General features: G+C 36.4%; 2 protein-coding genes across 5 annotated transcripts; both read right to left on the reverse strand.

Moving 5' to 3' along the window:
* Positions 1-809: 809 nt before the first annotated feature.
* Positions 810-42,940, reverse strand: MCM10 (minichromosome maintenance 10 replication initiation factor). Its single transcript, XM_074194107.1, has 20 exons — positions 42,886-42,940; positions 37,249-37,343; positions 36,330-36,680; positions 34,120-34,224; positions 33,874-34,011; positions 33,379-33,532; positions 30,833-30,998; positions 25,709-25,876; positions 24,279-24,395; positions 23,165-23,364; positions 19,808-19,908; positions 19,141-19,251; positions 17,434-17,551; positions 16,281-16,509; positions 12,359-12,500; positions 10,549-10,667; positions 9,182-9,295; positions 6,539-6,684; positions 3,029-3,071; positions 810-2,922 (listed from the first exon to the last, which is right to left on the reverse strand). Exons 2-20 carry the CDS (start codon positions 37,253-37,255, stop codon positions 2,839-2,841), a joined length of 2,613 nt encoding a protein of 870 aa, XP_074050208.1. The 5' UTR covers positions 37,256-37,343; positions 42,886-42,940; the 3' UTR covers positions 810-2,838.
* Positions 42,941-54,839: 11,899 nt separating this feature from the next.
* Positions 54,840-113,468, reverse strand: OPTN (optineurin). 4 transcript variants are annotated; one of them, XM_074194112.1, is made up of 15 exons: positions 100,510-100,673; positions 94,013-94,714; positions 92,437-92,613; positions 91,619-91,821; positions 87,879-88,058; positions 86,373-86,443; positions 83,361-83,495; positions 79,453-79,555; positions 78,233-78,348; positions 77,734-77,883; positions 77,085-77,178; positions 76,037-76,195; positions 58,865-58,995; positions 58,092-58,177; positions 54,840-55,827 (listed from the first exon to the last, which is right to left on the reverse strand). In XM_074194112.1, exons 3-15 carry the CDS (start codon positions 92,600-92,602, stop codon positions 55,676-55,678), a joined length of 1,746 nt encoding a protein of 581 aa, XP_074050213.1. In that variant the 5' UTR covers positions 92,603-92,613; positions 94,013-94,714; positions 100,510-100,673; the 3' UTR covers positions 54,840-55,675. The 4 variants fall into 4 exon arrangements, with proteins under 4 accessions (XP_074050213.1, XP_074050211.1, XP_074050210.1 ...); XM_074194110.1 differs by lacking the exons at positions 94,013-94,714; positions 100,510-100,673 and adding an exon at positions 113,297-113,468 and having other exon boundaries at positions 58,092-58,174; XM_074194109.1 differs by lacking the exons at positions 94,013-94,714; positions 100,510-100,673 and adding an exon at positions 113,297-113,466.
* Positions 113,469-144,179: the final 30,711 nt, after the last annotated feature.

A 144,179-nucleotide genomic window follows, 5' to 3' on the forward strand; every position in this document is an offset into this window, starting at 1 on the left:
GTGTCTGAGGCCAGATTTGAACTCAGGTATTCCTGACTCTAGGGCCAGTATGCTATCCACTGTGCCACTTAGGTTCCCTAAGTTACCTCTATTAAAAAAAATCATTTCATAATTAATTTTGCATCTGAAATTTTCATTTATTGCCCTGGTCCTGTCTTTGGAGATACAAAAGCAAAATGCCCTTCACATGAAAGCTATTCAGCCCTTTGAGAACAGTCATGGCAATCTCCAGTCTCTTCTGTGTTGTTGCTCCAACTTCTTGATGTAGACTCCAGATTCTTATCCTGACTATCAGGGACCCAGAATGCATGGTACAAGATACTACTTCATCTGGAGCCTGTACTTCTGTTAATATAGTTATGTCACACAATTGGCTTATTTGTTTGTGGTCACCTAAATATTCTGGTTGTTTTTTTTTTTTTCATTTGAGCTGACATCAATCCACATCCCTCAATCTTCATTTAGAACCAGAAGGGTTTTTCTCTCATTTTGCTGGTGGGAAAAGAGAATTGACTTTCCTGGGACTTATAGACAGGGAAAAAGCTCAGGCTAAAAATCAGTTTCTGATTTACAGTTCAGTGCACATTACCTCCCATCTAAAGTGTGGAATGTGATTACATCAATTCCAGAAACATTTAAAAAAGCTTTAAATATGGGGCAGCTAGGTGGCGCAGTGGATAAAGCACTGACCCTGGAGTCAGGAGTACCTGAGTTCAAATCAGGTCTCAGACACTTAATAATTACCTAGCTGTGTGGCCTTGGGCAAGCCACTTAACCCCATTTGCCTTGCAAAAACCTAAAAAAAAAAAAAAAAAAAAAAAGCTTTAAATATTTCCTAAAACATACCCTTTAAACCACCCAAATGATGACAGACAGAATGAGTATAACACTCAAATCTATCTCATTCTTTACCACCGAGTTCCCCCTTTTTGACTCAACAGCTACAGAGAATTCAGAGGACCCATGCTTGAATCCTAACTCTGAAAACTACTTCACTGGGGCCAAGTCACTTTAGCTTTTCCAGGATTGTTTCCCTCCACTATAAATTAAAATTATTTGTACTAGAATGACTTCAAGGATTCCTTCCAACTCTAAATCCATAATTCTATGATTCCACTTTAATAGTCCATCTGGAAAGTTTAACAAAGCCAAGATGAACATCTGACCTGACAATCTAAATACTATGGAAATCCAAGTTACCAATGACCAAGGTTAAGAAAAGAACATGTGTTTATTATGTTAATATAGGAAATATGTAATACACTCAGCAGAAGATAAGGTTAAAGAGAGGTGTGGTTCATTCTTGTAGTGAGAAGTAAACTGTATGAATATACAGACATAAACACTGGATCCAGAAATCAATTCTACCAGCCTTGGTCAATAACTAAAGTTGTCAATTATCCACTAAGATCAAAGACTAGTTCACTACATGCCTTTCTACCAGTCAGGTAACCATTCAAGTGCTCTCCAGGCCATCTGGTCAATTATTTTGCTGGAAAAAAAAATCAGATTTTCTGTGAAGTAACAGTGTTCCTAAGGGCCAAGATAATCTTCAACAAACCTGTTTTTGTTCAGGTCCTAAGGAAGAGCTTGCAAAATGCTTTCAAGGACTCGGTTGCTTTCATTCAGTGACTAGAATAGCACATTCATTTAAAATAAACCATTACCAATGCTTCACTATTTACAAGTACATTCTGGCTCAGTGAGCTGAGATAAATTAGTCTTTTTTCATCTTGAAGATGTGACACACCAGAGAGTGCAGTTGTTGAGCTTCATAATAAATGAAGCACCCACTCTACAAATCAGAGTGATTTGGTAAACTTGAAGGATCTGAATTTGTTCTCCATATAATCTTATAGCTCAAGGACCCCATCCCTGGACATACAATTGTTCCCTCTTTTTTTGTGTGTGGGGGGTTAGGTTTTTGCAAGGCAAATGGGGTTAAGTGGCTTGCCCAAGGCTACACAGCTAGGTAATTATTAAGTGTCTGAGACCGGATTTGAACCCAGGTACTCCTGACTCCAGGGCTGGTGCTCTATCCACTGAGCCACCTAGCCACCCCCCACTCTTGTTTTAATCCCATATAACAAGTTTCTACAGGCAATGAGCTATTTTCTTCCATTAGTTCTAGTTTATTTAACAATTTTTTCACAATTTGTACCGGACAGGTTTGGAGATTCTTAAATTTCATTAACTTTTTTTCTTTTTGAAGAAAATCAAGAACAATTTCTTTCTGTAGCAAGGTTCTATGAGCAATATAAAGTGCTCCGTTCATTGAATCAAAAACACTTCTGTGGTTTTTATACATACACTAACCATTTAAGTTTTTCCATTCATTTATTCACTGAGAATCACAAAAAGGAAGGAGGCTGGTATTCTTAGGGCTATTGTGCATAGAATGAGAAATAGAGAAGTTTCAAAGACTTGATCAAGGTCGCAGAGCAAAACAGTGACCCCGGGAAGAGAAACTAACCACCTATCTTTCACTTTAAATGTTACGACCGTCTTATCCTGATATGTAAAATCTTTTCTTCTGAGAGAAGACAGATAGTTCAGCTTAAACTACACGTGCCAGTTGGAAAAGTGCACCTTTTCTGAACCCAGTAATTTAAGCATCAGCTCCTGGGGAAAAAAACAGGAAATACCTGTCCTAATCTCTTATTTAAAATGTCAGTATCAGTACTCAGCCCAGTCCAGTGAAAGCAAGCAAGTGGGTGTTTCTTTTTGGCTTAGCTTTCTTTTTTAAAAGTATCCATTTATGGGCAATTGTACCAATAGGTTGTTTTTCTGGAGACACAAGAAGTGAGGTAGGAGGTATGTTAACTACTAAAGGCAGAGCTATTTAAGGCTATTTAAAAATCTGGCATGTTCTTCTCCTCTTGGTAATAGGGTCTCTCCACCAATTTTTGGTCCAGATTTCTCCTGGAAAAATGAAAAAAGTTCCTCATCAGAGACTTCTTGACTTTTTTTATATCAGTTACTAAAACAAAGTGAAGTCACTGAGCCAAGTGACTTGTATATTACTTACTTTTAGCATTCCATCCCTTTCCCATTTGAAGAGGCCACAATTACTGAAATAAAAGAGAAGTCTAAATTAATAATTATGATCTATGCCTACATTCTTAAAATGTTAACAGTCATAGAATTTAAGGATTTTAAAGGGACTCTGGTAGGTGAAGAGGTCATACCTAAACAAGAATTCACTCTGCAACATGCCAACCCTTGTTTAGAGACTTCAAGGAAAGGTCACCCACTACTTTCTATGGCAGCCCTATTCCACATTTGGAAAACTCTGAATATAAGAAAGTTTTCCCTTATCTTCCATCACTGTTCCTAGTCCTGTCCTTTTGGGCCCAGCAACTCTTTATGTTCTCTTCAAGAGAGTTCCTCAAATACTATGTAAAGACAGTAACTGTTTTCCTTTGAGTCTTTTCTATTTCTGGCTAAACACCTACAGTTCCTTCAGTCTATCCTTATGAAATAAATATGGACTTGAGGCCCTTCATCATAGATGAACCTCTTTTAGACTCTCTTCAGTTTATCCATATAGTACCTTCCTTCAATGTAGCACCCAGAACTGAACATACTTCCTCAGATGTGCGACTGTAAAGAAAACAGTAGGAGGTCACCTTCTTACCTTTTGCCTAAGTCCAAGATCACATTAGCTTTCTTGGCTACTATCACACTAATATTAATTAATTTTGCAGCCTACTAAAATATTACATAACTTTTTCAGACAATCTGCTTTCTAATCATATTTCCCCTATCTTATATTTAGCTATGATGACACCAAGGATAAGACTTCAGATATTTATGCCTATGAAATTTCATATTCTATTCAACTTCCTTGTCAGGATCTTCCTGGATTTCTAATTCTATCATCTTGTCTGTTAGCTAACTCTTCCAACTTTGTGCCACTGGCAGATTTATTAACTATGCCACCTGTGCCTAAGTCCAGTACAGAGCCAAGGAAGGAACCCTGGGGCACTCTGCTGGAAACTAGTTGCTCAGCCAGTTCCAAATCCACCTAATGGCACTAGTCCAGAGGTGTCAAACATGTGCCCATACTTTACAGTCTACTCTACTCCTGAGGATAGCCAAAATCAGATTTAACAAAATAAATGTACAGTAGAATATAGAAAATGTTAACAAGTAAATTTCTAAGTCAATATGTGTACAGGGATCCTAACATACAATTCAGTGGCTTCTGTTTCAATTTGGGTTTGACACCACTAATCCAACCTCTATTCCACCATCTCTTGATAACATTTGGTTAACATGTAGGTAAAACTATACATACAGAATTTCTTTTACTCTACCAATTTAGTAATCTTGTCAAAAAAGGCAAGAAATAAGGTTGGGTTGGGCTGGCCTGGCCTTTCTGCATGAAGCCACAACAGTACTTTATGACCATTCCCTTTATTTCCTAGATATTCACTAATCATTTATTTGATAATAAATTCTGAGACATCTTTCCAAAAGAAGGACACACCATATGCCCTTAGAGTCAGTTATTATGAAATCCAAGTTGAAGGTCACTCTACAAATTCAAACAGATCTGTGGAATAGCCTTCAACTTTTTAGGAGTCATATGCTCTATGGGCAGATTCTCAAATCATAATTATATTCATGGCAAGACCCTAACAACTACTTGGTTTTTTGGTGGGTTGATATTGGGCTGAAGTTCAGTTTTAGGAGGATCATACTGACAAATACTATGTCCCTGGGTAGGCTACAGACTTTAATAAAAGGCAAAAAGGGAAAAGATAAAGCTGCCTTTTAAGTCTACAGAATGAGATGCTTTTTCCCCCTCTATTTCCTGTTTATGGGGGGGGGGGGGCAAGGACCAAGTCTATCTCTCCGCTCTATAACCCAGAGCAATAAACACAGGCAGATTCCTGAGTCTATTCTTATATGAGTTCTCTCCAGCAGAAAGCCCATGACATTGCCCAAGATGAAGGACAGGGAAATAGGAAGAACAAAATAACAAAACGATGATTTCTTTCCCAGACCTTATGTTTGTATTTTACAATGTAAGGCTTGAGTCATTAATGCTAGCACCCTCCCTAAGATTCTAATTAATCTGAGTATCTTGATGGGACATCATTGTTTGCATTTAGTCTCCCTCATTAGAAGGGGGGCCCAATAGGGGCAGCTAGGTGGCACAGTGAATAGAGCACCAGCCCTGGAGTCAAGAGGACCTGTGTTCAAATCTAACCTCAGACACTTACTAATTACCTAGCTGTGTGACCTTGGGTAAGTCATTTAATCCCATTGCCTTGCAAAAACCTAAGGAAAAAAAAAGAAGGGGTCCCAGGAGGTAGGGAATGTCTGGCTTTTCTTTGGAACCCCAGTTCACAACCCAGTGCTTAGAACCCAATAAGCACATAATAAATTCTTGTTTGACAATTTGACTGAAACTATCAGTCACAAAGGCCAAGAAGTCAGATTCCGAATTTCCTTCAGTTTTAGAGTTAGTCTCTATTTCTAATCTTTGAAGCAGGCAGGATATTAAGCACCATTTTTCATCTTTTAAGGCCAGTATCTACTCCTATGAGACTGAGTCAAGGCCAGAAGCATGCTTCATCAACCTTAAGGTCAAAGTCGACAGCCAAATAAGCCCAAAGGCGGGAGCAGAAGTAGCACTGTCTCTGGAGTCAGGGGACATGCGTTTAAATCTTTGGTCCCATACCCATTATCTGCATGATAATGATAAGCTAGTCAATTAAGTTCCTGGACCTCAACTGCAAATCTGTAAAATGAGTGGGCTGGACTAGACATATTCTGAGGTTCATTTCCAGCTCTAAGCCTATGATCCAAGGTCCACATTTTCCATTTTCTTCTGAAAATGACAGTGTCCCCTGGAGCAAACATATCCAGGTATTCATGTTTGAGCATATCAGGCACTGTTTTTTCAGTAAAGAGAAATTATTATTAGCTGATATTATAGTTTTACATTAAAAAACCACCCAAAACAGTTTTCAGAAATCATTTTGGGGGAGTGAAGGTTTAGGCAGCAATATAAAATCTTTATCTTAATTTATTTATCTAAAAGCTAATTCCAAAAGTGCTCTAAAATATTCTTTCCTCCACCAAGTTTTTCCTGTATCACTGTCTACTCCTCCAACTCTAATTTCAAGAACTCGCAGAAGCTCCAGTTTAAAAATTGGTATCCTTCCTTGTCCCCCCAAGAAAGCCACTGTAAGATAATAGACATGTAAAAATCTATTCTTCACTCAATGGCTATGACTATATCATGTAACATTATTCATATCTGATTCATATCTGGCCATTGGACCCAGGTGGCTCCAGAGGAGGACATGAGGCTGATGATTAGCACCATACCCCCTCACTCAAATTCAATTCAAATCTCCAATTCATCACAGAGGCAGCATCACCTCCCTGATGTCATGATTTTTTTTGAGAATGAAGGATAAACATCATCACCATCATCATGTAACATTATGAAAGAAATAGGAATTAGAACCATAATGGTGTTAGGATATAAAAAAAGGGTCCAGGCAAACCCCATACATACCTGCAGTGCTTCTGAGGTAGCCTGTCTAGAGATATGGTTCTATTTCCACAGGGGCATTTGAAAAACCGCTTCACACCATCATGCCAGTGGTAGTCATGGTTCTCAATGACACAGGTCTCCAAGGGCTTGAAATGGGTATAGTTGCACTACAACAAATCAACATGGCATTATTAAAAACCCAGGACTTTAAAACAGTAATAATAGTTACACACATATAGAATACCAATAGTTATATGCTCCAATATATACAAAATCCCATATAAATAAATGAATAAATTAAAACAAAATATACAAATAATATGATTTTATATATGTATACAGTACATATAGTATAACAGTAGTATACAAAGTTACATATCTATCTCTATCTAGAGACTGCTTTATGGGTTGCAAATCACTTTACATATACTAATGAAATTATTCTCACCACTATCACATAAAAGAATCCTGAAATTTGTTGTACCTGGTACCAAATGTAGAGGCCCGATGTATGTTACAGCTTGTTATCAATTTGCTCTCTTAGAAGACAACTGTTCACTTAAGAGAAGATATTTTGTTCAGGTTCAAGTTGAATGATATGATCTCTGAGAACTGGCCATCTTACTAATGAACTTGTAGTCAGTCCACTAAAATTCCCAGAAATTTTTTTTTGAAATCACTATAGGATATTAACTAGATGAGTTGAAGCTGAGTGAAGTGAGCAGCACCAAGAGAAAATGGTACCCATTAACAACACTGTGAGAGGATCACCCATGATGGACACAGCTCCTCTCACAGGTCAGAGATCAAGGATAACCTGAGAGACCATCCACATCCAGAGAAAAAGCTATGAACTCTGAATGCAGAGCAAACAATCTTCTTATGTTTTTCCTTTCTTTCTCATAGCTTTTTTCTTTCCCCTTAGTTCTAATTTTTTTTAGGATTTTTTTTTTTTTGCAAGGCAGTGGGGTTAAGTGGCTTGCCTAAGGTCACACAGCTAGGTAATTATTAAGTGTCTGAGGCAGAATTTGAACTCAAGTACTCCTGACTCCAGGGCTGGTGCTCTATCCACTGCATCACCTAGCCTCCCCACCTTAGTTCTAATTCCTCCTTCACACCATTCCTCTTCCACAAGTAATATGGTAATGTATTAAACACAAATATACATGTACAACTTTTACCAGTATGCTCACTTGACATGGAGAAGAGGGGCAGAGGGGAGGGAGAGTGTAGAAAAATGTGGAACCCATAAATTTGTAAATGTGTGAATGTTTAAAAAAAGTACCACTGCATGTGACTGGAAAAATAAATAGCCTTTTAAATTACAACTAATCCCTGAGAGATTGTCTGATCCAATTTCTTCTGTTCCATGGAGACAAACAGATGATGGCCATTACCAAAAATAAGGGGCAACTAGGTAGTATAACAAATAGAGCCCTAGGCCTGAAGCTAATAGGATCTGAATTCAAATGTGGCCTCAGACACTCATAGCATCCTCACAAGAGTTTTCTAAGGATAAATGATATAAAAGAGGAGATATAGCATTCACATATCAAAGATGAAGAATTGGTACTATGAGGTAAGTTGCTAAACTTTTATATTCTTTCCTATCAAATGTCTATCTCTGCCCTGTTAAGAGTAGTTATGCTCCATTATTTGTTCTCCAAGAGCACCAGTGATTTTTCAATTAGGGGATTTTCTTTTAGTGATCTTTTCATTTACATTGCTATGAGCTCTGGGTCCAGTGTTGTCTTGGTTCTGCTCATTTTGAACTGTATCAATTCATATAAATCTTCCCTTGTTTACAAATTTTTATGTATATTATTTCATTACATTAACAGGACAAGTAGTTATTTTTTTCAGCCATTCCCCAGTAAATGGGTACTTGCTATATTTCCATTTGTTTGCTAGCATAAATAATGTGGCTTTGCTATTTGGTTTTGTTAACTTTCTTGTGCTATGCAGAATGGCTAAGCTACTTCATGATTCCAAAACGATGTGTCAAATAAGTCTATCTCCCTACAGTCCTGAGTCATTTGTGTCAATGTTCAGGTGAAACCTCAATCATTTAACTTTTTGATTTTTTTTTACTCTAGTCATTTGGAACATAGTTTCAGTTATTAATAGTTTATAATTTTTTTGCATACTTGTTTCTATCCTTTGAATACTTATCAAGTCATTCAGCTTCAACCACAAAGAGTACAATCACAAAGAAATAGTTTTTTAAAAAAAGGTACTAAAAGTATTGGGTATAAGGTGACAAATTTTTCTCAGAAGAGTAGTCTTTAGGAATCATTAATATTAAATGAACTAATTTTGGATTTAAAAAATGCCAAATGTCCTGGAATGCTCTACCTCTGTATAACAGCAGGAGTTCATCTAAGGTGAAATGAAATGATCAACTTTATTTCTTCCAAAATTGTAGCCAGAACAAGGGAAGAATTTTTTCTAACCTTTGTTGTAAATTATGCAATAAAAAAAAACAACTTACTCAGGGTGGCTGAAAAACAGAATTCTTAGCCTTTCATAAGTGTTTTGCTTTTAAAACCAATGAAACCAGTCATACCCAAAAGAATTCTGTTGAGATTCCACATTTCAGGGACTGTCTAATATCTTATGCAGTCACCAAATTGAGCCACCAAGAGACTGTCTTTCTTCACTCACCGTTTTACATGTTACTACTCGGCATTTCACTTCCCTAATATTTTTCATTTTTTCTTCCATCTGTTCTTTTTTCACCAGTGGTTCAAAATAGCGTTCTTGTAAGTCTGCTTCAGCCTAGGAGAGCATAGTTAAAAGAGGGTCAAGCATCTGACAAAAGAACAAATGAGAATGTACAACAGGTATTCTGAAAATATTCTAAACATCAAGATGACACTGGACAATCTCTTTGAAAGAGAAAGCTGAAACAATATGGCCTACATCTCTGATGATTCAATTTTTTGAGGGGAGGAGGCATAGATGGGGAGAGAATAAGAGAGAATGATGATATATTCCTAATCCAGTCAATACAAGACAAGTTTTGTAGGAAGAATAGAGGAGTGAGAAGGCAAATGGAGGGTATGAAGCAGTGAAACTTGTCAACTCACTAGTGGAAGGGAAGTCCTATTGAAGAACACTTCCATGGGGAGAGTCTATAACAGGAGTTGGGAACTGATTAGGGGTGACACTGAGGTGAACCCAGGGCAAAGGAGCAGCACTACCCCTGAGAGTATGTAGGGCCTCCATAGCATGATGCTTCAGGAGAAGAAAATAGCTGTTAAATCCCTCCAAAGTCTTCTTTCTCCAGGATAAATACTCCCAGTTTCTTCAACTGATCCTCTTATGATGTGATTTGAGGTCCCTCAACAAACTGGGTTGTTCTCCTCTGACAATTGGTGTCTTAGTTGGTACCCAGAGAGGAACACAATGGTCCACATATGGTCTGACCAGGGCAGAGTATGGCTGTAGAGCCATCTCCTCCTTATTCTTCAAAACTTTATCTCTCTTAATGCACCTCAAGATCACATCAATCCTTTTGGCTGCTCAATCATACCATGGTTTCTTATTGATCTTGTAGCATACCAAACTCCCATTTCATTATTTCATTCTATTAAATTCAGCCCAGTGATTGAGCAGTGTCAAGATCTTTTTGTATCCTGTCACCCAGTATATAATCCAGGGAATTTGTTGATTGTTAGAAAAATATCTTATATGGACATGTAAGTACATGTAACATGACATAGCAGTGTTATGTTGAGTAAGTGTTAATTAAGCCTAAAAGCTGTTTTTCCTTAGTCCCTTCTTTATACTGGGTTGCCACTGTCATTGAAGAAAGGGGTTCCCCCTTATTCTTGTCTAATGGGTTACCTTGGTAAATAATTTTTTATATCACAGTCATTTAAATTGCACACTAGGTAGATAATAATCAAGGAGCAGAGTACTAAGTGCTTTAAAGACCTATATCCCACAATTTCCTGTCAGTCAGTCTGGGGCTCTGGCACTTTAATCTGGCTAAGTCAATATGGTCACATTTAGGGTCAGGCTATTACCTCCTTCACCACATCAGTGTGCTTGGATCTGGCTTTGAGAATTTTCTGGAACTCCTCAGACTCCAGGTAGGCCAGTTGCTCTCGACGTTTCTTTTGAGCAGGTTCTAGGTCATCTTTGGCTGTAGCAGAGATGAAAATATCACTTTACAGTGGTGTGTTTTGCAGTGATCTTTTAGAGTCAGTTTCTTCGAAGTCAGTTTCTTCACAGTCTTCTTTTTAATCATCCTGCCATACCTCACTTCTCTGAAATCTCCTCCTTCTCCCATTGCCTAATACATTCCCTGGTGAGTCACTAACTACTTGGAACATCATTCTCCTCATTTGTAAAATAGGAACAATAATACTTATACTCTTTACCTCCTAGGGCATTTGGGGGGAAAGCACTCTAAACCTTTGAATTCTATGTGAACAATTATGCAATTATACTAAAACCATTTTATTATTAAGGGTAAATCTGACCTGGAAAACAATGGACAGGGAAATAAGACTATAGCAATCAGAATCATTCAGAACCTGGGTTCTGATCCTGACTTACCTTCCCAAAATTATTTTGCTTCCCTAAAATTTCATTTCTCCATCTAAAATAATTTTTCCCTACTTCATAAAGTTGTCAGAGTGAAGAAAGTGCCTTAAAAATCTTTAAGGACTATATAAGGTAAATTAATAAGTCATAAATTATAAGACCATTGGTCTTAAGCTACTGAAACATTAAAGTATTACAAAATAACAATTAAAATGTAAAAATAAGCATTTATTAAAAGTCAACAAGGTGCTAGGCAGATAGAAAGACAAAGGACTTTACACATTATCCAGTAGATTAAAAACACAAGATATTTTTAGAAGGACGTACCAGAAGTTAGGGGGAATCAGGGAAGACCTATGGCCCTAGAGCAGGGATTCTGACAGATGGAGAAATGACAAAGGTGAGGAAATTCAGTGAAGAAAAACAGTCTGAGTGAAGGTACCAAGCTGGTGACAGAATGTTATTTTTTTTAAGGTTTTTTTTTTTTTTGCAAGGCAATTGGGTTAAGTGGCTTGTCCAAGGCCACACAGCTAGGTAATTATTAAGTGTCTGAGACTGGATTTGAACCCAGGTACTCCTGACTCCAAGGCCGGTGCTTTATCCACTACACCACCTAGCCACCCCCAGAATGTTATTTTTACATAGCAGGAAACACCTGTGGTCCCTTGGAAAAAGCACAGACTTGAGAGCCAGAGGGATCTGAATTCAAATCTTAATCCTTTTCTTACTCTTTTACTTTATGCCCATGATCTTGGGCAATTTACTGAGCGAACTTCTCTGTTCTTCATTTCTAGTGCAAAGTAAGGGAGTTGGGCTAGATGGTCCCTGAAAGTTTTTACAGCTCTAATTCTATGAACCTGTGAAATCTTTCTTGCCCCAGATAATTGTCCTGAAGTCTGATTTATAGTAGTAAAAAGTTGACATTCTTCTATGAGGTTTGTTTAGTTTAGAATTCTGGCAGAAAAATGCAGCCACATCAATCTCTCTGAGAGGCCTTTGGATTGATATTTAAAATATATGTGTTCTGCTGGTAGTTTATGTAAATTTAGGCATAAAAAAAAGCATCAGTACAATGATAGAAATTTGATTCAGGACTTCTTAGAGGAAAAAATTTTAATGGAATACTTCCATTTAGGAAGAACTTTGGATTAGTTCTATTGCATAACCAGAGTAAACAAGAGGTCACTGCTGATCAAGGAAAATTTCAGAACCATTCTATTTTAGAAAAGTATATATAGTCTTTGGCCCACTTTTCTTCACCCTCTAAGCTGTTTCTATATACTCTACCTGGTGATGATGAAGTGCTTTTCTCCACACGTTCTGTTATCTCCAAGACGCTCTGATGATCACACTGTTTCCGTTTAATAGAGTTTGGATCTGCTTTTGTAAGGACCTGACCTTTGGCTCTCAATTTGGCAATAGCTGTTAACTAGAAAAAGTAGAGCTGGCATAAAAACCAAGACAAACAAAAAATGAAATAAAACAAACCAAAAATCCCATCAATAAGCAGATTATATCTTTCTAACTGAAACAGTCCTTTTAATAAGGAGTTAATGTTGGCAAACTTCTGGGAGAAGATAATTCCTTGATCAATCAATTCTGTTAAATAGAGAACACTTAAAAAAATCATTGTAGATGTTTGTATTCATTTTCTCACATATCTTAAGGATGTTCGAAGCAAGAAGAATGCTTCATGTGGCATCTCAGGGTATTCTGAATGTCACAGAAACTAGATACAGGCTGAGAATAAGGAATCTTAAATCTTCTTTCTGCCATGGACCTCTTCAGCTGTCTAATGAAGCCTATGGAATGTTTCTTAAATGCATTAAATGAAATATATAGAATTACTAGGGAAACCAACTGTATGTGAACACAGTTGTCAAAAAAGAAAAAAGAAAACAATTCACAGATTTCAGGTTAAAAACTTTGGAGGTACAGGACATTGGGCTGAATGGATATTGACTTTCTCAACTCTGAAATTCTTATTTACTTATATAAGTTCCTATTTTGAGTTTATTTTCCTGTGATTGTATAGTTCTCCTAAAAACAGAATACAGAAAAAATAAAAATCTGTGAATTAAGGTTTTTAGTTTTAGAGAGCTTTATTACTCCTTTATAATTCTTGCCCTTTTTCTATCTACTCATCCTTTTGAGAATAAGTGGAAAAAAATGTTTTCCCTCCACAATTCACTCCTCCTTAATTGTTTTTCTGATTTGCTAACAACCTGTAATATGAAGTTTTCCTAAGTAAACAGAACATGTTTTGACCTTAGTAGAGAGCAACAAAGATTAAACTCAAGGACTAAGCAACTATTTCCTCAAAAATTGAGACTGATGAGAGAACTAATCAACACCCACTTCTCCAGTCTAACTTTGGTTGGAATGCAGAGCACCTAATGAACCCCAAAATACCAGAAAATGATCCCATATGTTCCAACTTGTAACTAGGCAAGAATATATTCTACAATATACTGACAAGTATCCAACCATTTCTTTTAGACCATTAGTAAGGAAGAATTACTCCATTTTCACTATGCCAGTTGTGATCTGACCAAAACAAAAGTATGCCTCCCTTAGGTTCTTTCTGCACCTCAGATAGTACTGGCTTTCCTGACTGCCAAGTCATACTGTTGTGTCATACTAAACTTGCAGACTGTTAAAGCCCCTATATCTTTCAGATAATCTACTGTTTAATCAAGTCATCCCACCTTCTACTTGTGAAATTGATTTTTTTGTTTGTTTGTTTGTTTGCTTTTAGAATTTTGCAAGGCAATGGGGGTTAAGTGGCTTGCCCAAGGCCACACAGTCAGGTAATTATTAAGTATCTGAGGCCGGATTTGAACTCAGAGACTCCTGACTCCAGGGCTGGTGCTCTATCCACTGTGCCACCTAGCCATCCCTGAAACTGATTTTTTAAAAGTGAATTATGCAACTTCACACTTATTCCTACTTAGATATAGCCCAGTGGTTACTTAGAAATATAAAATATTAAAACTAGAAGGAAGCTATTTTACATCTTGAAGGGAATTAGCAGTTTGAAAAAGCAAAGGTGAAGAGGGAGAATATTCCTAGATTGGGGGGGGAATAGCCTTGCACAAAGACATGGAGAGGGAGCAATTTATTGGTAAATGTAAGTGATGTAAAAATAAAAGATATCAATGGTTGATTGGTTCTTGACCTTTGTTATTGAAGAAGACCAAAATGACATCACTATGTTTGAGACAAATTGTGTTTTATATATTACACAAATACACACACACACACATGCCTGAGACAAAAGATATCAATAAAAATTTACTTAAAAAACCAAAAGCATGGAGAGATGAGACTGGTATGGGGAACTTAAAAATAGGACAAAATGGTTGGAAAATAGAATGCATTCTTACATAATACTATGTAATCAGACTGAAAAGACAACTTAGAGTCAGCCTGTGAAGGTCTTTAAATGGCAAGCAAGTTTCCTTTTTGAGTGAGTGGAAAGGAATCACTACAGATTCTCAGATGGTCAGATGAGTGCTTTAGGAAAATCAATTTTGTAGCAGCACAGAAGATAGCAGGGAGTACACAATACATAGTGCCCCATCCAGATTTCTGTTTAAGAAACTGAGCCGTAGTCCTCAATGAAGTCCCAAAGTTACATCTGGATTTGTTGGATTGTCCTGTTTTGAGTAACCCACTCAAAGTGAGAGGTGGCAACGGGGGAGGCTCTCATTTGGTTACCTCAGGCAGAACATCAGAGCTGGGTGTGGGGACAGCAGCCATGATCAAACACTAGTCAAAAAGCAACCCAAGAAGTCTGTGGTGTGCTAGCATATGCATACTTCTCACTATTTCCTGCAGGAATTAATGCTTTTGAGTTTTGTGGAGGCAGCTTTAATTATTCTATCTCTGATACATAATTCTTCTTTTGTGTTTTTTTGGAGTTTTTTTGAGTGAGGCCAGACAGAAAAAGGGGAGATGAGTATGATTCACAATAGCATTAATACAGACATTGGTTAAAAGAACTCAAGGTTGGGTACTTTAGAACTTAAATTCCATGACAAAAAGAAAGAGATTAAAGAAAGAAGTTAGCAAGACAATGATAATAAATACTTAAAATGGACAGAAAAGGATTACTGATAAAAATAAGGTAAGAAAAAGCTTTTTTTAGTAAAACATTCACACAAAAGAACTTAGTGGGGAGGAAAGAGCATATTTGGAATAAAGTATTTAAATGAAAGGGAAAAGAAAAAAAGAGTAAAAGGGCAAGAATTAGGTAACTTGAGGAAGAAAACTGAATCAGTAAGTTAGGTAAAATTCCAAAACTAGGAAAAGAGTTGGCAAATGAGGGGGGGCAAGGGTTGTAGTCGAGGGAAAGCAAATCTGTAAGAATAGGGCTGCCTTCATGTAGATTAAAGTAAAAATAATCTCAGGGTCAAAATACTGTCTTAAAAAAGAACAAATAAACTATTCATATCAGCTATGTGGATTGCCTTTCAAAGTTCATTTGGGCCAGCTGACTTGTGTAAGGCAGATGCTCTCTTTTTTACTTCCTTAATCATCTTAACATTTAACTATCTACTTGTCAGTTCTCTTCTCTCCTTTCCAGCCCAAACATCCTATAAGGATTAAAATGTTCTTTCTTCACAAGGCCATCTATTATTACACCATCCACCAAGATTCCTGTTTGATCTTTCCTCCAATATAACAAAAAATACCTCCTTTTCTGCAGTCCCGTGACACTGTAGCATATAACTATTTGCATGTTATTAATCCTCCAATTTGATTATAAAATAGCAAGTAAGAAGGATGACCAATTTTCTTAAAAACTGACTTTTCTGAATTTATATTAAACTTAGTAATTTAGGATGAAATTTAAGTCTTTTAGAATGTTGATCAAGTTAAGCAAATACATCTTCAACTACAAGAACTTGCTTCATTTTAACATTCTTAGATAAATCATCTAACTCTCAAAGTCTCAGTTTCTGATCTGTAAACAGGGATCATGATATTAGTATTAGCTTTCATAGGATCATTCATTAGAAGGATCAAATTAGATAATGGAGGGAAATACATTTTGTGTAGAAGGTGCTAGAGAAAGAACAACTCTTCTTCCAAGTTTCTTCACTTCTAATCACCATCAATAGATAATTTAATCAGAGCCATAGTAAGGGACACAAGCAACTCTTGCAATACAAACTCAAGTTTTGTGGGAATGGGCAGCAATTACCTTCTTAGTTTCTGCTAAAGCACTAAGCTTTGGTCCTGGCTGGGGAGAGTCATCAAAGAAGAGAATATCATCTCCTTCCGAGAATCCTCTTCCAAGCTTTGGAGTATGTGGACTAAGGGTTCTTTTCACCTTAGGAAATTCTGCCCCTAGCCTTGGAGACTGCAAAGGGGACTTCTCTGAAGAGCAAGGTGAAGCTGGTCTTTTGACTCCAGCTGTACTTTCAAGAAATCTTTAAAAGAAATATGCAAGAACAAAATAAGCACATGCAAGGTTATGTAAAACCAAAATACATATTAATAATGAAGAGTGGGAAGAATTAGAGTAATATCAATGCCTGGTAAAAAAATAAGCTGTCAAAGCATTTTCTTCTGTGGAGTGGCTAATAATTTAAATAAATACACAGAAAGCACCATTATCTCCAACTTTTATTCTAAGGTGTTTAAATTCTGAATCTAATTAAGAAATTTATTTTTTAATGGAATTAAGCTGCATATATTTTACACAATTTGGAATTTTTTATTTTTCAAGATCATAGTAATAATAGATTGGGACCTAGAATGATATAAGTTAGTATTAAATATAATATTGGTCTCAATTACCTGTGTCCATTAATATTCCCTAGTGCACCTGTAACCAAAATAAAATGTAATTGGGAAATACTTACAAAATAATACAAATATAACATAGATAACGTATCTGAAAACAAAGTCTAGATATGGCCTATAGGTATCCTTATGATATAACCAGATGAGTGGCCTATGGATTAGACTTAGAAGTCAAAAGATAGGGATTTCAGTTCCAGCCCTACTACTATGGGTGTGCTGAATACCTTCTCTATATTACAACTCCCTCCTCTCTCTCTGTTTAGCAGGAAGAGTAAACATATAAGAAGAAAGAGGAGGTCTTCCGGAGAAAAGAACTAATAGCTTCAACTTTGATTTTCTTTTCCCTTAAATTTTCATCTACAAGATGAAGTTTCTTTGTTGAATTAATAACTAATGTATCATATCAGGGCACAGGAATAGTTAAGACTCTGATAACTAAAGGTATAAAAAGCAACAAATCTACAATTAGATCTCAAACAGCTAAACCTCCTAAGCCAGCCTAAGAATTAAAACATATTAACTGAACGTAGAACAGTAACTGTTATTACCGTTTCTGTATTTCTTCTGTTCTCTTTTTCCTTATTTCCAACATCTGTTGTTTCTGTTGCTTCAGTAAAGCTGATGCTGGGATGGATTGGATAGGAGGACAAACGTTTCCCAGAACTCCTAAAAAGAAACCTTTAATTAAGGTCCATTCCCAGGACCTGTCTTCGAACACACCAAAGGAAAAGTTGATGGACCTTCAACACATCTCTCCCCTCTGGCTCTTCTCTTTGCTTCCATTTCTACCAGATTGCAGTCCATTTTCCATCTAACTCCTGAGCTTCAGGCCTGAATCATCAGTTGCTTACTGGACATTTCAATCTGGATGTCCCTGAGTTATGATGATTATGATGATGATGAAGGCACATACAGAGGAGCTGGTTTGTTCCAGCCTCTGTGCTAATTGCTCTACAAACACTACCACCTATGCTCCTCCCTACAGGGGGCGGGAGGCTATTATTTATTATTTCTCCCATTCCACAATTAAGGAAACTGAAGCAAGTAGAAGTGAAGTGACTTGCCCAAGGTCACCAGCTGTAAAGTATCTGAGACTACATTTGAACTCAGGTCTTCCTGACTCTAAGCCTACTGCTCTTTCCACAGCACCACCTACATTAAACTCAACTTGTCCAAAATGGAAATCAGAATCTTTCCCCTAAGCCTTCTTCTCTTCCAGAATTCTCTGCTTCTCCTGAAGGCACCACCATCTTTCCAGTAACTCAGGTTTCTAATACCAGTATTATTATACTGGCTTCCTCAATTTCTCTCATGCTCATATTCAGTCAGTCTCCCAATTTTGCTGTTTCTCCCTTCAGTATCTCTTGCATCTGATCCCTTCTCTTCTCTCACAGCTACCATCTTAAGCCCCATAGTTTTATTGCAGCAGCTTCCTAATTGGTCTCATTGCCTCAAAGAGCCACCACTCTAGTGTGGCCCACATATTATTGTCAAAGTAATTTTCTTTAAGTGCAAATCTGACCAGGAAACTCCCCTACTCAGCTGGCCCTAGCATTTTCCCTAAAAGTTTAGATAGAGAGGGCAGGACCCTGCCTTGAGGCTCTTCACAACTTGGCCCTCTCCTATTTTTCCAGTTTCTGTAGATATTAATTACTTTTCCACTTATACAGAAATCCTGGAAAACTGACTACTCCATTCTTCACTTTCAATACACCATCTTACATCTTGGTGCCTTTGCATCATGCATCTGGCAGACATTTCCTCCTTCCCTCTACTTGAGTTTTTCCTACCTTAAAGATATAACTTAGGCACGATCTTCAACATAAACTACTAATATTAGCCTTCCTTCCCTGATCTACCTGATTACTTTGTATGAATTTGCATTTCTTCACTTTATATTGATGTGGTATACATTTTTACCCATGCTTATTATTTTCCCTATCAGAATATAAATTCATTATAAGGATGAATCATTTTATTCTATGCACTTAAACTGCTATCATTTAACACAGGGCTGTTCAAAATGTGGCCTAGTCCACAGGGTGATTTTATGCAGCTGCCTGTGGGTTTACTAAATGCTTTAGTTATGAAGTTGAGTTACCATAGAGCTCTCACTACAATCAAATCAAAATATATATTATCTATTGTTTCAATAAAGAACTTTTAAAAGTAAGGTTGGACAGCTCTGATCTAGTACAATGCCTGGCAGAGAAGAGGCATTTAATTAATTTAATAAGACTTATTGATTAAGGCACCTGATGATCTGGATTTAGCCAAATGTTTTTTTAGGTTTCTTGCTCCAACTGTAGGCAAATCCATTAACTGTTTAAATTCTTCAGAACATGAAAGATTCTTCTGTGGGAGACCTGCAGGATACAAGAAAAAAATTCCTGATAAAGTTCAGAACTTGAAGATGATTTGAAACCAGAAGTTTATTATTTTTCCTTTTACCTTGGCATAATTCAGGCCTGAATACAGAAAGAAGAACACTGAGAGAAAGACATTGAGGTTCATGCCATCTGAGCAGGAGGGCAGGCAACCTTCATTTGGGCTAGATAGATAAGAAGTCATTCTCTGCATGAGCCCACTCATTCATTAGCACTTGTTATTTGTTTAGATTTATTAAGTCCCTCCTCTGCCAGGTACTGCTGATGTTTTTACTAGAAAGACAAGGAGCACCATATAGAGATAACGGATTATATTTAAGATAATATGTGGGCATGATCACGTGTCCAATATTATGGAGACCACAAGAAAGTTGGAGAGAGACTAAAAAAGTTTAGTAACTCTGAACTGTACTGTTTGCATAGACAGTATGTGTTCCTGCAACTTGAGTGAGGGTTTAGGAACTACTACTATCTCCTATTATTAAATGGATTCAAACTAGAAAAGAATGTCATTTTAGAAAGGGGGGAAAAGTACCCAATTTCTGTCGTGTTTCTTGGACAATTGCATCTGTGCCTCTTAAAACCAAGTTGGTCAGAGTGGTCTGAATAGTCTTCTTAGGAGCAGTAGTGGATGCACTGGAATGACAAAAGTAACCCAAAACAAAGTCAGTGAAGTGTGGTTAAGGATCCTCTAAATCATGTGGTTAAAAAGTTCTAATTCTTCCCATATTTTCTTCATAACTACTTAAGAGAACTTCATTATAATCAAAGGATTATAAGTAGAAAGTAGGAAGGAGAAGCAATAGGAAATGTTTTCTCCAACACCTTTCTTTTATAGCTGGTGAATATAAATTCCAGAGAGGTTAAAGGACTTGCACAGTCACAAACCATAGGTAGAAAGAGCAAGATTCAAACCTAAGCTCAAAAAAAAAAAAAAAGGGTATTTTTCTAGGGCACAAAGCTGTTCCAAAGTCTCAGCATCTTGAATTCCTTTAAGACTGAAACACTTGGGGGCGGCTAGGTGGCACAGTGGATAGAGCACTGGCCCTGGAGTCAGGAGTACCTAAGTTCAAATTTGGCCTCAGACACTTAGTGATTACCTAGCTGTGTGGCCTTGGGCACACTTAACCCCATTTGCCTTGCAAAAACCTAAAAAAAGACTGAAACACTGACCTGAGCTCAAATCTGGTCTCAGACCTCACAAGTTGTGAGACATTGGGCAAGTCACTTAACCCTGATTGCTTTATAAAAACAAAAACAAAAAGACTGAAACATTGAGCAAGTCATTTAGCTTTACTAGAGGCCCAGTTTCCTCCTCTGTAAAATGAGGCAGTTGTACTAGATGACCTTTGAGGGCCATCAAGTTCTAGATATGATCTGAAAAATAACAACTAAAGATTTGACTTAGATTGAAAAAAACTTTCGCAAGGTAGGAAAGCATGATCATTTGGAAATAAAGAATAAAGTTGTATTGCTCCTAGTAAAAATGCCCATCTCCTAATGTACAATAGACATCTTGTAAATTCAAAGTCTTTACATACACAATTCTCCAAGGTTCACTGCATGTAAAAAAACCAAAGGATTTCTACTTTAATGTCTTGTTAGTTAATTTACTTAAACAATAAAGTAATGCAGTAGTTTGTCAACTGACTCTAATGGTGAGATCTAAATGCTACTAAACTATCACCATCCCCAACAATTGTTTAGTTTAATAAATGTTGATCCGGGCACTATACTAAGCACCAGGGATACCAAAAAAGGCAACCAAGAATACCAAGGATACCAAGAAAGACCCTACCTTCAAGTAGCTTACATTCAAAGGGAGGAGATAATATGCAAATTATGTGTAGTCAAGATGCACAAAATGGATACAATGGACTCTGGTCCACTGTTCTTATTTCCTTGTGGTCTTTTGCTAGATTTTGCAGTATGGGGCACCACCTCCCCCAAACTTTTCCTACCACTATATCCTATCTACGTTGAGGTTTTGATTCATTCTTAGAATGGGGTTAGTGGTGGCTAGGTGGCAAAGTGGATAGAGTACCAGCCATAGAGTCAGAAGGACCTGAGTTCAAATCTGGCCTCAGATACTACAAAATTACCTAGCTGTATGGCCTTGGGCAAGTCACTTAACCCCATTGCCTTGCAAAAACCTAAAAAATAAAAAAAAAAGAATGGGGCTAGATTCTGTTCCTCTCTTTTGGAATGACTGACCATAGATAAAGGTATGATACATCACTCCATTCCTCTGCCACCAACAAAATTTGCCTCAGGTACCCTAATTTTTAGGGAATCTACTTGTAGTCAAGAGAGGAAGATCATCTGGGGATCACAAGATCATAATTTTTTTTAGCTGGTCCTCAAATACTCTATCCAACCTCTATATATTACAAATGAGAAAACTGAGGCTAGAGAGGCTAAGTTATTTGTTCAAGGAAGGCCAGTGACAAAATTAAAATTTGAATCTAGAGTTTGTCACCAAATCCACCATTCCTTCTACTACACCCAGCCAGATAAAGGAGTCTGCCACAAAAAGAGTGCTCAGAAAATGCAAAAACAATGACCCTTAATCTAGACAAAAAGAAAAAAACTTGAGAATAGCACTTCAAAAAGTTAAAAAAAAGCTAGGCTAAGGGTTATTGTTTCTATAGAACTCGTTGACTCTCAACTAAGCTAATATAATAGTCTTCCAGTTCACTTGCTGCATGCTTCCAATGTCTCATTCTTTACTTTTTATTCCTTTCAAAAAATATTATTTTGGGGGCAGCTAGGTGGTACAGTGGATAGAGTACTGGCCCTGGAGTCAGGAGGACCTGAGTTCAAATTTGACCTCAGACACTTAATAATTGCCTAGCTGTGTGACCTTGAGCAAGTCAATCTTAAGCCCATTGTCTTAAATAAATAAAAAATTTAAAAATATTGTTTTATTTTGATCCTTGACATTAAAAAAGTAGGCAGTTCCATATGCATAGAAAAACAATGCATAAAAATATAACAAATTCAATATAATTTTCAAAACTGTCCTGTTAAGTGTCTGCTGTGTGCTTTTAAAATATTTCAATGACATTTTTCAGACTATTGCTAACTCCTTAGTCCTTTTAAAAAAGAGAATATTTATCTTATTTAATCCATTCTCCATGTAATTGCCAAAATGACATCCCTTAAACAAAAATGTGATGGAGTTGTGACCTTACTCAGATTCTGAAATCTCCAGTGACTCGATCCTTTGTGTCTGTGATATTTAATGAGCTCCACAATGAAGCCTTCACCTAACTTTTGAGTGTGATTTAATTTTATTCCCCTTCACATACTCTTTGTTCCAGTGATCAGTCTGTTGGCTGTTCCCTCTGCAGAACCATTTATCTTCTACCTCCTTCTACAGTTGTGCATAAGGGTTCCAGGCTTACTCTGCTTCATCTACCTGGTAGATGCACCACTGACTTACACATGGCCTGTTTTGAAAGTTCCAACTATTAATGCTCACTTTTTCTCCTAAAATTGTGTATATACATTATGCTTATTTATCCAGGCATAAGCTGCATTCCATCATTGACCTGTAAACTCCATGAGTATGGTTACTTTATTTTCTCTTCATATCCCCAAGGCTTAGTACAGAACCATGTACATTATACCTGAGGTCTTCTAAAAAAGTATTAGAGTGGGAACACTGAAGAGCAAATAAGTCAGGTACAAGTTTGAATTAGATGAGTGTCAAGATTTTGCTGACTTGAAGGTTTGGCAATTCTCCTCCTCTATCTGACAACTTCTCAAAATGGTTCCAAATATATTAGAAATATGCAATATCATATTCTTATAAGAAGACAAAGGATACATTCATAATTAAGAGAAATCTAACACAATAACAATTAGCAGAGAACCTGAGATGTCTTACACTGAGGCTGCATATGACTCAGAAGAGACTCCTCCATAGTAAAAGCCATCACGACATAGTCTTTCTTTCAAGCTGGAGCCTTTACGGGCAAATTTTTTTGGCACTCGACCTCCGGAGAAGGAAGACTGCAAATCTGCTCGTTTGGCACTGAGTTTCTTATACTGAGACTGGATATGGAACTGACAGTACTCACAGTCATTCTGCAAGAAGAAATAAATATCATAAAAGGGACTGTAACTCCTGTAGTCTACAGGGCCATGAGATGACAATTAATAATAATACCACTTAAATTTCATATAGTTTTATAGTTGATAAAGCACTTTCATCAACACTGTCTCCCTTCACTGTCATAACAGGCATTGTGGGATAATGCAGAGAAGCCAGAAAAGTCTACATTCAAGATCCCCCACTGACATTTTTGGGTTGTGTGATCCTAGACAAAAACACTTAACCTCTTGGCAATGACCTAATGGTCATTCATGCCAAATTTTAGACAAAGATTATCCCATGGGTGTGAGAACCAAAGAGGAAGAAAGCATTATTCTCTTGGATAAATACTGAAGACACAATCGCACTAGATGACTTGATTATTTTAAAACTAAACTTTTAGGTTTACAGGCCCTTGATGTCCTTCATCCAACTATTGAACTTTTAGGCATCTTGCTGTACATTAGTTCATCAATCAAAGAATGGGTTAAGAAAATAAAAGGGGTAGAAAAACTTGAAACCAGTAACTTATGTTCCTTATGCTCTAGGACTACTCAATAGGGAGGACCATTAAACGAATTTGGCTTTTCAAATTACTAGCAGCTTTTCTGCTTTTCCTGTTCCTTATGACTATGGATGGGTAAATCTATTATGTTTAAAGATATCCCTTAAATTCCTTACAAATACAGTAAAAAATTCTGTAATGAAACAAAATCACCAGTTTTTACATTGACACTCAAAAACCATTTGTAACAGACAAAACTCAGTTCTCTCACTTGAATCCTTCCTACTTATAATTAAGAAAAGATAACTCTGAAATAGATACAAGACCATCATCGCTAAGGCAGTCACATTTTCCTTCCCTATTAACACAATCCATCTTATCTCTATTAAATAATAAACCAACCAGATTGACAATCTGTGAACAAGGTTCTCCATTCTTTTTCTTTGCTTTGCAGGTCCCCAAGTCAAGAGCTTCACCCATAATTAAAATTTTCTGGGCATGATCAATAGACAAACATACCTGGAGAGATAAGAAGCTCAATTAAGAAGTAAAAATGAAAATTACAAAAATCAAAAGTTTTAATCAACAAGACAATGTTTTAGAAAGCCTCTCCAATTTTGCAAAGAGTTTATAGTCAATGGTTCATAGGATATGAATTGGTTTCCTAATTTCATAAACAAGTTTCATCATATCATATTCAGGCTATATTATGACTAGATAATGAAATGATATAGGGAATATTAAAAAAATGGTTAATGATGGTCAATTATTAACTACCAAAAGTCAAGAAACAAAACAATGAAGAATAAGCATGTTTTCATTTCCATTAGTTACATATTGTACAGCATTGGCTCAGGTGAAGAAGTTGTTGCTGTTACTATTCTTATTGTGTCTAGAATTTGGGTTTATAGGATTAAGTCCCCAAAATGTCCTGGCTTTACCCAGGAATAACATTTACTTTATAAACCATACATATATATGTATGTTCTGTTGCATTACAATGTCAAACTTCCATGTGATTATTTAAGTTATTTTTGATACTAAAGGGAGTATGTATGTGGGGAACATCTCCTCTGAGTTCAAAGTTCAATTCTATTCTATTTTTAGAGGTCTATAAGATCAATTTCAACATTTTGTAAAGACATATCTAGACCATTTTAGTGACTTCTCTACATTTATAGTATTTGGGTCCTTTGTAATCTGAGAGTTAAAATGTTCACAGCCTTCAACATGTGAATCAAATTAATGTTTTCAATATTACCAAATTTTTCCAATGAGCTATGTATTCTCTAATTTTTTTTTTTAGGTTTTTGCAAGGCAAATGGGGTTAAGTGGCTTGCCCAAGGCCACACAAGCTAGTTAATTTTTAAGTGTCTGAGACCAGATTTGAACCCAGGTACTCCTGACTCCAGGGCCGGTGCTTTATCCACTATGCCACCTAGCTGCCCTTTCTAATTGGGTTTTAATGAAGAAAATTAATTCTTAAAGAGTTGTAGAGAAAGCAGAAGGAGGTAAAAATATTTTTTATTAGTTCAGTATTTTGAAAAAAACACAGGAACAAAGTCAACCCTGGGCTTCTTTAATAAGCCTCCAAAATCTACATAATGTTAAGGATCTACAAAATCAAATGCCACCATATAAATAAAGTTTTACTAAGTCTAAACAAAAAGAATGTTGGATTGTTTGAATAAATTCAATGACTCTTGGATTGATTTGAAGAGCTTAATAAAAAAGAAATTATGTTTAGTATTAATCCAAAACAAATGCTGTTAACAAAATTTGGCTAACTTGAATATATCTTTAGACAAAGAAATCATAGAAATTCTTCTTACTTCATCTGAATTCTCCTTTGGTTTCATGGGGTTGGCATTAAGCAGTCCTATGACAGTGCCTTGCTCAGTCTTCCAGTGTTCTTTGTGGACTTCTCCAAACAAGAACAATGAGACATTTTGGTTTAGGTCACGCAGATCATTCAGTTTCCAGATGCTAAAGGTTTTTCCCTGGAAAAAACATTTTTAAATTTTTTTAAATTCTTTTTCTAGAAAACTGTATTTCATCTTTTTTTAATCCAGCAAATCCTGCCTTCTCTCCCTCTTTTGTCTTCACCGAAAATACCATTTTACATGTTATTATATAGGTAAGAAAAACAAATTTCAATGTTAGCCATCTCCAAAACCAATTTTTCATATATGTATGTATGTATGCATATTATGTGTATAACACACACAAACATACACATGTCTCATTCTGCACTGAGTTCTTCATCTCTCTATCAGGGTAGGGTAACAAATTTCATTATTAATTCTCTTAAATTGTGGATGATCATTTTTTTTTTAGGTTTTTGCAAGGCAAATAGGTTAAGTGGCTTGCCCAAGGCCACACAGCTAGGTAATTATTAAGTGCCTGAGACTGGATTTGAACCCAGGTACTCCTGACTCCAAGGCTGGTGCTTTATCCACTACGCCACCTAGCCACCCCGCCAATCATATTTTCTAATACTTTCTTTTTTTTTTTAGGTTTTTAGCAAGGCAAATGGGGTTAAGTGGCTTGCCCAAGGCCACACAGCTAGGTAATTAGTAAGTGTCTGAGGCCGGATTTGAACTCAGGTACTCCTGACTCCAGGGCCAGTGCCCTATCCACTGCACCACCTAGCCACCCCTTCTAATACTTTCAGAGTTGCTTTTTTTTAAACAAATTGTCATTGTATAAATTATTCTTCTGGTTCTGTTCACTTCACTCAGTGTCATTTCATATCACCTTGGCTAAGTCACTAAACCCAACTGCCTTGCCAAAAAAAAAAAAATGGAAAAAAAAGAAGACTAACACATCCCTTACCTTATTCTCCAATTCTCAACTTCCCCTCTTATTTCCCTAATGGATGAGATGTATTTTTGGACTCAACTTGTGTGTGTACATGTATATTTTTCCCTCCTTTGACCAATTCAGATAAAAGTAATGTTTAAGTGTCAGTAGTTGATTCCTTGCCCCAACCTGTCTGTAAAGTCTACTTGCACATTCTGATTATGTGAGATAATTTTCCCCAGTCTTTTTCCTTGCTGAGCATCACCTCAGTGTATTCCTCTTCCCCTCTCTTTTCATTTTTCTTTTAAGAACATCAAGACAAAGGACTCTCAGGTCTAGTTTAATTAGACTCCCTCTATAACTCTTGATGAAGAGAAGTTTTAGAGGGGACATCTATCACTCTCCAGTACTAGAATGTAAGCAATTTATCCTTGCCTAGTTCTTTGTATTTGTATTTACATTTTATATTTCTTAGATTCTGCATTTAAATTTTTAAGTTTCTATGGAACTTTGGTCTTTTCATCAGGAATACTCAGTTGTGCTCTCATTAAAGATCTATTTCCCCTCTTGGTACATTGTATTTGCTTTTGCTGACTAAGTTATTCTTGGCTACAAGCCTGTATCTTTTGCCTTTTTAAATATCATATTCTAAGCTCACTGCTTCTTTAATGCCTAGGTTTATAGTGTTCAATTAGTCCAATGATTCTCTTCTCAAACTTTTTTTCCAAGTCAGTTATTTTTGCTATAAAATACCCTCTATTTTCTTCTCTCCCCACCCCACCCCCAACATTTTGATTTTCAGTATCTTGCTGCATCATGTAATCATTGGTTTCTATCTGGTCTAATCTAATTCTAATTTTTAAGATTTTGTACCTCATGTCAGGCTGTTATTTCTCTTTCCAGTTTTTTGTCTATAGTTATATCTTTTCCAATTTTTTTCCTCAAGTGCTCTCATTTAATTGATAAAAATCAATCCTTTTTAAACTCTTTTTCTCTTCCAGAACTTGTAGAATTTGTGCCCAAGCTACATTTTGCTCTGAAACTTTGCTTATAGTTGTTTTGGAATCATTTTCTTCTTTTGCATTTGTGTCTTTAAGCATCCTGTCACGTTACAACTTTTTAAGTTGAGATTCTTTTCTTGTTTGCTTTTTCTTCCAGCATAATTCTTGATTCACTCTAAAGGTTAGAGTTTTGAACACTTCTGGAAGGAAGGTCTGAGTTGGTCCTATTGTTAGGATGTTATTTCAAGACCTCAACAACAGCTGAAACTAGAGAAAAGCTTTCAATGTTTCCAAAGTGGTCCAGAATAGGGCAAAGTCTGATCATTATCCCATCTCTGCCCCTCACCACAGCTCTTCAAGTTCACTTTGAGTCAGAATATGAGGAAGAATAAAATGTTGCTGGACTCTATAATTATTAGCCCATGAGGAAGCTCTGCTGTTCAGTGATAGAGCTATAGGCTCCTTGTGATCTGGGATTTCTGCCCTGATTATTCCTCTGCAGGCTGGTACAGAAGGTGAAATGGAGACCTTACTCTGTTCCTTGGTTCTGAGTCTTGTGGGTCACTGTTGCTTACCTCTGGAACTTGTTCTTTTCTTTGTACATATCCTAGGGCCATGACCTATCTTTTTCCTTTCTCAGGCCTAGATCTATGCTTCAGAATTGGGCTATAAGTGATAAAAAAAAAAAAGCTGCCATTACAGTGCCCTGGAACAAGTTTGAGGTTACTCCTGTATGAGTCTGGGACATCTTTCTAGCTTGAAGTATGGCCCTTTCCTGGGCATGCCTTTTGTAGCCCTTTCTGGCCAGACCTGATCCCTAAGCCTGAAGGTCTATCAATCTGTCTCCCTATGCAGAAAAAGAGTCTCTTATGACTTTTTCTTGGATTTTCCCATCAGGATTTGGTCTGGTTCACTGTCAGGATCAATTTGGAGTATAGGAGTAGAAGCTGGGAATTTGCTGCATGCTTCCTTCTTCTCTGCCATCATCTGTTCTTTAATTCTCAAGTCATAAATTTTTATATGATGTGCACAACACTACAAGACTGTACTGAACTCATTTGTCAACTGAAGTTTTCAAAATTGGGAAATAAATTTTATTTTATGAAAAATATATTGCCAATACATTGACTAGAAGTTACTACCCAAGATTTGATACTATTTTCCCATTCTTAAAAGTACAGAAAATGATACAGGACGGTGAAATAATTTGATTAATTCTACAATAGCAAGCTAGCTGCAAAGAACCCCGGGTCTCTAATTCTAGGCTTATATTTTCATTTTTAGATCAGTATTGTCTCTTCAGTGAAATATAAAACACTACTAACATATTAAACACTACATATCACATTATTAACCTACCCTAAATAGAAAGATGTTATTAGGTCAGTGTATATTGCATTTATCATAGATTTATTCATTTATCATAGATCCATTAAAGAAATGAATGGGTCATTGCAATGCTATCAAAGAATAAAAACCTCATTCCTCTGGGTTTGGAAAGCAATTATATGAAAAACTGGCTTAGTTGACTGTAAAATTTCAAAGCATTTGTCAAGTACCTGAGGAGCCATAATTTAAAATGTTTTACAGTATTTACTTTGCCCCTGAAGTATTTCCATAGGCTACTTCTTCTCAAAGAACCTGAACTATAAATCCTAGGAATAATACCATTTGCTGATGGCCAAAGGTCCAGAATAAACTCAGTATTAGTGCCCTAGTCACAATGAACTATAATCCCTATAAGTAGGCAACTTATTATTCCATGGATTTTATACAATTACATCAGAAGAGTTCACAGCATATTCATATCTATTTCCATCACCTTTATAACACATGTCCCTGTTAAAGCCTGGCTATAAAAGGTAGAAAAAAATCAAAGCACAGAGGAACCAAGAGTCAGACTAGGACAGATTTCAGGAATACTTTTGCCTTAAAAAACCTGCTTTCAAATAGAAAAATACAACTCAGACAACCTAAATAGTACATGGAAACACAAAGAATAAAAAGATAAATAGAACAAACATGAAAATTGTAGGATATGAGAAGAGGAAGGGATCTAAGCAATTAGCTGGTTGAATCCCCTCTTTTTGTAAGTAAGGAGGGGAACAGAAGTCCAAAGAAAATCAAGACTTTTGTTCATGGTCACACATTTAGCAGCAAAGCTGGGACCAAGCACCCAAGTCTGCATGTCTGAGGACAGGGTTTTCTCAACCACACCATCTTGTCCCAACACATCCCATCATCAACTGAAATTGATAAAGTTCATGATATCTTTTTTTTTTGGCAAGGCAATGGGGTTAAGTGGTTTGCCCAAGGCCACACAGCTAAGTAATTATTAAGTGACTGAGGCTAGGTTTGAACTCCTGACTCCAGGGCAGATGCTCTATCCACTGCACCACCTAGCTGCCCCCTCATGATTATCTTCTTAAATACAATCTACTTTTCCTATGTAGTGCAGTACTTTTAAGATGAATTATTATTGTTAATGGCATCACTAGAACAGACCTTTTCTATAGTTAAGTAGGAAATAAATGGGCAATAAAATACTAAGAATAAGAAAAGTGAGTCTGGGTGACCTGTGTTCAGCTAGGCTGCCTGTTTATTCTCTGAGCCTCAATTTTCTTATCAGTTAAAATGGACTTCTCCCAGTCCCCTTTAGTCTAAATATGATCCTACACACAACTGAAGGAAGAGGAAGGGAATAAGCATCTATTAAGCACTTATCATGTGACTAGAACTGTGCTAAGTTCTTTATAAACATTAATCTCAATGGACACAAGGGAATTAAATGCTTATAAATAGAAATGCTGTAGTCTGACCTATAGGCATCCATTCACATACTTGTTTAGAAACACTGGCCAGGTAGTGCATGACAATGCTCCCTCTTTGATGGTACAAGAGGGTAACTAGGTGGCACAGTAGATAGAGCACCATCCCTGGAGTCAGGAGTACCTGAGTTCAAATCTGGCCTCAGACACTTAATAATTATCTAGCTGTGTGGCCTTGGGCAAGCCACTTAACCCCATTTGCCTTGTAAAAAAACCTAAAAAAACCCAAAGATGTGGGAAGGGGAATCCAGTCAGACCACAGCTCTCAGGGCCTTGGCTTGGCACTGAGTCAAGCTTTCAGCATCAGCTCCTGGGGGTGACTTACATTGTTTGAACTCTGGGGGGTGACTTTCTTCATTATGACCCCAAAGGTCACCCAGTCTACTTCTTCCAGTCTCTCACTGGCCAACTTGCTCTTGAGCTGGGACAGTCTGATCAGTTTCCGGCCAGTCATTTTCCTGTCCATTTCTGTGGAGGACACCCTGGGCCGCCTGGGTTGTAAATTATAACAAACAATCTGATTCATTTAGCCTTACCGAGTATAAAACAAATATGTAGCACTATCCCAAATGGTCTTTTGTGAAAATCCTCCTCAAATGCTGATAAAGTAATGGTCTAGGGTTCCTAAAGTTGTTCCTTCAAAATGCAAACTTAGTTTTTAAATATTTTTTTGGCTTTTTCCTTCTTGTGGTTTTTCCCTTTTGGTTCTGATTCTTCTTTCACAGCATGACTAATATGGAAATATATGTAACATGTATAGCCTATATCATGTATAGCCTGCCTGATATCCTAGGGCTGGGGGAAGAGGGAGAGGAAGAGGGAGAAAATTTTACAAAAATGAATGTTGAAAATTATCTTTACATAAAATTGGAAAAATAAATAAAAATTTTTTTAAAGCCCTATAGAATTCTTAAAAAATCTGGTCAAATTCAACTAAGCTGGGAAGGCTTCAACACAAGTTGGGCAACAAGTTACAAGTCATCAAAGGATTAGCCTAATTTCTGAAAAGCTTAGCAACACATGGATGTTTTTTCTAGTTATAGTAACTAATAAAGCCCATCTACGAGGGCCAATAGGAGTTGGATCTATTCTCAAAGATGCAGTATTCACATGGATAAAACCACATGTCCTTGAGGTATCCACATTAACTTTCTTCTAACATGGACCCTTTTGGTGATTTTGTAACATCATTTTTAAATGTATATAATACATAGGATTACAAAGGAAATATAATGAAGGAGTTATCAAAATAATAAGAAAAAAGAAAAGTCTTCAGATTCCTTAGTCTTGGTCATTTCCCTCTGCATAAGAGCCAATAAATGAATAAAATGCATCCAAAGCTAAGTTTGAACTATAGGGGAAAATGTGATCTTAAAAGTTAAAGTTAAAATAAATCTATGAGTGGGCAGATTATTTTCTTTTCTAATTTTTATAATTTAATACTCCATAAGGCCTGTTCATATTAGATACCTAAATAATTTCACTCTCCTGGATCACCAACCATTTAGATACTACAATATTAGTTTAATACTCACACTGATCCATACTTTGAATTATTTGTTTCCCTACTACTATGATCAATAAGGCTAGATACTGGCTAACATTTCCAAAGACTGGCTGACATTTGGAGGAGATTTTGGGAGTTGAGGGATAGAGAGATTCTTTCTATGGAACTGAAAATATTTAAATCTCAAGAGTGTGAATTCTCCACCTTCAGTAGAAGAAATAATAAAACATTAAAGGGGCTGGGTTTCTATTTGTAGAATGTGTAAAAATACTAATTATCTTAAAGCAACATGAGAATTCAATAGCTATATCTATGAAACACATATATTTAGCTTTAAAAACAAGACAATGGCAACTATAATCACATGGATAGTGTTAAAAGTTTCACATTTGCTTACTTAGACCATTTTATAGCTATACTCTCTACCACTATTACCTACCTAACAAGAAAGTGATAAGCATTTATTAAGCACCTAACTAGTCCAAGGACTGAGGAAAAAAAAAAGACAAAACTAAATAGATCCTGCTATCAAGGAGCATACAATCGCCATATGTAAATGGATGATTTTATATATATAGAAAACAAGGAATTTAAGCAAGGAAGGGTACTGGCAGCCAGAGCAATCAGGGAAGGCTGTGTATAGAAGGCAGGGCTTGAACTGACTCTCCAGGGATAAGGAGAACATCCAAGGCATGAAGAATGAATGGCTGGTAAAAAGGCCCACAGATGGGATAGTGTGTGTGAAGGACAATCAGGAGGCCAGTTTGGCTAGCCTGGAGAGTGCAGAAAGGGAAATAATGTGTAATTCAAGTGTTCTTATCCTGAAATCCATGATAGATTTCAAAAGATTCGTAAAATGGGATGGGAAAGAAATTTATTTTCACTAATCTTTAACTGGAATTCAGAATTTCCTTTAATTATGAATTTTTTAAAAAGTCAATAAATAACATTATTCTGAAAAGGTGTCCATAAAACAAGAACCAATCTGTGAAGGGCTTTAAAAACCAAACAAGAGTTTTTAATCTTATTCTGGAGGCAATAGAGAGTCACTGTAGTTTAATGAGTAGGGGAGTGATGTGGTTAAAATAGTGTTTAAGAAAAATCATTTAGGTGGACAATCTTTTTGACTATAAGATGAGAAACAGTCTCTTTTTTTGTTATAATTATCTATACAGATCTGAATTAAAACTAGAGCTACAATTATATTTATTTTCAAGTTTGATCACCTTAATAGGTTCTATGAAAATTTGTTTCAAAAAATACACTATTTTAAACTAAAAGTCAGTGTCCTATAAAGCAGAAAGAGACATCTAGTGGCATCAATGTGAACTGAGAATAAAAGGGACCATTACAGAATTACTGACCTTAACCTGAGTCCAGTAAATTTTTCCACTGAAACAGTCTGAGGAATTTCACATGATGTTCCAGATGACCCTCCACTAGGTTTGTTTCCAGGAGTAGATCTGAGGGGCTGGGAATATGAATTTGGTAATGATACTGAAAGAGGACTCTTCTGCTCTAAAGAATTAACAATAAAAAAAATACGATTTTAAAAATCACACTGATAAACTCTATTCAAAAATAGAAAAGATAAAATTTTGTCCAAATAATTAATCAATAAGTCTCGAAATAGAAAAAAATCTACAAAACCATTCCCAGTCCCAACTCATTTACTAAAGGTGCCATTGAGGGCAAACCATTGGATAAAGTATCATGGAAGAGATGCAACCTTTCTTCAGAAATAACTAAGAAGATTCATAATTCACAAAAATAAGGAGAGAATGATAAAAGAAAAGATATAAATAAATACCAAAGTTTGTGTTAGAAAAAAGAAATCAATGTGGTCTGGAGTATTATACCTGCAGGTAAAATCTTTGGTTTTGGGGCTACTTGCTTGGGTTTTGGCAGAGTAGAGATATCAAGCTGAGCAGAAAAAAAAGACGATTCCTGAATCTTCTGAACACTTCGCTCCTTAAGAGGGAGGAGTGAAAGCTTAGCTGTTGATCAAAAGTAGAGAGAGATAAGAAAGCATTACCAAGGCTGTTTTGGCAGGGTGTCTGCTAATAGGGATATTTATAGTACTAGGAAAGCATTAGCCTTATTACCAGACGATTTCTGCAAAGGTTTTGGGCTTGCAGACTTTCCAATTGAAGTCAATTTTAGCTGTTCTTGTAATGTCTTCATCTGGTTTTGTAATTTCTTTAATTCATCTGGGAAAGAAAATATATTTGTTTCAGAATCAGATGGGGGAAAAAAAGGTAAAACATGATGAATTAATACCAGAAATTCCATTGCATAGTTCTACTTAAATCCTGAGAATTTCAACACAGAATTAGATGCCTAGAATCTATGGTAAATACTGGTAATTCAAAAAAAGTCCTGTAGGGGACTAATGTGAAACTCAAATTGAAACTGGAGGTCACTACCATATAGAAGGATCCCTGTAGCCACCTATGTGAATTAAAAAACCACATATTAACATTACCTATATTCATAACCTATATCAAACTGCTTGCTATCTTACAGAGGGGAAAGGGAGGAAGAAAAATTTGGAACTCAAAATATTATATTTTTTCATTAAATATTCTCCAGTTAAATTTTCATCTGATTCCAGGGTGACTCGAGGCTTAACAGCTCTGCCATTGTGGGCTAAATCTTCCTTTTTTTGAGGGGGGGGAAAAAAAAACCACAAAAAAACCAAAACAAACAACTCATACCTGGGCTAGACATGGAAGGGAATTTGTATTTAAAAAAACAATTATAAATAAATATCTGTAGATATCAGTACTATTAGCTCTTTTGTGAGTACCAAAAAGTTCAAATATTGATGAAATAGCCCAGAAACCAAAAACTTGATGCCTTATATATTATATAGCAAATGTCAAGTCCAACAGTAGTAGAAACAGCTAACCAAGGTGAGGATCTAAGTTCAGATATGATTAGAGAACATTTCAAAAATGAGATAAACACACTCCTCACTGTTCTTTCTCAAAACTGATCCTTACATAAAAAACTGATGAGGAGAGTGACTACTCTGCTGGTGAGGCACAGTGCTTCTCACACTCTATAATATGACTCAAATAGCATGCATTTATTAAGCACTACTATGCTCACAGTCAATCACTAGGCATTCAAAGGGAAAAAACTAACAATCTTCAGCATCAAGGCTCATATGTTATACTACAGGAAAAGAACTATACCTATACACAACAAGTACAAGTCTTGATTTTTGGAAGAGTGATGAGAGGTTTCCTGCAGAAGTTACAGCATGGATTGAAGTTTTGAAGGGAACAAAAGGTTCTAAGGAATAGGTATGAGGGGAAGCCTATATAAATGTGGGTCAACAGAGATTGAGGGGCATGCATGAGTGCCAGGAAGGATGATTTCACTGGACTGTAGAGTTTTGTAAGGAGAACAATGAATTATGATTGAAAAAGTAGGGATGGAACCAAGTTGTGAAGAATTTTGAAATCTAAACAGATGATCTTCACTTTGATCTTAACAAGGCAAAAGGGAGCCAGTGAAGTGTATTGGGACCTGTCCTTTAGGGGAGTCACTTTGGCAGTTATGTGGAGGATGGACTGGAGAGGGGAACGACTTGAAGCAGCAAACCAATTACAAGGCTATTGCATTAAGTCCAACAGAGAAATGGTTGCGGGTCTAAACTAGGGTGGTGGCTGCTGGAGCAGAGTGCACAGGAGACAGAATGGAAGTTGGGAAAGATGGTGAAGAGATAGAATTAACAAAGCTTGGCAATTTATTGAATAAGGGAAGGTTGAGGTGATATGAGGAGTTGAGAATGACTCCAAGGTTATGAACCTGTGTGACAAGAGAAACGGTGATGCCTTTGATAGAAAAAGGGAAAATGAAATGAGTAATGGGTACTGGGGAAAAATCAATGCTAAAAAAATTTAAAATGCTATAACATTCTATTCATTCTAAGACATTTTGGTGACAACGAGCATTAGTAGTATGTCTCTGCGTACTGTTTTACTATTTTTTGGTCCACATGATTGATTTCTTTTTATTTTTGCAAGGAAATGGGATAAAGTGTCTTGCCCAAGGTCACACTGCTAGGTAATTAAGTGTCTGAGGCCACATTTGAACTCAGGTCCTCTTCACTCTAGGACCAGTGCTCTATCCACTGTGTCACCTAGTTCCCCTTACATGATTGATTTTTAAACTTAACTTACATCTGTGTAAGAGGTTAGCTTGATTAAAACTGACAAACTTAATGGCCTTCATTTAAATTTGTCTTCAACTTAATAATTAATTAGTTGTGTAACAGTAAATGTTAACAATTAGTTCTGGGCACCTTGCAACTCCTGGTGAGTTTTCTCTTGAGTGGGAGCTCGGAGAGGTTCAGGACTTAATTGTCGTGTTAGTGCTGTGTCCTGGGCTTCTTCCTTTTCCTCATCTGTTAGGTCATTGACATCTCCGAAGAGAGTGGCCACATTTTCCTTCTGGTCTCCAGATTCCTCCTCCAGAAGTTCATCAATCTCTTCTTTGTAAGATGCACTGTCACTATCAGCATCAAAGAGCTCATCAAATTCATCGGGTTCTCTGGTTTCCTCTGTCAAGGAGCCACTCTGCCCTGAATTATATTCTAAAGCCGATTCATTTTCCTCCAGCAACTCAGTAAGTAGAGCCAGGTCATACTCTTCCTCTAGAAAAGAGAAGCAAACCAGGGGCAAATCTGAGGAAAACGGTTCTTCAAAAGAAATCAATAAAACAATGAAAGCATTGACATCAGCTTTGAGAATTTTTTTGAAATGTTAACCTTTACAAGGCTTTTAGGAGCTTGAATGACCCTTCTGGCATTCAGACTCTAAGATCAATTTTAACTGCAGAAAAATTTTGTTAGTATTTTTCTTGCTTATCACAAGTTAACTTCTTCTAAGTGCATCAAGAATTTGTTTAAACATTGCCCTTGTTCCACTATTTCACATCTATCCTCACAAAAGTTAGTAAAGAAAAGGAAAGAGATATATTTCAGAACTAGAATAAAAACGTACATTAATCTAACATCAAATGCAACCTACAAAGACAACCTCAACAGTTAGACGGAGAAGATAGAACTGATTTCACACTATCAGTTATGTCTTTATTGAAAAGATTATTAAGATGGTATTTGACTAAGTAGCAATTAGAAACAGAAACACCACAGATTTTGTAAACTAAGAGATAGTTTTTCTTATAAAAGAGTGAAACACAGGAACATTGCTTGGACTTACCATCCATGTCAAGAGCAAACTTGAGAATGTTGACAATACGACAAGAGTAAATATGGGAACTTCAAAGGACAAACCAAATAGGACCATGAGAAATCCTGTGACAAAAACATTAAGTATTAGACAGGTTTGATGGTAGAAAGAAATGATTATTCTATTGCTGGGATGCTAGATTTGGAAAAGCCAACTTTAGCATTATCTGGATGAGAACAGGGTCAGGGAGTCATTCTTTCACTCCCCTGGTAAGTTCTCTAAGATGGTTAGTCTTCCAGAATTTGAATAAGTAAACTCAACTTAGGGATTGTTCTGCAAGTTTCTTTTTATTTCTTCAGAATAAGGACATTTTCATTCATTCATTCATTCATTCATTCATTCACTCAAAACTAAACAAATGTAACTTTTTTGGTCTAATCTAAACAAATGAATAAAAAATCATTTATTGGTTATTTAATAGATAATAGTCATTGCCCTCTAGGAGGTAACATTCTAATAGGAGAAGACAACGTAAGATAGGTTAGCAGTACCCTGGTAAGGGAACTTTGATCTAGGAAGTCAGAAGAATAAGTCAGAACTACCTGCACTAGTATGTCTGTATAAGTCCTCTAATCCTTCCCCAGGAACTATCCTCTCTGGCCTTTTGTGGGTGGCTGAACTTGAGAAAGCAAAAAACAATTAGTGCCACTACTTACTCTTTAATTCCATTCTTCCTTGCAATCTCATCATTCAACTGAATCCATTCTCTTAATATTCTTTTTAACTGACAAATTAAATGACTGTCTCACTCCTCATCTTTCTTGACCTCTGTAAGCTTTGACCCAAAGATCACCCTCTTCTCTTTGATCCTCTCCAGGTTTTACAGACATCATCTCCTGGTTTTCCTACCTATTTGACTAATTGTTTTTTTTAGGTTTTTGCAAAGGCAGTGACTTGCCCAAGGCCACACAGCTAGGTAATTATTAAGTGTCTGAGACCGGATTTGAACTCAGGTACTCCTGACTCCAAGGCCAGTGCTCTATCCACTGCACCACCTAGCCGCCCCCATTTGACTAATTATAAGTCATTTTTGCTGGATTTTCTTCCTTGCCACTCCCATTAACTGGGTGTCCTACAAGGCTGTCTTAAACTCCTTTCTCCCTCTATATTATTTCATTTGATGATCTAACTAGCTCCTATTAATTTAGTTATCATCTCTATGCAAATCATTCTCAAATCTAATTAGCCAGTTCTAATATTTCTCCAGATCTTGAGTCTTGCATCTCTAAGTGCTTACTGGATATCTCAAATTGGATGTCTTATGGGAAACTAAATCTTAATTTGTTCATATTGTGAGTTGATCAGCTATGATGGATGCAGCTCTTCTCAGCAGTTCAGAAACTAGGATAACCCTAGGAAGCCTGTTATGAATAATGCCATTTACATCCAGACAAAAATAACAAAAAACCCACAAAATCTAAATGAACACTATGTTAACTTTTTAAAAATTTATTTTATGCTTATCCTTCCTATCTCATGGTTTTCTTTCTTTTCCCTTAGTCCTAATTCCTTATACATGAAAGACTAATATGTAAACATGTTAAACACAAATGTACATGTACAACTTTCACTAGACTGTCACTGAGGGGAGAGGGGTGGGAAGGGAAGGGTGGAAGAAAATTATGTAACATAAATATTCAAGTGGATGAATGTTGAAAAACTTTCAAAATATGTAATTGGAAAAACAAAATAACAATCCAAAAAAACTTTTTTAAATCTTAACCTGTTCAAAACAGAATTTATTTCTTCCCTTACAGGCAGCTCTTTCCCTTCCTGACCTCTCCATTACTGTATTAAGGGTACCAGTCACCTAGGTTTGCAACCTATTATCACCCTAGAATTCTTAATCTTTCACCTCTCGACCTGCACCCAACCTGTGACCTGCACCCAACCTGTGACTAAATTCTACTTATTTTACCTTTACAACATTTCTTGTGTAAGTCCTCTTCTCTTATCACTTCACACCTGGATTATTACAATAGCCTACTGATTGGCTTTCCCTAACCCACTTGTCCTCCTCTACGCATCAATCAAACTGGTTATTCAAATTAATTCACACTATCATTGTTGGAAGGGATGTGGGAAATCTGGGACACTATTACACTGTTGTCAGAACTGTGAACTCATCCAATCCTGGAGAGCTATTTGGAACTATGCCCAAAGGGCAACAAAAATGTGCATACCCTTTGACCCAGCAATACCACTACTGGGTCTATACCCTGAAGAGATGAGGAAAAAGGGTAAAAACATTACTTGTACAAAAATATTTACAGCAGCCCTGTTTGTGGTGGCAAAGAATTGGGAATCCAGTAAATGTCCTTCAATTGGGAAATGGCTCAGCAAACTGTGGTATATGTATCATGGAACACTATTGTTCTATTAGAAACCAGGAGGGACGGGATTTCAGAGAAACCTGGAGGGATTTGCATGAACTCATGCTGAGTGAGATGAGCAGAGCCAGAAAAACACTGTACACCCTAACAGCAACATGGGAGTGATGTTCAACCTTGAAGGGCTCGCTCATTCCATCAGTGCAACAATCGGGAACAATTTTGGGCTGTCTGCAAAGGAGCTGTGGAGTTTGAACAAAGTGCAAGGACTATTCCCTTTAATTTAGGAAAAAAAAAACAGATATCTAATTGTCCGATCTTGTTACCTCTCAGACTTCTCTTTAAGGATAAGATTTCTCTCTCATCACACCCAATTTGGATCAAGGTACAACATGGAAACAAAGTAAAGACTGACAGAGTGCTTTCTGTGGGGGGGGGGGGTGGGGGGAGGGAAGCAAGATTGGGGGAAAATTGTAAAACTCAAATAATATCTTTAATAAAAATAAATTTAAAACCTTAAAAAAAACAAATTAATTCAAACTAATATACCAGTGTGGTAAAGTTCCTGGTGAAGTCCTCTCAGGGTTAGGAAATGTTGAGGCTATTTTTGCAAACTGGGAGGACTTTCTGACCACAGATATTACTTCATTTTAATTAAGATAATTATGAAGGTCCTAAATTAAATCACCATTTAGTGGAAAAAATATTATGAAAATATTTCATCTTTTCTTTGAGTCTACCGTTTGAGTAAATTTCAGTGAATAGATTTACCCCCAAAAGCCAATAGGCTAAAGGGGAGGAGGGTTAAGGAGAAAAGAAGATGCTGTGCTTTCGGCTCTTACTCGAGTGCGTCCTCTCTCTCTCAAGTAAAATAAAACTTACTTTTGCTTAAACCAGTTTCTGAAAATTTTCTTAGCATATTTTTATCCCACACATTCCTTAAACACAAGTCTGACCATACTCAATCAACTCAAAGTGTCTCCCTATTACCTCGAGGGTAAACTATAAAATACCTTCAAATTCAAAGTCTTTTATAACCCTGCCCCATCCTCCTTCCACTACTCTAACAATCTTTAGATTGTCTTTCCTCTGATGATTATTTCCAAATTATCCTGCATTTAACTTGTTTGTATTTAATTGTTGTATATAGTGACTTCCTTAAGAGGGGATTTTTGTGTATACACCCTATTAAGCACAGGCTGAGCTTAGTTGCAACAGAATCTCCCCATCTCAAATATTCCTAGTACATTTTTGTCTGAATCATTTTTCCACTAACACATTCCCTTCAGGTATTATGTTTATTTGTGTAAATGTTGTACCTCCCTCCTCCTCTTCCCTCTCTTCTCCTTGAGGGATAGATACTATGTTTTATCTTGTGACCAGTAATAAATATGGAAGCTGAAATGAAATTCATTCTGTTTAAACTCACTGTGACAAAAAATAAAGCAAATCCTTACAAGTCCATAAACTACTCTGTAGAAATCAACTTGAATATATAAAGTTGCTCACTAGATACTGGAATGCAAAGCAGAGACTTTTTGTAAATGTTAAATCATCAAGGTTCACTTAATGGGCCCTTATAATCTATATCAAAATATATTGGTCCCTTAATAATTACCTGTGCAACCTTGAGCAAGTCATTCTACCCCTTTGCCTTGCAAAAAAAAAAAAAAAAAGCAAACCAGAGTGGCTAGGTGGATAGAGCACCAGCCCTGTTGTCAGGAGTACCTGAGTTCAAATCCAGTCTCAGACACTTAATAATTACCCAGTTGTGTGGCCTTGGGCAAGCCACTTAACCCCATTGCCTAGCAAAAACCTTAAAAAAAAAAACCATTCCGCCCCCAAAAAAAGAAAATTAGGAAGAAATGAGAGCACTGTCAATAGCAGGGTTAGAAGATAATTTTAATTGTTATGCTGCCCTGCACTGTGAGCCTGTCCTAAGAAGATCATTCAAGCACCCAATCTGATTGTTCTATGATCTAGTTGCCCATTTATCACCATGTATAAAATATCTGGCTACATAACAGCAAGGTGCAGTTGCTCCAAGGTATAGGGTAATTCCATGAGTAGTAAATCGGTTCCTTGCAAAGAAAGTAATTAATAAATCACTCTTGTGATTTACTGGTACTCTGTCTCTGGCCTATTTTATCATGACCAGTTTAGAGACAGCCCAATAAAAACCTGATTTAACAGAGGTCAGGAGAGAGGTTGAGGCTAGATAAATTGATCTGAGAATAATCAGGATAGATATGATAACTGAATCAAGGGGAGCAAGAGAGATCGCTAAATGAAATAGTACAAAGGAAGAAGACAAGGGGGTCCAGGATACCCCCAATTAACGGGGGTGATGTGGATGAAGATCTAGCAAAAGAGATTGAAGAGGGGCAGCTAGGTGGCACAGTGGATAGAGCACCGGCCCTGGAGTCAGGAGTACCTGGGTTCAAATCCAGCTTCAAACACTTAATAATTACCTAGCCGTGTGGCCTTGGGCAAGCCACTTAACCCCAAAGCCTTGCAAAAAAAAAAAAAGAGATTGAAGAGTAGTGAAGGAAAAACAGGAGAAAGTTGTATCAAAAAGAGATCTACAGAGTTCAAGATTGCAGAGAGAGTTAAGAATAAGGACTGAGAAAAGGATCTTTGATTTGGGGAATAAAATGCCATTAATAACTTGGAAGAGAACTGTTTCAGTTGAATGATGAGCCTGGAAGTCAGACACAGAGTTAGAAAGAGAGGAAAGAAATGTGAGGCAAAGATTAGGAAAAGTCAGGACTATAATGTGGACTTTTCTCTAGATTTTATTTTCCCGCGATCGAAGCAGGCTTCAACGCGCAAGTTCCAAGCCGGCTGAAGTTCCGGGTCACTCACTCGGCAGAAAAGGTGAGCTTTAGGCCCGTCGGGATCTGGCTATAGTCTTAGAGGGCTGTCCCGATACTCCGAACCTAGAGGGCCAGGTTGAACTCAAAAGCACCTGGGTTCAAATTCTGCGGCTGCCCCTGCCTTCTCGCGAGTCCTAAAACCACGCCATGTCCCCGGGACTCAGTTTCCTCATCTGTAAAACCGAGGGGCATGGCTTCAGATCCACGATTCCTGCTTCTGCTGGATGAGGACGCCCGGGGGCGGCCCACGGGGGCTCCCTGAGGTCTCCCGGTCGGAGGTCCTCCTGAATCCCCGCCACACACACACACACACACACACACACACATACACACAACCGGGGGGGACCCCTCCGGGCGCGGAGGCCCCTTCCCGCCTCCGCCGCCCCCCGCTACCCACTCACCAACACCGGCTCCGCGGCGCCAAGCGCTCAACTAAGGAACTCCCGGCGTTCCCCGCCAAAATTCTAATTAGGCACCGCCCCTGATTCGACGTCAGGGCGCCGGCGGGCTGACGGTCGCTCTGTTGGGCTGAGCTGATTGGCTGATGCGCCGTCGTGCGTGCTGACGCCAAAGGAAAGGGCGGAAGACCATCATTCCCCGCACCCTGGTAGTGAGAGCTGCAATTGGACTGCATCCGGGTAAAGGCCGGACTTCCGGCTCGCCGCCTGAAGGCTGGGTCGCGCCAGGCGGCCCATGGTTTCTTATTCTTCGCGTCCTTGCCGGCGCTGTCTCGCTTCTCCTTCCTTCCCCCGACTCCACAGAGGCTTCCGCCCTCGCCAGCCTTTTGTCTCGGTTTCTCCCCCGGGCTGCGGTGTGTTTTAAATCTCTCAATGGAATTCTGTATTTAAAAAAAACCTTTTGCTCAAACCAGTTTCTGAAAATTTTCTTAGTATATTTTTATCCCACACATTCCTTAAACACAAGTCTGACCATATTCAATCAACTCAAGTGTCTCCCTATTACCTCAAGGGTAAACTATAAAATACCTTCAAATTCAAAGCCTTTTATAACCCTGCCCCATCCTCCTTCCACTATTCTAACAACCTTTAGATTGTCTTTCCTCTGATGATTATTTCCAAATTATCCCGCATTTAACTTGTTTGTATTTAATTGTATGTTGTGAGTTCCTTGAGAAGAGGGGCTGATTTTTGCTTTTTGTGTATATATCCCATTTAGCACAGGCTGAGCTTTTTTTTGGGGGGGGGCGGTCAAGGCAATGGGGTTAAGTGGCTTGCCCAAGGCCACACAGCTAAGTAATTATTAAGTGTCTGAGGTCGGATTTGAACTCAGGTACTCCTGACTCCAGGGCCCCCAATTTCTAACATTTTACTAAACTTTCAATATTGTTGGTTTCCTTTGAAATAATACATAATTTATCTTGTGTATTTAAAAATATGACTGTGGGAAAGGGTCCATAGAAGGGCTTCATCCACCTTGCCAAAAGGGGTGGGGTCCAGATCACCAAAAAAAAAAAGTTTCAGAAAGGTTTAAGGACCTTCAAGTCCAGAGAGGTGAGCCTGGATTAGTTCCTTTTCTTTTTTTTGTAGCTCCCTGTACTCCCCATTTGAACCTAGGTCCTTTGGGTTCAAATCCAGGCCCTCTAGGTTTGGAGTATTGGGACAATTGTCTTAATTTTGCTCTCTTTTGTTATCTCTATGCTTTCTTTCTTGGAAGTTGGCACCCCTTTCACAGAATGTCCAAAGATGGTTTGACAATAAGGATAGCTAGTGTTTATAAAGCCTTTTAAGTTTTGATGGGGGGGGGGGGGTCGGTACAAAAATTATCCCCATTTTACAGGAGAGGAAATTGAGGCAGTGGGATTTCATGTCTTGTCTAGAGTCACACAGAGAGTGAGGCAGAATTTGCCTCCAGGTTCAATATTCTGTCCAATTCTCTTATTTTTCAGATGAAGAAACAGAGGCAGATGATGTGATTTGTCCAAGGACACAAAAGTAATATATATATATATATATATATATATATATATATATATATATATATATATATATATAGCAAATGGAATGTGAACGCAGCTTCTATCTATCTATCTATCTATCTATCCATCTATCCATGTTATCTATGCTCCAGACCCTCATCGCATCTGCCATGATCCTCTTCCAGAACAAGGGACAAACAACAAAATGCCCCATCTCTATAACTACAGTAAATCTCTCAAGTGTATGTCTAACATCTCAAATTGAATATGTATCCTGTTCCTTTTTCTGATTCTGTGAATGGCTTCTAGTTCTGTTAGTGGTATTTCATCTAATTTTCCAATCCTGTAGTCTCCTAACCTACTTTTCCAGGCTTATTACAAAATACCTTCATTCTCACTATGCTTCTTCCAAAATGGGTTGTAAAACCTTTCTCATAGAACCTTCTTCCATCTCCCATTCCCAGGTCTTTACAGAGGTTGTTTCAGAGGCTTGGAATATTTTCTCCTTACCTCTGCTTCTTAGAGCCTTTAATTTTCTTCAAAGCACAAATCAAATGTTGCCTCATGAAGATTTTTCTGATGTCCCTACTTGCTAGTGCCTCCAATCAACATTACCTTGCATTTAAAAAATGTATAGTTTGTTCTTAATGTTGTATCTATTTTCTCAGATAAAATGTGAGCTTCCTGAGGATAAGAACATTTGTCTTTGAAACCCCAGCACTTTGTTTTTTACTGATGCATAATAAATGCTTATTGATTCAGTTCAACAACTTAAATAAACATTAAGTGCTTACAATATATTCAGGGCACTGTTCTGGAGATACAAAACTGAAAAAACAGGCTCTGCTTTCAACAACCACAGAAAACTGCAGACATACACAAAAAAAGATATAAGACAGGGGAGAGTATGATTTGGACAAAGATCTAAATAAAAGGGCTCTCTGAAAATTTTGAAAACATTGAGTTGGTTAGAGGATAAGGCTTCATGGAGAAGCTGATTACCTAGGCATAGATGAGGATGTGAGAGTAATGTAAGGAGAGAGAATGAAAAAGAAGAGAAGTTAAAGGCTACAAGCTTTTGTGCCCAATTGATTGGAACAAGTTTGGTGACATCAACATAAATTGGGAAGTTAGAAGCCAGGGCAATTTTGGGAAGATGAAGATGATTTCAGCTTTAAATATATTGAGCTGGAAGTGCTAGAGGAATTTTGAGGTAAGATGTCAAGTAGGTGATTGGAATTGGGAAACTGGAGTTCAAGAAAAATTGGAGGGTAGTTCCATGGGATCACATATAGATTTAGATCTTCAAGAGACCTTACAAAAGTCATCTACTCCGAGATGAAACAAGCCTGGAGAGGTTAAATGATTTGTCAGAGTCACAATAAGTATTCCCTGATTTTAGGGGGTCCATGTTCATGTACCTCACATGCCCTAACAATAGTTCTTCAATTTACTTAATTCCCATGACCTCCTTTCCACTAAAGTTTCACATAGGCAGAGATGTTCATATACATCCTCATGGCCATCATCACCCTCAGAGATTCTGATTCCATGTCCAAAAACTGTGAATTTTCTTGATCAGATTATCTTTAACATCCCATTTCTCCTAAACTTTATCCCCTTCATCATGACTTCTGACTATCTCAGTACTATCCTAAGACATCACTCCTGTTTCTAACTATGCTCTCTTTACTTTGTTGAGCTAGTTCAACTCTATACTGTCTTCTACTCTTGAATCCCTTGCTTTCCTGGCCTTTCATTGGACTCCAGTACCATAACTCCATTTGACTCTTTTGCTTCTGTTTAGGTGCTTTTGAATGGAATTGGATGAAATAGCAAAATGGTGTGTTAGTGAACCTTCTCATTAGGTACCTTTTCTCATCATTTATATCTCTATCCCTGTAGCCTCCTCTTTCAATTGATGAGTTTCTCTGTAGAAACTCCATTGGGGGAAATGCCTGTGTCATCCATACTCACGTCTAATCCAGCTGAACTGCTTCTCCTTGATTTTCAAATACCTTCCCTTGTCACCTCTACAGCTCTTCTCACTTTTAACCCCCTTTTTTGTGTCTTTCCCCTTTAGAATGGAAGACCCTTGAAGGCATCAATCAATTTTTTTGCTTGTTTTGGTACCCCAGTGCTTAGTATTATGAATCATAATAAGCACCTAATAAATGCTTTATTTAATCAAATCTTAACTGGAGCCCTCACTACAAAAAGGTAATGTCACTATTCTGTCTTAAATGATTCCCTGTCCCACTGACTACAAGATCTTTTATTCTCTCCTTAAGCTTCCATTGATACTCCTTCCACCCATCTTCTCAGATGAGTATCTGGATTTATATGTCATCAAAAAATTAAGGTCATTCACCTAGGGTTTTCTCTTCCCTTTTCATCATATCCTTCCTCTCCCCCACTATTAAATGTTCTTTTACTCTAGTTTCTGATGATGAGGTAGCCCTTTTGTTAGCCAAGACCAACTCTATTTCATGTACTCTTTTAAGAAATATGCTATTTATTTTTAACATCCTTTTAAAAATAATTCTCTGATTCCAGCACTCTCTTCTATCCACTGAGAAGGCAAGCAATATATCAATTATGGATGTATAATCATGCAAATAGTTTATATGATTACCACATTGCTAAAAAAGCAAGAAAAATAGAGAAAATTATACTTCAATTTACATTCAGTTCATCAGTTCTGACTCTTGAGGTTGGATTTCAGTTTTCATCATGAATCTTGTGAAAGTATCTTGAATTATTGTATCAATCACAGTAAGACAACCTTTCTCAGTCGATCATCATTATAACATTGCTGTTATTGTGTATGATGATCTCTTGGTTCTCATTTCTTCACAATATCAGTTCAAATAGGTCTTCCCATGCTTTTCTGAAATTATCCCCTTTGTCATTTCTTATAACACAATAGTACTCCATCACAATCATATTCCACAGCTTGTTCAGTTATTTCCTAATTGATAGCAAACCCTCAATTTTCAGTTCTTTCTTAACACAAAAAAGAGCTGCTATAAATACTTTTATATGTATAGATTTTTTTTTCCCCTTTTCCTTGATATCAGGGGTTCAGTTCAGCAACTTAAATAAACATTAAATACTTACAATATATTCAGGACACTGTTCTGGGCATACAAAGGCACAACATAGCAGTGATGTTGTTGGGTCAAAGTATAGTTTTATGACCCTTTGGGAATAGTTCCAAATTGTTCTCTAGACTGGCTGGACCAGTCCAAAAATTTACCAGCAGGTTCATTAGTGTACCTATTTTCTCTCATCCCCTCTAGCTCTTTTTCATTTCTAATAGGTGTGAGGTGGTACCTCTGAGCTGTATTAATTTGCATTTCACTAATCAATAGTGATTTTGAGAATTTTTTTCATGTGATTGTAGATAGCTTTGATTTCTTCTGAAAACTGCCTGTTCTTATCCCTTAACCATTTATAGATCAAGGAATGGTTCTTACTTTTATAAATTTGGTTGTGCCCTATAAATTTGAGACAGAAGGACTTTTTCAGAGAAACTTGCTGTAAATTTTAAAAAATATAACTTTGTTATACATGGTACTTTTCAGTAAAATTTGGTTTCCCTGATTATTTCTTTTATTTAGGTCTGTTTTTTGCTTTTGCTTTGTCTGAGATCATGATAGCTATCCCTCCCTTTTTTACTTCAGTTGAAGTGGAAAAGGTTCTGCTCCAGCTCTTTATTTTAACTGTGTCTTTCTGTTTCTAGTATGTCTTGTAAAAAACACATTTTTAGATTCTGATTTCTAATCCATTCTGTTATCTCTTTCTGTTTTATGGGTGAGCTCATTCCATTCACACTCACATGATTACTAAAGATTTATTTTCATTTTCTTCTGTTGATCCTTCACTTTTAATTCTGTCCCTCCCTAAAAAGTCTGTTTTGTTTCTGATTACTACCTTCCTTAATCTATTCCCCTTCCTCCCTTCTCATTTCTATCCCTCCCTTCTTTTATTCCATTCTTCTATTTCCCTGTTGGGTAAGATAGATTTCTATACTCAACTGAATATGTCTGTATTTTTCTTCCTCTTTGAATCAATTCCAATGAAAGTGAGGTTTAAGTATTGCCTGATACCCCTTCCCATCCCCCCCCAAAAGTCCTTCCTTGTCTCTTTCATGTAAGATAATTCCCCCCCATTCTCCTTCCTTCTCCTCATGCATTACCTCATTCTCACCCTTGACTTTTTTTTTTTGAGATCATCCCAACATAATTTACTTACACTCATACTTCAAACTGCCCTAATAATAATAATAATAAAGTTTTTAGGAGTTATATGTATCATCTTCCCATATAGGAAAATAAAGTTTAACTTTATTGAATCCCTTCTGATTCTCATTTATGTTTACTTTTTTATGCTTCTCTTGAGTCTTGATTTTGAATGTCAGATTTTCTATTTAGCTCTGGTCCTATCATCGGGAATAATTGAAATTTCTTTCACATTATACACCCTGAGAGCAACATGGGGGTAATGATCAAACTTATTGACTTACTCATTCCATCAGTGCAATAATTAGGGACAATTATAGGGTATCTGAGATGGAGAATACCATCTGTATCTAGAGAAAGAACTATGGATTTTAAACAAAGACCAAAGATCATTACTTTCGATTTTTTAAAAAAGTTGTCACGTACTACATAATTTTGCTATCTCTAATATTTTCTTTCTTCCTCAAGGATATATATTTTTTTCTCTCAATGCATTCAATTTTGATCAATGCATAGCATGGAAACAATGTAAAGATTATCAGACTGCCTTCTGTAGGGAGAGGAGAAAGAGAGGAGGGTAGGGGAAAATGGTAAAATTCAAAACTTTACAAAAAATGATAGGTAGAAACTACTATTATATATAATTGGAAAACAAATAAGATATTTATATAATAAAAAAGAAAGTTCTCTTTCATTAAATATTCATTTTTATCCCTAAAGGTATAATTATATTCAATTTTGCAGAATGTTATTCCTGATTGTAATTCTACCTTTCAGTTTATTATATTCCAAGCCCTCCACTCCTTTAATGTGGAAGCTGCTAAATCTTATGAGACTCTACATTTGGATTGTTTCTTTCTTGCTGTTTGCAATATTTTCTCCTTGACCCGCGAGCTCTGGAACTTGGATATAATATTCTTGGGGCTTTCATTTCATTTCATTTCACTTGATCTCTTTCAGGAGATGATCAATAGATTCCATTTCTAGTTTACTCTCTGGTTTTAAGATAGCAGGTAAGTTTTCCTTAATGATTTTTCTTGAAATATGATGTCTAGGCTATTTTTTTTGACTGACTTTCCAGTAATATAGTAATTGGTCTAATTATTTCTTCATTTATTTTCCAGGTCAGTTGTTTTTCTGATGTGATATTTCACACTTTTTTTTCATTTTTTGATTTTTGTTTATTGATGACTCATGAAGTCATTTGCTTAGATTTGCCTAAATCTTTCTGAATTATAAAGATTTTATTTATTTTGAGTTTTACAATTGTTCCCCTAATCTTACTTCCCTCCCCCCACCCCCAACAGAAGGCTGTTGTTTCCATGGTGTACACTGATCCAAATTGAATGTGATGAGAGAGAAATCATATCCTTAAGGAAGAAACAAAGTATAAGAGATAGCAAAATCAGACAATAAGATATCAGTATTTTTTTTCTAAATTTAAGGTAACAGTCCTTGGTGTTTGTTCAAACCCCACAGTTCTTTCTCTGGATACAGATGGTATTCTCCATTGCAGAGAGCCCCAAATTGTCCCTGATTGTTGCACTGATGGAATGACTGAGTCCATCAAGGTTGATCATTGCCCCCTTGTTGCTGTTAGGGTATACAGTGTTTTTCTGGTTCTGCTCATCTCAGTATCAGTTCATGCAAATCCCTCCTGGTGTCTAACCCTAATTTTTAAGGAATTCTTTTCTTCAGTGATCTTTTCTTTTTCCTTTTGGCCAATTCTGCTTTTTAAAGGATTCTTTTCTTCAGTGAATTTTTGTGCTTCTTTTACCATTAGACCAATTCTGGTTTTTAAGGTGTTATTTTTTTTAGGTTTTTCTTTTGCAAGGCAAATGGCGTTAAGTGGTTTGCCCAAGGCCACACAGCTAGGTAATTATTAAGTGTCTGAGACTGGATTTGAACCCAGGTACTCCTGAATCCAGGGCCAGTGCTTTATTCACTGTGCCACCTAGCCACCCCATAAGGTGTTGTTTTCTAAAGTACTTTTTGCGCCTCTTTTACCAAGATATTTTCTTCATAATTTTTTTGCACCATTCTCATTTCTTTCCCTAGTTTTTTTTCTACCACTCATCACTTTAACTCTTCCAGGAATTTTTGTTGGGCTTGAGTCTAATTAGCATTTTTCTTTGAGATTTTGCTTGTAGCTCTTTTCATAATGTTGTTTGCCTTCTGGATTTGGTCTTGGTCTTCCCTGCCACCTTAGTAGCTTTGATTGTTTGCTTATTTGTTTTAACTGTGTGCTCATTTTCCCAGCCTATTTCTTTTTTTTTTAATTGAAATGTTAATTTTTCCAGTTGCATGCAAAGGTAGTTTTCAGTATTTGTCCATTTGTAAGTTTATGTGTTCTGCATTTTTCTATTACCCTCTCTTCCCTCTCCTCTCCTCTCCCCTCCCCATGGCAGCAAACAATCTGGTAAAAGTTGTACATGTGCACTTGTGTTTTTAACAAAATTTCAAATTAGTCAATATTGTGAAAGAGGAATTAGAACTGTGGGGGGGGACTATGAGAAAGAAGGTTTTCCTCTACCATTCATCACTTTTAATACAAGTTTAAAAAAAATGAACATAGTAGGCTCTGCTATGCAATCAGGATCCATAGTTTTTCTGGATGTGGATGGCATTTTCCATAACAGGTTTCTCAGGATTGTCCTTGATCATTGGCCTGCTGAGAGGAACTTCGTCCATCATAACTGACCATCATGCTTCTCTAAAGTCTGGCCACTCAGGCTTCCTTACAAAATAATACTCATTAACATTCAAATAAACTTGTTCAGGCATTGATGGACATCCAGCCTATTTCTTGACTTTGAACTTTATGTTAAAGTTGAGCTCTGCTCACCTGAGGGTGGGGAGAAATTGTCTCAATATCCAGGCTTTTTCTGCTTCTTTTTTCAGAGCTAGTTCTGGGACTCTGCAAGTTTTCAACTCTGCTCAGTCACCTGCTCTGGTCTTTGTCCAGGAAGGGTCCCCTGCCCCCTTGCAGCCACAAGTACAAGTCTTCTGGACCTTGGAACTCCTTTGGGACTGATCTCTATCTCTCTCTCTCTCTCTCTCTGCCTTGGCACTGGGACCAAGAATAGAGTTGTCAATCAATGCCATCTCCCCCCAGTACCAGTAATCTCTTTCTGACCAGTTGTCTCACCCTCTTAGGATATCTGGACTGAAAGCTGCTACTGCTGCTGCTATTGTAACTGCCTTCAAGGTCCACTGCTACTGGTCCATTCCCACCAATGGTGTCACAAACCTCTCCTGCTACTCTCCTATGTTATCTTAGGCTGGAAAAAATGTCTTACCCCTACCTCTTGTGATTCTGCCACTCTAAAATTTTATTTGAGGTGTCGTTTCAAAGCTTTTTGGAGGGGAGTTTTGGGAGAGTTTGACTAAGTTGCTCTCTCTACTCTGCTGTCTTGGTTCCTCCTCCCCTGTCCTCTTTTTCATGTACTCTTAGTCCCATCCCTTCCTGTCTTCTCTAGTATATTGGCCCTACCATTATTTTCACTTTCTTTCTAATTTTCAGTATACCTTGTTGAAAATGGTTTGCAAGGGTGAGCCTTCAACACTTTCCAATCTTATAGGTTGGGTAATAAAGATTTATTAAGTGCCCACTGTATGCCATATACTAAGCTGAGAATATATAGATTAAAAATGAAATAGTCTGCTCTTAAGGGATTCATATTCTATTGGGGAGAGACAATGTACAGACAAAAATACAAAATAAATGAGGTAGTTTGGGGAAAGAGGACACTAGAAGCTAGGGGAAGGATTAGGAATGGTTTCATGTAGTTGGTAAGTTCTCTTAAAGGAAGCAAAGAATTTTATGAGGCAAAGGCTATGAAGACATCTAAGCCTACACTATATTATTGCAGTTAGAACCTTGAGTCAAATCTAGAACCTTGTGTTAAATTAATATGAAAAGAGGGTCCAACTAAAACTCTATTTGCTCCAAGAATGGCATTCTAGGTGGCCTTAATTTACACAGATGAGAAGTTCCTAAATAGACAATATTCAAGTCTTTGGCCAGGTAAGGATATCTTAAACAGAAATAAGAAATAATTGCAATAGCTATCAACATAAAGCCAGGAAGGGCCAGGAAAAAAAGATCTGGGAGCATAAAGTGTTGGACACAAGAGCAATGAGATGTACTTTTGGTACACATATAGTTGAGCTGAACATCAGGGGAGGTGCCAGTAGCCAGTAGTCAGCTATAAATACATTGATATACCCACCAGTTGTTCTTGCAGGTGTGAACCAATTCCTCCAAGGTACAGGGAGAAATCCCTAAATCACAAAGTTGAAAAGTACTTAAAGCTTCTTTTTAGTCTATTATCTGAAAAGGAATTTTATATCTTCTTTCCCTATGCCTTACCTCTATTATACAGTTTGTTTGTTTTTTGTTCTCACTTCAACCTCTAGTTGCTTTCTCAGGCCCTCACCCCTGGCTCTGTCCTCTTTCCTTCCTTCAAGATGCTAGAGGTGACCAATTGAACTTTTCACTATCATCTACCCTTAAATCTCTTACTCCTTTGACCTATTCTGATCATTTCCATATCCTATAGCTTAATTATGCTACTCTGCCTTTTCCTTTATATCCTGCTGAAAGTAAATGGAGAAAATCACCCACTCTGCTGAGTTCATTAGAGTTGTTACACATTATCATGTGGGCCACTGTTGCTATATAACAGTCCTTTTACTAATCCCTGATTGATTCTATCCTACTGCTTTCTGCATCTACTCCAAATCTTATCTTCTTCACTGAAGCAACAAAATCACCCTTTCTTCCTAAGGGCTTTGCCAAATATTTAACTGAGAAAATTGGGGTCATCTATTGAGTTTCCCTTCCTTTTCACCTCAATACCCAACACCTTCTCTCTTTGGATGTATTCTCTGAGGAAGTTGTCTGTCCCTCCCCAAATTTTCAGCCTCTCCTTATTCACTGGCATCTTGCCTGCTGCCTAAAAAACATTTCCAGATCTTCATCCTTAAACAACAATAACAGAAAACTGTTATTTAATTGTAGCATTCCTACAAACTATATATTTTCCCCCTTCACAACCAAACTTCTAGCTAAAGCTGTCTATCAGTGTCACTTCCCATTTATTTATAAACCCCTTACAATATGGCTTCTGCCTTGCCCTCTTCAATGTTATGCTCTATTAATTGCCAAATCTGATGCCTTTGATTCTTTCCTTCTCTTATTTGTCTGTAACATTTGGTGCTACTGAACAATCTCTTTTCCTTAGGTTTTCTTGACACTGCTCTTTCCTCTTTCTCTTCCTAACCTGATTGATCTATTTTTTTGGATCCCTCCCTTTGTTCAATATAAGCCTCTATATTTGGGAATGATTGTCCAGGGTTCTCTTCTCTACCCAACCTACAACCTTGTAGTAATACTTGACTCTTCATTTTTCCTTATTCCCACATATTACATCAGTCCCTAAGTCTTATTAATTATACTTTTGTATTATCTCTTGTATCTGTCCCTATTCATCTATATAGGTACCATTTTAATTCAAGTCTTAATCATCTTTTACAATAGCCTAATTGGTCTCCCTGTCTCAGATATCCTCCTTCTTCTATCTAAAGTCCATATAGTTGCTAAAGTATTATTCTTAAGAAAAGTCTGAGCATGTCACTCTCCTCCTTAAAAGTTTCAGTGGCTATTACCCAACATCAAATACACACTCTTTAGTCTAGGATTTAAAAACCCTCACAACCTGGCACTTTCTTACCTTGTCAGAATCCCTGCACTTTACTACCCTGTTTACTTTATAGCCCAGAGACACTGGCCTCTTGATGTTCTGCAAACAAGACAGTCTATCTTTAAAATCTGGATCTACTCTTTCACCTCCTCCTTGATCTGACCAGGCTTATGGAACAGACATAGTCAGCTTATACCAAAGTATACAGTGTTTCTACTCATTCACCATAAAAATGAAAACCAAAGATAATATAAAGGGATGGACTATGTTGGTTTGCTATCTTATTTTTTTTTTTTTTTAGTCTGTTGCAGATTTGGGCTTATTTTCATGGCTGATTCAAAACTTTCTTGTCAGTTGGTACTGGGCTCACTTAAGGAAAGCTAAACCCAGGATGCAACTACTGGCAATCTAAGTAGTTCTTCAGGAATTAAATTTTGTCAAATACAGAGAATTAAGCAAACAAATACATATATAGGTATATAATTTAATACAGAAAATGCATATTAAGAAATTAGTCAATATACATTAAGAAAAAACCTAAAATATTTATAAGCGGTTTTATTTTGCAATCATTTTGTTTTTATGACCCTTTAAGATGTAACTTGATCATTTAAGAAAATGATAAACATCTGTTCTCTTGTCAACAAGTGAATAAACATCTACTGTACAACCTACTTCTGCTTAATAACTAAAAAACAAAGATAACTTCTTTACACTATGAGCTATTTTTATAAAATCAAGTAAAACTATCACTTGCCTACTTCACATTTGCCCACAATTTTTCATTTGCCCTATGTCAAGTTAAAGCGCATGGTGCCTAAATAGAAAAAAAAATCTAGTATGCTAACACCAGCTACAGTAAACTATGCAAAAAAAATAAAAATCCAACAGGATTCATTTTAAATGGGTGATAAAAATAAAAAGAACTGTACAATTTGTTGGAAATACTTCAAATGGGAAGTTTGTTTCTTGATTAAACCTGCAACCACTTCATCTTTTCTGCCTACTTACAGTGCTTTAAATTGATCAGTGAAGTTTATTTACTGATTACATTAATTTATCCAGATATTATAGTGCAAAGCTGGCATAAACTGAACACACAAAAAAGGTTCATTTAAATGTAGTCCCTTATGGACAATTAATGACTCATTAACACAGAAAAGTTTTTCTTTCTTTTAAAATAAATGTAATGAGCCAAAATATTTGAGGAAAAACACGCAAAGGTTATGTAAGCTTTTAGAAGATGAAGTCGATATTTACCAGAAAGGGTATTTTTTTGTTTTGTTTTGAGGTTGAACGCCAGTATTTATATAATGCAGTCCATAACATGAATCTGCAATGTATCTATATCTGGCAGAATCTCTCCACACTTGGGACATGAATGGATTGGAATATTCCTCTGTTGTTGTTGTTGTTGTTGTTGCTGCTGCTGCTGCTGCCAGTTTCTATCATCAGCTCCTGGGAACAAAGTTCAGAAAGTTCATTTATTCTATAATTTATCTGTTGTAAGCTAAGTTTTTTTAAACATACTCATCTTGATAAACATACTCATCTTGATAATCCTAAGTTTAGAGTTTATTAGTCACAATGTAATCAAACTTCTAATAGCAATGATAATAATGTGCTTTTTTTTTTTAGATTTTTTTCAAGGCAATGGGGTTAAGTGGCTTGCCCAAGGCCACACGGCTAGGTAATTAAGTGTCTGAGGCCGGATTTGAACTCAGGTACTCCTGACTCCAAGGCCAGTGCTCTATCCACTGCGCCACCTAGCCACCCCAACAACGTGCTTTTTATAAAGATTTTAATCCATTCACTGATTCATAGCCAAAGTTATTATACTAGATACACAAATTACAGGAAAAATCATAGACTCTAAAAGTTGATGGGATACTAGAGACCATGGAGTGCAACCTTTCTGGTCTGGTACATAAAGTTGCTCTTAACATTAGTGAAAGTCACAAAGCTTATATTATTTTACAAAGCTTCTAGATTTTCAATTCAAACTTGAGTTTGAATTTTCTGACTAGAAAATGGAAATAACTTAGAAGTGTAATTATAATAAGATTGCTAAATAAATTATGACATTACAGTGGAAAAATATGGCATTCTAAAAGAAATGAATACCAGGAAAGCTACAAATAATGTGAAGTGAGATTAGTAGAATTGAACAGCATACAAACTGACACTTTATATTTTGTATGTGGCAGAAGACTGACTTCAATGCTATAGAGGCTTGGGTTCACATGGTGAGCACATGTTAGCTGTGAGGCCACATTTAATCTCTCAGTTTCACAGGCATACCACACTACTATCAGATACAGAAGTCTCTATCTGGGGAGGGAGTTTTCACCCTTAAAAACCCACACATCTGAAATGTCAAACTTAACTATTTCTTCCTGTTCCCTACCCATAAAGGGAAGCAGAGTCAAAGGGGATATTGCTTTGGATGGACTTGGAAGAGGACACACAGCAAATGCATCCTTTGTCCAATTCAGAGTTTTAGAGTTCCAAGGGACTTCAGAGACTATTTAGTCCAACTTGTACTTGAACAAGAATTCTTTCTATGATATATTTGATTCTTTTGTTAAAATTATTACTAGATTACATAATGGTTTTATTTTTTGTTTTAATCCTTGTTTTGTACATTTATCTTTTGAGTTATTAATCATGAATTTTTTTAACAGGGCTAATACCTTAGATAATTACAGATATTAACTTCTTTCCCCTTCCCTTATCACCTATACTTCTAATACTGCAGGCTGTAAAAATGCTTGGTGGAAGCAATAGGGTGTGAAGCATATAGTATGATTTATTCTAGATCTGCCCCAGAGAAGTCTCTTTATTCTAATAGCTTTTCATTAAACCTTTGTTGAAGGAAAATATGTCAACAAAGTTAAGAGGCAGTGTTTACTCTCTTATGACATAGTACATGAAATGTTTGAGTTATTGACTTGAACCTGGTCCAGGTATTATTACCAAAATAAAAAGTTTAAAAGTTAACATGTAATTTTAAAATATATTTTTTAATTTTAATTTTAAAATTTAATTTTAAAGAAAGGCAAATGTTTAACGGAATCTACAAAATAAGGATGATACCTTTCTCTTCCATAAATTTAACCCCAAATTCAGAAACTTAATGATTTTTGGAGTTCACTGAGACTGCAGCCCCTCCATATATTAGACGATCACCTATGAGTTGCTGTTATTTTAAAAGACAAAAATTAAAACATTGTTCATTATATAGTAGACAACATCCTAGCAATGATCCTCTTCAAGATGCTGCTGAAGTTCATTTTGACCTCATTTTACCAAATATTAAATGTTTGGGGTAGGGTAGAATAAAAGATGTGGCTTATCTTAACTAGTTAACAAACACAATTCCTTAACAAGACTATACTCTGAGCCTAACTTGATAGGACCTGCCAGGGCTTATTTCTGCTGACATGGTCTTTGAGAAGCCTGGGCTATGTCCCATGCCAAGGAGTAAGATTTAGTGAAGTTTGCTTATTTTTAGAATTAGATTTTTAAAAATTGCTTAAAAAAACCTCTATCATTCTCAAGCGTATGATAGCAAGTCATATTTTCAGACATATTTAAGGAAGCATTTTGCAAATTTTTGTAAATATAAAGATTTTGTTATGGATAAGGTTTTGTCTTTATGTGGCTCAAGAAGATATTATGTTATGCACTATGGAAACAAAATAATGGGTTTAATAGTTTACCTCTCTGAACAAGGTAGGGTTGTTGATCTTGTTCATTTGTTGATCTAGCCCCATGACGGCTTTGGAGTTCCATCAAAGACTGTCTGCTAAGAATAAAGATTAGCATATACTGATTTTGTAGCATTTTAAAAGACGGGAAGTAATATTAAGTTTTAAAGAGAACTAATAAAATCAAATAGATTATAACAATATCAAAAAAATCAATTAAAAAAGAGGCAGCATGGAATAATGGACAGAGACCTAGTCTCTTGCCAGAAAGATCTATTTCAAGTCCTATCTCTGAAACATACTTAGCTGATAGATGGAGAGAATGTTGCTTAAAGTAAAAAAGACCTGAAATTGAATGTGGGCTCAGACACTTAATAGCTATGTGATCCTTGGCGAGTCACTTAACCTTAACCTTTCTCATTAATATATAAGATAAATGAATCATAGCCATCTAATAAAGTTACTGGGTTGTTTTTTTTTTTTTTAAGAAATAGCAAATACACTACCAAGTGAAATATATCACTGAGACTAGGAAAGGTTAAAGGGTTTATCCATTATCAGAAAGTAAGTGCTTAAGGAAAAAAATCAAACCCAGGTCTAGGTACTCCAAATTTAGCACTTATACAACTATACTATTCTGTCTCTCCAGAAAAACACTCTTATACTTTTTAAAGTTTATAAGCAGTTTCCTAATACAGGGAAACAAGATGGTTCTGCTGAATAGAGAATCAAGCTCCAAGTCTGTATTGCACACTATTTCAAGTTTGCCTTTCACTATATCTTACCTGCTACCATCTTCAAAAACATTGTTTTCTTTCAGCAAAAAAGCCAACTGCAATGCCAGTTGTTCTTTTTCTTCATGAATCTTCTCTCTTGCTGCTCTCTCAGCATGGAAGTCAGAACAATAAACCTCCATCTGGTTACAAAGGAAAAAGAATTTAATTAGACATGCTATGCCTTTCTATGCACTACATATACTAACATATGATTCTTGCTGCCATCTGCAGGATAACTGAGAAAGATTAATATAATGACCACTGCCCATCATCAGCTCTTCTCAGCTATATTAGGACAAAGTACTTGGATAAAAGTGTCAATTATTAATTTTGCTATTGAATTTTAACACTTTAATACTTCTATTCTTGCTATAATCCTTTTTTCACCAATATTACCCACAATCCCTCCCAGACTTAGTAGATCATTTTGATAAGTTTCTGTGGCTAAAGTTTAGCAATAACCTCATGGTGAACAACCTTCTAAACCTAAGTCTTTATTAATTTATTAAGTTAGTTTTTCTGACAACAAATTTATAGAATGATGGTAGATGAATATATGGAAGGCATAGGAAAGTGTGTATTGTGCTACTATCCATTCAACTGGAAAGAATGGCTATCCCAGCCCCACTCCAGAAATGAATCTGGGGCCATCCTTACCACAAACCTATTTTCCCCTAAACCTAATTACTTTGTTCTGAGAACCAAAACTTCTAGAAAATAACACAGAAGACAATTTGGCACAGTGTAAAAGTCACTGATTCTAGAGTCAGAGAAAATTCAAATTCTACCTCTGATGAATACTATACCCTAGGTGACTTGGGTTAGTTAATCTTCATTTTTTCCCATGTAAATTGAGGCAGCTTGTCTAAATAGCCTTTGGGATCTAGATCTATGGTTATATTAATCTTCCATTACTGCTAAAAATACAAGTGGGCAAAGACTGCCTCTGACCCCATGAGTACTGCCCTCCAGTACCAACTCTTTCTTTCACACTTCTGGAGCCAGAAGGGTGAGCCCCAGGCATACTCCAGGACTCAGTTTGACAGCCTCAACTCAGAGTCAGTGGCTAGGTATACTTAATCTGTCATGCTTCATTGAACCATCTAAGTATAACAACGGACTCTGTACTGCATAACCACTGAGCAGCCAGACACAAAGTTGCCAGACAAAACCAAGATCTCAGATACCAGACCCAATCAAGAGCAGAGTGCATGTAACTACAAAGAAAGACTCACTATAACAACAAATCCCAATTTGGGAAGAAAGACTAGTAAAATGAATAAACTCAAGAAAATACTGAAAATAAATATTATGGAACCAGTGATGCTCAAGATACTGAAAACAAGAAAATAAATCTATATCATATCAAAGTAAAATCTCAAAGAAAAATGTATATTAGTCAAAAACTACTGGAATTCAGAAATAAAAATGTGACACATTAATGAAAGGAGAAATTTGGAGAAAGAAATTGAGATTATTAGAAAGGAAATTGAGAATGTCAGAAAAAATTGGAAAGAGAATACAACTAGGTCTAGGTAAAACACACTATGAATCTCCTAAAGTGGCTGCTTTATTTGAATTCACCCTGCCTATTTCCATTGAGTGGAACATGTTATCATATTTTACGTAATTATAGTTCTGAATAGTGTGAATTTAAAAATATGTGACTACTTCAGAAGATTCATTAATGATACCAAATAGGACCTAATATGTAATCAACTTAGTTACAAGGTTGTACAAAACCTTCTCAAGTAAGACACCTTGAAAATTAAATTGGAGATTAGTAAATTCAAATACAATGTATACTGGAACAAAATCAAAAGATAAATGTAAGAGAGAGAATCTAGGAGACTACCTGAAACCTAATCTAGAACCAAAAACCTAGATGCCATGTTTCAAGAAATAAAAAACAAAAACTACCCAGACTTACTAAAAAAACAGAAGGCAAAGTGAAAACAGAAAGAATCCAATGGTAATTTCCTTGAAGAAACACTAAAATTTATATTCAGGAATGTTTAGCCAAAATCTAGAATTTTGAAGAAAAAAAGGAAAAACTATAAAATATCCAGGGAAAAAAAAAGAGTTTGAAGTACTGAGAAGACAAAGTATCTAAATATTTTAAAGTTAATTGAATTACAGGGAAAAATATACTAATAGTGGGAGACCTTTGACAGCTTCCATTATAATCAAGAGAATTGCAGATGGCAAAAACAAAAACATTATAATAAAAAATACCCTTAAAAAAAGCTGAATTTAATTATGAGAGGAGGAGGGATGAATTTTTAATGAAATAAAAGACTTTAAAGTAAAAGACCAAGAATGCACTGTGAATTACAAACCTAAGAGTCAAGAGAAGCAGAGAAAGGGAAATACATTTGAACAATGATGAATTTTTTTTACATCTACAGTGGGGAAATAAAGAATCCCCTTGGAACCTTTTGTTACATTTTTATTTTCTTAAGAAAAAGGGGAGGGGTGGCTAGGTAGTGTAGTGGATAAAGCACCGGCCCTGGAGTCAGAAGTACCTGGGTTCAAATCCAGTCTCAGACACTTAATAAGTACCTAGCTGTGTGGCCTTGGGTAAGCCACTTAACCCTGTTTGCCTTGCAAAAACCTAAAAAAAAAGGGGGGGGGAGAAGAGAATAGGAATGAATGAACTAAGGAAAAAAAGGAAGAAGAATTTATTCTATCACATTTTGCTGTGTGAGAAGATTATACAGTCATGGACGAAGGAGTGAGGGGAAATAGGTAGCAACATAAACCTACTTTCAACTGAACTGGTCAAAGGAAAGTTGAACACATAATTTAGTGTAGAAATATATTAAATGTTAACAGGGGATCAATAAGAGAAAAAGGGGATTAGGAAGGAGAGAAGTTTTAGGGAGATATTAATTATAAGCAAAACAAACTCCTTCAAAGACTGGACCATGAAGAAATGAATAAAAGGAGGTAAGAACTTGTACCTAGGGAAAAGAAGAAGCAATGAAACAGAAGCAGAATCTATCACTATTGCAGTGTACACTCCTTCAACAGCTCCTTCTTTCTCAAAGAGGAAGCCAGGAAAAAGAAAAATATAAAATGATAGACTAGATGGAAATATGTAATTAATAGTCACAACTGTGACCACAGATGTTATAAACTCTCCCATAAATGGAAAAAGGTAGTAGAATCCGGGCGGCTAGGTAGCATAGTGGATAGAGCACCGGCCCTGAAGTCAGGAGTACCTGGGTTCAAATCCAGTCTCAGACATTTAATAATTACCTAGCTGTGTGGCCTTGGGCAAGCCACTTAACCCTGTTTGCCTTGCAAAAAAACCTAAGAAAAATATTGCTTACAAGAAATCCACTCAAAATCTCAAGATTTAAACAGGGTTAAAATAAGGGATTAGAAGAAAATCTCTTATTCTTCAGGTAAATTAAAAAAAGCAGTAATGATTTCAGATAAAGCAGCAATTAACAATAGACTGGATTAGAACAGATTAAACAAGGAAACTAAACTGTGCTTAAAAATTCAAAAGAAAATTGCATTTTAATTACATACACATTAATGTTTGTCCTTCATTTTTGAAGAAGATCATAACATCAGGAAGGTGAGGCCATGATAAGCATATGAACTGAATTTGTGTGAGGGGTGTTATGCTAATCACCAGCCTCATTTTCTCCTCCAGAGGCAGATATGAATCGGGAAGACTGTAATCAGGGTTAAAAGTGACTTGTCCAAAGTCATTTAGTTAATAAGAGTCAAGTGTCTAAGGCTGGATTCGAATTTCTGTCCTCCTGACTCCAAGGCCAGTGCTCTATCCACTGTGCGACCTAGCTGCCCATAAACACATTTAAGACAGCACAGAATTAATATCAATATTTACTATATCTATCTATATATATATACATACACTAAATGGCATAAAATCTAAATACCTTAAAAGTTAACTGAATTACAGAGAGAGATACATTGTAAAACTAATAGTTGGAGACTGATAAATCCCTCTCATACCTAGGTAAATATAAATAAACAGTAAGCAAGAAAGCTGAGTAGAATTTTAGAAAAGTTAGATTTAATAGATATCTGGTAATTATTTCTCAAATTATATACACACCTTTATAAAAACTGACCATGTACTAAGGCATTCCAACCTCACATGTAAATAAATGTAAATATGTCTTTATCTTTCATAGACAACAAATACTATGAAATTATATGTGAAGAAAGGATTAAAAATTATTTGAGACTAGATAACATAATCCTAAAGCATTTTTGAATCAAAGAATAGAAAATTTCATTAAAAAAAAGCCCAAAAGGAGACAACTTGCTAAAACTTTTAGTAAGCACTCAAAGCAGTTCTAAGGGGGAAAATTTGCATAAAATGTATATTACTAAATATTAATGCTTATTATACTCTCCACCCCTACAAGAAATCACCATATTTTATTTATTTTTTTTGGTCAACATTTAATTTTTTTTTTTTATTTTTCCCCCAGCTACATGGAAAAGCAAGTTTCAACAATTACTTCCAAAACCTTGAGTTCAAAATTCTCTTCCCCCCCCCACTCCCTCTCATTGAAAAAGCAAGTTACTTGGTTGGTATAGTTTAAAAATGAGTCAGTGTTTTACTGGAATACACTGAACACAGTATTGCCCAACTGAAAAAAAAAGACCCAAACAAAATAAAACCACTCCCCAAATAGCCATAGCCTCATCCTATTTTGCTTTCCCCATCATGGTGGTCCTTGACTAGTGGAGGAAGTGAGGAAGGTGGTCAACTAAAAGTGGATTTGATCCACCTGGGAAGTAAGGGAAAGGGGATGGGAAGGAGAAAGAAAAGGAGGGGGAAAAAGATATTGTCTATGCATGGCTTCTTTCTTATCCCAGTGTTAAGCTAAGAAAGAAACTATTGTTGGTAAGGAGAATTTGCTGCTCTTATTATCCAATGGAGAGGGTGGGAGCAGGCACACTGAAGGTGGGAGTTGTGGAGGGGAGGATGAAGATAAGAAGCACAGATATAGCAGATGTAAAAAAGTCTACAGCATACAAGCAAATCTGGCAGAAGTTAGCAGATATGATTAATAATTAGGAGTTGGGTTGTTTGCCTCTGACTCCTATCCCCAAACTATATATGGATTTTTATCTGAAAAAAAAATTAAATATAATTCAACACCTTGCAAAGTGACCACTTTCACACACTTTAAGATTGGAGCAGGGGGCAGCTAGGTGGCGAAGTGGATAGAGCACTGGCCCTGGAGTTAGGAGTACCTGAGTTCAAATCTGGCCTCAGACTCTTAACAATTTACCTAGCTGTGTGGCCTTGGCCAAGCCACTTAACCCCCTTTGCCTTGCAAAAAACAAACAAACAAGATTGGAGCAGAAGAGGAAGGGCAACAGGTGTTTAAACAAATGTTTAAAGAACAGTTCACAGTTCAAGAGATTGCTTTAGAAATAAAACTACAGTTTATGTTGTTGTTTAGACATTTCAATCATGTCTGACTCATCATGACCCTATTTCGGGTTTTCTTGGCAAAGATACTGGAGTGGTTTGCCATTTTCTTTTCCAGCTCATTTTACAGATAAGGAACTGGGTTCCTCAGATAGAGTTAAGGGACTTGCCCAAAGTAACACAGCTAGGAAATGTTGGTGACCCAAGAGGAGACAGTTCCAGAGCAAGAGGAGTGCTCACTTATGTGGCTAAGTGAGAAGCAGGGGCCCTTCCTGGGTAAAGAACAGAAAAGTTCTTCCAGAACAGAAACTGGGAGAGCAGTGACCATATCTCTCCCTAGATTACAACAGGTTAGAAGCACACAAAACTTGCAAACTAGCTCTGAAAAAAGCAGAAAAAGCTGAAGTTTGAGTAGAACCCAACTTTTAACATAAAAGTTCAAAGTCAAGAAATAGGCTAGAAAAATGAGCAAATAGTAAAAAAAAAAACCCACAAAAATTAAAAAAAACTCGACCATAAAAACTATTAAGGTGACAGGGAAGACCAAGATATCAACAAGATAATAATATGAAGAGCTACAAGCAAAGCCTCAAAGGAAAATGCTAACTGGACCCAAACCCAAAAAAGAATTACTGGAAGCATTAAAGAAAATGATGAGCGGTAGGAGAAAAATTGGGAAAACAAATGGAAGTGATGCAAGAAAATTATGAAGACAATTAATTTCTTGGTAAAAGCTACACAAAATAGTGAAGAAAATAACACTTAAAATTGGCTAATGGTAAAAGAAACAAAAATTTACTATAGAACTCCTAAAAAAAGTAGAATTGACCAAATAGAATTGTTGCTGTTCAGTCATTTCCATTATATCTGACTCTCTGTCACTTTATCTGGGGTTTTCTTGGCAAAGATACTAGAGTGGTTTGCCTTTTCCTTCTTTAGTTCATTTTAAAGAGGTAAATTAAGAGTTGGGTGACTTGTTCAGGGTCTTACTCCAAGTGTCTGAGACTGGATTTGAATTTAGATCTTGCTGACTCCACACCTCTTTACACTGTGTCACCTAGCTTCCCTAATGGTCAAATGGAAAAAAAAAGAGGTATTTTAAAGTTTACCAAAGAAACTAATTCCTTAATAATTACACTTGGATAAGTCAAAGCATATGACTCCATGAGACATCACAAAACAATAAAACAAAGTCAAAAGAATGAAAAAATGTGAACTAATTCCACTGGAAAAACAAATTACCTGGAAAACAGATCAAGGAGAAATTATTTAATTATTGGACTACTGAAAAGTCATTTCATAAAAAAAAGGCTTAGACAACATATTTCAAGAAATCATCAAGGAAAACTATCCTGATATTTTAAGTCCATTGGGTAATCTAGAAATAAAAATAATCTACCAATCATCCCTGAAAAAGATCCCAAAATGAAAATTCCCAAGAATATTAAAACCAAATTCTTGTCAGGGAAAATATTGCAAGTAGTCAAAAAAGGAACAATTCAAACATGAGCCAAAGTTAAAATCACATAATATTGAGCAACTTTTGCCTTAAAGGAGCAGAGGGCTTAGAAAATTATATTCTGACATTTTTTTTCAGTTTTTGCAAGGCAATGGGGTTAATTGGCTTGCCCAAGGCCACACAGCTTGGTAATTATTAAGTGTCTGAGGTCGGATTTGAACTCAGGTACTCCTGACTCCAGGACTGGTGCTCTATCCACTGCACCACCTAGCTGCCCCGAATATTATATTCTGGAAGAAAAAGGAGAGAGTTTCTTTTATCAAAAATAACCTACTCAGCAAAACTGAATACAATCGTTCAGAGGGGAAAAAAATGGCTATTTAATGAAATAGAGAACTTTTAAGGATTCCTGATGAAAAGACCAAACTTGAATAGAAAATCTGATATGCAAGCACAAGGCTCAAAAGAAGCATAAAAAGGCAAACATGAAAGAGAAATTACAAGAGATAATATGTTTAAACTGTCTGCATTTCTATATGGGAAGATGATTTAACTCCTAAGAGCATTATTATTATTATTATATACTAATTTTAATAATAAACATAAATACCAAAAATAATATTAATTTTATTAATTTTATGTTACAAGTGGAGAACATGAGTCTGAGACAATTATATTGGGATAATCTCTCCCGAAAGTGAAAAAGTGGGGTGCACTGACAGCATGGGGGGAGAGATAAAAGGGGAAGTTTTTTTAGACATACAAAAAGATAGTAATTTATTTTATTTTTTGTTTTTCCAACTACAATGCAATAGTAGTTTTTGCTAATCATTGTTTTGCAAGATTTTGAGTTTTACATTTTTTCTCCCTCCATCCCTTCCCTCCCTCCTCCCCCCTGAAATAAGGAAATGTAATATTGGCTCTACATTTATAACCACGCTAAACGTAGATCCATATTGATCATGTTGTAAGAGAAGAATCAAATTCAAATGTAAGAAAGAAAACATAAGAGAGAGAGAGAGAGAGAGAGAGAGAGAGAGAGAGAGAGAGATGACAAAATACATAAGATAGCTTTTAAAAACTGAAAATAATAAACTTTGGTCTTCATTTAAACTCCACAGTTTCTTCTCTGAATGTGGATGGTATTTCCAAGAAGACAGTAATTTTTAGAATAAAACAATTATAAAATTATCTGAATGAGCTAATATATCAATGAATCATTTTTATACCTGTTTAAACTAAATATTTTCCAGTTTATAATGAATATAAAATTAAAAGGGGGAGATTTTTCATATAAAAAAGGGACCTGCAAGAAAGAATTTTTACATGGAAGGGGAAATAGGGTGGTGGGCTGGGCAACACACACACACACACACACACACACACATACAAACACGTTCAATTCAGCTGGATATAAAAATCTATGTGATTCAATAGGGAAATAGGAAGAAAAGGGGATAAGGTATAAAAGGAAGGTTGATTAAGAGAAGTAATTGTCAGAAGCAAAACAGACTTATGAGGAAGGACAGGATAAAAAGAAAGAAGGATCAACGGAAGAAAATGGAATAGAAGAAATATATATTTAGGATCCATAACTGTGAATGTGAATGGAATAAGCTCACCCATAAAAGAGAAGTGGATAGCAGAATGGATTAGAAACCAGAATCCAAAAATATACTGTTTACAAGAGACACACTTAAAACAGACATATACACAGAGTTAAAAATGTGGGTTATGGCAAGTTGTTGCCCAGGCTGATACAGGGTCCTGCCCCCCCCAGTAGACAAATTTGTGTAATATGAATTTAAGCAAAGCAAAAACTGTCTCTTTATCCAACTTCCAATGAAACTGGTATATACCCTTTGACCTAGCAATATCACTTCCAGGGCTGTGCCTCAAAGAGATCAAAGAAAAAGGAAAAGGACTATTTATATAAAAACTATTTATAGCAGCTCTTTTTTTCCTGTTGATAAAAAACTGGAAATTGAGGAATTGTTGTTCTTCAGGTGGGAAATGGCTGAACAAATTGCACCATAATGATTTTGATGGAATAGTATTGTGCTATAAAAATTATGATGGGTATGGTTTTAGGAAAAACATCGAAGATCAATATTAACTAATACAAAAAGAATTGAGAAGAACCAGGAGATCATTGTACAAGTAAAAGTAATATTGTAATGATGATGATTAGATATGAAACATTATGGTTACTCTGATCAATACAAATATCCAAGAAAATTCCAAAGGATTTGTGTTGAAAAATTGCTATCAACTTCTTGAGAGAGAACTGATTAAATCTGAGTTTAAACTGAAGTATAACTTTTTAGTTTTCTTGTTGTTGCCTTTTTTTTTGGCAACCTGGCTAATATGGAAATATATTTTGCAGGACTTCACATGTTTGACTGTCACCATTTTGCTTGCCTTCTCAGTGGATGAGAGAGGAAGAGAGCAAATTTAGAACTCAAATTTTAAAAAGAAAAGAAGTTACAAATATCTTTTTTTCTGCAAGGCAATGGGGGGGTTAAGTGACTTGCACAAGGTCATACAGCTAGGTAATTATTAGGTGTCTGAGGCTGGATGAGAACTCAGGTCCTCCTGACTCAAGGACCAGTGTTCTATCCACTGCACCACCTTAGCTGTCCCCCAAATTAATGTCTTTTAAAAAAATAAACTATTAACCAATTACTGCTAATTTAAATGAAATGACTTAATTATAATAATACACAATATCCAGATTAAGAGAACCAGAAAGACAGGATTTAAAAAATCCAATCCTAGAAAAAGAAATTGAACAAGTAGTAAATGAACTCCAAAGAAAAACCACATGGATTTTAGGAGAATTCTATCAAATATCCATTTTATATAAGAAACTGTTTCAAATATATGACAACTATTCCCCACTAGATAAAATAGTCAAAAGAATGAGAACAGGCAGTTCACAAAAAATTGTTTATCATACTACTTGGAATAGTTCTTTGAAAACTTTTCTTCTCAGGCATTTTATACCATCTCCTCCTTTCCTCTCACAGCAAGGGATTTTGTTTATTTATTGAAGAAATTGAAGCCATAACCTTGAGCTTCCTCTGTCTTCTAAATTTAAACTTTGAAGCTACTCACTCTACCTTGTTCTCCATCTCTCCTGTTCCCCTGTTTTTCTCCCATTCCCTCATTTGTGTTCTCCCAACCCAACCCCATAGATAACTTTAATTTCTCCTTTTTTTTTCTGTCTCCTTCTCTGATACCTCTTATCCCCCAAACTTCTCAAGCCCTGTGAGTCCTTCTGTTGATTATGCTGTCTCTTTTTAAAATTTATTTGCACATTACTAAAATAATTTTGCTGTAAGAGTAAACAAGATCTCCCCCTTGCCTCACAAAAATAGAAAAATCTTACTAAAAATAAAGTGAAAGAAAAAAAGTGTACTTTAGTCTCTATGTTCAGATACCCTTAGTTCTGTCTCTGAGATGGATTATATTCTACATCATAAGTCCATCAGAAGAAGTTAAGTTGTTTCCATATTTTTTCCCCCTAATTGCTATTGCTAATTGCACTTTACTCCATCCATTCCTCCCTACTCCCATTTATTCTGTTCTCTCTCTCTCTCTGGCCTTTCATTTTGTCCCTCCTCAAAAGTATATTGGGGGGCAGAGCCAAGGTGGTGGCATGAAGGCAGCATTTCTCCAGGAACTCCTACCCCTCCCCCAACTCCAAAAGAACAAACAAATGAGGGCTCTAGCCAAAATTTAGAGGGGCAGAACCCAGAGAAAGACTGAGTGATGTATTTTCCCCAGTCCAAGGTAACTTAGAAGTTCCACTAGAAAGGTGTGTTTCACTAGGACCTAGGATTGGAAAAAAAAGCCGAGGCTGCAGCACAGCCCAGCCTAGCTCAGCATAGCCCAGAGATCACCTACAACAACTTGAAGAGGCACTGAGAGAACTCTGCTCCATCAGAACAAGTGTGGAATGAGGAGCAGCTGCAGATCTGCAGCAAGAATCTGGAAAAGCAGCCTGCATCCCAAGAGACTATAAGGGAATCCTGCAGAGATTTCTCTGCTCTCTCTGGGGTAGGACTCTGCAGTTTGTCTACACTCACATATTGCAGTTTGGGCTTCCATACTAAAAGAGCTGGATCCCTCCTTATAGCCCCAGGGCAGAAGGAAGTACAGGGTCCATCTACATATCAACGAACAGGCTAGAGAGCATAAAACCTTGGAGGAATAAAGGGCCCAGTGGGGTGTCCCCCCCCCAAAAAAAACCCTAAAACCTTGGAAGTGCTGTAAATTAGTGCTGTAAATTAGTCTTGGACTGAGGAAATGAATAAACAACAGAAAAAAGAAGCATCAGACCATAGAGAATTACTTTAGTCCCATGGAAACATACTCACAAAACACATACTCAGATGATGACAAAATCAAAGTTCCATGTCCAAAACCTCCCAGAGAAATAGAAAATGGACTCAGACTATGGATGAGCTCAAAAAAAACTTTGAAAAGCAATTAAGGGAGGTGGAGGAAAAACTGGGAGGAGAAATGAGAGCGATGCAGAAAAATCATGAAAACCAAATCAAAAGCTTGGTGAAAGAAATACAAAAAATACTGAAAAAAATATTAAGTTTAAAACCAGTTCAGGCCTAATGGAAAAAACAAAACAAAAGGCAAATGAGAAGAATGCCTTAAAAAGCATTACTGGCCAGCTGGAAAAGGAGGTAAAAAAGCTCTCTGAAGAAAATAACTCCTTCAAATGTAGAATGGAACTAAAGGCAGCTGATTACTGCAAGAAATCAGAAAGAAATAAAACTCTTCCAAAGCAAAGTCAAAAATTATAAGAAAATGTGAAATATCTCATCGGAAAAATAACTGACCTTGAAAACATATCCAGAAGAAATAATTTAAAAATTATTGGGCTATCTGAAAGCCATGACCAGGAGAAGAGCCTAGACTTCATTTTTCAAGAAATAATGCAGCAAAATTGCCCTGAGATCCTAGAAGCTGAAGGTAAAATAGAAATCTATGAAAGATAAAGATATATTTACATTTATTTACATGTGAGGTTGGTATGCCTTAGTATATGGTCAGTTTTTATAAAGGTGTATATATAATTTGAGAAATAATTACCAGATATCTATTAAATCTAACTTTTCTAAAATTCTACTCAGCTTCTTTCTTGCTTACTGTTTATTTATATTTACCTAGGTATGAGAGGGATTTATCAGTCTCCAACTATTAGTTTTACAATGTATTTCTCTCTGTAATTCAGTTAACTTTTAAGGTATTTAGATTTTATGCCATTTAGTGTGTATATATATATAGATATAGATATAGTAAATATTGATATTAATTCTGTGATGTCTTAATGTGTATATGGGCAGCTAGGTCACACAGTGGATAGAGCACTGGCCTTGGAGTCAGGAGGACAGGAATTCGAATCCGCCTTAAGGACACTTGACTCTTATTAGCTATATGACTTTGGACAAGTTACTTTTAACCCCGATTACCTCATATCCAGAGCCATATCCAGTCTTCCTGATTCATATCTGCCTCTGGAGGAGAAAATGAGGCTGGTGACTTAGCATAACACCCCTCACGCAAATTCAGTTCATATGCTTATCATGGCCTCACCTTCCTGATGTTATGATCTTCTTCAAAAATGAAGGACAAACATTAATGTGTATGTAATTAAAATGCAATTTTCTTTTGAATTTTTAAGCACAGTTTAGTTTCCTTGTTTATCTGTTCTAATCCAGTCTATTGTTATTGCTGCTTTATCTGAAATCATTACTGCTTTTTTAATTTACCTGAAGAATAAGAGATTTTCTTCTAATCCCTTATTTTAACCCTGTTTAAATCTTGAGATTTTGAGTGGATTTCTTTTTAAGCAATATTGTCGGATTCTGCTACCTTTTTTTTTAGGTTGTTTTTTTTTTGCAAGGCAAATGGGGTTAAGTGGCTTGCCCAAGGCCACACAGCTAGGTAATTATTAAATGTCTGAGACTGGATTTGAACCCAAGTACTCCTGACTCCAGGGCCGGTGCTTTAATCCACTGCGCCACCTAGCCACCCTGATTCTGCTACCTTTTTTCCTCTCTCTAATCTTGAGGTTTCTAATCTTCTTGGGGGGGGGGGGTATGTTTATTCTCATGCTTACTCTTATAATACATTCAATTTACATCAATGTTTATCATGGAAACAATGTAGAGACTGTCAGACAGCCTTCTGTGGGGAGGGGAGGGAAGGGGGTGGAATTGTAGAATTCAGAGTCTTGCAAAAAATAATGGGTACCTATTACTACTGTATATAATTGGAAAACAAATAAAATGTTAAAATGTCAAAAAAAATGTATTATGGGGCAGCTGAGTGGCACAAAAGAAAGAGCACCAGCCCTGAGGCCAGGAGGACCTAAGCCCAAATTCCATTCCAGATACCCAACAATCACCCAGCCACATTGTCCCGGACAGACCATTCAACCTCATTACCTTGCAAAAAACAAACAAACAAAAATTTTGTTGTATCTGACTAACCTGTCCCACGATCTTCCCCTCTCTTCTATTACCTACACTCCCCCTCACTTTTCACTTCATACTACTTGGAACAGTTCTTTCAAAACTTCTCAGGCCTTTTATACTATCCCCTCCTTTTCCCCTCACAGCAAGGGATTTTATTTACTGAAGAAATTGAAGCCATCTACCATGAGCTTCCTCTGTCTTCCTTTCACTCCTTTGCAAAATATACTGTATCTTTTCAAGATATTGGCCTTTTCAAGAGTTGCTCTTTCACTATCAAATTCCTAGAGACAGCTTCTACTCTTCCTTACTTTCATTAATTTCACAATCTCTTAAAATCAAGATTCTGATTCCATGGCTTAAAAAGTGGTAAGTGAAATGTTAGATCTTATGGTTTTTCTCAGCTCTCACCCTACTTGACCACTCTGGAGCTTAAGATACTGATAACCTTCCCCTTTCTTGGCCTCTGTGAAACTGTCTCTTTTTGGTTCTTCTGCTATCTGATTGTTCATTTTCAGTCTCCTTTGTTGGATCATTATTCAATTCTGCCTCCCAATAGTAAGTATTCTCCAAGGTTCTGTCAATTGTCTGCTGAATACCTGGATCATTTTTTGTTTCTCCAACTCAACAGCTCATAATTCACTATTCACTTTTATCCCTTATCCTGCCCCTCCCTCCTTCAGATTTTCTTGTTTTTATTTAAGGCACAACTATTTATCTTAGTTCAAAATCTTGGAGTTACCTTTGCCACTTTCCCTTCTCACATCCCCACATTTCCTTAGTTGCCAAGTTTTGTTGGCTTTACCTCCATATCTCATGATCATCCATTTATTTCCATTTAAATTGTCCCTATTCTTACTTCAGCCTTTTTATAATTTCTTATCTATAATACTTTAATACATGCTCTTATCTCCAATGGAATATAAGCAATTTTTTTTTGTCTTTGCAGTATTCTCCACGATAATTTGTTTAGTTTTGAGTCCAGTCTGTCACTGAGTCCTATTCAGTTCTTGCTCAGTTTTTCTAGTTTAGTAGATCCTTCCTAAATTTGTATTCTCTTAATCCATTTCCAAGAACTGAGCAAGTTTCATAACACAATAAGAGATGGGAAAACAACTTTCATACAGACTTTTTAAAAGTCAATTACAATAAAACAATATATTTACATCATATTTTAAAATATGCTAAGCATTTTACATCCATTATCTTTTTTTTGGAATGCCCAAAATCCAATGGTACCAACTTCAAAATAACCCTAAATTTGGTATTACAGGTACTTGTGTCCTTTTTACCATTGAGGAAACTGAGTCTCAGAAACACTAAGTGACTTGTTTATGTCTCAAAAGTAGAACTAGATGCAAAATATAAACACAAATCTTCCTGACTCCAGGAAAGCTTAATATCACTGATCTAAGTAAAATAGGGGATTAAATGTCATATATAGCTGAGTGAGATGAGTGGAACCAGAAAAACACTGTATAGCCTAACAGCAACATAGGGGTGATGATCAACCTTGATGGACTTGCTCATTCCATCAGTGCAACAATCAGGGACAATTTGGGGCTCTCTGCAATGGAGAATACCATCTGTATCTAGAGAAAGAATTGTAGAGTTTGAACAAAGACCAAGGACTATTACCTTCAACTTAGGAAAAAACTGATATCTTATAATCTGATCTTGCTATCCCTTATACTTTATGTTTCTTCCTTAAGGATATGATTTCTCTCTCACATCACATTCAATTTGGATCAATGTATGCCATGGAAACAAGGTAGACTGGCAAATTGCCTTCTGTGGGGGTGGGGTGGGGGAGGGAAGTGAAATTAGCAGAAAAATTGTACAACTCAAAATAAATGAAATATTTTTTAAAATGTCATATGTAATATTACTGTAGCGAATTCTCTTTTCCAACCTAAACCAAGTTAGACTAAGTATTAGTCAAATTATCCCATTCTGAGAAAAATTTCATCAAGGTGTTTGAAGTTAATTTAAATAATGAGATACTTACTACTTTAAGGAAGAAAAAGTAAAAAATATTACCCTGTTAATTGGATATTCTGGAGATTTCAAATCAAAGGAAAAAACACTTCAAGCAGTTACACACACACACACACACATCCCAAAAAATTTAAGTATTAAGGTGTCAATCATGATCTAGCAGCCACTGCTCAACTGTGATGGAATATTCTATCTTTTATAAGCATCATGACCAATCATAATTCTAGAAGACTAATGATAAAACATGTTACTCTACAGAAGTGAAGGACTAAATACAGAACGAGACAGTTTTTTTCTTTGGATATAGTCAATGTGGAAATGTGTTTTGGATTGACTATATTTGTTTTTAATGGTTTATGTTTTCTTTTGTTCTCTTGGGGAAAGAGGAAGAAGAGGAGAATGAGAAGGCAGTTTGGCTGACTAAAATATTTTTTAAAAAAAAGGCTGGGGGAAAAGAGAAAATATTTGAAATAAGGTTGATATGTCTAAAAGAATGACAATAAGAAGCTCGAAAAAATTCTAGATTGCATATAAAGACATGAAATATAAGATACAAAAAATTTGACCCTTGGCTTCCTGGTAGGATTTAATATTTAATCCCAGGATAAGAAAGAACAAATTTCAATATCTAAGGAGTACATCTGTACAAACCACCTTGTATTTTTACCAGAAATCAGAAATTAATTGGCCTTTTACTTCTTCTTTATCCTTTTCAGAGAGAAAAGGATAAAAAAAATCATGATCTAAGAAGCTATAATACATATTGCAATGTCCCCCTCATTTAATAGTTAAAGAAAAGTTCTAAAATAATAAAGCAGAATGATCTAGTGGTCTAAACACAAAAGGTTAGTAAACTGAAGTTAATGTGAAAAACACACTTGAAGAAACTGCAAATTTTGTGACTCATATTCAGTAGGGGTTATCCATAGTTTGTAACTGATGGTTTCTTTAGGCAACTGCTGTCTGCTACAGAGTTTTATAGCTAATCACAATGTTCTGATTTCCAAAGCTGAGGCTACACCTGGGAGTTGAGTTTAAATCATTCTAAAAACACATCTTAAAAAAACTTATGTTTTTGATTCCTTTCTAATAGCATGTTCTTACTAATGGGATCAAAGAGATCTAGTGAAGACCTTTAGCTTTAGCAATATCCCAACAGGTGGCAAAAAGAGATGTAATTTTGGCAATACATTGCTCTCCTGGGGATCCCTAGGTTATAATGTTTATCTTTAATTCTTGAAGATGACCATGACATCAGGGAGGTAATGCTGTGACAAGCACATGAATTAGATCTGAGTGAGGCAGAAGTGTGCTAAGTCACCAGCCTCATTTTTTTTCTTTGGAGCCATCTGGGTCTAGTGGCCAAATATGTATCAGGACAGTATAGCCCTGATTAGATGTGCTTCTTTTTTAAATATTAAATAAGTTTTTGTTTTTATTTTTAATCACTGAGAACAGGAAACATAAAAACAGTCCATATTCTAACACACTGAAAAGTTAAGAGACTCTTTTGATATCAGAATATACTAAGGGAACAGTAAAAGGCCAGGGAGGAATAGTCTGCCACCACAGGAATTCATGCTCTTTGCCTCTTAATAATATGGAAATCATTCTAGTTAAGTGTTAAAGACTGACAATACGGTTATTTGACTTTAAAGTACAATGATGGACACACATACAAAGGTACCATATATTACAAATTACCGCTAATGGTATTATGGTTTTATTTTATAATGAAATAAATCTTAGTTTAAGTGATATCTAAATTTACCAAGTGTAAAGTAAAGTAAGTGTACCTGAGCCCAGAGGACAGACATGGTCTCCAGGTCTTCCTCTTGCTTAGCAATAGTCTGCTTCATCTCATCCATTTGCAGCTGCTTAGAAGCCAGGGCTCTCTCTGCTAAATCAAGCTTTTCATTTAGTTCTTTCATCACTGATCTGTCAACTTTTTCTGCCTAATATAAAAAAATTAATTAAAGAGAAAATATTGAAGCCAAATAGTAGACAAAGTGTGTGGAAAAATTACTGGTTATTCTATCTCTTAATAACAAGGGTTGCCAACTTTTCATTCACAATTTCTTAGAAATATCTGTGAATGATACCTTAGGACCCTTGGCTTCCTGGTAGGATTTAATACTTAATCCCAGGCTAAGAAAGAAACAAAACCAAACCACAACAGCCAAATCCCTTTAAGTCAACTGAGGTTGTATAACTGATTCATATTATTTTACTACTTAATTTTTCTTTGCCTAAGAAGGTTATAAAAGCTGATTCATATTATTTTATCATGTTAATTTCTTTAGATAATCAGTAGGAAAAAAAAGAATATACTATTTATATTAAAAGGAAACAAGCACAAGTGAAGGGATAGTTTAAAAGATAAACTATAACTTTAAAATTATAATTTGGTGAGAATGAAAAAAAATTTCTCAAAGCTTTCATAATCTAAACCAGAACATTAGGACAGGTATTGCTTAGTTAAAGTATTAATTTAGACAATCAATAATAGGTCAGTTTCTGTGAAGATAAAAAGCATTTCTAATCCCAGCCAACTCTCTCATCATGCATGACAATGATGACAAGGAGTCTATGTAGATGAACCACATACATCTATCACAAATGTCAGAAATATTAAAACATCAAGAATAGGTCAGAAGTGTCATTTTTGCATACAATATATACATATTAAACAGATGTTTCATAAAAATTTTAAACTTAAAAATCCTTAGATGTCTTTGTTCAGGTTAAAACAACTGAGTATTTCACATGCACAACCATCACACTCAGACAATCCTATTCCTCTCTACTCTTTGTGAAATTAAACTGTCATTTTCTTTTAAATACCTCTTTTCTTTTTAGATCTTCAATTGTTTTCAGTGCATTATTATATTCAAGAAGAAGCTTGTTGTGTGCAGTCTGTAAAATGGCAAATTTGGACCTATTTCAACAAATAAGAAAATTGGGAGATGAAAAAAAAATCAGTGATTTTATTACATTCTCTCCTCCTCCCCTAAAAAAAAGCGAAACACTTATCTATGATATACACATTAGTATTTCTCTCTCTCTCTCTCTCTCTCTCTCTCTCTCTCTCTCTCTCTAAGGTTTCTGCAAGGCAAATGGGGTTAAGTGGCTTGCCCAAGGCCACACAGCTAGGTAATTATTAAGTGTCTGAGGTCAGATTTGAACTCAGGTACTCCTGACTCCAGGGGTGCTCTATTCACTGCACCACCTAGCCGCCCTTATTCCTCTCTTTTTTTCTCAAGATTTCCTAACTACCAGGAAAAATAGTTCCACCCAACAAAATAAAGTATAGGGCTAGATTGCTTGTCTCCTCTACTTTTATGATTCATTGCTAATGAAAAACACTATGTCATCAGAAGAGTTCCCAGTAGTCAAAAGAGGAACCTGTACAAATTTCCTACCCAAATTTCACACTATTACAAAGGAATTTATCTTTCTATTTTTATCAGGATTTCACTTATACCAAACTCACTTTTCATCATCTGTTTTGGCTTGTTCCATTTTGATTTCTGATCGCATACTCTCCACTTGTAGCTCTAACTTTTTGTTAATATATACTAATTCTTGCTTTTCATCCAACTCTGATGGGGTTGCAGAATTTTTCCTTTCGAGGGTCTGACACCTGAAAAGGGCAAGGCAGAGATTTAACTAGAATAGAGCTGGTTCTTTCATTTCTAAGCCACCCAGGTCAGAATGGAACCCAATTTTGGCCATATATAAAATATCATTAGACATGTGACTTTAATACATTTTAAAATCTAAACTTATAAAATAAGTGTAAAACATGTCACATATGTATAGAGATTTATTTAGTAGTTAAAAAAACATAATACCAGTTCCTGTTTTCCTTCAGCTTTTACATATATATTCAAAACTATTATGACATCATTTTTCTAATACCAATAACTGCATTAACTCTACATATTTCTTTTTTGTTTTCCAAATGCTAATCAACTTTTCTTTACTCTTACTTTTCTTGAAGTCTTTTCTTCATCAGCTCAGCTTCACTGAGTTTAGTGTGAGCTTCTTGAAGCTCTTTAAACAAAGCTGTTACCTGGTGGTTCAATGTTTCGACTTCACTTCCAACCTGTCCAAAAAGAAAGTTCAAACATTCAAACAAATAAAAATTTTTCTTGAACAAATCAAAACTCATTAGTTTGATTACCCTGATACCAATTTTTTGTAGATTGGAAAATAAAGATATTAACAGTCATGGATTTTTTCAGTGTCAGTAGCTCAGAAATAATTGCTTATATGCTTTTAAAATTAATTTATTAAAGGTAGTTTTGGGAAATAGAACTCTTTCCTTTATATCCTTAACTAATTCTGTCAGAATAAATGACTACAACACAGCTTTAACCATGACTGTGGTTCAGTTTTAAATTTTCAGAAATAAAATTCTGCTTTATTTATCTGGATCTTATTTTGTGTTTGTTTTGATGTATGGCACTTTTCCATTCAGACAAGTGATGGTCTAAGAAAAGTCAGTAACTTTTAACAATGAGATAATTGTTGAATTAGTAGAACCAGAAGTTTTTGTGACTTTCTGGCAAGCCTTTGGTTTTCAACTTCCCATTTATGTGTTCTTTTTCAAAAGCTTAGATGATTAAGCAGAAATGAAATTTTTATTTAAATGTTGTATTTTTATTGTATTCCACAGCAACTTCTGTGGCTATCAAAACTTCCTTGCTTTGGCTTGTTGGCTCTTTTAGACAGGCTTGGAAATCTTTATAAAATGTTTTATACATCTTATACTTAAAAAAGTATCCACCTTACCTAAATTTTCAATCTTGTAGCAACCAACAAGGAGACAGTCTAAAGAAATTTTCTGAACTATTTCTATTTTCTGATATTTTAATTGTATTTGGCCCCCATCTGATCCAGATTATTAGGTTATATATAAAATTCTCAAGAAAATTTCCCATTTTCACCAGACCTGCCTTTGCAATTTTCCTTGTCCCTAAGAGATTTTGGGGAAAGCTATAGGCAGAGGCCCACAAAGAATGAAATTTGAAACAAGAAAAGGAAACATGAAAGTGATGATAAATTATTAAAGAGTAAATAGAATGTCTGTGTTCTCAAAGCAGATGGGCACATGCTAGGGATGCAATCGATAACATAATGCAGTATTCATCTTACAGCATTTCTATGAAATACGTTACAGAAACAGTCTTTGAATTCTGTTACCCACAGTCTCTAAGCTTTGCTCCTTTTCTTTTTCTTCTCCAGGGCCCTCCTCAGTCTGGGTGCCATTCTCAGAATGATCTCTTGCTTTCTTTTCTAAATCTGTGAGTCTAAAAGATTCCAATATTACTTTCATTGAGGACTCAAGAGGAATGACAATTGCAAAAATGTTAACTGAAACACAATTTTACAATGTTTAACTAACTATGGACTTTTACTTTTAGGTCAAAGTTGGCTGGCAGAAATTTATGATATGATATGATATGCTTAAGAATTAATATAAGGATGGTCCTAAACTAATCCAGAAAATATGCTTTGTTTTCAAGTAATTGCAATATTCAAGGATTTTAAACTTTCTGTAAGTCCTTTCCTGAAATATGGCTCTCCCCACACTAAATAAGGCTCTTGCTTCCTGGAGGAAATTAATTTGCCAAGACCTAGGACATAACTTTCATAACTTTTTACATAGACTATTAGATTAGTCTTCTAATTGATCTCCCTAACTCAAGTTTCTTCATATTCCAATCCATCCTCCAATGGGGATAAGTGACTTGCCCAAGTTCACACAACTAGGCAATTATTAAATGTCTGGGGCCAGATTTGAACTCAGGTACTCCTGACTCCAGGGCTGGTGCTTTCCACTGCGCCACCTAGCTGCCCCATCACTCTCATCTTTAATAAATTCCACTGGCTACTTAGATCAAATATAAAGACCTTTATTCAACATTTAAAGTTTTTTATAATCAGGTCCCTTCCTACTTTTCCTGTCTTCCTGATCAAATAAAAAGCTATTTTGGAATTTTAAATGAGACAACCAGATCCCTTCCTACATTTCCAGTTTCTTTTTTTTTTTTTTGCAAGGCAAATGGGGTTAGGTGGCTTGCCCAAGGCCACACAGCTAGGTAATTATTTAGTGTCTGAGACCGGATTTGAACCCAGGTACTCCTGACTCCAGGGCCGGTGCTTTATCTACTGCGCCACCTAGCCACCCCCCAGTTTCTTTATAATCTGTTCCCCTCTACATATTCTTTGATGCTACCATATTCTCTTACTTGCTGTTCTTTTCCCAAAACATTTGCATCCATATCTTTGCTCTGGCTATCTCCCATACTTAGGACTTTTTAGAATCCCTAACTAACTCACCAAAGATTCAGCCAAAATGACACCTTTTCCTGGGTCCTATAGCTGTTAAATAAATCCCTCTCATCCTAACCATGTACCTTTATGGTTCTTTAAAAGCTAAGGAGTCTGTGAAGCTAAAAACATTTTTCTAACTCTATTTCAAAATAAATATAATCTTGTGAATTTTATTTTATGCCTTTAAAAATATTATCCTGCAAAGTGATTCATAAGCTTCATCAGACCAACAAAGGAGTTGAGGATACAAAAATGTCAAAAACACTTTCTCTAAATAAATTCCACTAAAATAAATGAAAGAAGAAAAAGTTTATAATCGAGAAGTAGAAACTATATTCTAAAGAAGAAGAGACAAATGTTAGCTACTTAGTGTTAATATTAGGTATGTAATATGTAATAGAAAAGGGAGAAGGGAAGAAACATTTTTAAGACACTGCTAAGGACTTTTACAAAATTAATCCTCACAATAATATAATTATATACATATATAATATCACATATTTAATATTAAGTTCAGAGCCAATCTCAATCAAAATCATTCTCTATATTTCAATCTGGAGTTTCTCAATCCCAATTTATCAGTTGATGTGATATAGGAAGGGAGTGGAAAAAAGGACAGAAAAATGCTGACAGACCTCTCCTAAGCAGGGGGTGGGGATGTCCAAGAAGGACATACACATTGTGGAAGTAGAATTCCATTGCTGTCAATATCATATTTTAGGTTTTTGCAAGGCAATGGGGTTAAGTGGCTTGCCCAAGGCCACATAGCTAGGTAATCAATAAGTGTCTGAGACCAGATTTGAACTCAGGCACTCCTGACTCCAGGGCCAGTTCTCTATCCACTGCGCCACCTAGCCACCCCGTCAATATCATTTCAAAGTCAATTTGGTGCCCTTGGTGAGGCAGTGAGTTATTCATCCTAAAGAGGAGTCCTAGATCACTGGCTATAATCTGAAGGACTGAACTCCACTGGTCCTCATACTACAACATGTAGAGAATTCTTCATTTGAAGACAGCAACTATATAAGATAGTTTCTTTATACCAATCATGATAAAGGCATACAATTAGTAAATTTATGTATTGTGGATCTACTTAATTAAAACACACTTTTGATTACTTATGCCAATAAGGACCTAAGGAATCAAAAAAACCACTAGAAAGATCCCCTTATCTAGAACTGGCAGTTTTGCCAGTATGTAAATCCTCTTTGAGCACTAGAGATCTGGGTCTTAAGGAGATCTGTCTGAGGCTCAGGGAGATTACATGACTTGTATGTAGGTAGTTATGAAGCTGCCAAGGATCAGTAAATACACTTCTTTCTGACCTCTATCTACTTGGTCAAACTCCTCAATTTCTTGAAAAAATACCACCAAAGAATAATTAGTCTGAATAAAAGAAACATACAAAAAAAGAATCATTATTAATTTACTTCTTTCCTGACTCTAAACATTTTTTTAAATTTAAGGCAATGGGGTTAAGTGACTTTCCCAAGGTCACACAGCTAGGCAATTATTAAGTGTCTGAGGCCAGATTTGAACTCCAGTACTCCTGACTCCAGGGTCGGTACTCTGGACACTGCGCCACGACTCTAAACATTTTAATTTTATTTTCAAAAAGATTTAATTTGATGCTCTTTTGTTTCTAAATCAGTTGTTTTTAAGATATAACTTTCCTTTCATGCCCTATCTTCTAGTGAGCCCTTCATAACAAAGGGAAAAAAAATCAGTTAAATGAAACTAATTGGCATGCCAACTCCATAGGCAACATTACAAATCCACAACATACTACTTCTCCAAGTAAATGAAGGAGGCACATTTTAAAATTTTTCTGCAGCTTTACTAACATGTTCACTGGTTCATCCAACTAGTTAGAGATGACATAATCCATCACATAATATGAAGGTATCAAGTAGAGCCCAAATCAGGGCCTCCAGTCCCAACTTTTTCTATACCAGAATTCCTCCTTTAACTCGCCCTACAAGACCATTATACTTCTGATTAGCTTTAAATGTTAGGAAGCATTTTATTACATGGAGAATATATCTTCCTCTCTACAGCTTCTAACAAGTTCCTACTTCTGTCTATGAGGGCCAAGAAAAAAACATCATTATATTTGGGCATGAGACATTGATTGAATTAAGCAACTAGTCACCAGAGTGTCCAAATTTTATGAAGGTGCTGATTAAAAGGTAAATTACAAGGAAAACATCAAAAAACCCTGAGACAGCCCAACTCTGGCTGTCATTAGCAGATTAGCTAATTTAATTAAACTTTTCCATATGAAGTTATTTTGGGCAAACTGAATTTTTTTAAAAATTTTTTTATTTATTTAAGACAATGGGGTTAAGAGTGATTTGACCAAGGTCACACAGCTAGGCAATTATTAAGTGTCTGAGGATAGATTTGAACTCAGGGCTGTGCTCTATCCACTATACCACCTAGCTGCCCCCCAACTAAATTTTAAAATTATATTTAAGTGATAGTATTAGCTTCCCTTTCATGAAATTAATTATCATATGTTAACAGATATAATTATCAGAAAAGTAAATCTACTATATATCATTTGCATCACACATTTGTATAACTTTATATAATTTTATATAACTTTAAAAGCATTTTCAAATCCATTAGCTCAATGGACTCTCACAATGATGTCATCAGGCAAAGAAAGCAATTCTTATTTCAGGTAAACAGTCTTATGTACTTCAGGTTAAAAAAAAATTCGTTTGTAAAAATTAAGAGATCCTGAAAATGTCCTAAATATATTAAGTTTTATACCTGTTTTTAGCTGCCTGGAGTGCAGTTTCAAGTCTTTCTACCTTCTGATTTCCTTCCCTGAGGCACAGAAGTAGCTGACTAACAGTTAATTCCTCAGATTCCAAATAATTCTTTGTCCCATCCACAGATCTGTTCCTATGCAGAGAAAAAGTGATGCCTTTTAATACAATTAAAGATTTGTTCTTTAAGTTAAACATTTGGATCAGGAAGTAAAAGTGTTATAACTTAAAATGATTATTTCATTTAAACATGTTCTGTTTTAAAAAAATACCCAAGGTTATTATCCTACTAAGAACTGTCAGTTATTAGTCAATGATACAATTTTAATCCCATTATCAAGCTCTTCTGTTTTTAAAGGAAAAAGCAAAGTGAATACAAAAACAATGCTCTTTAACATCCAATTGGGCTCCCTCACTCACTCAAAGGGGTTTTTCCTGTTTTCTCACCAAACTTCACCTGCACTTCTCTTATTTTGTGGTCTAGTTCTTTCTTAAATTTCTTATCTCCTGTATCTTCCCTACTATATGAAGTTCTTTAAGAGTTAGAACTATCACTTTTACTATTTTTGTTCCCCTCTCAAATTTACTGTGCAAAGAGAAAGGCTTCCTGGTTAACTATGAGTGAGTTCTGGGGATTATGTAAATGCTAACAGTAAGTCCGGACCTAAAAAGGTTCTATAAGCTTCGAATTTCAGGTTGGATTTTAAGAAATGGGTGAAGATTCAAGAAGCTGGAACAGGTTAAATTCCTGGAAGATATGAGGATGTGACAAAAGCACAATATATTCTGAAACACTGTTCTGAAAGGAATAGGAATCCTAAAGTTGTCTGAGATAAGGAAGGCCCCATGGGGGGGATCCTTCACAGTAAACAAAGGCAGTGAGCTATGTTAGGCAACAATGAATTAACAGAGCAGCAAAATGGGATCTGGATAAATGGAGGCAATTGCCTATCAATCAGTTTGCATTGAGTATGTGCCTACAATTTGCTAGCTACTGGACTAAGTGCTGAGGATACAAAGAAAAATAAGATAGTCCCTGTCCTCAAGGAGTTTACATCCTAGTGGGGAGATAAGATGCAAACAAATATATTAAAAAAAAACAAGCTAGCTACATACAGGATAAATAGGAAATAATTAACAGACAGAAAGCATTGGAAATAAGAAAATTTTCTAATTACAGTGTTTGATTTCAATCTCAGTAAAACAGTTTCTCCTTGTCAATTATAATGATGATAACAATAACTTCTAGGCACATATTATAGATATATATATATATATATATATTTTATATATAAATATATATATATATATATATATATATATATATAGAGAGAGAGAGAGAGAGAGAGAGCGCGAAAGCGCGTGCAAAGGAATTTGTATTCATTGATGAGTTAAACAATCTACTTAAAAAAACGTAGCTAGGAAGGGAAATTTGCTCAAAAGTTTCAAGCAAAAATTGCTATCTTTACCCCTTTCCTTTGCTAGAAAAGTCCTCTAACAAAAACACCAAACAAACAAGGAGTCAAAGGAGGAAAAAGGAAAAAAAGCTAAGGAATATATAAATAAAAATACTGTTTAAATTATTAATTCATATTATTTAGTTCATTTTATACTTACCTAAGAACATTGAGCTTGCAAGAAAGATCAGACTTAGGTAATACTACAAATTTAGAACACGGTTCTAAATTCATTGAGGTGAGATTAAGATGGACAGAGATGAGAGGATGGACACATCATTTCCAGTTGTGGGGAGGGAAAAATGGGTAAAGTTCAAGGAAGGTTTCAATGAAGATATAGTACCTGAACTGGGCCATTAAGGATGGTTAAGATGTTAAACAGGCAGAACTTTTATAATATCACTAAATGTACCATACATTTACTTCTAAATCATAAAATTACAAAATCAGCCTTGGAAAGACCCTATTGATCATCTAATGAAATCCCTTCTTTAATAGTCCCCTCTACAATATATCTGACAAAAAAGAATCATCTTATTATTGCTTGAAAATCTCTACTAAAAGGAACTCATCAAGATAACCAATACCACTTTTGGATTATAATTGTTGTTGGGCAGAATTTTAATTGTTAGAGAAATCCAAATCTGACTCCCTGAAATGTCTACTATTATTTCTAGTTTTGTCTTCTGTGACAAAGCAGAACAAATCCATTATTCTTTCCACCAACTGAGTTATTTCTCAGGCTATGCAGGCCACCCTTCTCATCCAATATACATCAAAAGTAATACAATTCATGTACAGGATTATAAAGTCCTTAGTCAACCTACCACATGAGAAGGATAAATGAAGGAAGAAAGAGGCAAATGTTATGTTATATTAAAGAGGCAGTCTTCATGTATTGAAGAATTCATTGTTTTAGATAGCAGGAGACATGGACTCTACTCCTATTTCTACTAAAGACTTATTGATTAAAAGCGAGTTGTTTCTCCAGAGGAAGAAAAACAAAACAAAAAAAATAAAAACAAAAAGAACAACCCTTCAGAATCTGATGAACACTTTATAAAAATTATCTCTTATGTATCTCCCTTAGTCCTAATTCTTCATATTGAAAATGACTAACCTGTAAACATGTTTATCAAAAATACATATGTACACTGTTAACTAACTATTTGTCACTGAGGGGAAGGGGATGGGAAGGAAATTTTGTAATTTAAAAATATATATGCACATGGATGAATGTTAAAAAAAATAAAACAGATGAACCTTAAAAAAAGTGAGTTGTTTCACTTTTTTAATCCTTTCTCCTTTGGTTTCAGGAACATGAAATACTGGTCTTCTCTCTTGTATTACATACATTAGCTAGTCGTTAAGGCAATTCTAAGTACCATTATGATTTTTGTTCATTTTTACTGTTATAATGAATCACATTTAAATACAAAATTCTACAAGGATTAGAAGTATATATGCAACAAAAGTTACATTTCAGCTCAACAGAGGTTTCCCACTATAACGCTTTTTAGATATATTTTAAAATAACTAGTCTTCATTGTACCTACTTGTCAATGGGGTCAGGCGTTATCAACCCAGGACCATTCTTGATTTCTTTTAGTGCTCCAGTCTCATCTTCCTGTGAAATTTTAAATAATTAAAAATTTAGGCAGCCTTAATAATTAACAGATATCAAAAATAAATGCTTTATCTTTACAACCAAATGAAAGAAACTGAAGAGATAAAGCAAAAATTTTAAAGATACTCAATTCAAAGAACCCATGAAAAATTCTTAGAATTTAAAATGTTTAATTCATTCAAATAGAAGTGAAGCTAACTTTCCCTTTCAATATCACAACGAATTGTGGTACTTTTTGCAGAGTCACTCAGGTGTTAATCTGAGGCATTAATCTAGCCCTGTAAAAGAGAAACTCTTGCTCCTTCTCTAATATGCCCCCTCTCTTTCCCCTTGACCAATAAGGAGCACATGCTAGTACTTTCTCCTCACACATCCCTAATGTCTTTAACATTTTGAGGGGAAATGATAGAAAGTTACTGTAACCAAAGTGGAAGAAGATAGGTTAACAGAATAGTATGACAATAGGAGTCTTACTAAGATACAAATTCTGGACTGCATGATCATCAGAGCAGAAGGAAGACTGAGACTCTATGGTATAGGGTGTGTTTATTAACTCACAGGCCATAGACCGACCCTCAAAGTCCATTCATGTGATATTAATACCTTTTATTATTATTATTATTATATTCACTGGTGATATGAGTTATGCTGTGGTCAAAAAATATTAAATTCTATATGCAGCTCTTGACAGCTTTGCATTGGACAATGCAGCCTAAAAGGACTAAATGGTTGGACATTCATATGCACTAACATCAAAATACATTTACATTACAGTATGTCCAAATGGAATAATATCCAAAGGACATGTCCTTTGGAATATATCCAAAGGAAAAAAAAATTTTCCAAAAAATATTAATATGGCTATAAATTATTTTTATTGCCTGAGATTTTTCAGATAATTAAGCATTTCCAATTCATTGAAGCAAGAAAAATGTTTTTATATTAGCTCTGAGTGACTATTATAATATGATTATTATTCACCTGTGAAGAAGAGTGTCTTACTAAGCAAGAGTGACAAAGGAAAAAATTTCATTTGAGAGCCTCTGATATAGCAGGTGATTTTTCTAAATTTGTTAACTCATTTGCAGCAAATAAAGCTCTTTAGAAAAACCCATTAGCTTCTAATAACCCTCAGTAACTTGCAAAAGGGTAATAGGCATAAAGTTTAACTTTGATTTCAAGTGGAGTTATAAAATCTTTCTATAATCATTTGAAATATGGTAGTTTAGATGTATTGACTATTCAAAGTTGTTTTCAAATAGTAATTACTATATTTGCTGACTGCTTGGTTTATTATATGAAACTCATATTTTAGATATTCAATCTATTCATAAAAAAATCAAAAAGTATCATTAAGCACTTCCCTGCATCAGAAAGAAAAAGTGACAAAAGACAAGTTCCCTTATTCTTTAACTAGCAGTATTATAAAACTTACAGCCATTCTAATTTCAACAAATGAGTCTTCAGAGGAGCCTGTATTCAGCTTGAGTTGTAATTCTGATACGATGCCTAGTAAATCCGCCTTCTCAGCTTGAAGACGAGTCACTTGTGTCTTCAGTTGCTCTATTTCTTGATCTGTCACTGTCTTGGGAATTTTGGAGTTACCAGCCATGTCCTGCAAATGCCAAGTTATTCTAAGCAGATTAGAAAACTGAACAAAACCAAAAAACCCTCACCAAATCTGACGCATTTCAAATAGTAAACCCATTTCCTAGACCATCCTTCTCCCCAGTTAGAAATCTTTCATTTAGCAAATTTAAAAAAGTACTATATGACAATCATTCTCAATTGCTTTCAAATATAGGAAGATAGGAACGATTTTATGCTCAGAAAGAAAAGGCTGACAATCTAAAGTGGCAGAAAAGAATGAATGCTGTACCTTAACTAAGTTAAATTCAAATTCTGGCTCTGTCTCTTATGATCTTTGCAATCATGGGCAATTCATTTAAACCTCTTTGAGTCTAAAGTTTTCTTAATTGTAAAGTAAGTGTTGTGCTTAATTATTCAAAATATCTTTTTTTTTTGGTCTTTTTTTTTAGGTTTTTGCAAGGCAAACAGGGTTAAGTGGCTTGCCCAAGGCCACACAGCTAGGTTAAGTCTCTGAGACCGGATTTGAATCCAGGTAACTCCTGACTCCAGGGCCGGTGCTTTATCCACTACGCCACCTAGCCGCCCCCTTATTCACAATATCTTTCAGTTTTAAATTTAAATCCCTGGAAATCAATTGGATAAAAGGTGTGTTGGAAATTGAACCTATGGAATATTGCTGAATTTCAATTCAAATTTTAATTTCAAACCATATATCTGTTGAGTATTTACTATGTACAGGGCATCGTATCTATCATTGGCGATACAGAGTGAAAAAATGAAATCCCTGCCTTCAAAAAATTTATTATTTAAAAAATCTAGAGCCAGAAAATGAAAGCAGAAGCTGTCATCATGCACTGATCCATCACATTGAGAAAATACAATCAGAAAGAGCCATTGTTTACTATGTCAGTTTTCTCCCCACCCCTAAAATAAATGATATGCCTGGTGACGTAAAATGCAAGATTATTTGACAGTCAGTAAAAAAAAAGTTATTTACATTTAAGCAAAGCAAATCTTTGTATACAAAGATCGTATACCACAGAATGTCTCAGAATATATACATGTTGGTTGTTTCAAAACTTTGTAGTTGTCTGACCCATCATGTATTGATTTAACATTTCTTTTATATATGTCTTTTACATGTGTTTTCATCTTGGAATTTAAATTCTTAAAGGCAAATCTTTGAAAACATTATATAAGATAGGAAAATTCAATAGAACCCTTTTTTGTACACTGCCTAACCTGGGCCAGGGAATATGCAATTAAGGATCTAAATGCTTTCTGATAATTTTAATATTATTCAATGAAATATCACAGGACAAACAAAACCTCAAAAGCTACTATGGGTCTGAAAGCTTTAAGTAAGGAAAAAAGGCTGAAGCAAAGGACAGACAGGTGGAGAGGATGGCCTAACTCATTAATATTTTAAAGGGCCTACTTTATGAAAAGGAAATTCAGACCAAAGCATGGAGAAAATGAAGCTAGAAAGCAAGGTTTGGGAGAAAGATGACAAAGTAGAAACAAAGATGATACTAGCAATTACTTTCCTGAGGAAACTACCACCTCACTACTGAGTCTTCCTTGCAGCTCATTTCAGTCAGCTTCCTATTTGGAAGAAGCCATCCAGGCCCTAGCTTCTGATCTCAATATCCCTCAACTCAGGGACTCTCTCGAAACTAGTGGGCAACTGCCCAAACAGACTAACTGTTTCTGGAATCTTCCCTTTCAAACTACAAAGTGATTGGCTCGCAGCAAGCTAAAGCCAACTGTCAGCTCCCTTAAGGCTAAAGGAGAAATATAAATTTTATGTTCTTCCTATAAAATGACGCATTACTTACTATACTGTCCATGTTTTCCAGGTGAAACTGCCATTTCATCTTGATCTTCCAGAAATTTAGTTAATGATAAACTCCAAAGGAGCAGGTTAATGCCCTTTGAAACATAAGAGCTGAATTATCAGATACAGCAAATGTGGTCTCTACTAAGTCACTAATAGGTCTGCTTCTACGAGATATTATATTACACTTGGACTTTTTTCTTAGTCTGTGGGCAGGTCATTTAACAATCAGCTTCTCAACAAGATGTCAGCTCTGTCTTTTCCTGCCTGTATGATCTCTGAGCAAGTCAGGTAACCTCTCTGGGCCTTGTTTACCTCCTCTATAATTGACCTCAATGACTTCTAAGTCCCTTCCAGTACTAAGTGTATGATCCTGTGATCACTGTTACCATGTGTAACAAACACTCAGGCTTCCATCACTTCTCCTGCTTTCTCAACATTCTTTTTTCTTAATTCTCTCCCATTCATTCATTTGCTGCTTCTTTCCCATCTGCTTAAAAATTAGAAGCTGACCAAATTCCTGATAAAAGCACAAATATAATCATGATCTCACTTGACCCACTTAACTGGTGCTTTAATCTCTATTGAGAAAAAAATTCTATGTTTTGTGTCATGGACTTTTTGGGCAATGTGGTGAATTCTATGGATTCCTCAGGAAAATATTTTAAAATGCATAAAATAAAATATATAGGAATACCAAGGAAAGCAGTTATGCTGAAGTTTCTTGTTTATAGCCTTCTGGTTAAGAATTTTTCTAAATTTTGAGAAAAATCTCAGGAGAATAAATAGCAACATACATTTAAGTCAATAAATTATATCCATGGTTCTTTAAAATATGGGCAAGGATCTCAGGAATAAAATTCATTTTCATCCTCAATTTAATGGGTCATAGTGAGATACTGTTACAATTCTGAGGATGTGCTATGTCCAATAATTAGTGAATATATGACTACAAGCTTGGGTAAAAAAATGTCTTTAGCTTCTTTGGATTATTTTTCCTTTAATAAAGTTATTTCAGTAAGGTCAATAAATATTAACTAACATTTTAAAAAAAAGCTTTCAAACCATTTTTGAAAACTAAGAAAACAACCTTCAAGTCCTGGATTATGTAGAGAAGCCAATCTAAATGAACCAAAAAACCCCCTAATTTTTAAAAATGCTGTCATGTGACTTTCAAAGAGAGGCTTCTATTGCCATAGAGAAAGAGTTCTAAACACCCTAAATGGAACAGCAAAATGTTATTTTGTTTTTGTTTGTTCATTTTTGAGAGACTGGGTCTTTCTTCCCTAGCTTCTTCAGTCTAGATGTATGACCACTCACAGGTACAACCTCAACTGCTTATCTGCAGGGAGCTGCTCAGCTCCATTTTTGACCTGGGCTGCTTCACCCTTCCTTGGGCATGCTAGATTCTGTGAGGATGCCCTTTGTAATCTGCTATAGCCTTACTATAGCTCAAAACTCCAGACCTCAAGCCATGTCCTAGCCTCCTAGAGAGGCTACAAGGACTAGATGGCTGACCATTAAGCCTGGCTTTTTGTTTGTAAATAATACCTGTATACAGCTGTTTAACAATATTTCCTAAAAAAGGTTAAATATGTTCCCCATTTTCTTATTAATGCCATAAATTTCCTCAAGAAAACCTTTCTGCATAAACAATACCAGAATGATTAAAAATTTTAGACCATTAGAATATGGATAAGATTCTATTAAAGTGAATTTTTTAAAACATATGAAGATATTTTGCTTACCTCAAAAGACCTTTCCTTTTTCCCTTTAAGGTTTTCAATTTCTGCTCTCAGATTTTCATTTTCATTACTCAAAGATAACAAGGTTTCCTTGACTTCTTTGAACTTCAACTCAAAACACTGACGTTCTTCCTTTTGTTTTTCTGTCCAGGCTGAAAGTTCTTCAAACCGTCCCTTCATAGTTTGATTATTTAGCTTCATGGCCTCTGTACAGAGATCACAAGGAAGATATCATTTGAACAGAGAAGTGGAGCAATATAGTAATTTGAAGATAAAGTTATCCAATTAAATATCTCCATAGATAACTATGTGTACAACATGGATATAAAAGTTCAACTTATGCCCAAGGGACAGAAAGAAAAAGACTTAATGATCTGGTTTTTAAAAGGGTAGAACATGCCTGTTTCAGTCTTCAGAGTTTCAGGAACATTTAAATTATGAGTCCCCGCTATGGATATGAGATAATCTACAATAGATTTAAGAATTGGTTCAGAAGTTCTTGATTAGATTTCTGGATCTTTGTAGAATAGAGATAATACCAAGTTTATTTTTCCTTAAAAAGATCACATTGATTTAGAAATGTGCTCTTTAAAATTTTTTTGACTTAGAATTTTTTTAGATGTTCTACACATTAACATTAACATCTGACCTATGTGCAAATATTGACTAACATAGGGGGTCCAACTTTGTCAAAACCCAACCTCTATAGACATTTCTGCCCAGGGAAATAGGAAGTAGATTATAAGAAAAACTTACTAGACCTTTCAAATGAAATTAAAGATGAGAAATAAAGATAATTTTAGAGGTAAGTTATATTTCACCTTTTAACTGATGGTTCTCAATAAGGAGCTCCTTCATCTGTTTCAGCATCTCCTCTGGAGTGAATGTATCCAAGTCTGGATGAGCCAAATTCTGAGGTCCATTTCCTGTGCTTCCCTTGGAACAATCCCCATTTTCAGTGGGGTCAGTCAGTGGTTGGCGGGACATTGTGGCAGCTCCTATAAGAAAATCATGTTTAAAAATACAAGTTCTTCTTCTAATATTCAATGTCCCATCCCATCTTATATCTTCTTGTGAATTTTTAGCTTCTTTGGCTTAAGTTCTGTTTTCCTTCTGTAAAAATAACACTGCATGCCCAAGGTCTTCAGCAAGTTACAAAATAGATTTAAAAGATGAATAAGTTTCTCAAGGACAAAATACTGAAGTCTCAAGGGCATTTCACTAATTTGAAAGTTTTAACAAAATGGATACATGAATGTACTGGAGCTTTCCTCAACTTTATTTACCAGTCGTTTATTCCCTGGGATAAAAACAAAAAAGAAAAAACCATAATTCTTTTAAAATTAGTCTAGATTCTCTTGTAGAATATCTTCAAAACTAAATAGTAAAAGGTGGAATAATTTAAACCATCTTATAGTTTATTTTGATGCAGTTTCTGCTTCTTAGATTAGAAATAATAAACACATCTTTCATTAAAGTTATTTCTTCTACTGAGGCCCAACCCAGATGCAACTTCCCCCACAAAATTTCCCCTGCCTTTCCATGAACCATTTGCTCAGTTCTTTAAAAAACAAATTATTTTAGTTTATTTTGGGGAGATTGATTGACTATATGGCTAAATTGATTGACTAAATGGCTAAGTAGGAAATGGCCAAGAACTTTAGCATTTGGTAACATGTGGATGGTTAAATCTACTAGATTAATGTAGACATTTACATATTGGACTTAGCCCTCCTGCCCCATGCCACCCACCTCTTTTTGAAAGGGCACCAATCTACTTTTCCAGCTTCCACACCTATCCCCCCATCCCCCTTCAGTGTCAAAAGGTTGAAAGAATTCAAGATATTCAGGAGCAGTGGTCCTGGTTTTAAAACTTAGCAAACAATCTCTAAGGCAGAAGAATAGTAAAGGTGCTGAGATCATGGGTGGAAAATAAGTGGAAGTCTGTTTCTGAGACTGAAGAAACCAGTAGAGAAAGAGAGAGAGACACACAGTGTTTTCTAAGTCTCTTCTTTCTTGGAGGCTGCCTGACTAAAATTCTACATATGGAAGATCAATCTTCCCTTCCCTTCAAATGGTTAACCAGTTTTCTTAGGAATACAACATAGCCTAATGAAAAGTACACTGGTTAACCAATTTGAGGCCTTAGCTCTACCACTGTCTATTTTTCTTTGACCATGCAATATGGTCAGCTGTCTCATCTGTAAAATGAAGGGGTTGGATGGGAGTGATCAACCTTGAAGGACTCATTCCCTCAGTGTAACAGTCAGGAACAATTTTTGGGCTGTCTACAAAGGAGAGTGTCATCTGTAAGGAGATGTGGAGTTTGAACAAAATTCAAGGACTATTCCCATTAATTTAGAAAAAAACAGATATATTATTGTCTGATCTTGTTACCTCTTAGACTTCTTGTCTCTTCTTTAAGGATATGATTTCTCTCTCATCACACTCAATTTGGATCAAGGTACAACATGGAAACAAAGTAAAGACTGAGAGAGTGCTTTCCATGGAGGGGGGAGTAAGATTGGTGGGGGGGAATTGTAAAACTCAAATAATATCTTTAATAAAAATAAATTTAAAAAAATGAAGGGGTTGGACTAGACAGATGTTCTAAAAATTTTAGCACTAAAATTCTATGAAAAGCATTCCTAAGATAAGTAATATTTAGAGTGCTTTAATGTTTGCAAAATGTTTTACATACATTATCTCATTAGATACTTGATAAAAACCTCTTTAAGGCAAGTGCTATTATCATTTTACCACTAACAGGATCACAGAAGTCAAAGAAATTTCCTGAGGCCACACAGTTGTTAAGGAGACAGGTGCTGAACTTGGGTGTTTTTGATTCTAAGTTCTGTGCCTTATCTACTGTAATCTACTACAGTTCCCCTTGCCCTTCTTAATGGAACTCAAGGAATGGGGTTTTAGATAATAAAATATTCTGGTTAATGAAGTGTTAATTCACAGTTAGGATTTAGAGCTGAAAAGGACCTTAAAAAATCACCACCTACTCCAGGGACTCAACCTTTTTAGTGTTCTGGATCCCTTGGGCCTCTGGATCCTATGGCCCTCAGGTTAAGAGCTTCAGCTCTAGACCACCTTAAAGACAAGGAAGAGACAGTGATTTACTAATTTTCAAAGAATTTGAATATTTAGAACCCATCTTGATGTAGAGAAAATACTAGGCAGAGAACAAATAGTAAAATTTGTGCTTTTCTATGCTGACCTTAGGTGTACTGACAAATTAGATTATAGAAAAAACTGTTACATCAAACCTGGGAAAGTCCCTTCCTGTACCAAACCTTTGGTAGATAAGAACTATTGTGGGTACCCACAATAGATAGGACACTTGGCCCTGCTGGCCTGGAGTTAGAGGCTAGAGCCCAACAAAGAATGTCGCATTAATAGACTGTTGTCAAAATGAGTTTTTGTTATTCAAAATGAGTTAATTATCCTTGAGCATCCTGACAGAATCTATAAAACCACCCTGCATTGACTCTCATGCCTATTACTATATACACCATTTCCCGTTTCCATATATAAGCAATAGCATATCTCCCCCATAACTGCTTATCCCCTAATGATCACCCCAGTTTGCAATAGCTTTGCAACTGTGTAAATAAAACAAATGTCCTTCATCTTTTAGAGTCTTGAGTCTCTCATTCTTTCGTTTACTATTCCAACACTAAACTTCATCAACACTATAGTGATAAAAGAAGGTCTTTCAGGTTTTGAAATATTTCAAGTTCATCATTACAAGCACCTTATCAATCTCTAGCAATGTGGTAGTGTTGGTTAGTAGAATCCAAGCTAATAGAGAACTTAAAATATGAATACTTGGCAAGTATCTCAAGGATTACTTTCATTTGGGCAACTGTTGTTAGAGAATATATCATTACATTTTAAGAGTATACAGATGCAAGAGTAGCAGTTCATCTAATAGATGACATCGATTCGAGTTATTTTCTTTAAAACTAAGGTGGAAAGGGAAATATTATTATCCCCATTTTATAGATGAGAAAACTGAGGTACAGAGAGAAGTGACTCCCAGAGGCCACAAACATGTCAGTGCCTATAACTGAATCCTGGTCTCTTGTCTTCAAGTTTACCCAAAAACTTTCTCCACTACAAAAACAGTGGTGTAAGCTTGTTCAATAACATTCTTCAGCAAAATGGCATTTAAAGGTTAATTTATTCAAATATAAAATTTTTATGAGTCTACCAATGTCAAGTAGAGTCAGTTAGAGCTGGCAATAACTTCTAGAGGTATTCAAACAAAACATTTAAAGTTTTTATGTTCAGAGTTCAAATTCCTATCTAACCTCAAAGTACCTTCTATAGTCTTCTGAGAAATTATTATCTAGACTATGTTTAAATACCTCTAGTGATAATGAGCTCACTACCTCTTGAAGCTGGCTAGACACTTCTATCATCAAGGTCTTCATATAACTTTTTAGGCTTTCTACATACTATTCCTATTTCCCTCCTTTAAAAATGTGTTAAAACACCTGAAGCAATATGGGGTCCTCAACACTCCCCAACCCCCCAGATAAAAATGTAACTGGGAAATATTTAAACAAAACAAAATAAAACATAGATAATATTATGTTTAAAAACTAAGTCATTATGATAAAATAAATAATATTAAACTCATAAACAAAAGGAATCTTTAGTACTATTCAATCTTCTTATAAATTGCAGTACCTTGGTCATAAAGGGGACAATGTTAAAAAGAACATAGTAAGTACTTAACAAATTTTGTTTAAATTTAACTGAATCCATCACCACTCTTAGAAAAATAGCTCAACAAAATAAATAAATACAAGATAATGATTTAAAAAAGAAAAACAGTTCAAGGTAAATCAGGAGGTCAAGTGGACTTATCTTCATTTGGGAGAGGGATCATTTATTTTGATATAAAACTGAATCCATCTAAGAACTCTAATATATAAAAACTCCTTCAGCTGTTGCAAATTCTTTTCTGTAACTTAGAAGTCTTAAAAAGCTACCTGTAAGATTGACTTATCCATGGTCATAGGAAGGCAGGACTTCTTGACTCTAAGGTCAGCCCTCTATCCATTTTGATCTGGTCTCTTATGTTTTCTTTAGTGTGTATATAATGAATGACTACATAATAGACTGAAGCAAGGAGATAGGGATAGGACCTGGACTAAGAACCTGGAAAGAAAACTTTCTCTTCAAACACCCTATCACTTTGTCTTATGAGAGTTGTCCAGAGCAGTGGTATTAAACTCTATTGGAAATAAGCTTCATATTGACTCAGAAAACCACAATTATCTATGTCCTATTGTATTTTGGGTTTTTTAAAAACATTTCCCAATTACATTTTAATTGGAAGTTTTGCAGGCTATGCATTTGATCCTGGTCAGCACAGTGGGAGTGACTTAGCCAGGATTTTAACATCTTCCTCTCTCTCTCTGAGGCAAGTTTTCCAGCTACAGTGCCAGGTTATCTCTTCAGTTATCCAGTTATCCATGCAGAAGCTTAGTGTTCTGAGAGTTACTCTGAGATTCTTAAAAGAATTTATTAAACATCTTCTACCACATCACGCATTGTACAAGATTAGAGGATACAAAGACAACAATGAGACAGTTCTGCTTTAGAAGTCTACATTCTATTGGGGGGGGGGGGGAGACAGGAAACAATAAAAATATAGACCAAGTAAAAAAATTTATGGGAAGAGTAGCACCTAAGGATGCAAAAGATGTCCTTGGAGCTGAGAACTGAAGGGAGTTAGCGATTCTAAGAGACTGGGCTGAGATAGGACATACTGGACATAGAGGAACAATGATGTCAGCTCAGTTTAACTGGGAGAGCTGCAGTTCTCCCAAAGTATTATGGAAAGACAGGCTGGATCTCAATTGGGGAAAAAAAAACAGGAGTTTGTATTTTATTTTAGAGTTAGATTTTGAGCAGAGCAACTACTAAGTCATGTCTGGGTTTTAGGAATATACTTGGATATAAGATAGGGCAAGCTTCCAGGGATCCCAATTAAGGGACCATTATTTAAGAGAAATTAGGACCATTATCACCATTTTCTGGCTACTATGTGGTAAATATAATCAAATTAAAAAAAAAGTTAAATGTATTCTTATTTCCACTGGGATATAAGGAGAAATTCACACTATTACTTTATTAGTTTCAAAGAATCCAATGAGTGCTCAAGATCACAAGTCTCAAAGCATTTTTTTTTAGGTAGAGAAGGAGAAAAGCAACTAGTAATGTATTGTTAGAAATATCCTCTTGTGGGGGGGGGTGCTTGTCATATAAGGGCATAACATCTTTCAAGGAATCAAATTGTTATTACTTCTCTCTCAAAAAAAATTACTTGGTAATAAATAATAACCTGCAGAGAAGCTGTTCCCAGTAAAGAGTAAGTTCCTTGAAGGCAAAATCAAATGATTTTGTTTTCTTCTTGTCCACAGCACCTAGAACAGAGTCTTAACCCATATCCATTTGCCAAGTCTTGTCTATTCTACCATCTCTCAAACCCATCCCCTTCTCTCTACTCTAATTCAGCCTGGCAGCCTCCTCAAGTTTCTCCTTTTTTCCACTCCACTTCTCAACTTTCACAGTAACCCCTACCTCCATGTAATTTCATTTTATTCCTAAAAAATACAGAGATTATCCGGGATGTCTGGTTGGGTCAAGATGACATCACTTCTGATCACCTGAGCAGAAATCAGCCTGGAAGAGCTCCACAAAGTCTAATGTTTGGCTGACCACAGTGGACACCTTAGAAAATTGTGTGTTAACTGTTGTGTCCATTTTGAACTTAAACTATCAGGGGACTGGTTTGGGTTGGACTCAGACTAGGATACCATATCCTTCCTTTGCTCAGTTAAGGAAAAAAATGCTTTCTTTTCAAGAAACTTCAGTGACTCCCCTAAACTAAATTTAAATTTCTCTGGATCTAACTTACCTTTTCAGGTTATTTATATATTTTTACTTCCTTTTATAAATTTTATAATTATTTTGTTCCTCACCCAGGACTTTCCATCTTCCCTTTAGCACGTTTTATATAGGTTGTCCTCCATCTCTGGAATATATTAATTTCTCACCTCTGCTTGAGATTCTGCCTCAGAATCATCTCTTTCAAATCTCAGCTCAGGTGCCACTACCAATAATCAAAGATTTAAAGTTAAAAGGGAACATAGAGACTATTTAGTCTAACCCTCTCATTTTAGGAAAAGGAAACTGAGATCTAGTGAGATTAAGAAACTTGCCCAAGATCACATGAGTAACTATAAATAACAATCAGGATTCCAAGTAGGGATCCCTGACTCCAAATTATCCTATGCTGTTTTTCCATCTTATCTTATTCTGTCTCCTACACAAGGCCTTTCTGTAGTTTCACTAAAGTTCTAAGGCAGGTAATTTAGTTTTGCTGCTACTATCTTTACTCCCCCTTGTCCTCACAAATTAATTTATATTTAACCCACATATATTTTAATTGGTATTGTATTTTTTCAGATACATGTTATGAAAGTTTTTCAACATTCATTCATATGCACATTTTTAAATTATATGATTTCCTTCCACCATCCCTTCCGACCCCCTCCCCTCAGCATCAGTCTGATGAATATTGTACATCCACATTTGTGTTTACAGATTAGTCATTTTCAGCATGACAAAAAAAGTGAATGTGGTATTTGTCAGATTCTGAAGTTTTTTTCTTCTTCCTCTGGATCAGGATAGCATTGTCCATAGCCAGTGTAATAGGGTTGTCCTAGCTCCCTGAACTGCTGAAAGGAGCTGCATGCATCACGGTGGATCAACTCACAATGCTATTTTAGTGTGTACAATGTTCTCTTGGTTCTGGCATATATTTTTAATATATGCAAAATATATCACATGAGGTGTTCCAAAAACTTATTTTAAGCTATTCAATTTGATGCACTAAGATCTTAGGGAAGACCTTGTGTGTATATGTGTATACCTAAATGCATACATATATACATGTAATCTAAATACCCCCAGAGAGACAGAGGTATGGACAAAAGAGTGACTAGATATGCCAGTCTCTAAATGACATGAGATATTTCATTTTTCTATAAGGGTTGAAGAGGAGCATGGCTTTTTATGTCTAGCAAAAGTATACTTGTAGGTGCACAATCCACACACAAACACAAATATATTTTCTCCATATGTATGTGCATATATGTATGTGTAAATATATGTGTATATACACACACACATATAAAGGTGTATGTTGTCTCCCTGAGTAGAATTTAAGCTCTTGTTTCAGTCTTCGTCTTCTCAGCCTGTTCTCTGGCGCATTAATAAATCCCGAAACTGTTCATTTTCGCATTTAATTGCACTCACTTGGTTGGTGATAATTTTTCTCTAAACTTGTGGCCTGAAAAGGGAATTCTTTTATCTGATTTTACCCCGAGGCCTCACCAGAGTCCCCCGAGGCCCCACTGAATAGCATCATTGTGCCCATTTCTGAGGGCTCCGTGCTGTTCAGACTCATGCCAGCGGCCCGCTCTTGCCCATCCCCAACTGGAGGGGCGCAGGCGGAGGCTCCGTTTCAGGCTCGGGCCCCCTTCCCTCCGCACCCCGTCTCGGGCCCTTCCGGACAGCCCAACCCCCGCCCGCCCCCTTTCTGGGGGGGGGGGGGGTCCGGGGGCAGCTTTCCTCGCTCGGTCCGGACCTTGAACGTGGGGGCGGGGCCGGGGGGAGCCGGCACCTGCCCCGCGGGCCCGAGCGCACAGGTCGCCGGGAGAAAGCCCTCCCCGTACCCGGAAGGACCCCGAGCGCCGGCGGGTGGCATGCCAAAGCCAAGGTCACGGCGCGGGAGGCTTGGAGCCCCACCCCTCGAGTCCCGCGCTCCCCCCGGGCCCGGACGGCGCCGCCCCCGCTCGGCTTACCAGCGCGGTCACGGCCGGGGGTGCAGATCCGCCGGGGCGCGGCTTCCTCCGCTACATCCCGGGAGGCCGGGCCGGGGGCCGCCTAGAATCCTGGGCCGCAGGGCCCGCGGGCGGCCGGGGAGCGGAGCGGCCGCCGCGGAGGAGCCGGCCGAGCCGCGTTTGTTGTGAAGCCCCGGCCCCGCCCCGGGCCGCTCAGCTGACCGGCCGGAGCCCGCCGCGCCCCGCCCCGCCCCGCCCGGGGACTTTCCCGGGCTCTGCCCGCCCCGCGCCTCCGCCCGTCTTCCACCCTCCGCTCGGGCTCCTGCCCTTCGCCTCCCATCGCCTCCCCGCCGGCGGCGCCGGGCCTGGCGCGAGCCCCGCCCCGGCCACGCCCCCGCGGGCCACGCCCCGCCGCGCGGGCGGCCACGCCCCTGCTGCGTCACCTCCTTCGCCCGCTCCACCTGCAGAGTCCTGGCTGCACCTTTGGCCCTGCGCGGCGCATACGCAGGGGGAGCCCGGGAACCCTCCTCCACCTTTCCTCCAGGAGCATCCCCCTCACACCTGCTGCTGCGCGCACACGCGCCTTCCCTTAATTAGTCTCTGCCCAGACAAGAAACCTAAAACGGCCCTCTTCTTTCTCCTTTCCACTGAGCGTGGCTTTTAATATTTTGCTATTTTTGACCTTTAATTTAGGGGGAAAAGGTATCTTATGCAATTTTTGCTCTCACATTTCTTCCTTAAGGATATGATTTCTCTCTCATCACTCAATTTGTATCATGGAAACAATGTAACGACTTCCGTGGGGGGGGTAGGGGGAGGGAAGCAAGGTTAGGGGAAAAATTGTAAAACTCAAATAAAATCTTTCTAAAAATATTTTGGTATTTTTGTTTTTTAAATATTTTCATCTATCAAGGATTTATTATTTTTTCTCCTTCCCTACTCCTCACCATTTCTCCCCAAGACACTCAGCCAAGCAAAACCAGACTTTAGTAAGAAGTCAAACATTCCCATAGTAACCATTTCCAAGATGGAGAAGTTTAAATAATAAACAAACATACAAACAAATAAGTAAAGTAATGGCTCGAGAGCCACTCATGGGCCTAGGCCAGGGTACGCACCCTCTCCACACTCCAGAGGCTAGACTCAGCTAGGTGGTGCAGTGGATAGTCAGGAGGACCAGCCCTGGAATCCAACCTCAGACCACTGACACTAGCTGTGTGACCTTGGGCAAGTCACTTAGCCCTGAATGCCACACATCCAGGGCCATCTCCAGATTCATATCTGATCACCAGACCCAGATGACTGGAGGAGAAAGTGAGGTTGGTACTTAGCACAACCCCCCCCCCCCTTACTGAAATGTAATTCACATGCTTGTCAGGGCATCACCTCCCTGATATCATGGGCTTCTTCGATTAAAAACATCATCTCCAACACTTAGCTTTGCACCTGCCTGTCATTTCTCCCTCCTGATGAACCAATGAAATTACAGGCACCAGCTCTGTGCCTAATGTTTGATTAAGAGAAAGCAAGAATTCTAATTACCTCCCTGACTTCCTCTCCAGTCTACCAGTGGGTAGATTTAGTTACCTAGCTTACAGTGAATTAAATTTAATTTGGAAAATCCTAAAGCCACTGCCATGCTCCTGATGTTTATATTGGTAAGGGGGAAAGAAAAAAAGAAAATCCTTAAACAACAGGAAAGATAAGATAACAAGGCAAAAATCATTTAATAAGCTCTTATGTGCCAGGAACCAACCTAAGCTCTGGTATATAAATTGGATGCAAAAAGAAAGACAGTTATTCCAGAGAGGGGGAAAAGAACAAGGGAGTCAAAAAGGGGGTGAAGGTAGAGCAAAGCAGAATGCTTCAATCTGCCTTTGGGCTCCATCATTTCTTTCTTTGGAAGTGGATAGAATTTTTCATTCTAAGAATTCATTGAATTGCTGAGAATAGCTAAGTCATTCACATTTGATCATCATACAATTTTGCTGTCACTGCATACAATATTCTGCTGATTTCACTCTGCATCAGTTCATGTAAATCTCTCCAGAGCTTGGACCTAGTGCTAAAGTATTAAGAGTCAGATATACCAGCCTGAAGGGGAATGAAGCAAGGCCAGAGGGCCAAGGACCCAACTAAACCTTTCTCCAAAATGAAGACCTCTAAAAGAACTTTAAAGGAATTCAGTAACCCTAGAAAGGGACAAGGACAGAAAAGGGATATTCCAGAGGTCAGAAAGCTCCAGGCTCTAGGAAAGGACCATGGTGAAAAGTACAGCTGACTATTGCCTAAGTCTACAGAGTCAGGGGTCAGCTGGGAGCAGGAACCATAAATTTCATTTTTTTACTCCAATGCCAAGCCTCTGTAACCTCTGAGTCGGTAAGCAAAAATTCCAATGTAGGAAAAACAACAAAGCTATCCCCTTTGCATTTTGACTTCAATTATCTGGATATTTCAGACAAAAGAGACTTCTAAGTATGATCCTAGGGCTATGAAGAATCCATGTTGAGTACTTTGCTAGTCTCAATTTTTTTACAGATACTATCGGGTGAATTTTTTTTACAGATGCTCTCAGGTAAATTTTTTTGCAGATGCTATCAGATGAATTGAACGTGAATAGAAACTTTTTTAAGTTAGGGGTGGAGAACCTTTTTTTTTTTTTTGCCAAGGGCCATTTGGATATTTATAGCATCATCTGCCTAGTATATTTTGGTCAAATTAATTCACCCTTAAAAAACTCCTAAATTTACTGCATTTCAAGTCCCACCTGCAGTTGCCACCAGTCAGACCACTTCTCTCCTGTTTTAGGGGAAGGGAATTAAAGGGAGAAAAATTCTCAGAAAGCCTAAAGTGTGTGTGTGTGTGTGTGTGTGTGTGTGTGTGTGTGTGTGTGTGTGTGTGTGTGTGTGTGTCTTTTACTAAGCTATTAATTTTCTTCTTGTAATTTTCTTTCATTACTTTCATTTCTTTCTACAATTTTTCCTCTATATCTCTTATTTGATTTTTAAAATGCTTTTTGAAATTTTGTAGCTGCTTTAACATTGTTGTCTTCTTCGAGGTTTGTGTCTTGACCTTTTCTGTCATCAGAGCAACTTCTTATAATCAGGGATATTTGTTGTTGTTGTTGTTTGCTATTGATTGATTCAACTTCTTGATTTTTAAGTTTGTGTTAAAGTTGGGCTCTCTTCCGGGGGTGGGGGGCACTGTTTCTAACATCAGTCTTTCTAATTGCTCGTTTCAGAGTTCATTCTGGGGGTCTTCCAAGATGGTATGATCTCGGGACAAGTTGTAATATCTTTGTTCTTAGAGTTTACCACTTAAAGCCTTCCCTAATTCGTGGCTGTGATGATCTTGGAACTTCAATTGAATGTATTGTATAAAGTTAAATATTGAGAGGCAGCTTTGAGTAGAGCTAGAATACTGGATTGGGTATTATGAGTTTAGGATTTTAGTCTTTATCACTAGTTATGTGATCTTAAATGACTGAACATCTGGAAAGATAGTGTGTGAGGTAGTGGACAGAGTGGTGACAGTGAAAAAATGTACAGAAGCAGAAGGAGAAAGAGGAACAAATATATATTAAGCACCTAATATATTCCAAATACTGTGCTATGCACTTTAAAAATATTATTTCATTTAAAGGGGACAAATACAGCACTTTTCTTACATGTTAAATTTAACATGGAGATATATATTTAAAAACAATGTAACATAAATTGAATTTCAAATAGAAACCTTTGCATATTGAAATGTTTGTTGATGATTAAGTTCACTGTGAAAAGAAAAAATTAAAAACCTTATTACAAAATAACAACAAACCACAAATTCAGTTATTCTTCAGTTCAGATTATAGTGATATAAAATGATTCCTTTTCATTGTTACATTGAGATATGACTGGGTGGATTAGTAGATTTCTAAGAAGCCTTCTAATTATAAACTTAAGCTTCTAATCAGATATCTGAACCAGTTTTCTTATGTGTAAAAAAAAGAGAGAGGAAAGGAAAGAAAAAGAAAAGAAAAAAGAGAAAAAGGTTTATCATTTGGCAACTAAGATATGACTTTGGTGAGACAAGATTCAGTTGAACCATGAAGTCAGGATATTTAGGATATTTAGAGGCATGTATTTATGGGAAACTCTAACAATTGGGAGAATCAGGAAAGGTCTCTAAGAATTGTTCCTTGAGTTGAGAGTTGTAGAGAGTCAAAGGTTCTAAAAGGAATGAGGAAAAGGAATGCAGGTGACACAAGTAGCCTACACAGGAAACAGCAAATAGGCTGGTTACCTAGAGCACCCAAGATATGAGGAGGAATCATGTGGAAGGAGCCTGGAAAGATAGATTGGAGTCATCATGTGAAGGTCTTTCAATGCCAAACAGATCAGCTCATATTTTATCCTAAAGGTAATGGTGAAATACCAGGATATTTTAGCAGGAGAGTGACATGGTAATTATGGACAAATTATATTAATTGGTGCTTAATGCTTATTGATTGATTAGTTGATTTATTTTAGCAATCATATGAAAGATGAATGAAAGAGGGAGAAAGAATCAATACTATGAGATCAGTCAGGAGATTTTTATAATATTCAAAGTGAGAGAAGACTAGAGTAGTTGTGTTTTGAGTAGAGAGAGAAGATAGAGATAAGAAAGAATCAACAATATAGGAACCACTTGGGTACAAGAGCAAAGGAAAAGTAAGATCTGAAGGTGATTCTTAGGTTTTGAAACTGAGTGAATGGATAGTCTGTACTTTTCAACATTCATTCTTTTGCAAACTTCTTAGGTCCATATTTTTCTACTGACTTCCCTTGTCTCCCTCCTCCCCTAGCAGAGGACAATCCAATATAAATTGTACATGTACAATCTTGTTTAACATACTTCCATATAAATAAAAAAAACCATGAGAAAGAAAGAAAAAATATAAAGAAATTTAAAAAATAGAGTATGTTTTGTTCTGCATTCAGACTCCACAGTTTTTTCCTCTGGACATGAATGGCATTTTCCATAACCAAGTCCTTTGAATGGGTAGTATTCTGAACAGAAAAAAGGAAGTTAAGAGAAGGGGTAGGTTTTTGGAAAACAGTAGTGAATTTTGGGAGGGGACACATTGAGTTTGAGATGCTTTTGGGGCATTCAGGTAGAGATGTCTAGGAGGCAGTTGGAGACATGAGAGTGAACCTCAGGAGAGAGAAAGAAGCTGGATATGTAGATATTGGAGCTATCTGCATAGAAATTATAGTTAAATCTGTGGAAATTTGGGGCAGCTAGGTGGTGCAGTGGCTAGAGCACTGATCCTGGAGTCAGGAGGACCTGAATTCAAATCTGACCTCTGACACACTTAATAATTGCCTAGCTGTGTGACCTTGGGCAAGTCACTTAACCCTATTGTCTTGCAAAAACAAAAAAAACCAAATCTGTGGGAACTGTTAAGGAAAGGGTCATGGTGATGAACCTTAAAGGAAACCCAAAGGGATTGTTCCAACAGGTAAACAGAATTATGCTATATCAACAAAACAAAAATCAAGAAAGAAGAAAGTATTTTAGGTTTTTTGCAAGGCAAATGGGGTTAAGTGGCTTGCCCAAGGCCACACAGGTAATTAATTATTAAGCATAATTAATTATTAAGTGTCTGAGACGGGATTTGGGGTTAAGTGGCTTCCCCAAGGCCACACAGGTAGGTAATTATTAAGTGTCTGAGACGGGATTTGAACCCAGGTACTCCTGACTCCAGGGCTAGTGCTTTATCCACTAAGCCACCTAGCTGCCCCCTGAAGAAAGTATTTTAAAAGAAGGGTTGATTTATTGTCAAATGCTACCAAAAGATCAAGAAAAATGAAGACTATAAAAGTTTTTTATGATAGGATTAATATTTATTAACATATCCCTACAACATTTAGGTCCACATTTTCTCCTTTTCTCCTAGTACAGGTATTCATTTTTACTAAAAGGAGCCAGAGTAGTTCTGGGGTCTCAGTTCTCTGGTCATATAATGGCAAAAAAAAGTCCCATCCACATGCAATTAGGGTTCCACTGACATGGTAGATTTCTGAACACCAAGAGATTTACTATCATATTATCCTGCTGATAGGACTAGAAGGACTCTGTTGATTACTCCTGTTTTATTAGAGCAAAGTAACATCTTTTTGCTAATCGTTCAATGACTTATGAGTAATTCACTGTCCTGACATGACTGGGGAAAACTTTTTCATTTGAGTTTTGGGGATGGAAGCCAGATTGCAAAGACTCAAGAAGTGGGGAGGAGGTGAGAAAGAAGGGGAAAAGAGGAATAGAGAATTTAGAATCCCAGGACAAAAAAAATCCAAGTCATTTTAAATACCTATTATTGTGCTAAAATTCCAGCGAAACAAAGAAAGGCAAAAAATAGTCACTGCACTCAACAAACAGAAAACTATGTTTAGTCAAGATGTATACAGAGAGAAAGCTGGAGAGACTTTCAGAGATGTCACTTAACATGGAAGGGGATCCAGCATTCCCTTGGCTTGGAAGACTAGTAGGTTTTAGGGTGTTCTTTTCCTAATGTTCCCCTAAGTAAACTTTGTCACACACAGTTTTAAAATAGGAAATTCCGTCTAGATTTGCTGTCTCACAGCCCACTAAAATTTTATCTTGTTTCACTTTCTTTTCTACCCATTACAAAACAATATAGTCCTATATTGTTAGATCTATGGATTTTGTTGATTCCATTCATCAAGATTTTATTGATTCATTATGACTTTATCCATAAATATATTCATTATGTATTTAAAATCAGAGAGTTGAACTTGATAATGATGTGACTAGTCCAGGAAGAATGGCTTGCAGAGAAGCCTGGGAAGATGTGTGCATTTGAGTGAATTGACACAGAATCCAATAAGCAAAGCAGAACAGTTTAAGTGATAAATACAAAAAAGAACATGAAGGAAAATGACTTCAGAAGTGTGCTCTGATAAACTTGATTTCAGAAAATCAACGATGAAACGTTCATCCCACTTTTTGACAGGGAATTGATAGACTAGAAGGGTAGCATAAGACATGCATTCTCAATTTCATTATTGTATTCATTTTTTTCTTGGGACAGCAAGGTGGCAATTGACCTGAAGCCAAGAACACCCAAGTTCAAATCTAAGGACAGATATTCTATTAGCTGTGTGACTCTGTGCAAGTCACTTAACCTCTGTGGAACCTATTTTGCAATACTGTTGTTGAGAATTGAATCTTTATAGCACTATATAAATGTTATGTATTATTATTATCTTTGATATATTATTATTGTTATTATTATTATTATATTTGCTGGTGAAAAAAATTAATGGGTAATGATAGAAATGCAAAAAGGCATCCAAAAGCAGTTTTAAAATGCATAGAAAAATGTATAAAAGAAAGAGGAGGAAGACAGATAATATTTTCTGAGCACTGTGCTAAACACTTTAAAAAAGATATCTTATTTGAAGGGAATAAATAGAATAATTTTCTTATATAGTGTTAAATTTAAAATAGACATCAATCTATCATTTATTAAATGCCTGCTTTATACCAAGCTCTATGTTAACTATATAGGATAAAAAAATTTCTGCCCTTAATGAGTTTGCAACCTATTTCTTTAAAAAAAACAACAAAAGTTCATCTTCTTCTGCAATCCTTTCTTGTTCTTGGCATATTGAAATGTTTGTTGATTATCTAGTCCATGGTGATAAGGAAAAAAATTAAACTCAGCAGAGTTATCCTTCAGTTCAGATCATAGTGATGTGTAATGCTTCCCTTTTGTTGTCTCACAGAAAGCTCATAGATGTCCTTGTCCTCCTGACACCAGGGTTTGAGAGGCTGTATTGTATTTTGTTGATGAATAGGCTGAATAAGACATGAAAATTGAAGTACTAAATAAATATTTCTGATATGTTGGTATCAAGTAAATTACAGTTTTTTCATCATTCACTGTGACTGATTTTCATTATGAAGTTCATATACCCACTCTAAAGTTTCTTCCAAAAATCTTGTTAATGATGGCAGAAATAGTGATTGAATGTGAAGTGAGAGATAAAGAAAGCTTTGCCTAATGCAGTGTCTATGGCAAATGGTAAAGAAGGGAATGGTTGAAGGAGAAATTTCAATTATAGAATGGATAAATTAATGGGATTTAGCAAGTTATCAGAAGAGAATTAAAGGGTTGAGAGGATTTTTCACTTTTTCCAGACTTATCCCACTCCTTAGTTATGAGAGTTGGTAATGAAATGAGATTTCAAAAAGAACTTGACAGACAAGTAGGGCATGAAGAAGGCAAATAAGTGGTGTGGGAGTGCCAGAAGCAAAGTTAGGAAGATTCATCTTCTCAGGTTTAAATCTGGACCTAGACACTTACAAGCTTGTGACCCTGAGTAAGTCACTTATTTGCCTCAGTTTCTTCTTCTGTAAGATGAACTGGAGAAGAAATGGCAAACCACTGTAGTATCTTTGCCAAGAAAACTCCAAATGGGTCATGAAGAGTCAGACATGACTGAAACAACTGAATAGCAGAACATGAAAATTAACTGAGGTTCTTCATTTTGACTCATTTTATCTCACACAAAGAAAAAAAGCTCAAGACATAAAATATGCTAAGTACAAAAGCTTGGGAGTGTAGAGGAAATGAGTGAACAATGTGACTGGGTCTTTAGATGGGTGGGAGAAGGGTGAAAGTGATAATTCCTTCAGACTTTGCACTCCTCTTTACTCTAATTCTTCATCACTGCTCCCATTGTCTGTGTTGCCTTCCAATTTAAAACACACACACACACACACACACACACACACACACACACACACACACACACACACGAAAACACTTCTGGGTCCAGGGGACTGGGGTACTCTGCTACTCCCTTTTCCACTAAAGGATCCCTCTACTCTCAATCCACAAATGTATTTTTGGTAAGAATGCTGCATTTATGGAAAAGGGTTAGGCTCTCTTTTCTCACAATTTTTGACTCATTAAATTCTCATCCTGGTGGCCTAGGGACTATTTGTGGAAAACTTAGGTTTAGGTTTATGTCTTAGATTTCCCCGAATGATATGAGTTAAAAATACTTGCAATGAATCAGTTATACAATGGGACATGCAAAAAGTTGCAGTAAATTAAATTATAACTACTGTAACAATCTCCTAGAGGATGAGATTTAAATCTTATTAAGAAAGAAAAGAAACTTTTCAGGATAGTTAATTAGACATTTTACACTTTATCTTGTCTCTTCTATGTCCAAAAATTGTCTGTTATATGTCTGCTGATAAAATATCCAGGCATAGCTTCATCCTCTTATTTGGTGGCCACTCCAATGAATATGCTAGAGTAGTGTAGTAGGGATTCTTCCTCTTGCTGCCATCTGGTTCCAACCCAATGGAACCCAGGTCTCTCATATTTGTAGGGTCACCTCCAATTCTGGTGTTCAACTAAGATTAGGAAAGAATAAAAACAAAAACAGGCCCAGACTCAAGGTCAATTAATGGAGTTTTCCTGTAGCTATGGACATGGCAGTAAGTCCAAAGGATGTATCATCATCATCATGTCCTTGGAGTCCCCAAAAGGAGTTCTGAGTTCTTAGCCCCTGGGTTGGTCTATTCAGGTCAATTCATCCTCCAGGTCAAGCCTCAAACAAGGGTAACTTACTGAATCAGGAAAAAGTCTTGGGTTTAAAAGGGTGGGAACAAATTTCCAATCAGGTACATTGGGTTAGTTTTTTTTCAGCATCACACTAGATATTAACTGAAGAGACTTGACCAAACCAAATAAGTACAACAGGGAATATGGCAAATTTCCAAAAATGGCAGGGTGAGACTTGATCTTTTTTCCTTTTCAATGACCAATGAATTAGGCTCAGAACTGATTAAAAGGTCAATTTGACCTACATGTAATTTTCCAAATAATTCAGATCTACCTCTATTTTCCCAAGATACCCCTGACTTTTAACAAGCTCCAGCCTATAAGTCTTTAAGATTTAATAATTTTAACTAGCTATATTCTCTTTTCCATATTTGGTGAAAATGCAGCCAATACAGATGCATTTGATGGAATATTAAGCTACATGAATTGAAATTACATTTTATCTCCCTTTCTCTTTTCATGTTTATATATATATTTCTATATTCCATATAGAAATATATAATTAAATAGCCAGCCTACAGGAAAGAAAATAATTGTTCATGTCTCAGCTCAGTATTGTTCTTCTGTAAATGTGAAATCTATACATGGCAGAAATAATTATTATTAATTGTTCTCTATTCTTTATATATAGAAATTAATCAACTTGCCACCTATATCTTGTTCCTGGCAAGTCAGGAGAGAGTTTGGATTAGCATGAATTCTTATAGTCATATTTCAAATTAAGATAGAAGTTATAGGAATAAAATTTTTAGTGAAAGTCTTAATTATTCATACCTCATTATGTGAAAAAATAATATATAACTAACCCATATTTTTTCTTCAAGTCCTGAAAAAAATGAATTATCTTCTTTTTATGCCTGAGTGGAAAAACCAACTTAGTATCTAATTTAAATATAGAGTCTTAGTTTCTTCACTTTATATAAATAATTGATCTGTTTGTACTGTTGAAAAGTTCATGGGGATTATATTCCATCTCACTTAAATTCTTTCCAAAATGAGGTGAGTTTCATTCTTTCAATAAGGATGATGTGTTGTAATGGAAAGAAGACTGAAATGGAAGTCAGAAGACTTGAATTCTAGTCTTAGGTTTGACATTAACTGCTTTTAACATGTCACATCTCTTCTCTCAGTTTTTTCCTTTCAATTTTCTCATGTGTGAAATGAGAGAATATGACAAGATAATTTCTAATGTTCTTTCCACCTCTTATTATTCTGTAATTTTCTAACTTGGTCTTGATTCTCACAGTCTATTTTTGGCAATTCCTAGATTAACTTCATTTGTGATTAGGTTTCTTAGATAATTTGATGGATCTGTGGTATAATTGGTGTGAATGATCATTTTATCTGAATAAATTAAAACCTTGCTATGCTTTCTCATCTTGTATACTTTTTGTTCATATCTTTTTCTTTTTCTTTTTTTTGGCAAGGCAATCTGAATGAAGTGACTTACTCAGTGACTTACATAGTAACTGTCAAGTGTCTGAGACAGGTCCTTTGGATACAGCTAGTGCTCTACCCACTGTGCTACCCACCTGCCCCCATAATCTTAATCCCCTTGTATTTTTTTCTATGAGCCTTTTTCTATAAGCAAAAAGTGTTGTGTACCCCTCTCCTATTCTTAGGTTAACAAATAATATTTTTTAATTATTAACAACTTAAGATGTCACTAAAGAATTTTTTTATCATGAATACTTTGGACCCTTGCTGCAAATCCCTTAGGGGTTTGTGAACCATAAATGGAAACTATTTCCTTACTAGAACTAAGCTCTGTCCTAAAGGCTTTCCTTCTCTTGTTCTTGTCATTATTGTTTTTTAATATCTCATGGAGAGCAAGGTAACACAATAGTTATCCATATCCATGTTGTGTTCTTATAAATACCATATGCTATTATAATACATACATATATAATAATCTCCTTTTCCAGACATAAATGTCTTTGTTGAGCTTTTATGCTAATTCTTGAACCCATGTTTTAGCTAATGTCTACCTAGTATCTTTCAATTACTTTTTGGGTTACCTGTAATTTTAATTTTGCTTCGATGATTTCCAGACAAGAAACAATAAGATATCAAATAGATTTCTGACCAAGGGGTCTGGAAAACCGGGTCATTCTATCGTTCATGCCTATTGTCTGTGTGACTCTGGGCAAATTATTTGATCTCTCAGTGCTCCAGGCAAACTTTTTAGACTAGAAATTGCAGAGAAGTTACTGGTATTTGCTGAGAGAGAATTTCCTCACCCAGGAACTTTATGAACTCATGAAATCCCAGATCTGAAAACACACACACACACACACACACACACACACACACAGAGCAGACATATCATCTAGAGACTCCAGTGAGACAACATAAAAGAATTCTGGTGGTGTATTTAACATTCTGCTATCAAATTTGTGTAGTAGCGATTTATCTCTAGCTCTCATTGCTCAAAGTCCAGGCATGTACATTTAACTCCTCTCCCAGGATTTTCTGATACCTTTGGGACTTTCAGGGGATTTCTTGTCTCTAAGGTTGGCTCTAGTCTCTGCTGATTATATTTCCTCAATTTTAGGGGTCTGAATATCCCAGTTCTATTTAACCAATTAGCTTTTACAGTCAGATCAACTTTTACAAAGGAACATTTACTTCAAAGGTATAACAAAAGCAAATATACACATTACCCCTTCCACCCACTCCCAAGCACCTTAGAAGCATAATATCCTTTTTCGCCACAGCAGTCTCTGTGAAGGGGACTGGAATTAGGTTCACAGCTTAACTGATTCCTATATAGCATCAATCTTATCAATTTCTAAGTCCAAAGTGCCCCCTAAGACTTGGGTCATGGGACTCTGACTTTTCAGTGCTCCCATACAGTTTTCATGGTGCAGGCTATCAGGTTTAGGATTTCACCCCCTGCACCTAGAACTGAAGAAGACATGATGTAACCAAACAAGACTCCAAAAAATATGACCAAAACCCTCAGGCAATAACAGGTACATGCTAGTTGTCTATTTTTACCACTTATGACCAACTCCCCAACTGCCTTTAGGATTCACTGTTTAAGTATAATGCAACCAATTACCCATTATTTCTGATCTCATTTGTTTCTCTTTCTAATTCTACTGGAAAAATTAGAGAAATGGTTTAGAATACATGGTTCATGAAGATATTCACTGGTAGTTAAGCTAATCTTACCTTGGGGGAAATGGTGGGGAAAACCAACCATGTTCCAGTTCTTGTTGAGACAACTGGCTATTCATGAAAACTGATGGAATGAGCAAGTCCATTAAGGTTGATCATCACTCCCCTGTTGCTGTTTCTCTATTTCCTTGTATTATCACTTTCTCTGGTTTCTGACATACTCAATTAGATCACACCTTTGAAGATTCCTGTTACCTAATACTCTAGTCATTTCATCTGGTTTTGGACTTTGATTTTTGTCTGATTCATATCTAATGACCCTTTTGGCCTGACCTGTGTCTTTATGGCCTTTGCAATCTGCCTTTGAAACTCTTGGAGTCTTTGTTCAAAAATGAGATCTCTAGGTTAGGGGTTCTTTGTGTTTAGAACCCCATGAACATTTGGGAGAAGCATATGGACTCCTTCCCAGAATAATGTCTTTAAATGCATTAAAAATTCATATGATTAGGAAGGAAATCAATTAGCTTTCAAACATTTTAACAATAGTTTTCAAAATATTAAAAACAAACCAAACAGCCCAAGACATTTATCCACCAGGGTTAAGAATCCCTGATCTGGATCAAAGAGTATGAACATTCAATGACTCTTCTTGCATAACTCCAAAATTGTTTTCCAGAATATTTGGACCATTGACGGACTTATGTCATATCATTGTCTTCAAATCTATTCCAGCAAGCTAAAAAAATCTTTTCCAAGCAAATTAAACAGAGTGGGACTATGAGGTTTTACCTTTAGCCATACTCATTCAAAGTTTCTGGATTTGCACAAAGGTCCTTATTTCCTCCTTCTGTCTCTCTCTCCTTCATACCATATACAGATTTAATACACCAATTTTGTCCTAAATCCAACTTCTTATATTCCTTTAACAGAATGACTGTTATTTCTTCTTCTTCTTCTTCTTCTTCTTCTTCTTCTTCTTCTTCTTCTTCTTTCTTCCTCCTCCTTCCTTCTTCATCATCTTCTTCCTCCTCCTCCTTCTTCATCTCCTTCCTCCTCTTCTTCTTCCTTCTTCTTCCTCCTCCTTCTCCTTCCTTCTTCTTCATCTTCTTCTTCCTTCTTCCTCCTCCTCCTTTTCCTCCTCCTCCCTCTCCTTCTTCTTCTTCCTACTCCTCCTTCTTCCTTCTTCTTTGTCTTCTTCCTCTTCTTCCTCCTCCTCCTCCTCCTCCTCTTCTTCTTCTTCTTCTCTCTCTCACACTCACTCTCATTATACACACAAACACACAGTTTTTTTGTGGAAATGCTAAAAAGAAGGCAATGGAAAAATATATCTGTTTTTGAAAAATATGAACCTTGTTAGATCCAGACCTGGGTTTCATTCTTGCCCAGGTGAGTCCTGTTGAGTTTTCTTTCTTGAGAAAATGAATCCTAATCTCCATAGAAATTCCAAACAACACCCACTCTTACCTTGATGACTCCCAAACAACAAAACACATCCTCCATGGAGACCCCAAATAGATCTCCTTCCCTATAGAAACCATACCACCCTGCCTCCTATATCCCATACCCTATCAAAAAGCATGCTCTCCCCATTACCCACTGCTGGAGTCACCTCAGACCCAGTCTGCCATTCCTTCATTTAATAAACAGCTTTACATTCCGTTTGCCTCCTTTCCATCCTTTTTAAACCACAGGCTTTCTGACCTCACTTTTTGGCATTTCATATGGTGCCAAAATCTGGGGAGAGGAGTAGCAAAGAATCCCGAGACTCACCACTAAGGAAGAGTGAATTGCTGCAGCCGGCTCAGACTAATTCCCTGATTTTGCCAGAAGGAACCCTTGTAACCCTGTCCTGGACTTGCCAAGCCCTTGGAATTTAAGGGCAACTGCTACACCCTGGCTTCTTCCGAAAACAGGATTAATTCGAGAGGTAAGACTCCTTCCTAGGCACCCTCCCTTCCTCCTTGCCAGGACACCTAGGGTGTTCCTTTCCTACATCCTAGCTAGGTGGGGAACTGTCTCAAAACAGAGAAATGGAACTCAGATGCCTCTTTCTTTCTCTGTTTAAACTGGAACTAAACAATTCAGTGGGTGGGGACCCTACCACCCTTCACTTCATGTGGGGCTTAGTCATAGCCACTGGGCTACTCCTCACTTCTTGTAATACTCCTCTTCATAGGGACCTGGAATTCCCAAAATTCCCTGACACTCTCATGTGTGTCAGAAGCAAGGCAAATGGAATGAAATCCCATGTGTCCAGCTACTTTTTGAAATAAGGTAGCACCCTTTTTCTGCTCTTCTTCTCAAATGGTCCTCTTCCATCAACCCAACCCTTCCCAAATGAGTCTAAATTCCTTAACTACATCAGATCTCTCCCACTCTCCACTCCATCTGACATCTCCTGACCTCCCAATATCTGAACTGCACCTTCACTCTGGCTCACTCTTTGCTGAACTGTACCAATCCTAAACTCCCTGGGGTTGTCTCCTAAAGAATTGGGAAAACTTTGTGGAAAAGGTTTTGAAGATGAAACACATGGTCTTTTTTTTACATTGCCTGACTTCAATTCAATTTAGAAAGTCAAGAGAAATGAACCTTGAACAGGTCAATAGATCAAAAATGTCATTCTTTAATTAGATATTACTTCCTCCCTATGAAAAGCCTCCTCCCTCTGAGAATCACCCTCCTCTTAGCTTTCATCTTGCTCTATAGCTAGGGGACAGGAGGATCACTCATCCTTGACTAAAGTGGCTTGGCACCAATAAGTAAAATTTACCTGGAATTTTCCATCTTGAAAGGGGTTTTTGCTCTAGTTTGGATCCCATTCTGGAAATTTTTTTATACTTAATCCTCCCTCTTTCCTTCTTAAGGTTTTTCTCAGAGGAAAAATTGCTATCAAATACAGTTCAACTCCTATATAATTTAAAACCCACCCCAATCTGGGAATTGTGCCAACAGAAAACTAGGTAGCACTGGTCAGGAGGAACTGAGTTCAAATCTGACCTCAGACACTTAATAATTACCTAGCTGTGTGACCTTGGGCAAGTCACTTAATGCCATTGCCTTGTTAAAAAGAAAGCTAAAAAAGAGCAAAGTCATGTATTAACAATATCATTACTATATACCTTTAATATTTTAGAAATTATGATTACAAAGAAGGACAAATGTTTTTATAAACACTGGGAAATTAGAATTGCACTGTTGAAAAGATGACTTTTGACACCAGCCCTGGAGTCAGGAGTACCTGGGTTCAAATCTGGTCTCAGACACTTAATAATTACCTAGCTGTGTGGCCTTGGGCAAGCCACTTAACCCCATTTGCCTTTCAAAAAAAAGATGACTTTTGGAATTCATAAGATTGTTAACTGAGTTGCAAAGAAAATCTTGAAAGGAAAAATGGAATTTTAGAAACATCTGGTCAAAGATCTTCATCAAAAGTTGTCAATTTAGAGATCTAATTTGACATTATTTCTAGTGATAAAGTCAAATTTTTGAAATTTGTTAGTTAGCTTTTATTGTTTAAAACCATTAAAAGAAAAGACAGAAAAGTCAGTGGAGAATTTTTTTTAAATCAGCAATGTTATCTTGGTTTTGTAACTGTCTGGATTTTTTTTCTACCTTTACAGAAAGTTAAGAGGCACTTCTATCTACAACTGTTATCACTTATGAAAAAGAAAGTTGCCTGAATTCATATTGTAATGTTGTGAAATCTAAAAGTTACAGAGTATAGCCTGTATAGATAAGATGGATGGGCAGAAAGGGACAACATCCTTTCTCTGACGTTCCTGTTGATTCAGTATGGGCAAGGTCAACTAGCCCTGGGAAATAAACCAACATTAGTTATGCAATTTCTAAACAGTGAACCTAGTTTGTTGCAGACCTTCAAGTTACTCTTTAATACAGAAATGATTTCTAATAGATTTGTCTTTACACCAGCAAATTAAAACTGCAGAAGAAGAAAACAAAAGCAAGTGACGAATTTTGATTGAAATTTCTTATGTATGTTTAACCTGATGAACTTTTATGGCTTATAGTAACCTATGAGAGAAAACAACTTTATCTAACCTTAAGTTGTAACTAATGGAATTAGCTTTTTATAGGAAAAGACTTTGGGTCTTTGATGAATTTTATTCTAATGTTTGACTTTAGGCATTGTTATCTGATGTATCTTTGTATTTTTAGGTTTTTGCAAGGCAATGGGATTAAGTGGCTTGCCCAAGGTCACACAACCAGGTAATTATTAAATATTGGAAGCCAATATCTGATGGATATTTAAGTCAACAGTCTATCACTTGGAAAAAATTCTATAGGCCAAAGTCATAAACTACTCAGAGGAAATGTGAACCTAAACTGTCATAATTGGAGGTATCTGGAAACAGGCTGAAAGGACAAGTTTTGATCTCACTCCAAGATTGGCTTCTTCTGGTTCAGTTACCCCTTTGTGTTCCTTGAAAAGGAATGTTTCCTACCTGGTTATTCCTGAGCCAGGAGTGCATGGCTGACTGATAACTGTGACACCTACCTAAAGTCAAATAGAGCTAAGGATGCTTGATCCTGCTATCTATCTATCTATCTATCTATCTATCTATCTATCTATCTATCTATCTATCTGTATATATATGTGTGTGTGTGTATGTGTTTACCAAGAACTAATTTAATTTTGTTTTAATCATGTTCCAGTTTTTTCTCTCTTTAGCACAATCTTTTCCACAATCAGAGCCAAATAGCAAATGAAATACATGGGTGCATCTGATACCCTGGACTATTCCCCCACCTACTGATAAGACCAATGCTATCTGGATTGGGTAACTGTGACATGGTAAATGCTAGATACTTTGATTCAATTACCAAAGTCATGGAATACTATTTTGTCATGCCCACTTCTCTGTATTATTATTGTTATTCTTCCTTTTTGCTATTGTTATATGCATATTATCAATTACTAATAGGTTGGACTTTGGACTGAGTGTATCTTGGAAAAGATCACAAGTTGAAGGTCTTCATTTTTCTCTTCAAGAGGTCTCTGATGGCCTCTGCTAAGTATTCCCTGGTGCTTCTATTTTTGTTTGTCCTCTTTTTTGTCATCTACTTTGTTCTGCAAAACCATTGATACATGTGACCCTTTGGTCATGTCCTCCTAGTTAAGCCTTACTATCCAAAGGTTTTCTAGACCCTTCCATACAATATTATTGCAAAATAATATTGTCTTAAATAAAAATTCTCACATCTGTTTCCCTAGATCAAGCTGCTGCCTCCTTTTGATCTACGAGCCACCACTTCCCTTCTCCATAGTCCTACATCTCTGCTCTTCAGCAGGAAGCAGCTACTGAAGACTGACCTTTGTCCCAATTCACAAGAAGCATTCCCCCATCCTTTATGATACCCCATCTCTTTTGCTCTGGAATCCCTCTCAGGGTGTGTTATTAGAAATAGTAGCTTAGATATCCTCCAAACTATGATGTAAAACACTCTGTCCCATCACTGTCCAGAGATGACAATCGAATCAATCTCCCATAGTCTTTGCAGGCATGGAACTTTCCCTTGACCAGTGCAAAGTGAATTGTTCTCCCTCCTAATAAATCCTAATCCCTAACTGACCCAATCATAAAAAAAATTAAAACAAAAGACTGGAATGTTAAATCCAGACCTAGGTTTCATTCTTGCCCAGGTGAGCATTGTTGAGTATTCTTTTCTGAGAAAATGAATCCTAACCTTCATGGAAATGCCAAACAACCCCCAATCTCACCTTGGTAACCCCCAAACAAAAACAAAACACATCCTCCATGGGACCCCAAATGGATCTGAGTCCCTACAGAAACCTTACCACCCTGCCTCCTATATCCCATATCCTATAAAAAAAGCATGCTCTCTCCATTACCCACTGCTGGAGTCAGCTCAGGCCTAGTCCCATTGTTCCTTTCTTTGATAAACAGCTTTACATTCCATTTGCCTCCATCACTATCCTCCTTAAACCACAGGCTTTCTGACCTTAATTTTGACCTTTCAAACCTCAATGATCTTTATAAACATACATTCTTTAAGTAGCTTGAGATGTCAGAGCAGTGTTTGTCTTCTAAAACTAGAAAAGCTAAAGTACCGAGTAATTATGGTTGTATACAAAGTGAGTTCTTGGGCTTTAGGAGGTTTTTGGAGGATGGGAGAGATAGTAATCAATTTGCTGAATTCCTCAGTTCTATAGAGCATTATGTGGTAGCACTTAAGAAAATCTGTCTTACCATGCTGTAAAAGAATTCTTTTTCAAGGTTTGAGAAACTGGAATCTTTAGTTCCTTTGTTCCCAGGGTCTTCTGAATTTGGAAGCAGAGAGACATCCTTGGAGCAGACAGGGTCTTCTCTAGGTCCATTCTGTTTCTTTGATGCTGTCACTATTTGATTTGACCCTTTGGAGGGAACCTGTGAGTTTCTGCTGGGAGGACCCAGGCCTTTATTAAAAAAAAAGAATTGGCAGTAATATGATAAATTTAGCAGAATTTTCAGAGTTGACCTCTAATAATTAGTTCTATTGTATCAAAGGTCTCTGGGCATGCTATCATCCTGAAGGAAGATTCACAATTGTAGAGGTCTGCAAGACACAAGAATCCAAGGTTTGAAAGGAGTCATTCCCTTTGGGAGAGCCATCCCTCTAGGCCCTTTCTCCTGGACCTCCCTCCTAATGCGTGTGTTTGATATCAGTCCCCCCATCCTGGATTGGAGACCACTTCCTTCCTTTGATGGACAAGGTAGAGGTAGCTTTCCAGATCCTGTCTCTTGATTATGAAAAATATAAGGATATAAGGACCACAGTTCCCTGATATATCTTTGGATTTTGCCTTTCTAGTCAGACACCCCTCTTCTCAAACACCTGCATAATCTGAAAATTTAGAGAAATATGAATAAATCTTTTTTTTGCAAGGCAAACAGGGTTAAGTGGCTTGCCCAAGGCCACACAGCTAGGTAATTATTAAGTGTATGAGACTGGATTTGAACCCAGGTACTCCTGACTCCAGGGCCGGTACTTTATCCACTACACTACCTAGCCACCACTAATAAATCTTTATGTTAACTTAATTCTGTTACTTTTTCTAAAATATTAGGGTAAACTCTCAGGGTTAATATATTTAATATAATTATTATTTTTAAGGTCAAAACTCAGTAAGCACCCCTCCTCATTTTGGGGAGAGAACCTACTCTTCAGCAGTTACTCTAGATAATTAGTCTAGATAATTATATAGTAAATTAAGACAGAGTGATCTCAATTATTCAAATAGTTATACTTAGTTTGGATTGTTCAAGTCTTTGAACAACTCACTGTATACCTTCAGTTCTTGTTTTAGTACTGGTTCAATGTACTAGCTATCCAGCTGAATGTCAGTTTATAGACAGAGACATTTTTTTTTATTCATTTAGTTTTTCCTAAATGGATTTTAGTTTGATCTTTTGCAATTTTTTTTTTTGCTAATCATTTATTTCAAGAAGACCCTGGGTTAGATTGCTTTGGGGCAATGCTAATTGCTTTTAAGGATCCTAATTTTTTTTACCTACCACAGAGAGCCATAGTTGTTACACAAATATCTTCCAAGTGATGTTGAATGGTTTTGAAATTTGGGACATCCTTAATCTCTGAAGAGTAAAATATATAGGTTACTCAAAGAATATTGGTAAGATATTTGTGTTTTCTTCTTCTTAGGATGTTCTAGGCACTTAAATACTTTTGATTTGACATATCTTTTTTTCATTTTATATTTATTCTCTTTTTGTACAAATAATGTTTTTTATATACATTAATAAAATATTATTGTTTAAGAGTAAACAGAATACCCCCTCCCCACCACAAAATATAGATTTCCTTGAGCGATAAAGTAAAGGGGAGAGAAAAAAATTAAAATAAAAAATAGTAATAATTGTAGGTATGGCCATGTGGCGCAATGGACGGAGCCCCAGCTCTGGAGCCAGGAGCACCCAAGCCCATATCTGGCCCCATACACCCAACAATCACTCAGCCGTGTGACATGCAAGCCACCCCAACCCCAATGCCCTGCAAAAAACAAAAAAAGAAAAAAAAGACCCAAAATAAAATAAAAGTGTAATAATAGTAGGGGTGGCTGGGTGGCGGACAGAGCATTGGCCCTTGAGCCAGGAGCACCTGGGTCTGAATCTGGCCTCAGACACCCAAATATCACCCTGCTATGTGGCTCCAGGCAGGTCACCCAGCCCCATTTGCTCTGCACCCCCCCCCCAAATAATAATAATAATAATAAATGTGCTTCAGTCTTTCTTCCAACACCAACAACTCTGTTGTGGGTGGATCACATTCTTTATGGTAAGTCCATCGCAAAAGTTGCTTCCATATTTTTCCACTGTTGCCATTGCTGATCGCAACTCCCTCCTTTCGTATTTCTCCACTACCATGTACTATATTTTCTCTCTCCTTTCACTCTGACTCTGCTGTAGGGTAGCTGAGTGGTGCAGCAGACAGATTCCTGGTCCTGGGGCCAAGAGGCCCCGAACCCCCCTACCACTCCTTAGGCCCAGCATCCACCTGGCCCTATGGTCCAAATCTGGCCTCAGACACCCAACAATCACCAAGCTGTGAGGCCCCAGGCAAGTCACCCAGTCCCATTTGCCCTGCAACCCCCTAATAGTAATAATAATAATAATAATAATAATAATAATAATAAAAATGTGCTTCAGTCTGTGTTCCAACACCTCCATCTCTGTTGTGGGTAGATTACATTCTTTATAAGTCCATCACAAAAGCTACTTCCATATTTTTCCACTGTTGCCATTGCTGATCGCAACTCCCTCCATTCGTACTTCCCCAATACCATATACTATATTTTCTCTCTCCTTTCACTCTGTCCCTCTTCTGTAGGGCTGTAGGGTAGCTGAGTGGCACAGCTGATAGATCCCCAGCCCTGGGCCAAGAGGCTCCGAGTCCATAGACCACCCCTTAGGCCCAGCATCCACCCAGCCCTATGGTCCCAGACAGGCCATCCAATCCCAGCCCCTTGCAAGAAGTAAAAAAGAAAATGTGTTGTATCTGACCACTCTCCCCCCCCATGGTCGATACTCTCCTCCATCACTCATATCCCCTCCTTCCCCTTGTCCCCCTTCTCTCCTTCTTACTCTAGATGTCTATACCACATTGAGTATATATGCTGTTTCCTCCTCTCCTAGCCACCTCTGATGAGAGTGAAGGTTCTCTCATTTCCCCTTGCCTTCCCCCTTTCCATATCATTGCAATAGCTCATTGTAATAAAAAATCGTATTATATGAAATATCTTAGCCTATTCCACCTCTCCTTTTTCTTTCTCCCATTACATTTCCCTTTTAGCCATTGACTCCATTTTTATGCTATATTATGTCTTCAAATTCAGCTCTCTCCTGTGCTTCATCTATAAAAACTCCTTCTACCTGCTCTATTAAATGAGAAGGTTCACATGAGTATTATCAGTATCAGTTTTCTATGCAAGAATACATGCAGTTCATCATCATTAAGTCCCTCATATTTTACCCTTCTCCTCCATTCTCTATGCTTCACCTGAGTCCTGTATTTGAAGATCAAACTTTCTGTTCAGCTCTGGCCATTCCAACAGGAACATTTGAAATTCCCCTGGTTCATTGAAAGTCCATCTTTTTCCCTGGAAGAGGATGTTCAGTTTTTCTGGGTAGTTGATTCTCGGTTGTATTCTGAGCTCTTTTGCCTTCTGGAATATTATATTCCAAGCCCTACAAGCTCCTTAGTTGCTGCTAAGTCCTGTGTGATCCTAACTTCAGCTCCACAATATTTGAGTTGTGTCCTTATGGCTGCTTGTAATATTTTCTCTTTGACTTGGGAGTTCTGGAATTTGGCTATAATATTTCTGGGGGTTGGTTTTTTTTGGATCTCTTTTTTGGGGGAGATCAGTGTATTCTCCCAATTTCTATTTTGCCCTCTGCTTCTAGGATATCAGGGCAATTTTCCTGTAGTAACTCTTTGAAAATGATGTCAAGGCTCTTTTCCTGATCATTTCAGGTAGAATACAGGAATTTTTTAAAAGCAGTTCCTACATTGCACAAAATGAGGAAACCCTCCTCTATTATTAAAATCCTTTCTTAGATTTTGTAGAGGGTATCTAAACTGAAAAATGCATCTCTATCCTGTTTTTCTATACTCAGTTAAGTAGCAGAATTTAGGCTAGGAATGTTAACTTGATATGTACTTTGTGGAATTGGAACTTAAAATAAAATGCAAATAACTTGGTATTTATGTCCAGGGTAGTGGCTTCTGCTTTTAAATAGTAATTTCATTTTTATCTATTGCATATTCATTATATTTGTTTATATGCTAAAATATAGTAATACATAAATGCAATATAATAAGAGTTCGTGTTATTGTTTCTGAATAGTACTAACCATCCAACTATGAGCTTCTTGAGATCAGGGACTCTTTTATCTTTCTTTGTATCCACAGTTCTCAGAATTGTGCCTGCCACATGTATAGGAGGCACTTATTGATTGACCCTTACAAATATGACTGCAAGAATTATTTTATTTGGTGAGCTGTATGCTTACTGGTTCTAAGTCATGTCTTGGAAAGTTATAGGTGGAGGTATAGAATTTTGTTCTTCAACTTTTATTTTCAAAGGCATAATTAATATGAAGTAGGCACTTATAAAGGTTTTCTTGAGCATTTGATACTTACAAATGTCACTGCAAGATTACTTGGTGAACTATATGCCTGCTGACCCTAAATTAATCTCCATCTGCCTCTGTTTCCTCAACTGTTAAATGAGGATTATTATTATTATTATAGCCCCTACCTCCCAGAGTTGTTGTGAAGATCAAATAAGATAATATTTGATTTAGCACAGTGGCTGACATAGAGTGAGTACTTCATAAATGTCTGTTCCCCTTTTTTTCATCCTTCCTTCCTTCCCTTCTTTACCCTGTTCAGTTAAGTCCCTTAACATCTGTGCTCAGGCAACTCCCTAGATAGTAACTGGCAGAAACCAGAAAGCACTAAAGCACTGGGAACTAGAGTTTCCTCAACAATAGCTCTCTATATCAATGAAATCTTAGACCCAGCCCTCTCAAAACTCAATTGATCAAATGATGTTAGATGGTACTAAAGACAAGAGGAAATCAAGTTCAGAAAAGGGCCTTTAAAGATTGATCATTCTATGAGTTTGTTTTGGGGAAGAAACTCTCTAACTCTGGGAGGTATAGAAGCCTAATTCACAGTTTATGTAAGAAGTAACTACTGTTATTATGTTTTCATGAGGTAATTCTTGCCACATCAGCAAAGGTTACATAGCAAGTGTTATTCAAGTAGGATAATGGGGGGAGGGGGTCAACCAATCAGAATAAAGGCAGTATCTTCTTTAGATCCTCAAGATTTCTCCTCAAGGACTAGAACTGGCTCTAGTCAGTCTTCTGTAAGATAAAAGTTAATTTTAAAATCAGGTACACATGTTTAATGAACCTCATACAGATTAACTGACACATCCCACATAAAATTAGAGCTTCATTAACTGATTATGGATTGCATGATGAAGGGGGGCAAACATGGTAAGGAGTGGCATGAAATGGATGAATATGGAAGATTATAATCCAGAAAAGGAATGATTCAATTAGGCCTGGAAGGGTGGAGCTGCATCATTCTATTAGTATAAAACTAGCTTGTGTTATTGTATTTGATACATTATTTGGAGATGTGTCCTTTTCTTGCAAGAAAAATAATTTTTTAAGGTTTTTTTGCAAGGCACATGGGGTTAAGTGGCTTGCCCAAGGCCACACAGCTAGGTAATTATTAAGTGTCTGAGACCGGATTTGAATCCAGGTACTCCTGACTTCAGGGTGGGTGCTTTATCCACTGTGCCACCTAGCCACCCCTGCAAGAAAAATAATTAAAGATTCTTCATACACTCTGGGCTTAGCTTCATTATTGGTCCTGAGTTCTCAATGAAAGCATCTCAGGGGCTTTATTTTTAAGTTTAAAAGTTACTACAAAGTGTTAATAGATGACTACAAAAAGTTCACAGGTTAAATTCTTTGGAGAAGCAGCAAAATAGTTACTTAGAGGAAAGGTTTGAGATTTTAAAAGGTTGAAGCACTTAAGAAGGATAAAAGGAAAGAAGCTTAGATCCAGCCACATGGAGCTGGGGCCATATTGTTCCAGCAGCATGGTCAGACCATGCAGGTCTAGATTAGAGAAAGGAAGCCAGTGGCTGGCTGCTGGGAGTCCAGAAGAGAAAGAGAGAACTTCCACTAATCGGAAGTCCAGTCAAAACACCTTTCTGGTGGGTTGGAAAAGGGAGGTGCTTAAGTAGTGTATTCTCCAAAGGATATGCCAAAGGGGTGGTCCCCAATGAGTGGCTAAGACAGCACTCATTGCACATGGGTGGCATTCTATATACTATACAAAATAGGTGCTATGCCTTCTCCTGTCCCAATGAATGTGCTCAAAATCCTTACATGACTTAGGAAGTAGAGATTGCAAAGAGTCAACCCAGAATAGAGATTGCCCTCCACAGTACAGAAAAACCTTAAAAGATTACATTTTTCTCTGCCCGGCTTCAGTATCATATCTGTGCCCGAGGGTATGACAGCATTGAACCATATGGAAGGTCTAGCTTGGAAGTTTCTTTTCCCATTTGGTCACATTTTACCATAACTAATTCTGAGGGTCTCTTCAATATAAAATTTCTGAATATGTGCCCACTTAGGAGAGTTAGAATTACTCCAGGAAGTTCAAATTCCAAAAGATATTTTTTCTTTCTTTCTTTTTTTTTGTGTCTGGCCAGTAAAATGTGGAACTTTAAACTTTAAGAATTTGATGGACCCAGAGTATTTCCTTTTAGAATTAATTTGGCTAGCTGTCAAGGAAAAGAGTTATTTCCTAAAAGGCCTCTCATTTGTTTTACTGAATACTGAGATATACAGCAATCCTGCTCTCCCTTACTGTAGTCCTTTTACTGGCAATCTGCCAACATGAGATTTTCTTTGTGTGTCCTTTCTTCATGCCTGGTTCTATATATACTCATAAGTGGTTCAAATTATCCAGATATTACCTATTCTTGAAGCATGGTCTTTAAGGATATTGTTTTGCTGTTTGTCCTTCATTCTCAGAGATGACCAATGACATCAGGAAGGTGATATCTTGACTTGCAAGTGAATTGATTTCAGTGAGGGGAACCATGCAGAATCAACAGCCTAACTCTCTTCTCCAGAGCTATTTGGGTTCAGCAGCAACATATAGATCAGTATGTCTGGAGATGGCCTTGGATGCAGCAAGAGACCTTGACCTTTTTAAGCTAAAGTCTTTCCCAGGTCTTTTGGAAGTAACACCTGTTCAATGATTAAGGATGAATAGATAAGAATTGAGGCAAAAATTGACCTCTTTTACTCACACACACCCACACATACACAGAGACACACACAGACACACACAGACACACACAGACACACACACACACACACACACACACACACACACACACACACAAAAATTGTTATTCACACTCTGAGTCTTCAAAACCCAAACAGTGACCAAAGAAGGCTTGGGATTATTGTTGACCAGTGAGAGCCAGAGTGATTTGGGTTTAAGGCATGGTCAGATAGCTCTATTTGAATCCCAATGGACTTTATCAAAGCCTGATTTTCCAGTGCAATATTTCAAGAAATCCTAAATAAGGCAGAAGAGTTAATTGTGCCAATTTTTTTAAAATGATAGAATAAATAAGAAAAGAAAAAAATCTAGTCCCTAAGCCCCAAGATATCTTTTTTTTAAGGTTTGGTTTTTTTTTTGCAAGGCAAATGGGGTTAAGTGGCTTGCCCAAGGCCACACAGCTCGGTGATTAAGTGTTTGAGGCTGGATTTGAACCCAGGTACTCCTGACTCCAGGGCTGGTGCTTTATCCACTGCACCACCTAGCCACCCCTCCCCCCAAGATATCTTGAGAGGCTTCAGGGATCAAAATTTATATTCCTTTGGAAGAGAACATTCACAGGTAAGGAGGGAGTGAGAGGGAGGAAGGAAGGAAGGAAGGAAGGAAGGAAGGAAGGAAGGAAGGAAGGAAGGAAGGAAGGAAGGAAGGAAGGAAGGAAAGAAGGAAGGAAGGAAGGAAAAAGAAAGGAAAGAAGGGATCAGAATTGGCCAGTTGAATCCTTTTTTGGGATAACTACTACTATTTACAGACCTTTTTTGTCCTTTGTCCTTTGTTCTCAATTAAATTGTTGGTTCTTGTCATATGAATGTACATTCCATGAAATCCTTCAATGAATTCCTTTTTAATTTTGAAAATTTTGAATTCGGCTTCTATACTTCCCAGAGTTAGAGAGTTTCTTCCCCAAAACAAACTCATAGAATGTTCAATCTTTAATCTAAATTTCTAATTTAATCTAAATCTAAAATTGTGCCCAAATTAAAGGCACAAATAAACTTGTAAGCATTAGCAATGTCATTAGGTTATTTATTTAGTATCCAGTTGTTTCAGTTTGTGTCCAGCTCTTTGTGATCCATTTGGGGCTTTCTTGGAAAAAATTGTGTTAAATTTAATCTTTAATATAGAATGATGGTGTATGCTTGCATTTTATATAGGGCATGTGTTGATTTTTGTTTGGTTTTTGGTAAGCAATATGATCAGTTAGTTTATTGAACTGATAGATGACCTGACTTTTTCTCAAATTCATCTCTAATGTCATAGAACCACTTATTATTTTACTTGAATGGATTAAAAACAGATTGATTATTTTAAAACCTTGTGACTGGCTTTACTTCAGAAATTATTTCTGTAATATGTTGCTAGAGAAGAGAAGTTGAAAATGTGGAGCACAGAGAAGATTTTTGGAAAATGTCAGAATAGGTAAGATAATTCCAGGTTCTCCAAATTTGCCCTACAAAAAGGATAGAACACCGCCTCAAAGTGCATGTAGAGCAAGAAAAATAAATAAAATTTGGGGTCTTAATTGTTGCCCCAATTAATTGGTATTTGTCCTTCATCATCGAAGAAGACCAAATGAACTCAGTATGTTCTACCATAGGTAGGGCACAAAGAGTCCATTTGAATACCTGGAGTGATTACTCTAAACTTATATATCTCATGTTTCCTTTGAGTTGCTTTCATTCTGCCTTCCTCAATTAGAATGCAGCACCCTCAAAGATAAGGGCACACTAGGCTGAGTGGTGTGTGCTAATGTCTTCCATGCTGACAATGAATTCCAAAGTTAATTAATTAAAAAAAAGACATTCAATGAGCTGAAAGACTTTCAATTATTTGCGATAAAAATACCAGAAGTTAATGGGAAATTCAACATTTAAAATTCAGGAGTAACACAAGATTAACATTAAAGACCAATTTAAAGGGATTCAATAAGGTCAAAACAGATTGCTGTTTACTTCTTATACGTGAAAATATTATTAGTACTCTTAAGACTGTCATCATTATTAGGGTAGTAAAAGAAACACTTGGGCTGAGCTCAGTATGATGGGTTGATTCTAAAAAATAAAACTGGGTAAGAAGAGGTAAAAAAGGAATAATTATCTTATACAAATTACATATACATATTACCTATCAGACTCAAGGCTAGGAGAATAATTTATGAATAAGCGAGAGATAGAGAGCATTGTTAGATATAAAACCGATCATTTAAATTATATTATGTTTAAAAGATTTTGTGCAAATAAAACAAATGTTGCCAAGATTGGAAAAAAAGCATAAAATTGGAAAAAAATTTCATAGTCAACAATATTTTTTTTCATTTTTCTCCCTACCTTCTTTCCCTTCCCCCTCCTCCTAATAGAAAGAAAGTAATTTAGGTTCTCTCTATATATAACCATGCTAAACATTGATTCATAATCATCATACTGTGAAGGAAGAATCACATCCAAATAGAAGAAAAAATTAGAAAAAAAGACAATTCATAAGACAACTTTTTTTTTTTAAATTGAAGTTGGTCTGTATTTAAATTCCATGGTTCCTTCATAGGATATAGATATTACTATTCATCACAAGTGTTTTAGTATTGACTTTGATTATTGTACTGCAGAAATGATTAAGTCTATCATAGCTGATGATCACCCTAATTTACTGTTAGTGTGTATAATGTTCTTCTGGTTCTGCTCACTTCACTCAGCATCAGTTCATGCAAGTCTTTCCAGGGTATTCTGAATTCCTGTTTTCTTATAGAATATTAGTATTCCATCACATTCATATACAGCACAATTTGTTCAGTCATTCCCCAATCAATGGGTATCCCTTCAGTTTCCAATTCTTTACCATTATGAAAAGAGCTATCATAAATACTTTTGTACATATGGGTTTTTTACCCTTTTTCATGATCTCTTTGGGATACAGACCTAGTAGTCATATTGCTGGATCAAAGGGTATGCATAGTTTTATTGCTCTTTGGGCATAAATCCAAATTGCTCTCCAGAAAGGTTGGATCAGTTCACAACTCTACCAATAATATATTAATATTCCAGTTTTCCCATATCCCTTCCTACATCAATCATTTTTTTTAGTCATTGATAATGGCACCTCAGAGTTATTTTAGTTTGCATTTCCCTAATCAATAATGATTTAGAATTTTTTTCTTATGAATATAGATAGATTTAATTTCTTTATCTGAGAATTACCTTTTCAAATACTTTGACCATTTATCAATTGGGGAATGATTTGTTTTCTTTTAAATTTGACACAGTTCTCTAAATATTTTAGAAATGAGTCTTGTCAGAAATACTAGCTGTAAAAATTATTTCCTGGCTTAACTGCATTCCTTTTGATCTTGGCTGTATTGGTTTTAATTGTGGAGATACTTTTCAATTTAATGTAATCAAAATTATCTATTTTGTTTTTTATAATGTTCTCTATCTCTTCTTTGGTTATAAACTGCTCACCTTTCCATAAACCCGACAGACAAACTATCCCTTGTTCTCCTAATTCGTTTATGAAATCACCTTTTATGTATAAATTCTGTATTCATTCTGACTTTATCTTGGTAAATGGTAAAAGATGTCATAGACAGTCTTTCAGATAAAGATCTCATTTCTCAAATAAATAAAGAACTTTGCCAAATTTATAAGAATATGAGACATTCCCCAATTGATAATCAAAGGCTATAAACAGGCAGTATTTTCATCAAATCAAAGCTATATATAGTCAGAAGAAAAATGCTACAAGCCATTGTAGCTACAACCTTGATGTATCAACTTTACCCTATCAGATTGGCTAAAATGATTTGAAGGGGAAAGTGAAAAATGCTGGAAAAGATGTGGAAAAAATTGGAACATATTACTTTGTTAGATCTAGAATAAAATATTTCTGAGTTCAGATCAAGCCTCCAGTGTTCACTAGCTCACCTCTCACCAATCTACTGGGAAACAAGCAATATATCAATTATATATGTGAAATTATGCAAAATATTTGTTTCCATATTAGTCTTATTTCAAAAAAATCAAGAAAAATAAAGAAAGTAAGAAAATTATACTTTAATTTGCACTCAGAGTTAATCAGTTCTCTTTCTGGAAGTAGCATTTTTTTCCATTATGAGTCCTTTGGAATTATCTTGGATCATTGCCTAGGTTAGGGTAGCCAGTTGGTCATCATTGTAATATTGCTGTTACTGTACACCAAAAACTCCTAGTTGTATTAGTTCATATAGATCTTACCATGTTTTTTCTGAACCCCTTGTTATTTTTTTCATTTTTAAATTTTTTCCCCAATACATATGAAGACAATTTTCAAAATTTGTTTTTTAAAAATTTGAGTTCCAAATTCTTTCCTCTCCCTCCCCTCCTCTCTCCTTGAGAAGGCAAGTAATTTGATAATTATACATGTTTAACAATGTAAAACATGCTTCCATCTTAGTTATGCTATAAAAGAAAACAGACAAAAATAATAAAGAAAAATGAAATTTTTAAAAAAGGCAGCTAGGTGGTACAGTGGATAGAATGACAGGCCTGGAGACTCATCTTCTGAAGTTCAAATCTGACCCCAGACATTTACTATGTGGACCTGGGCAAGTCACTTAACCTTGTTTGCTTTATTTCTTTACCTATAAAATGAGCTGGAGAAAAAAAAATGGCAAATCATTCTAGTATCTTTGCTAAGAAAACTCCAAGTGGGATCATGAAGAGTTGAAAGTAACTAAACAACTGAGCAATAAGCAACAAGTTTAAAAAAATGAACTAAAATAATTGTTTTTGAGACAACTGCCTGCAGGGAGAAGCCTCAAAATGCATAGATCTTTGTACCTTCTAGAGAACAGTAAGGATCCTGCAGCACTATTGCCTGTCACACATTAAATCATTTATTTAATCCAAAAAGCAATTATTAAGTTCATTGTCATAATGATGATCACCAAAATAGTGTATTACTTTTGACCATAGTAAAGCATAAAGATTATCTGTTGAGGCACGGGGATGGGGGAGATGCATGAGGTCCATATAATTAGAAGGAATGGCCAATAGGATTATTTGATATTGTTTGTTGTTAGAGACTTGATAAGTTAAAAAACATTCCTGGCTCTCTTTCTATAGCCTATAGCCTATTTGTTATTTGTCTCTTATTTGTATTTCTTTTTTTCCTCCCATTTTCCTAATTATAATGGGCTTCATAACTTGGGGAAGGGCATTAGGAGCTTTGATACACACATATATATATATGTATATATGTATGTATGTATGTACATGTATATTGAGATTAAGTCTCTCTATCTCACCCAGGCTGGAATTAGAGGTACTACTCATGGCCCAATCCCCTTGCAGATCGGCATAAGATTTTTAACCTGCTCCATTTTTTCAGCCTCGATCTGTTTACCCCTCCTCAAACAGCCTGGTACCTCCTAGTTCTCCCCCTCTACTTCTGATTGGTTGGTTTAGCCCAATGCCTCTTGGAACCCATGAGCTTGATCTACCTGCTTCCAGCTTCCCTAATAATAGGGATTACAGGTATGCTGGATATCTTAATCCATCTTTTAGGTTCTTCCAGAAAAGCTTTTCCATGAATTTGGGTTTATTTGTATTCCGACTCCCCCATCTTGATCTGTCATGAAATTTTTAGCCTATTATCCATAGAGTATCTTGTTTCTAGTATCTGACAATGGAAAAAAAAAAGGATATTCTTTAGCTTGGGGACTTGTTAGTTAAAAATTAGAAAGAATTCTCTTGGGGAAGTGGGACAGTATTTTCCAATGTCCAATTTTTTATTCCAGTTAAGGCTTAGTATACTGTTGGAGGAAGTTTATTATAGTGGAAAGAATAAGGGACTAGCGGTCAGCAGACATGGGTTTGAGTCTGAACTCTAATACCTACTTGCTGTATGATCTTTTTTTTAAGTTTTCAATTTTTTAAATTAATTTTTATTAAAAGACATTATTTGAGTTTTACAATTCCCCCCTCATCTTATTCCCCCCCCCCCATGGAAAGCAATCTGTCAGTCTTTACTTTGTTTACATGTACCTTGATCCAAATTGTGTGTGATGAGAGAGAAATCATATCCTTAGAGAAGAGACAAGAATTCTAAGAGGTAACAAGATCAGACAATAAGATAGCTGTTTTTTTCTAAATTAAAGGGAATAGTACTTGCACTTTGTTCAAACTCCACAGCTCCTTATCTGGATACAGATGGCACTCTCCTTTGCAGACAGCCCAAAATTGCTCCTGATTGTTGCACTGATGGAATGAGTGTGTCCTTCAAGGTTGATCATCACTCCCATGTTGCTGTTAGGGTGTGCAGTGTTTTTCTGGTTCTGCTCATCTCACTCTAGCTGTATGATCTTGAGTGAATTACTTTTCTTTTCTCAGACTCAGCTTTCTCATTTGTAAAATGGGGATAATAATATTTGCATTACCTCCCTTGTAGGGCAGTTATGGGGAAATAATTTGCAGACTGTAAAAATGTAAGTTATTTTGATTGTTATCTGATACTCAGTTACAATTTTACTTCTATTAGATCATATTTTCCTACCTCCAGCAGATGGCAATGGATAACTAAGTTGCAAAAGAAGCTTTTTGAAAAATACAGTAGATGAATTTATATAGTACAAGCTTTTAAAGAAAATGCCCACAATTGTCTATGGCCCTCTCTTTTGCTCTATTTAAGTGTGAAATGTGAATCCAAAAGGCAACAGATGAGAAAATGACTGCAGTCTTTGGAATGTGATACTATTGCCAGAAAATAAGAGGGCATTGCAAACACAGAGGCAGCTTTAGAAATCAATACAAAACACAGTGCTGGCTTAGGACTCAGTACTATGTGGATGTGTGTGTGTGTGTGTGTGTGTGTGTGTGTGTGTGTGTGTGTTTGTAAGAATTAAGGAGTGGGAAAAAACCCTAGGAAAAAATAGGAGCAGAGAAAGACCTGTAAGCAGAATAAAATTAAATGTAAGGATATAAAGGAGGGGAAGTGGGGGGGTAGAGATGGGAGAAGGAGACAGACAAAAACAGAGTGAGGTAGAATGAGCAGATGAGCTTTTTTAAGGTATCACATTATGAAAGATTAAGAAGAAACTTTTTGGAATTTTTAATTTTTAAGTTATTTGTTACTTTTTTTAATCAATGAATAGCTACCTTCTCCCCCTAATGTTCTCCCTTTCTCTCAAATTGAAAAAGGAAGAAAAATAATCCTCTCTGTTACAAACATAGATAGTCAAACAAAACAAATCTCCTGGATAGCCAGGTAATTCCACTTTCTCCCAAGCCCAAAGTCAATCTACATATCATATGGCTCCTATAGGAGGCTACTGAAATAGCCCAGGTGAGAGATTACAGTCTTGAACAAAGGTGTTAGCTGTATGGGGAGAAAAGAGGATATATGGAAGAAATGTGGTGGAGAAAGAAATGAAAGATGTGGCAACTGATAGGACAAGTGAAGTGAGTGAGGATCTAAGGTTGCCACCAAAACTTTATATGACTGCTTCCGGTGCTATCTTCAACAGTCATAGGGAAGTGCAGAAGCTAAGAGAGCTGGGAGATGAGGAGAGTTTGTTTTGAAGCAGGCAGAGAGTGAGATGCCTATTGGACATCCAGGTTGAAATATCCAATTGGCAATTGGTGATGTAGGTCTGGAGCTCAAGACTGAGAAATACACACATATACACATGGATGTACACATTGGGAAATCATCTGTTTAAGAGATGGTAATTAATGTGGTCACTAAGAGAAGAATATATAAAGAAAAGAGGGCCTAGGACAGAGTCACAAGAGGGGCCTACAGTAATTGAGCTTGACATGAATGATGAATCAGAAGTGACTGAAGTAGGTAAGAAGAGAATCAGAAGAGAACAGTGCCATGGAAAATCACAGAGGTTAGAATATACAAGTGATTGATCAACAATGTCAGATATCAAAGAGAAATCAAGGAGGATTAGGCATGGGAAAGGGCCAATATGAGATTTTTAATATGGATATTAAAAGATCATTGTTAGCTGGAAACAGCAGTTTTAGTTGAGTGACAATGTCAGTGACACAGAGCACAATTGCTCTGTATCCTAGTAAATAGTCTTCTTGAGTTGTTTCATGTGTAACCATTTTCTGACAATGAGCTTCTCTCTACTTAGGGTGGTCTCCAGATTTATAGTTCATTTCCAGAAACATATGTGAATCTACTACCCCTTTGTGGAGACTTCAGTGACTTGTCCTTTCCTGGCATAGTCCTCTGAACCTGAAGTGACCTTCTACTACAATATGGTATTGGAGTAGGGTTCCTTGTTGTTGTCTGAAACCTTTAGAAAGGGGAAGAAAAGGAAGAAACAACTCTCTGAGCACCTAAAGGGAGAAGAAAAAATTAGGAAAACACTATTTCTGTCTTTAGTTTTCTTTCTAAGAATTTGTCATAGCAATGAGAGTCCTTGAAAAGGAATTTTAGGGAAATGTGTCTGTAATAAATCTAACAAGAATCACAGAGATCAGTTCTAGGAAGTACTAAGCAGGTCATTCAGTCTGGGTCAGTAATAATAGAAAAAGGGCTCTAGGGAAATCATATTGTATGTGTGTAGTTGCTTCCCCCCCGCCTTTTTTTTTAGGTTTTTGCAAGGCAAACAAACAGGGTTAAGTGGCTTGCCAAGGCCACACAGCTAGGTAATTATTAAGCCTCTGAGACCAGATTTGAACCCAGGTTCTCCTGTGTCCAGGGCCAGTGTTTTATCCACTACACCACCTAGTTGCTTCCATTTCAATGAACCTTGTTTTCTGATATAAGCTTGAGAAAAGGTTGTTAGAGCTGGTAAACAAGAGATAATTAGTAACTTTAGAAAGAGCACTTTCACCTGACTGATGAGGTCACAATTCACATTGAAGTCAGTTTAGAAGAGAGTACAAGAAGAGGAAAACTGTAGACTGTTTTCTTAAGGTGTTTGCCATGAGAGGGAGGAAGGGAGACAGAATAGTTAGATCAAATGATGATTTGTGAAGATGAGGCGATATGGGAATATTTGTAGGTAACAGGAAAGCAACTGGCATATAGGGAGAGACTGAAGGTTAGTGTCAGAGTGGGTAAGATACAGAAAGGCAGCAGCAAGGTGGCACAGTGGATCCTAGAATCATCTTTCTAAGTTCAAACTCAGCTCAGACATTTACTAGCTGTGTGACCCTGGGCAAGTCACTTAACCCTGTTGGCCTCAGTTCCTCATCTTAACATGAGCTGGAGAAGGACTTGACAAACCACTCCAAGAAATGTCAAAAAAACCCCCTGCAAACCTGGGCAGCTAAGTGGTGCAGTGAATAGAGCACTGGCCCTGGAGTCAGGAGGACCTGAGTTCAAATTTGACCTTACTTAGCTGGGCAAGCCACTTAACCCCACTGGCTTAAATAAATTAAATTTTAAAAAAGAAGAAAGAAAACCCAAAACCCAAATGGAATGATGAAGAGTCAGGCATGACTTAAAAACAACTAGCAACAAACTATGGGAGAGGCAGAGAGGGCAATCTGTTGGAGATATAAAAGAAGAGGATACTTTGTGCTTGTGAAACAGGGGTAAAGGAGGAGAAAGGGAAAGACACGGGAATAGAAGACAAGGGAAAATGAAGGAGCTCTTGGTGAGTAGCCCCAATTTAGGGGTGTAATGTGTGAGACCAAGTCCACAAATGAAAGGGTAAGGGTATCATGGAAGATTTAGGAAAGGATAAAAAAGATTTGGAAATTTAATGTGGTAGTATGATGTTGAGCAGATTAGGGAGATATAAAAAAGAATTGCCTTATTGCAATGAGGGCACGGTTTAGGTTATGTACTCTCTCTCTCTCTCTCTCTCTCTCTCTCTCTCTCTCTATATATATATATATATATATATACATATATATATATATATATATTTGAAGTAGACTCATGAATCAGATGGTGTCCTAGAGACTCAGAAAGATTTAAAAAAATTTAAAGACAGCACTAGGAACTTGCCTTTATTAGAAAAAAACCCCATCAACATATAAGTAATTATATGATATACAGTAATTCTAAAATGAGAGGCATAGATTTGTAAGTGCTATATAGTTTAGAATAAAGATATCAGGCAGCCAGTTAGTAAACCAGACACAGCACTGGATTTGCAGTCAAGAAAAGTAAATTCAAATCCTACTTCAGGCTTTTACTAGTGTGACACTGGACAAATCCTTTCACTTCTCTGAGGCTCAGTTTCTTTATCTGCAAAATGGAGGAATTGGAGTCAGTGGCCTTCAAAGAGCCTTCCTTCTCTGAGTCTATGATCCTATAAATATTAAGGATTGGAACAGTCAAGGAAGACTTTATAGAGACCTTAGTTCTTGATATGGGCCCTTGTAGAATAAAAGGGATTTGGATTTATGCAGAAAAGAGCATCATAGGAAACAAGAAGAATGACATGAACTTACTATCTTAGTAAAGATAGAATATTATGAATAAGCTTCTGACAAAGAAAGTTTATTAGCTCATCTTGGTCAGGGATTAGTAATTTAATCTTGTTTATAAATTCAGAAAGAAAAGACCAGGAGCCACAGTTGTTGCTCGATTTGCAGTTATCAATTTCCGTTTCAAACCTCTGATGATAGTAAAAGGAGTAAGTAACCAAACACAATAGATGGTAAGAACTGTTAATTTGTGTCTGTATGGTTCCTGTTTTTTCTCACTCTTGTAGGTGTTTCTCTTAAACTATCTAAAAAGAGTTAAATTTTAAGCACACCAAATAATCAGGGTAGGAAATAATTAGCGTGTCAAGTCAAGAATGGGGATTTTCTGTATCCAAGGAAGTCAGATTTATCTCATTAAAAGTTGCTTTTTGTTTAAACATAGAATTTTATTCCTCAAGGATTTTGTAGAGCCATGTTAACCTACCATAAAATAATAGATAGCTAATTATTCCTGATAAGCAGTCTGAACTGGCATGCCATTCAAACCGTTCATGAAAATTGCATTACACTGTACCCTTGTGTTGGACCAAAAATGAACATATCTGGAGAGATGGAGATGTGGGACAGTAGAATTTAGGAGTAGCAAGCAAAGTTTTTTAAATTTTATTTTGCTCATCTCTCTGTATACTTGGTCCCATTGAGGCAAACTAAGTGCCAAAATGGCTAGAGGGCTGGATCTGGAATCAGGGAGACTTGAGTTCAAATTCAGCATCTGACACTAAACTTAAAGATTCTCTGACTTGCCTCAGTTTCTTTAACTGTAAAATAGGAACAACAGCAGCACCTACTTCTCAGGGTTATTGTGAGGATCAAATAAGAAAATATTTGTAAAGTACTGAGCTCAGGGTTGGCACTTAAAAAATGCTTTTCCCCTTCCATTTCCTCTATTCACCTTGTTCCACATCCATAGATTTGCTGTCTATCATTGCTCATCTTACCCCCTCCCCAGTCTGGTTTCTAGACTTCTTATTTTTCTAAATAGCACCTATATCTTTACAGGCTACCTAGACTTAAAACTTCTTCCTTGCCATTTTCTTTTTGTTCATCCTCATTATATAATCATAGGTTTATAGATTTAGAGTTAAAATATATTTAGAATTATATATTAAATATTATTTAAAGTAATATATTATATATTGGAGTATATAATATATAATCTATAAAATAGAGTAATTTTAGAGATTATCTAGTCTCATTTTATTTTTTTATGGATGTATTACAGAATTCTGCTAGTCTACAACAAAATAAAAGTATGTCTAGGGTGGCTAGGTGGCGCAGTGGATAAAGCACCGGCCCTGGAGTCAGGAGTACCTTGGTTCAAATCTGGTCTCAGATACTTAATAATTACCTTTCTGTGTGGCCTTGGGCAAGCCACTTAACCCCATTTGCCTTGCAAAAACCAAGAAAAAAAAGTATGTCTAACCAATAGTACAATTTCATCTGAAATTATACATAATTGTAATCTTTATTCTTTATCAAAAAACACCAAACAAATAAGAAATCTTTTTCTCTCTTCCTCTCAATCCCATACCATTTCACCATTTAATTTTAAGATGAAGAATCTGAAGCCCAGAGAGGTACCCAAGATCACACTGGTTGCTTACCCCATCATATGACATTCTATTTCCCACCTTTGCCAAACCTGTTTCCCATATCTAAAATATGGTTCTTCCTCACCATGACCTCTTCCATATTTATGTCAATTGCTTTCTCATTCAAGGAACATTTCTATTTCCCTCAGTTGTTAGTGACCCTCCCCAATCATTGTGTTTAAAAAAAAATCTGCATTTCTTATTTGTGAACAAGTTGTTTCCTCCCAGTAGAATGTAAGATCTTTGAGGGGAGAGACTGTCTTATTTTTGTATTACTATCTCTAGTATCTAGTATTTATAGTGTTTATATATTTATATATTTATATTTTTTATATTTATATATTTATAGTATTTATCAATAGGTGTTTAATAAATGTGACTGATCCATACATCATTACATATCTGAGTATTCTATATCAGAAATTCATGGTAAGCTAACAGCTTCATCCTCTTGAATTTTGCATATTGATGGCAAAATATTCTCGAAAATTATCTAACAAAGTAAGCAGGACTGACCATAGAAGGGTTGTTGTCAATGAGATAGCCATACAAAAGAGAACAATGACAAGGGGGAATCTGGACAACTGGGAGAAAGAGTAACTGAGCAGAGAATTAAGTTGTCTGGACACAAGTACTTCTTTCTAGAATCAATGGTAACTGCTATTCCTACAATTATTACCATTTCAAATTGAATTTTAAAACTTTTAATATAAGTTAAATTTTACTATTTTAAAATAGTATTAGATAAGAGAGTTTGATGTTTCTCAATGCCAATATTGCCTTATGGGTTTATGGTGTGATAAGATTATGTTACTATGGCTAGATTAACAGCAGGTTTTGAGGAGTAGAAAGTGCTATGGTTTTTAATTTCTGAGAACATTCATTTTTGACAAATGTCAAACATTTTTGACAATAAAAAACAGAAAAATCAGGTCTGCTAGGAATTCTATCCAAAGTACATCCTATTTAAGAAGCTAAGATAGATAAGCCTAACACTCTCATTTCACAGGTAAAGAAACACAGATACAGCGAGGTTTAAAATCTTGACCAAGGTCACACAAATAATTAAGGTTTGAGTTGAAGCTAGAATCCAAATTGAACGGTCTCTTAGACTAATATAATATGCTCCTTTCCTGAACTATGTTTTTCATAAACTGCCTTTAGTTCTCATGTTACTTTAACTTTATTAGAAGGTAAAGTAAGCTGCCCCAAATTCCACCAATCTAGTGGTTGGCATCAGTCAAACTTGATAAGATTTTCTAAAACCATAGGAATTTCCTTGTAAAAAAAGTTACTGAACGAACTTGATTTTTTTCTCCTATGTTGTTAAAATCTATATTTACCATCTGCATACAAATAACTTGGAGGTTTTTTGATTCTAATACTAGAATCAACTCCAACTTTGCCAGTCCCATTCCATTGACCCTTTCTCCCTTTGAAATCTTCTACCCAGCTTTTTCCTCATGACCAATAGATGGCACTGTGTCCAAATCTGGGAAAAAAACTCTGAAATTTGCAGAATTTAAGAGAACATGTCATTGTAACTTTCTTGCTCACTATAAATGGGAAATAATTAACAGAGAAAAGGTCCTATAATTCACATGGGCTGGGGAAGAAATAAGATAGCACCTTTATCTTCATGGATCTTCCTGATACTAACAAGATATATTAATTATAAAACAAAATGATAATAGCTAATATTTCTAGAGTATTGGTTTCCAAAGAACTTTACAAATATTATCTCATTTAATCATGATAACAACCCTGGGAGGTAGGTAATTTTATTACCCCCATTTTATAGTTGAGTAAGTAAGGCAAAAAAGGTTAAGTGACTTGCTTAGGGTCAAACCATTAGTATGTGTGGAGGTAGGATTTGAACTTTATTCTTTTTTAAAAAATTTTAAAAGTTTTATTTATTTTGAGTTTTACAATCCCCCCCATCTTGTTTCCCTCCCCACCACAGAAGGCAATTTGTTAGTCTTTACATCATTCCCATGGTATGCATTGATCTAAGTTGAATGTGATGAGAGAGAAAAATCATATCCTTAAGGAAGAAACATAGTATGTGATATAGCAGAATGACATTATAAGATAACATTCTTTTTTAAATTAAAGCTTTTGCACAGACAGAACCACTGTAACCAAGATCAAAAGCAATGTATTAAATTGGGAAACAATTTTTATGACTAGTGTTTCTGATAAAGGACTTATCTCTAAAATATACAGAGAACTGAGTCAAATTTTTTTAAAAAAGACAAGACATTCTTCAATTGACAAATGGTCAAAGGATATGCAAAGACATTTTACAGATGAGGAAAGCAAAGCAATCCATAGTTATATGAAAAATTGTTCTAAATCATTACTTATTAGAGAAATGCAAATTAAAACATTTCTAAGATACCACCTCACACCTTTCAGACTGGTCAATATGACCAGAAAGGACAATGATCAATGTTGGAAGAGATGTGGGAAAGCTGGAACACTGATACATCGTTGGTGGAACTGTGAACTCATCCAGTCTTTCTGGAGAGCAATTTGGAATTATGCCCAAAAGGGCAACAAAAATGAACTCTATTCTTTCTGACTTTTTCCAGTGCTTCAACTGCAAATATACACACAAGAGTTCAGTTTAAACTATTTTTATATTTTATTTATTAATTTTTCCAACTATAGGCAATGATAGTTTTCAACAATCATTCCTTTTTGCAAGGTTTTGAGTTTCACATTTTCTCCTGGCCTCCCCAAACAAAACAATCTAATATTTATGTTAATCATAAATCCATATTAATCATGTTGTGAAAGAAGAATACAATTGAAATGAAAAAAACATTAAAGTGAAAAAAATACACAAGATATTTTTTAAAAACTGAAGATAATAAGCTTTGGTCTGTATTTAAACTCCATAGTTCCTTCTCTGGATATAGATTATATTTTCCATCACAAGACTTTTAGAATTCAGACAAAGCATTTTAAAAAGTCTTTATGTCTTGAAAGCATCAGCAAGGTGTGGAAGTAAGAAGTTCTTCCATCTTTTCATTATTCTTCTCTAAAATCTAGCTAAGTGGAATATTATCCTATCCCTATAGCCAGTTCATTGAAACCAGGAAAGAACCTCCTATATGCATACAAGATTTAAATGTGAATATGTAAGAGGCTGATCTCCCTAGTTTCCTCTAAATCCAAATAAAATCCCTTCTTTTAGTTGAAGCCTTTCCCAACCTCTCTTAATTCTAGTTAATTATTTTCCATTTGTCTTAGATATAGCTTGGTCTTTATTTGCATGTTGTGTACCTCATTTGATTGCAAGCTCTTTGAGGGCAGGGACTGTATTTTGTTACATTTTTGTATCCTTTTACTTTAGCTTTAGAGTACCTAGTCCCTTGGAAGACACTCACTTAAGGTTCGTTTATGGATTGATTAATCAGTTGCCTAATGAACTTGATGAGTAGGAAAAGTGCTTTTGTTTAGAATCTTTTTCATAAAGAGTCTAGGGGGGCAGCTAGGTGGCTCATTGGATAAAACACCAGCCCTGGAGTCAGGAGAACCTGGGTTCAAATCTGGTCTCAGACACTTAATAATTACCTAGCTGTGTGGCCTTGGGCAAGCCACTTAACCCCATTGCCTTGCAAAAACCTGAAAAAAAGAGTCTAGGATTCAGGAACAGTTTGTGACCCCTCTCTGGCCCACATCATTGAGCACATGCTATTCTTTTTTACTTCTATAGAATATTCCATCCCTGCACTGGATAATTTCTTAAACTGGGAAAACCTACTTTAAGGTTTCTGGTCTCTGTCTTATGCTCATAAAGTGAAGAGAGCTCATACAGCAATTATGAGAATCTATCCCAAAGCTCCTAGGAGGGATATTGTATGGATGTATAGGTTTCTCCATGAAAGTCTCCTATTCCCCAAATAGGCCATTCCACATCTTAGTTCTGATTCTCTCTCAGGCCATTGAGTCAGTTCAACTTGGGGCAATAACTTAATCAGGAGTTGTTTTGTCTTCTTAGCATCCATTGTGTCCAAAAATGAACAGGAATGAATAGTAAAAGGCTTCAAATAATGGTTACTGTCATACATACTGTTATACACAAATCTGATCAATACTTCGAAATGGATATGCAATTTCAAGAATGGTATAGTAGAATTAAAGAGTGATAAAAAGAGTACTACAATGAACACTGGATTTAGAGTCAGCTAACACCTATTAATCTGTTTATTTAAGTTGTGAGTGGGAAGGAGATTTTTGTCTTCTGTCTGAAGACTCCTGGGAGTCCTAGAACCTTTGCACTGAGACTTTCTTGGGATACCTGGTTAAACAGAGTAGACAGAAGAAGAGATTCCCCTATAGCTTTTCTTCCTTTATCATGGTGCTAAAGTTGCCATGTAGGTTGGCTACTAGTAGACTCAGTATACAAGATAGACCACTTGATTATCTAGTCACATGTTTTGGAATAAGTGAAAAGATTAGAAGGGAGTATTGTTATAAGGAGGTTAATATGTTCTTTCCAGTTCAGGACAAGATCTAGCCACTTCTTTAGTTAGGGACGCAATTTCAGACTGACAGACACCCAAGGAAATACAAGACATTCCAAAGACTAGAAGAGATTTGAAGACAGCATGCTTCAGTGGAAAGAAGGCAAGCTAGTAGTAAGAAGACCTGACTTTTAATCCTGGTTATTCTACTTTGTGATCTTGGGCAAGTCTTATAAACTCTCCCATAATTTTGGGGATGCTAGAATAGTTCTGTTATCACCCAGAACCATAGACCATGGATATAATTAAAGAAGGGGCTATATTTCTAGAACCCTTCTTGGTGTAGGGATCTATACTAAAGATTTAGGAATGGTCTCATGCAAGAGGTGGCACTTGAGTTGGATAGTAAAGGAGGTAGGGATGCTAAGATGAAGAGAGAGTGCTTTCCAAGTCAGAGGGAGATAGCCTGCCCCAAAGCAGAGAGACAGAAAATGGATTGCAGTGAGTGAGGGACACATATTTTGGTTAGACTAAAAGGAGTGAAGGAGAATAATGTATACTAAGTCTGGAAAGCTAGGCTGGAGCCAGGGTAGGACTTACAAAGGGACAGCAAGGGAAGCATGATGGGAGAGAGTTGTCTTTCCCTCCAGTTCATTAGTCAGTGGAATTTTCAATAGCTGCTAGTTTGTGCAGTCTTTGGGCATTAGGGATTTAGTGAACATGGGTTGTGTCCATGGTTCTTCTACCTCTAGTCTTGATCAGTGAATGATAGAACCAAAGGCTGCAGTAGCTCTTGGTTCTTAGGGTCTTGTAGTTCCAATCCGAAGTCAGCTGTTGCTCACATGCAAAGTGGTCAACTTGGCAGTCTCGAGCAGCAAGTCATTGAATGCTCCAATGTCCTCAGGGCATGCAGGGGGTTCAGTACAACCCCAGTTATTGCACCCCCCTTTCTCCCCCTCCCTGTGTCCTGAATAGTGACCTGAAAGTCTTTCTCAAGGGTAATGGAGGGGAAAAGGAA

Source organism: Macrotis lagotis, chromosome 7 (genome assembly GCF_037893015.1).
Source record: "Macrotis lagotis isolate mMagLag1 chromosome 7, bilby.v1.9.chrom.fasta, whole genome shotgun sequence".
Classification (NCBI taxonomy): Eukaryota; Metazoa; Chordata; class Mammalia; order Peramelemorphia; family Peramelidae; genus Macrotis; species Macrotis lagotis.

Excerpts from the sequence above, each read along its gene's own strand:
- OPTN (XM_074194109.1), bottom strand. The coding sequence starts at position 113,327 with ATGGTTGGTTTTCCCCACCATTTCCCCCAAG. Across the intron at positions 83,496-86,372 it reads ACGCCTGACCCCATTGACAA|GAACAGATCTGTGGATGGGA; the intron begins GTAGGTACAATG and ends TTCTCTGCATAG. Across the intron at positions 58,178-58,864 it reads GTTTTTGAAGATGGTAGCAG|CAGACAGTCTTTGATGGAAC; the intron begins GTAAGATATAGT and ends CTTTATTCTTAG.
- MCM10 (XM_074194107.1), bottom strand. Across the intron at positions 23,365-24,278 it reads GTTCACAGATTGTCAATCTG|AATGACTGTGAGTACTGTCA; the intron begins GTTGGTTTATTA and ends TTCTTCTTGCAG. Across the intron at positions 6,685-9,181 it reads GAGTAGTAACATGTAAAACG|TGCAACTATACCCATTTCAA; the intron begins GTGAGTGAAGAA and ends GATTTGTTGTAG.